The sequence below is a fragment of the Strongylocentrotus purpuratus genome, unplaced genomic scaffold (assembly GCF_000002235.5).
Source record: "Strongylocentrotus purpuratus isolate Spur 01 unplaced genomic scaffold, Spur_5.0 spur5_scaffold_18, whole genome shotgun sequence".
NCBI lineage: Eukaryota > Metazoa > Echinodermata > Echinoidea > Camarodonta > Strongylocentrotidae > Strongylocentrotus > Strongylocentrotus purpuratus.
The window spans coordinates 25365136-25476647 of NW_022145603.1; the positions used below are offsets into that span (position 1 = coordinate 25365136).

The window sequence follows — 111512 nt, forward strand, 5'->3', positions numbered from 1 at the left end:
TTCTTAAAAAAGGGGATTCTGTTATTAAACTCATGTTTTGTATGTAACATTTGTATGCGTTATTATTCAGATATGGCCCTTGGAAGATCAATACTCGATATTGAAAGGCAATCCTGTATAAAGAAGACTGAAATATATAAATAAATTCAAAGATAGATCGAATCTAAAGTCAATGTTTTGGAAAGTTCGATTTTTATTTTCTCTGTCCAGTTATCCAGTGCATAATGAACGAATTGTATTGATAAGGTAACTTAATGTAACTTTTCAAAATATTGGTTGTCGCATACCACGACGTTTTGTGTCCGGATAGGTTGTGAATTCCGACAGTTGATTCCATAAATCTTCTAAGACATATATTATATTATAAATGGCTATAATTAATAACGTTTAGTGTTATTGAAGGCACAATTTTAAGCTTTCCTTTGGCAAAGCGCCCGGATAGACATCATAGAGTGGTCTGAATTGGATTGTTATTAAATATTACTTACTACTTATTACTTTGGACCCATTGGAAGAACAGCAATTAGCCCACTAGGGCACTACAACCCATGAGTTATGCATAACAAAACGTATTAAAATAAACTTACCGTTATTGCTGGTTGGGGATCGTTAGTATTAGGAACCCAAGCTGAAGGACCGTGTAGTCTGGCGTGGCTGGCACCATGATCCATGTCTATCTCGCTGCTAACCCTAATCTGATTGTCCTCAATCCATTTACCTTCCATTCCCAGAGGCAGCATACAGTGGTCTGGGGGATCAAGAGTCAAAGCCAGTGCACGTTGCGTTACAAATATACCACGGGTGTTTTACAAAATTCCTTTGTCGAACTTAACTCTAAATTGGACTTTTAAAATGTACGGAGAGCCATTTGTAGCCTTTACAAAATTATATTCAAAAGCGAAACATCAAGTATTTTAGATTTTTTATTAATTCAAAAACATTAATGATTCGAATCAACATTTTATGCCTTTAAAAATAACATGTACAAAATATTTTCATAGATGCTAACGGCATTCCATAATTGTGAAGTCCAACTTTGAGATAAGTTCAACTTAGGATCTTTGTGAAACACCCCCTGGACATACAGTTAAGTATTCCTTTACTACTTTCACCATTATTCATCCAGAATGTTATATTTTAGCTTTTTAAATATGCTAAGATTTTCAGGAACGTGTAGCTTTCCGTTTGACATTTAGCTGTTATTTGTTAAGCACATCCTAAACAGTTTATGCATCACACCCTAGAATGAAAAGGGTGATCTTTCCTCGTAATGTGTCCTTGCTTATACAACAACCAAGTAGTAATATTAAGAGTCTTATAGGACTTTAGGAAGAAATGAAAGTTATATTTTGAATAATTTATATATATATATATATATATAGATGTAAGGACTTTTGACATTTCTCACCTGGATATTTAAGGGGGATAACCTCGTGACATCCTGATAAATGGAAAAATAGAGACATTAATGGAGCTTCTCATTAAAACGGCAAGAGTATATATCTTAATGGTATAATGATGATAATAATAATATCCGCTTTTATATAGCGCTCAATACATCTACAATGTCTCTACGCTCTTTGAAGATATACTATTACCTAGGTCATCGGATTCAATACTCGCCTGCACACACTGTGTACACGATCTCCACTTCCTTGGGAGCTTTCTAGCCAGGCTTTACTTGACGCTCAAAAATTGTTTGACCAACAATGACGGTCGCATCCTATCGGGTACCCATATAACATAGCATAAGTCTAGTGCAGTTCGAATACGATTAATAATGTTGATAACAACAACGATGCTACTAGTAATAATAATATAGGATTTCCCGGCCAAATTCGCGAGTTTGTCATACAAATTAATTTGTCTTGCGTTCAAATTCGACGGTTTTAGTGCAGTCAGGTATATCTCAGTCAGGTATTTCCATTTCTAGTTTTTAAATCTATGAAATTTTCGTTAGTATCTACGTATGTTTCATTCAAATTAATGAACAATGTGCTTCTTTCGCTATTTGGTCATTCGATTTGGCGCAACACGATTTTCTGGCAACGCGACGGTGTACTTTTAGCATTCTAATTCATTTGTAGCATTCAAATTAACACTTTGTGCACTTCAATTGATGGTCAATATACATTTCTCGTTTATTACACGCTTTTTATAGCTCATTCCTTTTCTTTCAAGATTGTTTTTTCATGTGTATTTCATCATATTTTATTTTCTTGCATTTATACACTTATACTTATTAGATTTATCTGATATTCATCGGTATTTAAGTTTGATTGTTAAGAAGAAAAAAACGACTTGCATCTACGGACCTGATGGTCTCAGTATATTTGTAAATGTTCATGCAAGGAAGTTGTTTGTCTTATGTTTCATCATAAATTTATCATAATTTCATTATGGAAGAAGGGTACAATATTGTGACTGGGGTAGGGACTAGAGTCAACAGTTTGAACATGATTCATTATTTAGCCATGTCTTTAGCCATCGATCTGCTGGCGGGCAAGTAAACTATATATCTCTTTAAGAAAAACAGATGGGTGTGCTGGGTATAAGAGACGATGTGAATTATTTTTGTAAAATTCCAAGTCTGTAGTAAAAAGGGGCGATTGAGGGTACCCCCACCTTTCTTCAACATGTCCGTGCAGAAATGCCATATCCCTTGATTTCGCCCCTTCTTTACTTCATGTCTGACTACACCCATATGCATTGTCCTGAAAATAAATAAATGGAATAACAGCTTAGACCCCAATGGCAAATCATGCATTTTAACTGCATCATTTAAAAACTGTAAAAGTTTGTTGCAATTCTTCCCCCTAACATTCCTAACTTGAATAAAAATATTACGAATACGAATGACAGGTGTTAATTTGAATGATAAAAATTACGCTTCGACAAGTGAATATTAATTTGAATGCTAGTTGGGCAGTTTCTAAATTGAATGACAGATCTATGAAACCCTTCGACCAAAATCCTAAATTAAATACAAAAACTGGAAAATCGAATGATAACTGGCATGGCAAAGCCGATCTGCGCTAACTTAAATGCAAAGTAAATGAATTCGAATGACAAACACGCGAATTTGGCCGGGAAATCCTATAACAGTGACTATAATAATGATAATCATTATAATAGTAATTATTATTTCAAAATCAATATAAAGAAGTAATAGCAGCAAATTATTACCATTGGAAACCTCATTTGCTAGAGCTCTTTCATTTTGGAATAACGCGAAAAGAATATTTATTTTCAATTTTTTTTTCCTACGTTATTTCCAAATATATCTTTGGATAAATCGCTTTCCCTATATATTACGTATATCAAAATGCATGCAAGTATAATCAGTGTGTGAGGTAAGAGCTCCGGTAATGCTAAGAGCCTTAAAGCAGGGCTCCTACTAAGCCAAGTTGAAATCTCGAGTTGTGGCGACCTGTCGCGATTTTATGGCAAGCCGTTTTATTATTAATTTATATAAAGAAATCAATTCTTGATATCAAGAAATAATTCTATCTTGTAAAGCAATGGTAATTCTTGATATCAAGAATTCGATTTCGTGATATCAAGAATTTAATTCTTGATATCAAGAAGTATGTTTTAATGATAAAATATCGATAGAGGGCGCTTTTTGGCCGCCAAACAGACATAGTTGTGCTCTGATTTTCTCCGTTATTTGCATGATTTCGTGAGTTTTGATTTTATATGACTGTGTAATGTGAGTGCCTTTGGTTTCAGTAATCATGATTGTGTGAACTATTTGAACAATTGAGTCATGGATGTCCGTCAGTTTATTGTTTTTCTAAACAGTGCGCTATTTGGGCTTCTATGCCTACACGCACTACATCTGTATACACCTGCAGTCAGATACCGCACACAAACTCTGACCCCTTACCACCATTTTGTAGCACCGCTTTCACCTGTGACATTGACCGAGTTACAAGGTCACTTCACAAAAGATCGAGTATACATGCTTGACCGAAACGTGAATAGAACGAACACAATGAGTTCGCTACCAAGAATCAAGTACTCGCTCAACCAACTGTACAGGTTACGTAACACTCGAGCGACACCACACTCCAGCGTTCTCTCCGTTGCTAAGGACGCTGGTATCCTAAGATACAGAGGATGCCGTGCAGGTACTCGGAAAAACCGCCAAATCAGTGTCCAAATATCGCAACGATTCAATCGACCAACCCCATGTGAAACTGTCAATCATAACAACCTTGTTCAAATTCCTCGGAGTGCTACCACCAATGGTAACTATATACCTAGTCAATCGTACAATTTTCCGGTATTTTACCTGGCGAATCTTAGATCGATTAACAAGAAGCAGGATGAGCTAGAAATTATCATGCGCGAATTGAATGTTGATGTTTGTGCTGTCACAGAATCCTGGCTGACAAATGACAATGTTGATTGCTACTCGTTTGAGGGCTATACTCAGTTCTCCAAGTGTCGCGATGGCCGCAGGGGTGGTGGTGTTCTTGTTTATGCTAAAGATGATCTCAATCCCACACCGGTACGGCATGTCATAGTTCCAGATGCAATGGAGATATTATGGTTGCACCTAAGGCCAAAGAGATTGCCACGTCAGGTCTCGGGACTGTATGTCGCAGCGGTATACTCACCACCAAACAGCACCTCTGATGCCTTGCTCATAGATCACGTGATAGACACCATTGATCAGCTCAAATCCAAACATCCCTTTGCAGGATTTATTGTGCTCGGCGATTTTAACAAACTCGATACAGCACAGATCAGTCGAAACTGCAGTCTCAAACAGGTTGTCGACAAGCCAACGAGAGAAAACGCCATATTAGACAAGATTCTAACCAGCTTGGCCAAGTATTACAACAGCCCACAGATAATGTCCCCTGTTGGAATGAGTGACCACAATGCAGTCCTGTGGTCACCGAAACAGCATATTCCGCGCAATTCGAACACAAGTACAAAGCGCGTTGTTCGCCCGATTCGCGACTCGGACACCCGAAGTTTCGGCAGGTGGATTACTGATCACAACTGGTCAGAGGTCACCGAGGCAAAGTCCACATCGGAAAAGTGTGATGCCTTCTACTCTACCCTAAAGTTATCAGTCGACCGACATTTTCCAACTAAAACCGTAAAAATGCACCATAAAGATAAACCTTGGATCACTTCTGTGATAAAAAAGGAGATAGCAGATCGCCAGAAGTTTTTCAATCAAGGTGAGAATGTCAAGCGTAAACAGAGTAGAAACAAGATTATCCGTAGCATCAATCTCGCAAAGAGGCAATTCTATCGTGACCGTGTACTACGCCTCAAACGCGATGATCCGGCGTCGTGGTACCAGAACATCAAGGTGATGACGTCATCATCACGAACTGACCAAGTCATATTGGTTCCTGGAATCGATCAGACCCAGTCACATTCTATTGCAAATGCTATCAACACCAAATTCGCGAAAGTCGCGAGTGACATCGCCCCTCTTAATGTGGCACAACTTCCGTCGTACCAACCTTGCAAGCAACCACTCAAAGTTCAACCTTGGGAGGTTTTTAAAGAGCTTGCTAAAGTTCAGTCCGGAAAATCAAGCGGTCCTGACGGAATCCCTGCAAAAGTTGTAAAGTTGTTTGCCATTGAACTCAGTACGCCATTATGTCAGGTTCTCAACAGCTCATTCGCAGAGCATGTGGTACCGAAGCAGTGGAAGAAAGCTATTGTAGCTCCAATACCAAAAGAGCAACCGGCATCTATCGAGAGCCTACGTCCCATAGCGTTGACTGATCACTTCGCCAAAATTGCTGAACATTTCATAGTAAAGAGCCTTCTCGAAGATGTGAACCCCAATCTTGACTCTAAACAGTTTGGTAGTAGATCAGGCATGTCCACCAGCCATTGCCTGGTTGATATCATAAACTTTCTAACGAAGAATGCAGATAGGTTAGGGTCTGTTACAACGGTAATTGTTACCGACTTTACAAAAGCTTTCGATAGGGTAGATCATTCAGTAATTATAGCCAAACTCTGTGAAATGTGTCCCTCCTCCAGTGTTGTGCCATGGATTGTTGACTTCCTCAGTGACCGCACCCAGTGTGTTAGATATCGTGGTTGTCTGTCAGAATGGACTCCTATCAAAGCTGGAGTCCCCCAAGGAACTAAGCTGGGCCCAGTTCTTTTTCTCATTTTGATCAATGACGCTCTTACATCATCCGGCCTGGCCCACTGGAAATACGTGGATGACATGACAATCGCTGAATCTATCACACGGGGCGCGATCAGTGAGGTACAACCTACACTCGATAATCTGGTGCAGTGGTGTGATGAAAATAACATGCGTCTGAATGTGAAGAAATGTCACACCATGAGGGTGTACTTTGGTAAGACTGACCTACCACCCTTAAGCCTAACACTTGCAGATCACTCCCTGAACCAGGTTAAATCAGTGAAAATACTTGGGGTCACGGTACAATCAGATTTGAAATGGGGAGAACATGTTCAAGAAATGGTGCGTAAAGCAAACAAGAGAATGTATATGTTAAGCGCCTTACTTCCGTTTCGGATCCCAGTCTGTGATTTGTTGACCATTTATACAGGTTTCATTCGCCCCCTTGTTGAGTATGCTACCCCCGTTTGGCACCCAGGTCTTACCTCTTTCCAAACTAGTCAAATTGAGAGAGTGCAAAAACGTGCCCTTCGTTTGATCATGGGTTCAGCTTATTCATCTTACGATGAAGCGCTGGACCACACACGTCTTGAGAAACTCGAAGTTAGAAGGGATCTTCTTTGTAAGAAATTTGCCCAGGCCCTCACGAAATCTAGCCACTTCAATAGCTGGTTACCCCTTAGGAGACAACATGAAGGTTCCCGATCACTTAGAAATAAAACCCACTACCAACAAATGCGCTGTAGGACAGAAAGGTACAGAAAAAGCCCCATCCCCTTCTTGATTGACATACTAAACAATACCTCATGAAAAGTCTAATAATCATATGATTGCCTTAGATGAATTTGTTTTGTTAAAAACAAATTCATTGATATTATCAAGATTGTGGATATTGGTGAACACTGTTATCGATGAATATAGTTATTAGGGATGATGTTCGGTTTACACATACCTTAGATTTGGATATTGATGAATCTTGACTTTTTCTTTCACCTCCTTACATTTTCTCTCTTTTACTATATTACTCTTTCTCTCCTTCTGTTATTCCTTCACTCACATACTACCTTTTCTATCTTATTCCTCACCCTCTCTCTCTCGCTCTCCCACTTCATATACATATTATGATATACACATCTGCCTTTGCTGTTGTATTGCCTAATTCCTCGCATCCTACATTCTACATATAGATATATGATGTTTTAAATGTAAATAATAGCCTAATTGTATCTATTTGGACTCTGTATAGTGTACAAGTATAATTTATCTAATTTCACTTTTAAGTATTATTTTAAGCATACAACCTTTTTAAATGATGAATTGTATTTTAATTTAACAATATTCACATATCAATATATCATGTATTCCTTGTACCTGGTTTGCTCTCTCATCTGACGATGAAGCATTCAAAAACACATACCTAGAGCCTTATTTCTGGCTTTCGTTATTCCTGACTCTTAGTTTTTACCTTATGGTATTTTTTCTTCCAACACTAGTTCTTCCTCTCTGACTCCCACCTTTTTTCTCTCCCTTCTTGATTATCTCTCTCCCTCTCTTAACCTGATCATCTATTAATCTATGTGCCTTTATACCATCTGGTAATCCTAGCTATTTCGGTTTAAAATGTAAAACAATATTAGTTGAATATTATTGCGTTAATAATTTTGTATGCAGTTATTATTTTGTGTAATGCTTTTAACAATGTTCATTATAATCTGTTTTTATGTCAAAGATTTGTAAAAAATCGTGCAATTCAGCCTTTGGGCTGCAACGTGATTTTTGAATAAATAAACCATTATATATATATATAATGATAAAACTGCTTGCCATAAGATCGCGCCAGCTCGCCACAACTCGAGGCTCCAACTCGGCTAAGTGGGAGCTTGCTTTTACGTACGGGTAGACTGCCGATAGAAAAGATCGCCTCCCGAGTTCTGCCACTCTTCAGTATCTTTTCCATCATGGATGGCACCTGCAGCTGAGAGCAGGCAGAAACCAGAGGGCCCAACAAAGAAACTCCTGCACTCAAAGCCTGCCTCTTCGATGCACTTCTGTGATAGTTAATAGTAATGATCACCCAAAAAACGATTAATAGCTGTCACGAGCAAGAACAAGGTAACCAAACATTAAGTTTGTACCTGTGGCAATTGCTCTGTGTTTTTCCCGTTAAAACTACTAGGTTGAGATCAGGGTTTACAGGTTGGTTTAAAGGTCGAGGTAACAGCGTTAAGGGTTAGGCGTAATGTTGGGTCCACTGTTTAAGTTATTAATTCGGTTTGTGCAGAAATTGATCACGAAGCCATTGTTGCAGGAGCATGACTGACTCGATTTGGTTTGTTCTCAACGTTTTCAATAGTCTTATGCTTTTTGTCTAATTAAAATACCTATACGGGAAAAATGGGAAAAGACCATATATGTGGGAGTTATTTTGCACTCTTATATAATTTTTCTATAACAGTTTACCCCCACACACGAACATAAAACGAATAGGAAAGAAAGCCGGAACGAATTCAGTTGGGTGTTTTTCTTAAACACTAATTTAAACCTCCTTTAGTGAAGCAAAGGAATATCAATATCCTATGAACCTCCAATATAATTAAAAAGTATGGTTTTAAATCAAGGTTTTATTTAAAACCTCCTTAATGAATTTGGGCCAAAGACTTTTTTGTTATGACATTCGTATTATACCTGAGCGCATTTCTCTTCTATATCCAGAACAAGCAATCCCAGGTCGTAGTATGACGTCATAACCATGCCATTGGCGGGATACGTGTCTTTTTTTCGTCTGAAGCCAGATAGAACATTCGTTGTGCCTTCAATTAAATGGTAATGGTGATGTCGGTGGTTAATGATTGGGCTACTACTACTAATACTAATACTACTACTACTACTTCATCTGCAATCTCTATTACTTCTAATAATGATGATTCTGCTACTACTTCTACTTCTGCTACTATTATTATTATTACTACTGCTACTACTACTACTACTACTACTTCTACTGCTACTATATGTATTACTGATAATGATTACAAATGATAATTCTTCTACTAATAATACTTCTATTACTTCTACCGAGGGTGCTTCTACTACTACTACTACTACTACTACTACTACTACTACTACTTCTACTACTACTCTTACTACTACTTCTACTACCACTAAATATTACTACTACTTCTGCTACTACCACTATTACTACTACTTCTACTACCACTATAACTATTACTTCTACTACTACTACTAATACTACTACTACAATTACTACTACTATTAAAACTTCTTCTACTACTTCTACTATTTATATTACTGGTAGTGATTTCAGGAAGTAAACTTGTACTAATAGTAATAATAGTATAATGGTATTATTGAAAGTGGTAAGAATACTACTGCACAATATAATGATGTTAATATTAAACACGATTGAAACCGTTAAATATCTGAGTAGAAGATTTATATGTACGTGACATACATGAGCAATTTTTTTTTAAAATTACATTGAAAAGGATTTGTCTTCGTCTGTAGAGCGTTCTTAAAACTTAACTACAAAAAATATCAATAAATCAATCTATATATGCAGACCATAATAGAAAGTGGACTGGCGTGTTATTGAAATGAATTAAAGAAATCAGATATTGCAAATCAAACAAGTACATGATATGTCCGGAAAAGTACCATGAATTTGCAGAAAGAGAAAAGGTTTCTTACATTGGGGTAGGAGGCAGAAGTCTGTCTCCATTGTTTGGTTTCGGTAGTAGTAGCACCATGGTCTCTCTCGACCGTCGGGGTTTCTACAATGGTTTGCATCCAAACCTGGTAAGTGAAAGAATTAATTACTAGTAAACACCATTGTATAGAGTCTAGACTATCAATGTCACTTTGAAGATTAATCTGATCGGTTATGTGGCCTGAAAATTAGTTGTTTCTTCGTAATAAGTGGATGAATTTCCTGTTTCGGGGAGTATAGGACAATATAGACTTTTCTCAAGTGTAACATATGAACACGATATGACTAGTTCCCGATACTTTTTGTATTGTTTTCACTATGAACATGACGGACAAAGAAAGAGGACAACATATACAGTTCCTCATTCCACCCTCAAAAATTTGCTATTGTAGACAAAGGGACATCTCTTCACTGCTATTATGTAAAAATGTGTAGAACAGGTATCATATGCATATTCACCTGTTCTACACATTTTTACATAATAGCGGTGAAGGGATGTTTCTTTGTCTACCACAGCAATTGTTGAGGGTAGAATGAGGAACTGTATATTTGTCCCCTTTCTTTGTCCTTCATATTCATAGTGTTTGTCAGCTTCATGAAATCAAATAATTACGGTGATTAAAATAAATATCTATTCTGAAAGGCGAGAGCTTAATGTCTTAATCAGTGAAGCCCAATTGTAAGTGCACCATGGCTCATTTTAAATTCAATTGATTTTCCGTTGCCGGGGCGATTGTTAGACTAACTAGAGCAGCGCGTTACAATGGACTCTCCCTGGTATTATCCCGCATGACATATACAATCGACTTTGACCAATATCATGAACAATGTAACGAGGCCACTTTTCTTAAAGTATCAATAACTCAAGACCCAATGAAGTAGGCTCTCATTCGAAAGTCGGGCCGTCCGGGTTTAAACCCAATACAGGCGTTGATACATTTCTAAAACGATAACACTATTTTGATTTATTCAATTGAAAAAGGCTTTGTTCTAATAATGCCTTAAATTTTTGTTTTAATTTCATGTTGCTTGAAAAAAAAACAGAAAAATAAGAAGACAAAAACCAATGTTTATTGCATTACTTTTTCAAATGAAAATTGAGACACGACCGTTGCAATATCATACGGCACCAGAAAACTGAACGTATTCCAGAAACAATTAGAAACAAATTGTAAAAAAGGTTTGATTTCTCAATGTGATGAAAAATGAAAGAAATAAATGTAAATGAAATAGCGTACACTAAGCAAAATGGAATGGGGTTAGAGAAAGTCTGAATAAAATCGGTTAGAATAAGAAATTAATGTGCATTGAAATGTTTCAGTTTACAACATTTTTAGATTGATTATTTATATAGAAATTGTTATATTATCTTACTTTTGTCAGTTTCATTGAACTCATGATCGGCCTCTGACCAATTTATACAACTGTATCCACTCTCTGTGAACCTGGCTAATCCTCTGTAGTCCGATCCATTGGTTTCATTGTGGTAACATCCGGCATGTTCTGTATGCGAAGGTAATTGATGTGTTTGTAATGTGTTATACTATGTGTGATTCTGGGAGGCGTTCCATCAACATTTGTCCACCGACCACTGTTGGTGACAATAAAATTGTTGGTGAAGATGGTATTGGACGGTGAAAAACATCGACTAATTTGTTTCATGAAACACCCCCCTGTTCTAATATTAGGTTCATTAGACATTTGGTGTCACCTCATAGCACACTGAAAGGTCAAATACATGGATATTCATATACCCGTATACATGATTATTGTTTAGGAAGGTACGATGGAAGGGTCTCAATTTAAGATTTAATATCATCATCATCATAATCACCATCATCATCTTTATCATCATCATCATCTTTATCATCATCATCATCTCCATCATCATCATCATCATCACCATCACCATCACCATCTCCATCGTCATCATTATCTTCATCATCATCATCATCATCGCCACCATTATCATCGCCACCATTATCATGATAACCAGTAGCAATATTACCTCCATAATCATCATTATAACCACTATCATCACAATCAACACCACCACTACAAACTCCAACACCCTTATTATCACTATCGTTATCATCATCAAGTAACTCACCATTACAGTAACGAACCTCGCAAGAGACGTAGAAGCCAAAATATCTACACTGTGGAAGAATGCCCGGCTTCATCACCAATTTACACACTTGACCTTCTATATCTGTTAGTAAACAAAAATGAAAACAAAAACAAACATTGAATTATAAAAGAACTCCACTTCTTGTTTCTGGGTCTATATCTCTATCTACTTCTTCTTTAAGCGCATAGGGACTTTCTTTATGCCGTGATATGCGCTATACAAATAACGATCATTATTATTATTATTATTATTATATAACATACACAAAAGAATACAAAATGCAAAAATGGCTTAGAAGTAATGACTTTTTTTCCTAGCGTCAAATGCAATATGATCAAGCAACATAAACGGGTCATAATGTGTACACTGATTTTGAGGCCTTTGATTTCATGAATCAGGGGGGGGGGGGTGTTTCACAAAGATCCTAAGTCAAACTTAACTCTAAGTTGGACTTAAATATTATGGAGAGCCATTTGTAGCCTTAAAATAAAATATGTTCAAAGCGAAAATTCAAGTATTTTAGACTTTTTATAAATTCCACATCAAGAACATGAATTCTCCTTGATAATAGAAAATTATGAATGATTTGAATCAACATTTTATGCCTCTTAAAAAAACTTTTACAAAATATTTTCAAAGATGCTAACGGCTTTCCATAATTTTTAAGTCCAACTTAGAGATAAGTTCAACTTAGGATCTTTGTGAAACACCCTCCTGGTACATATTTAATGAGCTCTAAGTCAGATGTTACTGAGCCAAGCCACAAAATGTGAAATGCATGCGTGTGGGTTCGTTTCCATTCTATAAAGATAATATAGTCATATTTGTTAATACTTAAACATAAGACGTAATGAAAAGCATAGCGACTTCAGGATTAACATACTTTATGCTATCATATGTTTTGTTCATTAACTGATAATAAATGTTCATCAATTTCAAAGATTATCAAGACATAAGTAATTTTATTAGATGAATAAAACTAAGGCTCAGTTTAAAAAGTGTTAAATCTTCATATGAATACGATGTAATTTCTGTTTTATGAATCTAATGGTGTGCATTCTATTTAGTTCAACACAAGTCTAGGTCTAAGATCACGTCGTAGGAATAGACTAACTACATCATAAAACCGATTGTAACAAAATAAAATAAAGCCTAGTGCCGGGTTTGAATTTTAGAAGAATACCAGCCGATAAGTTTAATTCATGCATATTGTCAACCTTACCTGTATGGCTGTAAAGATTATACCAACAGAAATATAAAAGTATACCTCTGTCATAATACTTTTCATTTTAATGCATTTTTTAGCAATCACATCTGCATGGATGTACCGTAAAAAGATAATCTCCATATAGAAAGGACATTATGACACAGTGATATACACATATACATACATAAAACATTACATACACACGCAAAGGCGTACACCCACATTCACACACATACACACGCACTTAAAACGCACCTATGTGCAAACACGCACCCCGCAAACGAGCGTATATATAGTTGTATATACATGTTTATAACAATTTAAATATATACATTCCTCCGTCTTAGTTATTGAAATAATAATTAAAAAAGTAAAATGAGTTTAAGATCCTTCAGTGTTTCAATTTACTATTACAATTTTCAACGATCTTTAATTCAACTGTTTTAATTATATAATATATATATATATATATATATATATATATAGGTGTGAAGAAAAAGGTTTAGCTCTTTTATATATATATATATATATATTTATATATACATGTATACTCAGCATTATTGGACGGACATATGTAGTGAAAAAAAATAGTCATTAGGTAGACAGGGTCATTAGCAGGACATTTCCGTGTCCTGTTAAAGATAAAAGTGAATTCTGGTCATCCGATTGCACTGTGAAAGAAAAGGTGTGGAATGGATCAGAAAAAGTTGATCATGTAGCATGTAAGTATTGGTGTGTACTGCAAAGTTCTGGAGTCATCAAAATCATAATAAATTTGGCCCAGTCTTGGTAAAGTAACAAGCACTGTAGACAGAAAGATGTATATATATATATATATATATATATATATATATTTAAAAAAAAAAAACTCACCTTTATCTTTAACGATTGAACAATAGATTTACAGCCCTCTGGCTAGGTACGTTACAGGCAGAGGAGATTAAAGGCCTCCCAAGAAACAATAGGTTTAATCATTAGTCATTGCTTCAATTAGTTAGTTATAATGTTTTGAATTTAGGGTTAGGGTTAAGGTTAGGGTTATGGTTGGGGTATACCAGTTTTTATGATGTCCTTAAAAGTAAAATTCATGGTTATATAGAGATGTCCTGTCAATACAATATGTAGGGTTATATAAATATATATATTTATGTATATCTCACCTGTATGGTTGTAGAGATAATCTTCATAGAAATACGAGATGATCTCACTGCCATAATCTGAATCACCGGCGGTCGGGCAAGTGTCACAGTTATTATCCCACAAGCAGAACGTATTCTGGGTACCATACCACTCGGTTGGCTTGAGTATGTTGTAGCAGTCATACTGTCCATGGGCTGCGAAAAATGGTATACAATAAAACCTAAAAACATCATGAATTTTGCTGAAGAAGAATCAATAATCCAATCGACAAAGTAATGGCGCCTCTTTATTTAGCAGTTACAAAGCGCTGCGCTCTGAAAGCAAAACACTGTTTCAACTTCTTTCGAGAAAAAATAATAAATTAAAGGGTAATTTTAATACTCTATTGTTCAATTCATGGTAATCATGTTAGAATTACGTAATACGTCATCGTCATGTTCGCACACTTAACTAGGTAATGCACAAAGCTATTGAAAGTGCCTCAGGTTGAGTTTTTCGAAAGAGAGTTGTTATCTTGTTTACCAAAAAACACCCCACAAAACAAGCTGACTTGAAGTAATATCTAAGTCCTTTAAATGCGCATAATGTGGTATGCGTTATACAAGAATGGCCAGCTGATTAACCAATCGACAAGGTATTTGATATATCGCCTTTTATATTGCAGTTTCAAAAGCGCTTCACGTTAACAATTAAATGGCCCGTGCTTATTACAAGAAGTCAACCCTTAAAGGTACTATGTCCCATTTGCATGCCAACGAAATGAGAATGTTAAATTCTAACGGAATTTAAAAGATACGGCTAATTCAAAACATCTCTCAAGACAAAAGGGCTTGGAAATGTCTTTTAGTGGGAAACTAATGACCGTTAGTTGTCGAATCAACTTTAAGGATTGCAGTCCTTTTACTACATGTAAATAGTTTTTTTTTTGTTAGACCCTTGTACCAAATGATCATACGTTTTGTGCTGGGCAAATATTCAATCAGTTTTTGGTCGTTACAAGAAGTGGGTTATTGGCGTAGACAAATGCTCATGAACCCTTTACAGGTCATTTTATGTATGTTATTACCCATGAAAAAAAGAAGTCAGTCACTTACTCAATTGTGTCTGACAGTGAAGTCTTGAGATTAAACGGATTTCTTGCATAATTTAAATTCTAGGACCCTGCTAACGTTTAAATTTTACAGATAGGACATACGTGACATATTCATAACTCCTGCAAGGTTCTACATAATTTGATGTTGGCTACAAATGGGACATAATATCTTTAATGTGTCAAATTGATATCATCGTCGGAGATACATTTTACAAATTCTTTGGAGAGGCTGATCACATAATACAGTGGACATGAATAATATAATATTTGAAATCATCAGAATTATCAAAATCGACTCGACCTTGCTGGAAGTCAAATGCACTACACGCAACAATGTTGATATGGGACTGCACACAAACACACACAAACACACACGCACAAACATATGCGGCATGAACGTTTTGACTAAACTTGTTAACCAATTTCCCATAGTATATTGTAAACGAGGGGAATTGAAGAGCATTCATTTTCGGGGGAGATTTTAACTTTTTCTTTTCAACAAAAAGTGGCAATTTGTTTTCCAACAACAATTTAAGACGATAAACATGTACTAATTTAAAAAAGCTTTTGTGGGTTCACTTATAGATATAATATAGCACTTCCACCTGTACATGCACTTTAAGTTTCCATATCTGTCCTGCGCATGTGCAGTGTTGCAATGCTTGTCTGCCCGCTGAAATTAAAATTAATGGCGTGAATATCATAAGTGGCAGTATATTTGAAGAACTATCGTGAAACTGGGTACACAATTAAGTTCAAATTAATAAAATCACTCAATGTCAATCACTTTACGTCTAATGGCGAATAAATCACGGAGTTCCTTTTATGCTTTAGCCAATATAAATATTGATCCCGATGTTAGTAACTACATTGACATTTTCTGTGATAAAGTAGGATTTATTGAAACTGAACCATTAATTTGAATTTCAAACGGGTTAACAGAAGAAATAGAGCAAACATAATAGGCGCTCGACTACAGCAAATAAGAGGTTGCAGTTCCGTCCCATCATTTCATCAATCAACGAGTGACTCAACAGGTGATATTTGATGTGTTTCTTGACGTTTCATTATAATTATAAGTGACATCGTTCCCCAGTATATTGGATTCATTTCCTGCTTTCTTATTTCTATTATATGAAGCATACTTAAAGAACTTTGAGATTTTGAGGGCATGTCACTCGTCAGCAGAAATATATTCGTCAACGGATTTAAAATGATAAAAAGATAAATGTGACTGAGTTATACTACACAAGAGTGTATTTCTGTAAAAATTTCGTTTGGGTAGCTACATTTCTTTTTAGTGAACTGTTGGGAGTGACAAAGAAATCACTTACGGTCGTCGAAGACATGAAATTGGTGAAATGTTGCTCCATGATAGAAAAAAAAAAACCTATTGAAAGAAACTAAGCGAATTTCAATGACAAGATAAATATAAGGAAAACAAGTGGAGAGAAAGAGAGAGAGAGAGAGAGAGAGAGATAATGAGAGAAGGGGGAGGGGGGAGGGGTAAGCATTCACAGTTATAAATATCGGCAAAGAGCTCATTCAAACGAAATGCTGCAATTGTCTTGGTCTTTCCATTTTCCATTACATTTTAAACTAACGCTTTGTTAATGGCGAAAAATATGCTACTAAAGAAATAGGTCACTTTGAATAAGTCATTTCAAAAAGCGCCATACTGAAGAGGAACTATAATGATTGATCTCAGACTAAATCTACTCCTATTCGCCAAAAAAAAAGTTTGATATTAGACAGTGACAATGAATAGCACGAAAGCTATTGGTACACTTTTTGAGTGTAATGCATGTAGACATACATACGTGCGTGCTTACATGTCCATATATATATATATATATATATACAGTTAACAACCAAAGTATTAATACCCTTACCGTTTTTGTAATATGCTTATGTTTGTGAAACAAATTTATTGTCCCGATTTATTTTTCTTTAGTAAGTGACATTTTAAAGCGTAAATGTTAGACTATTTACCAAAGGCCACAATCCAACCAGTCCACATTTTATTTGTGAGTAGCGAAAAACACCATAAACACTAAATTGACAAGTGTTATGAATAATTAAGTTTTTGCCAGTATTTTCATCGAAATGACAACTGCTGATATATTTTTGTATTACTGATTTTCCATTAAGTTGTCCGAATGAAGTTTAGATTTTATATTCCGCTCTGCTATTAAATTTATGTGGAGTATAGCCAGGAATTCAAGTTAAACTTTACATGATTTTATGAACAACTTTGCATTATCTTACCCATATTCACATACACAACTCGAATTCGATTTGAATTCATTTATTAAGACACACAGGTAACGTTTCCAACTGACTAATTATAAAATGGGTTCCTAAAATTAAGGTGTATTATAGTGGTTCATTCTCTTGACTCTCAATTCAAGGGCTGGGGTTCAAATCCCAGCCACGCACCAACGTCTGCTGTCAAGACATTAATCTAGACTTGCAACACTCCACCCAGGAGTGCTAGGTGCATGGCAGACGATCCGCAAGAAAAGACGCACTATCAAGGAAAATAAGACCCATTTTTTATTAATTAACCAACAAATCGTAGCCGATTTTTGTATACGTTTTTTTTCTCTCTGAACATGGAAGCATTCATGTTATAATGCCAACAAAAAAGCCCATAAATTAAACATTGCCTTTATTCTCCTTGATGGTAATTTGTTAGGCTTTTAACTAGGATGACCCACTCAATGATTTTCACTAATGGCGCTTATTTTGTCGCTGTAGAAAGTCGTATCCTCTTAATGCATGTATAATTACGTGATATTACATGTAACATCGGTAATTTGTAAACCTCCTTTACTAATGGATTTTTTACGCTAATGCCCTGTACAATAATTTCTTTGTCATGGCATTTTCAGTGTTTGGGCTTGTAATACAGTAGTTGGATTCCTTTTAGCTCAAGATTGAATGTGTTTAATTGAAAGGGCTTAATCTATTAATGGGTGAAAGTATAGAGATATGTCTTCACTAAAAAATGCTTAGAAAGACAACGGAATTTTTTGAATTGACATTGATCTTTATGAGTAGGGTAAAAGGGCATATTGGTTCTGTTTTTCTAGATACATCTATGTGTGGAAGAAATTTTAAGTTACAAGGTCAAAACAGAATAATGAAGCCCGTATGCATTTTCAATATGATATTGAATTGTTCATTTGGCTAAACAAAAAATTGCAAAACTCACAGACTTCTTTTAGAAGCATAACATTCATTGGTTTATTTGTTTGTTTAACCTGATAGGTAAGAAAGCATGTATATGCTAGTAGATAATCAACAATGGGACCGATGGCTTTACATCCTCTCCAAGAGACTTAGTAATGATAATTAATGTATTACCAAAGGGCACTAGCGCATTGACTTGGTTTTGAGCCCGAGAACTCCCGGTTACAAGAACACTGCTTTACCAATTATCAACCGTGCCTTCTTCAACTCACTGGTCGCCACATTAAAATAAGATCTTGTATTTAAAAGAAATTATAATCTATCTACACATATGTCCTTGACTTTGCAGGAGAAATAAAGTGTCTTTCATAGCGAAATAAAGGTGAACGTGACAGCTCCATGATTAGGGACTTTTAGATTTGCACAACAACAACGTGGATTGCTACGATCGACGTCCTTTTAGTGCACTGCCTTGAATGGACGTCACACGTATCAGTCCACGCAAATCTAAAAGTCCCTATTATAGATGAATACTCACAGACATTGAATCAATCGTTTCGTGTGGACACGCATATGAGCTGTTTTCATGCATAATCGAAAACACTCTGAACGTTTTGAAACGTGACTGACGTCTCTGTGTGTAAATGAAATATGATTAATGGGGTATAGTGCCTGACAGTGAAGTCTTAAAAATAAACGGGTCTGTCAAAATTTCACTGACCACTCTATTTCGGGTTCTGCTTTGCATTTAAATAATAATCTGATAATTACCTTATCAATTAATATAATCATTTCTTTTTATGAAACAATATCTATTTTATGTATATTTTGTTATCTGTATTATTTCTGCATGTGAAATGTGAAATCAATAAACTCAAACTCAAACTCAAACTCAATAATGTATTGACTTGTCATGCTTTTCTAGCATGATAAACATGATACAAAATGTATACAAATGTTTATCAGCATTGAGTGCTTTTGTCATGCCTCATGCTCTTAGAATTTGAGAAACATTTCATTTCAACGCCCAATCAGACGTATGTGTATGCATGAATACACTAATAGAATGTACATGAAGAAGTATAATTACTATACAGACAACGATGTTTGTGCTCGTCCTGGTAATGAAATGGATTCCCCCTTTATTCTTTACAAAAAATAATATAACTACGTAAGGTAAGGTACTAATTCCTAAGTATATCGCAGCAAAAGGCTGATATGCATGCATGATTTACAAATATTTTATTAGAAACATATTTACAATTTGATATCTAACAATAATTCAAGACCGTAGTAAAATTATTTTACTGCATAACAAAATTAGGAACAGGTGGATATGAATTTATGGTTTGCTCTTCATGTTTTTTTAAGACACCTTTTAAATGTTCTATGATAAAACGAAATCCTGCTACACTCTACACTTGTGAGCTAATGGATAAGTTTCCTGACTGCTATTATTACGACCACGTCTACTATTACTACGACGACGTCTACTGTTACTACGACGATGTCTACTAATATTACAACTTCTACAACTATTGCTACTACTACTACTACTACTACTACTTCTACGACTACTACTACTTTAACCACTACTACTACTACTTCTACTACTACTACTACTACTACTACTACTACTACTACTACTACTACTAGAACATCTGCTACTACTATATACTACTACTACGAGCTATACTACTTCTTCTAATGAATAAATTAATAGTAATTATGATCATAATAACAATTAATGATAATAATAGCACAAATGATGAGGATTATAAAATGCCATTCTTGTATAACGCATACCACATTATGATGGAACTTCTTTATGCGTATTCAAAGGACTTTAGGTATTATATTATCCCTGCTTTACCTCAAGGAATACATTCTACTGGGCATCCGATTTCTACACCTAAGTTGAGTGTGGCAAATGTAGATTAATGTCTTGCCAAAGTGCTGGGGCAGGGATTCGAACCCTGCACCTTAAGGTTTCCATTTAGGAGACTTATCCAATACAAAACACGTGTAGAGTGGAGCAGGGTTCCGTTTTATCACAGGAAATTTTAAAGGTGTCTTTAAAAACCAGAAGAGCATTAAACTCCCTCCCAGCTCTAAACAGACGATATTACAATAATAATAATAATATATAACAGGGTGAATTTCTAACGCGCAAATACCATGGTTCTAATCGCCATGGTTTTGTTGTCCTAGCAACTATCAGGTAAAGTATAATACTTCTACCAAATAGAGATCTAGGACAACCCCCCGCCCCCCCCCCAAAAAAAAAAAAACCAAAAAAAAAAACCAAGTATTTTAATACAAAAGATGAACACTGACATAATATCAACTACAGTATAGAAGCAGATATATGAAAACGTGAATTGCTTAAAAGGGATTTAAATAAATGGGGATATAACATTATTTTGAAGGTTTGTCGGGATTTAGCATTTTGGATATGTGGAGGCAGGCTATTCCAAAGTTTGAGAGCGGTGACAAAGAGAGCTCTGTCATCGTAGCGCGTCTTTACGAGGGAACCAGATATAAGCTGGAGGTGGAAAGAAGTAGAAGCCGACAGCCGGGAAGAGAGCGTCTTAAGCAGGGCTCCCACTTAGCCGAGTTAGAACCTCGAGTTGTGGCGAGCTGGCGCGATCTTATGGCAAGCCGTTTTATTATTAATTGATATCAATAAATCAATTCTTGTTATCAAGAAATAATTTTATGTTGTAAAGCAATGGTAATTCTTGATATCAAGAATTCGATTTCGTGATATCAGGAATTCGATTTCGTGATATCAAGAATTGAATTCTTGATATCAAAAAATATGTTTTAATGATAAAACTGCTTGCCATAAGATCGCGCCAGCTCGCCACAACTCGAGGCTCCAACTCTGCTAAGTGGGAGCCCTGCTTTAGACTTGGTAAGTTCTGAAAGGTATATCGGGCAGTGACCATTTCCCATTTTGAAGACAAGGAGGAGAATTTGAATTGTATACAGTAGCCACTAGAGATTACGGAGGATCTAAGCGATTTGCTCACATGACTTTGAGCAATTGACCAGGCGTGATGCACTGTTTTGGATGCAGCGGAGGGAGCAAGATTGGAAGGTGGTTTATAAAAAGGAAGGCCGTTGCAGACGTTTGAAGGGAAAGTAATGAATGCAATAAGTCGTTCACTAGTTGATTTATATAACTTTTCGAATTTCACACATTTTCTGGGTGCCCTAACGTGCTACCTTACACACTTTCTTATAATAATAATCTTCCAGCGGGCCCTGCATAACACAATATGTTATTACTATCCTTCTCCAATCTTATATGCTGAGCGCCTAGCTAGAAGGCAGAATGTTCCATTGTTATAAGTCTTTGGTATGACTCGGCCGGGGTTCGAACCCACGACCTCCCATTCATGAGGCTCCATGTTAAGAACTATGTCTAGGGTCACAGCAAGATATTTGGTAGATCAAAAGGTCTCTCATATAAAGTCATCTACAACAAAATCTTTCAAAGGCAGGGATTAAATAAACTGAGATGTAATATAGAATACCTGTATTATGTCATAATATTACAGCATTCCATCTGTAGTGATGATGATCTTAATAATATTAATAATATTCACATTTGTATAGCGATCAATACCACATTGTATTGCCATTATTTTTTTTACACCGATGATTTGAGTCATTACACTGGCTTCCTAAAAAAAACATAGAATTAAATTCAAAATTATTGTATAACATGGAAAGCAATGCATGGATATGCTCCTGTGTACATTTCAGACTTGTTGACTGTTTATAACCATCGAACTCATTTGCGATCTGCAGGTAAATACCTGCTTCAGAGTTCTCGAACACGCTCTCTTCCAGGGGATCGATCATTTACTGCCAGTGCATCTAGATTGTGGAATGGTCTTCCCCCAAATCCTTCGCTCTTTTCACCAGTTATCCACTTTCAGAACTCAACTAAAGACATACCTAATTCAGATTGCTTACAATTCGTCACTGCTTTTTCGTCTTTCCCAATTAGAATCATGAACGATGTTTTTGATAGTTTTAATGTCTCATCAGCGCCTTTGATTAGGCAACTAGGTATTCTATCTATCTATCAGGCTATAGTTCATCCAGACGTTGGACAAAGCCCTCCTCATGAAATTTCCATTCTCTTCTGTTTCTAGCTGTCCTAGGCGCTTTCTAAATACCTGAATCGGATTGGATTGGAAATGCTATCCGCACAGTATAGTACACACACTCCGCTCCTTGGGAAGTACACATCATGGTAATCATGATCACTAAAACATAATTTAAAGCCTGGGTGAATTTTTTCCCGATACAAATATATACCGATAATGGTTGAAGAAGAATCCTAGATACCTTTCTGGATTTTTGTATTACATTTTTGCTCTATGCAGGATATATTGATACGAGTAAGACTTACCCGGTGAAAGTACGGACCATAAGACCACGAACAGCAATCGAAATGCTAGTTGAAACATGTCGTCGGTGGTAAAATATCAGCAACCTAGTATTGTGATGTACATCATCTCAATTGTTTTGATTCGTTGACTCTCTTTATCTTTACAATGAAATTGAAAGTCAGGTGCAGAAGAGGTGCAATGATGGTGCTCTCAATATCTCAAAGCACGGCACACTGGTAGCCAAACGATCTCACTGATAGCCCAAAGACAACTCACCGCATCGGATGAGAGTGAATAAATAACTTATGACGCGTGCGCACTGTAGTCAAGCTGCACTCGTGATGACCCGACATAATTATACTTCAGGTATAAAGGTAACTATGGTTTGGATTGCAATTGGGATCTAGGTTAGGTTTGCGGACGGTATAGATGCACTGATGAGGATTGCGGACCCGACATGATAATGTTCCAAGTATATTTGCTCCGGGATTTATTTCGACTAAAGTAATTATGGTTTAGGGTTACAGTTGTAATTGGGATTTAGGTTATGTTTAATAGGGTTAAAGTGAGCCCGAAGACAAGTCGCCTCATCGGATAAAAGTATGCAAACAAGTCGTGACACTTGCGTAGTAGTTGGGATCCTAGCTTTGCCCCGAAAACAATGATCCAGCGACAATTGCTCCAGCCTTGATTTCATCCAAAATATAGAGTTGGGTTAGGATTGCCATTGCATCTTCGGTTAGCCTTAGATTTGGGGTTAGCGTTGGGGTTAAAGCTTATCTTGAGCCCTCGAATGGGAATCGTATGATGAGAAAACATGGCTATTATTAATTCTGGATTGTTATTCCGCAGTATATTGAATGTTTGAACCAGTAAAATGAAATCAATCTCACAAAAACTTGCTGAAAATCATCTTCAATAAAACCACTTCTCTCATTTTGCACAGAGTGACCTGTGTTAAGTTCATGATGGCGGGCCTATTTACCTTAATTTTCTTCTCTTTCTATGGTCATTACTCAGCCCCTATTCATTTTCTACCGAAATCGTTTGGCACATGTCGTTTATTTTTTAATCTTGAACATTCACTGTACTTGTTGTTGAAATCTGCAGGAATTTATTTTCTTTCATTACCAGAACTCAGGCTTATCCAAAGGATTGTCTTGGAGCCCCGGCTGCACTACTTGTAGCTACTTGCTCCCTCTATATAGAAAACAATGCCTAAGCAGTGACTGTTGGTCCCACATGATCCTCTTTTTCTTATGTTAATTGAAACCTGAGTTGATGAGATAACCACCTGCCAGTGACCACGCTGGGTGGTATAATCCTTCTTGGCCAAACTAGTACAGACGGGCTTTATAGGTTGTGTCGACGATTGAGATTTAAAAAAAAAATCGGTTCGTGTAGGTAATTCCCGCTGAGCATTGTCGCTGGTGCATGTGTCATGCATTGCAATAGTATTTAAACAAAAAAACAACCCTCCCTCCTTTCACCCTCTTGAATATTTCCTCTCTTTCGTATTTCCTCTCTAGTTTCTTTCATCCTTCCTCTCTCCTGTCTTTCATCCTTTCCCTCTCCACTCTTACATCCGCACCCTCTCATCTCTCACACCCTTCCTCTCTGTTTTCTCACATCCTTCGTCTCTCTTCTCTTCTATCGTTCCCCTCTCCTCCCTTTCATTCTTCCCATTTCCTCTCCCTTATCCTTTCTTTCTCCTGTCATACAGCATATCCCTGCTTAAGTCAGTGGGTACTAACAAGTTTGAGCCTGAAAACAAGAACAATCAAATTGTGAGGCACACGCTATGTTTGCTACAATGATAAATACTAAATTGTATTGTATAAACTAACACTTTCCTAGCCTAGGACCCGAGCCTGCTAAATATAATTTATCTCTTTGGCTACTCTACCCTCTCTCTCTCTCTCATCCTTGTTATATCTTCTGAAGGCTTATGCACTCCGTTTCCACAATTATAATGTAATACAGTGTATATTCCTTTTCTTCTTCCTCTATTTAATATCCTTGCACCCCTAACTTGTGTATCAATCTCCCTCCGTCGTTTTCCCTCTGTTAAACGATTTGTACGCGTGCGTTTGTGTGTTGTGTATGAGAAAGAGAAACAGAGAGAGAGAGAGAGAGAGAATAGAGAGAGCGAGAGAGAGAGTGTGTGTATGTGAACTCTACATTTTTCTCCCAATTTCCCCCGAAGTCCAATATCAAGTAAATCATCTTCGGTCGTAATTGACAGTTTTACATGTCAGACACGATTCTCTTCACAATTCCCTCATCCATTACAATTAGAATCCACTCTCTAGAATAATTCATCAAACCTCTTCAATTATTTTGTCAGATGGGGGGCTGAACACGCAACAGGTGAGAGAGTGAGAGGGAGAAAGAGAGAGAGAGATAGAGAGAGAGAAAGAGAAGAGAGAGGGACAGAGAAAAAGGTAGCATGGAGAGATAGAGAGAAGAGAGAAAAATAGAAGAGAAAGAGAGAGAGAAAGAGAGAGAGAGAGAGAGAGAGAGAGAAAGAGGGATAGACAGAGAGAAGGGGAGTTTTGAGAAAGATATAAAGAAACAAAAAGAAGATTTATTCCACTTAGATTATAAGCCAACAGGAATTTACAATTCATCTTGAACATCAAGTTTGTCTGTTCAAGGAAGCATAAATTTAGTAAATCAGTTCAATGAGAGATTTAAAACGAAAAATGGATAAGCATTGGAAAACTTTTGTGAAGTCAGTTTTCATGTGGGAAATATTAATTGCCAAATTTATATATTCAAAGGGATTTAATCTCCCATTATGTCCATTGTTTCCTGTACATTAAATAAATAAGGCTATATAAGCCATGTGAATTAATTTTGTTTTGCTTTGACAATATATCAGTTCCATGTTATTGGATGAATTACTATCCGGATTACCTTATAGAATAAAAGCCAATGGTCTGTTGTAAAGATTGTGAAGATGTATTGTTCGATGGTTGATTTTACCTGGCTGCTATAAAAGCAAGCATGTGCATGCCTAAAGTAAATAACCAGGAAACAGACGTAAGTAATTAAGTGCCAGCGCATCGACTTGATTTCGAACCCTGGACCTTCTGGTTACGTAACCAATGCTCTACCACTGAGCCATTGCGTCTCCATTGTACCATTAACGTCATATGCCTGAAGATTTCTCTGCATTCACCTTACAGTAGAATAGTGACTTTGCCAATTAGAGATCAATATACACCTAGCTATTTCAAATAGTAACAATTTGCAACCTCATTTCCTCAATTTATTGCCTTTATCTGTCAACATCTTACCGACTACTCTGTCTTGTATTCTGCTTTCACACAATGATGTATTGATTTGTCATGATTATCTCGCTTTTAATTTGAGCCTGAAGTTTTGATTGGCATATTTTCATCTGTTTTCATTTCGTAGAAGGTAAAATGTTTGGTGACGGGAGGATGCATAGCCGGTAAATACTATTTCAGCCCACCATTCTACGTATCTCGATCCAAATACCCCTGTATCCCCCCTCTCTCTCTCTCTCTCTTTCTCTCTTCCCTCTATTCTTCTCTCTCTTTTTCTCATTTTCTCTTACTCCCCCTCTCTGTCTCCCCAACCCTATCTATCATGCTCTTTCCTCCTCTCTCCCATTCACCCCTTCCTATCTTCCCTCTCTCCTCTCTCTCACTCTCCACTCTTTCACTCCCTCTCTCTCTCGTATTCTCTCTTACCCTCTTATCTCCTCTCCCATTCTCTCCTTTTTTAAAATCTCCCCACCTCCCCATATCACCCTCTCTCTCTTTCTCTCCCCATTCGTTTCCTTCTCTCTCTCCCTTACACCCACTCTCCACCATCTCTCTCTCTCTCTCTCTCTCTCTCTCATTAGGTTATGGCTGGATGCAATTATGAACCTCTCTTTGTACCGCTTTCTATTCTCTCTCGAATAAAACTTTATACGCTGTAAATTATTTGATATACTTGATGTTCAAACTGTCACACCTTTCGATTAATTAACCGCCTCCTTTCTGTTTTCATTTCTTCTTCTCTCTTCACTGAAATATTGCTCAGAGCCAGAAGGACGCCAACCATTTTTACTTTTACTGAAAAATATACAATGTCTCATACAATCGCCTATTTTGGAATCATAACATTGGGAGAACCGCAGCGCTTAGAAGTTCACAGAACTTGAAGAGAAACAAAACAATATAAAGACTTATAAAATAGGCACATCGCATTATATACAAAATATTAATGAGGCAAGTACAATTTTGTTGTATTCGTATTTGCATTTGCAAGTATAGCGCCATGAGCGTCATGCCTGACGCATCAGGGGGGTGTTTCACAAAGATCCTTAGTCGAACTTAACTCTATAAAGTTGGATTTAAAAAATTATGGAGAGCCATTTATAGCCTTAAAATAAAACGAAAATATTCTAGACTTTTAATAAATTCCAAATCGAGGACATGAAATCTCCTTGATAATTAAAAATATGAATAATTTGAATGAAAATTTTATGCCGTTTAAAAGAACTTTAAAAAAATATTTTTAAAGAATATTCTGATGCTAACGGCTTTCCATAAACTTTAAGTCCAACTTGGAGATAAGTTCATCTTAGGATTATTGTGAAACACCCCCCTGGTGCGCTTAATGAGAAGCCACCATAAAAGCTAAATATTATTATTATTTTTTTTCATACTTCGTCTGTTGACACACAGAAGGGCTTTAACTTCTTTACTTGTAAACGGACTCAACCTTATTCTGGATCTCAATAGGCGATTTGTCAGTTGTTGAGCGAAGTTTACAAGCTATTAGTTCCTCGTTACCTATGATACAACTCATATTTTTCATTTGCGCAACATTATTTCGCTTTCAGCTATGGCGTTAATTGGATATGTATTACAACGTCCATCAAAACTGTATTCGCTAAGTGGCAGTGGGCACATATAATTACATAATCTAACTAGAAACTGTATCAACTGACATGTTTGCTTGGTTAATGGCTGTTTATAATACGCAAACAGTAGTTTTGGCGCTTTCCTAATGGGCTTTCTGTTTGTAGGTAAACCTAAGACTATAGCCCCTTTGTCTGGATTATTACGAGAATTCAAATCGAAAATTGATTCAATTGTCAGTCTGTTCTTTGTAAAATGGTGTTCATTTGAACTAATATAACGACAAAAATAGCGGCGTCACGTACAATAATAACCAATTGAATATAAAATATTATATCCAAACGGAAGGCTTCAACATTTTCTTTTCACCATGATAATTTAAAATCGATGGTAGAGTTATGACAAACTTTATAATCAGACTGAGTTGGTACCCACAAATATAAGCATTTTGTATTATCATCATCAGGTATATACTTAAACACACACACGAGCGCAAAAAACACGCAAACACACACGCCAACACACAAGTCAATCACAATGATATTACTGTGGATAACTTTTACACTACAAACTTAATCACATCTTATCCTGATGCTAAGTGGGAGTATTTCAACCGGGTATATTTGCATGCTGTAATGGTCTTGAAAGGTTTAAAAGGGGGAAAAAAAGGAATTTCATGGAGAAATCTGAGAGGTTGGCGCTGTAATTATTTATTATAAAAGTCTTATCATTTATTTACGGACACTTTTTTTTTTTTTTTTTTTGGTCTCGAAATTTGAAAATTTGAATTTTTTTTCGTTGGGGGTGGGGGGTAAGGTCACTTTACGTTAGCCGTGGGCATAATTTTATTTTATTTTATTTTTTATTTTTTAATAAAAAAAAAAAGAAAAAAAAAGTTTTTTTTTTTTTTAATAGTTTTTTTTAGGATGGTTTACACACATAAAAATACCAAAGGGGGGGGGGGAGTTTAAACCCCAACCCCCCCCCCCCCCTGCGTACGCCCCTGGCTATCTCAATAACTCAGCTCTCAATTAGCATAACAAAACGAGGATCATTGGGGGCCAATGGTCACCGATTAGGCATTGTTTTTTATATAGAGGGAACAAGTAGCTAGAAGTAGTACAGTTGGGCTTTAATATTGGGGTCCTCGCTAGAATACGGAGGGTGAAGGTGATTCATGATTTATGCACTTTAAAACTAATATGATCTTAGCCTTAGAGGTAATTCAGAAATAATGGATCAATGGTAGAGCAATGGTCAGGTGACCGGGATGTCCCGGGCTTCAAGTGATACCAAGTCGAAGCACTAGTGCCTTTTGGTAAGGCATAAGTCCTCATTACAAAGTCCCTTGGAGAGGACAAGCCGGTTGCTACAAGGTAAACAAAGCATCAACCAATATCAAAATAATATAATAATAATTATTGTGGGAAATATAAGTAATGCCGACTGGTTGCCAGACACAAATGAATATGGAAAACAACGAAAATTATGTCCGTCTTAGGCTATGTGCAAAAGCAAATAATGAGTGTGTAAAATCCTATGCAACTCAGATAGTTTAAATTTTAATTAACCTATTTCAATAACCCCAGTGCCATAAATTAGGGCATTCAGCCGTAATTGATCGATTGTGAGTTTGTATGGCATTTTCACTACCAATGACATGCTTCTCTCGTGTTTCCGCTTCTATTTAAACTAACTTAATATAAGGCGGACATCCCTTCTAATGGGTGATAGACAAGGCTATTGAATAGGTTGATTAAAAAAAGAATTCGGATTGTGTTACAAGATTACGGAATTGGCGTGTACAACACGATATAAAGGTATATACAAGTCATTTTTCTTCTAAGCGACTCACATTGTAATCTCCTCCCACGATGTATGGTGTCATGAATTGTCCGTTCTGAAAAAAGAAAATCGCTTAAAAACTTAGAAAGGCTAATGACAGCCAAAAGAATAATCGACTTTGTCTAAAACATATTTTAAATGCCTTTCTACGTTTAACTTACGGTATATTTATATGATATTTACCCCAAAACAATTAATTTCCTAGCCTTTAGTCTAATCTAAGTATTTCAAAATCATCTGCGAATTTGCTGGTTTCTATTTCAATTTTCAGACAGGTTTTTATGTATAGAAATGACGATGTGATATACAATTATTCTTGTATAGTTTACATAATTTAAACATATAAAGTAGATAAAGCAGGGTTGGCTACAGCCTAACCCTGGAGCTTAATATTCTTGAACTCCTTTTTTGCATATATGGAATAAAGAGTTAGAGCAACTTGTAATAAAGGAGAAAAAGAATAGGGGAAAGATCACCGATTTTCTAAATGCAATAATAATCATATCTGTAGGTATATATAACTAAAGTCACTTGCATGTAATCGGTGTCACGGCCATAGTCAAAACAGACTTGTCAGCGTATCTGCTGCTTAACAAGCTGCACAATTTGTCATGATCTTTCCACCAAAAGACGTTTTTGTCTAAGTTAAATGTTATCCAAGTAACCCAAAATATCCACTTTTAATAGATAAAACACTTTAATTTTCCCACAAATTTAGTATTTCTAGTAAAGTCTAGTAAAGTAACCTACATCTTGACCGTATCCACGGTCGTGTGCGAGTCTTTCTACCGCTCGGCCAACTGCATATTCCCGGCGATCGAGATTATTATAGCTCCCCGAATCCTCCCATGGATCATCACCGTAAGAGGCAGGGGGTTTCCCTGCTGTATGGACTATGGTACGCCTCTCTTTGAAAATATGAACATAGCAATAATAATAATAAAGATAACAAATAAATAAATAATACTATTAATACTACTAATAAAAGAAAGCAAACAAAAAAGCTGCCTATTAGTATCGACTTGCGTGGTAATAAAGATGAAGGAGATTTGAGGACCAGCTTTTAGCTGAAAAGGGTGAAAAATAATATAAAAAAAAGAAAACAAAAAACAATAGGCTTAACGTGTAAAAACACGTTAATTTTACCCTTGAATATGGGCCCCCCTCCTTGGCGCTCAAGGGGGGGGGGGGGTGAGGAGGGGTTGTGACCCCCCCCCCCCTGCGATGCATTTATCAAGAGACCACATGTGCAGACGATGATGATGAGTAGACCCGCAATGACCCCTAGCACGGTCGCGACGATCGCTCCATTAAACAATCAACCTGGCTCTGCAACGTGGGATACATAAATGAATAAAACTAATTGGTTTAAACATTTATCTTCCGATGAGTTTGGTTCGCTTTCGAATCCAAAGCACAGGTGACGCCAAATACTTGGTAATAAGAAGACATTTTAAAGAGTTCCAAAACCGCTTTAAAAATACTGATACACGGCAGGTACGCCACTCGCTCTTTTTTTTTTTGGTTTTCGCTGGCCATTGTGACGCAACAATAAGCTTATTTATAGTTTTGTCAAGAATTTGGCGCCTCTTGATAAGGCGCGCTTTTTGTGGCGCGCTTTTGTGGCGCGTTTCCGAATGTGCTCCCTATTGCACACGTAACGCATGGAATACGAGTGCGGGAGCGTATGGACGTATTAATTATGTCCTTCTCTGTTGGCTTTTGGTAGTAGAGGCAGGACTTGTTTTGGACAATCAAAAATCTAGATTCGCTATCGTCAAATTTGTTATTAACTCTTTGTGACTTCATTTGTACGGTGGACCTAGTCTATTTCAGCGCTGTGAATTGGAATCAGCGACCGGCATGCCGACAGCTAAGACTCAGACCAGTAGGACTAAGACTAAGTAGAGGAACACAGGTATACCTGTCAAGGCAAACTTGAGTCGGGACGAAATGTGCGACCCCGTGGGCGAGATAGGCCTAGACCTCGATCTATACCAGCTACTAGTTCCACAGGCCGATAAACATCACAACCTCAGACAGCGGGCTCGGATCTTGCGGACCAACAGGATCAAGGCCAAGTCCAGGCCCAAGAACCAGTTCCTCAACAAGACAGTATCCGGTGAGTCGGGAAACGGTAATGATAGAGCTAGATCTAGACTATTAACGTTGCGTCAGTGGGATTTTTGCCCTGGGGCTCTTTGGCCTAGGATGGTGCAATTTAGCCTAGGCCTAGGGGAGGGATTGTCGACGGGGGTCGGATCCTGTAATGTAATTGCTGGCCTTCATAACAATACTAGAGAGAATTGTGACGATGATTGTAATGCTAGACCCAGATCTTCTTTCGATCTCAATTTAGAGCCCCGTGTTTAGAGCCTCTAATATCTAACGCCGGATTTCGACCTACCAATAACATGAACATGGGAGGTGAAATTAGTTCTAGGTCTGGATCTAGATCTAACGGGTTTGAGATACAGCAGGATTTGGGTTGCTCGTTGGCGGAAGTTATCATTTTGGGCCTTCATCACACTTACATATTAGCAAGAGATTACATTACCATTCGTAAGACAAGTAATGTCTGGAGCCTCGGTCGATTTTAAATGCGGGGCGATATACCTGGAGGGAAGTGATAGGGCCCGGTTGGCGAGTAAAAACCATGTTTTTTTAATTGTCCAATTTTTTATGAAATATTTAGCGGCGGCTAATATAGAAAAGTGGAATGAATTACCATCATAACTACATGTACTTGAAATGTATTCAAAGTATGCTAAAAAAGCTCAAATTATGCCAGTTATTTTGCTAAAAAACAGCCAAATTATGCCAGGCATAATGCCAGATGCTAAAAGGGTAAAAATTATGCCAGAAAGCATAACTATGTCAGATCTGCCAACGCCCAACGTTGCAAGTCAGAGGAGACATTCGTTTCATACGAGAAGGAGTTTCGAGCTTCAAGCCGTGGTTCCCCTTCTGTGGCTACACGCTTGGATTTCACATATTCTGATTTGAAAGTTTATATATAGGGTGCGATTTTTCTCATTTTCCAGCATAGATTCCAGCACTAGTTCTGTGTTTGGGTTGGATACTCACATCTGGGTGTAATACAAATATAATATTGGTGTGAATTCATGTACCGCCATGGTTTAATGATACTTGTAAAAATGGGAGTAACCAATGTTGAATAAAAGCCACGCGAAATGCATAATTCGAACAGTTTGTCGATTCCTCATGTATAAGCAGTGAATAATGATAGTTTAAATTCATTCAAATTGATTGGCAGCCATCTGGCTAAATTACTGAGAATTACAATATGATACACTATAGTCATGAAAAGATTACATAAGGAAAACGAAACTTAATTTTACCTTTCATGAATGTTCATATTGTTAAATAACTGAGTGTTATACAGGTATAAATATATATAAATAGTTTCAGTATTTGAATTATAATGCTGAACCTTGTTTCATTTAACCGTCATAAGCACAGGGTCAATGAGATCCCATTGGAACCATTGTATTAAACATCAACACGCATTTTAACGGAACGTCGTCAAACTTGTTCTTATAACTGTTTCGTGACACAATGCCCCGGTTGTGGTAGTGTTATTAATTAACGTGCACATGAATAGCAACTGCGCACATCGTAGCTCTGTGTTATCAGAAACAGACATTCTGAAACAGACATTCTGAAACATACACTTGCGTCACTACTGAACGAGATCATGAAGTGAGAAAAAAAGTACAAATTCGATCTTACCATTTGAGCTGACGTCAATTGGGAACTATATTTCAGCGCCGACCGCAATATTTCATATATCTATCGCGGCAACGATTCCGACATTATTCATGATGTTCTGTGCTTTTTTAAGAGTTAAGTTTCCAGTTCGTATTAGTTTCATTTATCTTTATACTTGTATTTACAACAAGTATCAATATTTATAGCCAGTTTGAGCTATATTGGTCGGGGAGGAAAACCTACGGGTTTTGCTGTTTCAATACCCAGGCCACCAAGGTGGTGCGTTGAGTTGTCATTTGGTCTACAACCAGTTCGTCTACTACCCAATTAGTCTATTTTCATATGGTCTACACCAGGCTCGTCTACAATCTATATGGTCCCATAATCATTTGGTCTACTTCTCTTTTGGTCTTATGACTTGTTCCAAGTGAAACGATGCTCAAGGTCTTCAGGTACGCATACCACATGTAATGGGGGAGGGGGGGGGGATCATTCTGTCTAATGTCATGTGACTTTACAAACCTATGATGATGATCGATATGGACATAAATAAACATGAAATCAAATTAATTCAAATCAAATTAATCAGGTAAATTCCTGTTGCAATCTTATCATGGAGAAGTAGTGAAAATGTTTGTAGGCAATGCAAGTTTGTGCAGGTAATGCAAATTTATTAAAATAGTGTAAATTATTTCATTGTTGTAAAGAAAATGGTTCTAATATTGGCCTTTTTTAACGAATTATATTGCCGTGATTGACATTTATTGCTCCTCCTTTTTCTTAAAAAAAGACTTCTGACGGTTTCCTCATATGTATGGCCCAGTTCTGAGGAACGTGGTAGATGTTTATTGTGTAAGACACCCAAACATTGGCATATTGCCAAGTCCGGATTGTTTTGTTTTTGATTGGCTTTTTAAAAGAATAGTCCGCTACAAAGGGTGACATTTTGTTAAAACTTGACCTTCCTTGTAAATATAAATCTTGTTATGATTTATTGACAAGGCAATAGTCTTTAAAACAAATTGATCTTAATAATGTAACATTGTTTTAAAAAGTTTTATTGGTAATTTCTAAATGTATATTAAATTGTATTCCTGGTTTTATAAAGATCAATTGAAAACAGTTAGTTTACTGTTAACCATATTTATTTCTAGTTTCTTTTTTTCTTCCTCCACCTTTTCTTTTGTCTTCTCCTCCTTTGATTTTCTTCCTTCCCTCTGTAGTTTTCATTTTATTTATTTCATCACCTCAATTCAATTACTGAATGTCCATTGATTTCACATTTGTGCCCATTTTACATTGTGCCTTTTGCATGTATTTTATGTGTTACAATTTTATTGTAAATTCAAGAAGAGTCAGCTTTTAGCTGTTACTTTTAATTTGTATCAATAAACCTTGTCCACTCAATTAAATTCAACAAATTGCTTTTGACACTTTCATCAGGGGCTGTTCAGTGTTTTTAAGGTGGGGTGAGGAACGATCATTAAAATGTTTACTGTTAAAGGGAAATTCAATCTTAATAGTAAACTAATCTAAAAGGAAACAGAAATATCCATATAATCAGATTAGTGAAAGTTGGCAGAAATATTAGGATTTCTTTAAAGTTGTAATTCCATTACGTAGAGGCACATCATATGGGTTTATCGGCAAGTTCTCTGTGACGAAGTGCCAGGCAACTTTCCCATCTGTTCAAACACATAGGCCCGAATTCACAAAGCAAGGTTTGAGCTCAGACCAAGGTTTGACCTCAAACCTCCTTTTGTTTCGCCAAACCTCCTTTTGTTATTTACAAACCTGGTTTGTAAATAACAAAGGGAGGTTTGGCGATACAAAAGGAGGTTTGAGCTCAAACCTTGGTCTGAGCTCAAACCTTGCTTTGTGAATTCGGGCCATTACGACTAAACATTCCATTTTCCGAAATGTATGACTCAGGAGGGTCTTTTCTTGTCAGGGAATCCATAATAATGTATCCAATTCATCATATATTTGAGACATGCCTCAAGGGTGAATAAATATTCAGCATAGTGCGCACACGCATTGAACCAACAAAAGAATATCTTTTTTTCAAAAAGATCTGTGACATGATCAACCATGCGTTTAATGATAATTTCGTTTTAAATAGCGTGCGATGATTAGTACAAATATTAGCGTCGTTCAATCAGAGCACAATGTAATATGTAGAGGCCAGGAAAGAAAGAGGTGAGAGGTACAAGAATTCGAAGCAGTAGTCAGGAAGTTAAGAATGTTTGAAATATGAGATCAATAAGCCTAAGCGAATCTCAAATTGGTAGTTTGGTCAGTGGATTGTGACATAGGACGTGGATAACTCTCTCATTTGCCGTGTACAAAAATATCACTAATTTCTGTTTTTATCGATCATAAGTTCCTTCATCTTGGGGGCAGTACTCAAAATATATAGATAGCATATTATTTTAGGTCATCCTCCTAAGCCATGATTTTTTTTAAAGCAAAAAATTGTAGTCATTTTATCTCACATTGACATTACTACTTTAGCCAATTTGAAGTGCCCATACGTATGGCGATTACAATTTCCAAAATATATAACTTGTTTGTATTTATTCAGATTTAATTGAAACTTTCATCAGTTCGCTTCTTTGCTTTTCTCTGCTTTCTTTTTATAGTTGTCTATTTTTGGTTGGATTTCCCTTTAAGATAAATAAGTACCGTTTCGAACTGACTAATTATAAAATGGCTTCTTAAAGGTGAGGTGTAGCATAGTGGTTCATTCTCTTGACTCTCAATTCAAATTGAGGGTTCGAATCCCAGCCACGCACCAATGTTTGCAGGCAAGACATCAATCTAATCGAGAACAGAAAAGAAGCATTATCAATGAAAATGAAACCTATTCTTAATTTTGTTAGCAATGTCCTGAATATGTTATTTCGCTAATGTACATGGTTTTAGACTTCGTGGCAGAATATATAGTCCCAAGTATTAGTAAAAGTCCATATTGGGGCACCTTTCTGTGTTGAAATAAATAAAGTAACCAACGAATCCTTGCCAATTTTAGTATCAGTTCTTTTTCTCTTTACATTCAAGCTTCAATGGCATAATGCCTACGCAAAAACCATTAAAACAAACATTGCCTGTATTTTCCATGATGGCAAATTTTAAGGCTTTTAACTAGGATTGTCCACGCAATGATCTTCACTATTAAATGGGGCTTTTACTTGTCGCGGTAGAGAGACGGCTCCTCCTAATGCAAGTTTCATTTCATGATATCTCATGTAACCATGCTAATGGATTGTTATGCTAATGCCCTGTATAATAAATCCTTGTCATGTCATTTTCAGTGGCTGAGCTGGTAATACAGTAGTGGGATTCCTACTCGTTCACGATGGAATGTATTGATTTGAATGGGCGTTTTTTTTATGAGCGGAAGTACAGATTTATGTTTTCAATGAAAAAAGTCTTTAAAAGATCACCGAATTTCGAAATTGACATTGATCCTTTTGAGGAAAAGTAACAGGACATATCGTTTCTGTTTTCTATATACATCTATCTGTGGAAGATAGTTTATGTTCATACAAGGTAAAGAGCTTCATGAGGCCTGTTTTATTTTTTTAATTGATATTGAATTCTTCATGTAGTACTCTGAGATGAGATATCTCTGTTATCAGTTACATCTGAATGAAAATTGCTTTCCTCACAAAAAAGGGAACAAAGGATTACAGAACCACCTGCCAGTAACCGTGCAGGGAGGTATAATCCAACTGGGCCAAACTAGTCCAGATAGGCTTTAAGGCATCTTAATCCTTTGTCACCCATATTGCGTCAACCGCGGTGTGTATGCTTGTAAGCAAGTAAGCAACCGGGGAACCGATGGCTTAACGCCTCTCCTAGAGACATGTTAATGAGGATTATTGCCTTACAAAAGGGTACTAGCGCATCAACTTGGTTTCGAACCCAAGACCTCCCGGTTACAAGACCATTGCTTTACTACTGAGCCATCACGCCTTCATCAACCCACTTGTCACCACGTTTAAAATAAGATCATGTATTTAGAAGAAATTTGAATCTCGCTACACTTATGTCCTTGACTTTGCAGGAGAAATAAATTGCCTTTCACAAGCAACATATAGGTTAAAGTTACAACTTCGCGATAATGTATGAATAGTCACATACATTGGAGGAATCAACCCGTGTGGGCAAGTATATGAGCTGTTTTCATGCATAAGCGAAAACAATTTGAACATTTTGAAACCTCATTACATTTTCTGTGTGTGATTTAAATGTGAATGATGGGACTTATTACAAACATGATACAAATTTTATACAAATGTTTATCAACATTGATTGCTTTATGCTTTTAGAATTTGAGAAACGTATAATTACAACGCCCACTCAAACTTATGTATATACATGTATACACTGAGCATTATGAACATGAATACGTATATTGACTATTGAGACAATGATTTCTGTGCTTGTCCTGTTATGGATTCCCCCCTTTATTCTTTACAAAATAATACTACCACTATTACTATTGCATAACACATATCACATTCTGATATAACGTCTATTGTAGCAAATGTAGATTAATGTCTTGCCAAAGTGCTGGGGCAGGGATTTGAACCCGTACCTTATGGTTCCCAGTCAGGAGACTTATCCACTAGGTCATAAATGTAGCTTAAAGCAGGATCTCGTATTATCAAAGGTCATTTTAAAGGTGTTTTGAAAACCAAAAGGGCATTAAAACCTCCTGGCTCCACACCAACGATATAATAACAATAATAATAATAGGGGGATTTTTTTTTATCGTGCATAATACTATATTTCTAGGCAGTGGCGGATCCAGCCGGCGGGAAGAGGGGGGGGGGGGGGCAATCCGTGAGAAAATATAAGTTGCGACTCAGCCACCGGTGAATAAACGGGGGAGGGGGGGGGGGGGTGGTAGGAGGCCCTTTTTTTGGTCCAATTTTTCAGGAAATATTTTGCGCCGACGCAGTCAGCCGGTGAATAAGCGGGGGGGGGGGGGGGGAGGTGGGGGGGGGGGAAGGGGGTGAGACCACTATTTTTGTTTTTTTCACCTAATTCGTGAGAAATTAAAAAAAAAAAAAAATCTTTTTTGTTGACCCGTCAGCCCCCCCGTGGATCCGCGCCTGCAGAGGATCCAGACGGCGTGAAGGGGAGGGGGAGGGGGGTAGCCAAATCTTAATACACAATTAAGGGCCGACTCAGCCGGCCGGCGAATAAGCGGGGGGGGGGGGGGGATTTTGTTTTTTGTTTTATAAAGCTTAAATTTACGTTACTATCCTATTTTTTTTTTTTTTATCGTTTTGGGGGGCTAGGGGGGGGGGGGGGGTGGCCGGAATAATCGCTACGTGGATCCGCCCCTGTTTCTAGGCGCCATGCTGATGTTGTCCTATCAGCTATTATGTACGGTATAATACACTTTACCTAAGAGAGAGAGCAAGGACAACAGCAACACATTTACAATGTAACTTAATACAAAACATATATACTGAGATGATATTAACTACTGAATAGAAGCATAGATATAAAAAGATGTATTGATTTGAGAGATTTGAATATATGGGGAGTCAACATGGTTTTGGTGGTGTGTAGGGATTGAGCATTTTGGATATGTGGATGCAGGCTATTCCATTGGTTGGGAGCAGCGACACAGAGAGCTCTGTCATCGTAGCGCGTCTTAACGAGGTGAACATTAAAGCTGGAGATGAAAATAAAATAGAAGCCGACAGCCGCGACGAGGGCGCCTTAAATTTGATAAGGTCTGACAGATATGTCGGGCAGTGACCATTACGGAGGATTTGAGCAATGTGGTCACATGACTTTGAGCGAGTGACCAGGCGTGCTGCAATTTTTTGGATGCACTGGAGGGGACATGACGTTGTTGGTAAAATCTTAGCAACCAATTGTTGTGTAAATTATCTTAATTTCTTCGATTCGTTGACTCTTTTTATCTTTACAATGCATTTAAATGCACGGGACATTGGTAACGAAATGAGCTCACTGAAAGCCTGAAGTCGAATCGCCGCATCGGATTAACGTATATATATAGATAAGTTGACACTTGCACATTGGATGTATGTTCCGAACTTTACCACGAAGACAATGATCCGGCGACACTTGATCCGGCGTATGTTTCATCAAAAACATAAGGTTTGGGGGTAAGGGTTACCATTGCATTTTCTCTTAGGGTATTGGTTTAGCTTATTATGATGTTGGGTCCCCTTCTCTCTCTCTATCTCTCTCTCTCTCCCCCTTCTCTTCTCCTCTCTTTCACTCTTCCCTATCCACTCTTACATCCGCCATACCAAAGTACAACACTCACGATTGGAGAATAAACCCCAAGTTGCAATATTTTGAGTAGTATGCAAAATATAATCCTTTATTACGCGTCAAATTTTAAAGGGATCGTTTAACAATGTTAAATCTGAGATACACGGCCCTTCGTGTTATCAGTGTCTGTGATAAGGTGTAATATTGAAGCCCTAAAAAATTGCGCTTCAAAATGATCATGAAGTGCCTCAAAAAAGTAAAAATCTTTGAGTGACCGGTTTTACCATACTCGTTTTCCCCAATAGACTGTAGTGTTATGAAAACCGTCAGGCGAACGGTTTTCAAAATTTGTAATTCCAATCATAAATATCTTGATAATCAGACAGGCAATCGGCTTGTAAAAGTCACGGGGCTCCTGACTGACCTTAAGGTTTATAATTATCATTGCATCATGAGCTAAATCCAGAATTTTATTTCAGAATCTGAGACAAAGTTACCGGATCCCTTTAAAGACAATGATGTTAAAATAAGAGGTGAAAATAATTATTCCGACAACATTGAAGAGATGATACGAAGTAGAGGTCGAAGATCTATACATTACTTAAGTTTTCACCTCTCCCCAGGACTCAAACTTCTCTTAAAAGCCGGTTGCTAACTTACAAGCATACATATGCTTTCTTAGCATTAGAGAAATTTACAATTTATTATGCGCTACACAAATATACTCTATTATTATTAGGAAAAAACATACAAAAAACAACATTACAAATAATGTTTGTTGCAAATATAATTCATGCAGACTAGTTGTCAAATAAAAATAAAGGATAACACCAACGACTTTTGTTCGTAATACATTCTGTGCAAAAACATTTTCTAAAGTTGTTCTATCTTGATACTCCTGAACAATTCGTCCGTAGAATACTGGGTATATTACTTACATCTTTGAAAGTGATTACAAAATACCAGCTGCACCTATATTAATAATACACCTGTAAGCCCCTGGTAAGCCTGCTACATTTTCATTAGCGTAAAATGAAAATGTCGTATTGCCCTTTGCGACCGACCGAAAGATCCAAAAGTAAAACAGTTTAGTAGAAAAGATATCTTAATTGAATTATAAAAATATCTTTGTTTGTTTAAATTGGGATATAAATGAATTAAAATCATCAAATTATTCCCAAATTTTAACTCGTATTCTGCGGCCCTAGTTTTGAAATCTTGCTAGCGTAAACTAGTAGACCCAGTCTGATGTACGTGTATATACCATGCACTGCACCAGCTATAAAACAGCGAGATTTGGGCGACGTTCCCGGTTTAGATTCTTTTGCGCGACGGTGCTGTTTTGAGGGGAAAACAAAAATCCGACCGACCGACCGACAAAGGTTCTGGGATCTAAAGGGCAAAACAACATCTTTTTATTCTAGGCCATATACATGTACTACCAGATTATATATATATATATATGTACCATAACTAGACATCGTATCGGTTTTCATCAGATTATAACATTATTAGCTAAAAAAACAGACGAAACCCTGTCTTTCCCAAAAGCAAGTATCCATTGCCTAATAAAAAAAATTATAGCAACATATATTTATGAAATGAATGAATGAAAAAAATAATTAAGTGGAAGGTGATTTGATAATCGATTTTTGTTAAATGCTAACGCAAAATGAGTGATACACATAACAAAATTGCGCTACTTCATGATAAAGATAAACAACAACAACAACGACTTATGTACATCTTAGGTTTTGTGCGAGACATTTTTTAAAATTGTCCTAAATATGTTATCTTTATACTTCTTGACCATACATTTGTGGAATACTGGGTATCTACTTGCTTAAGTTAAAGTGATTGAAAACACACAGCTGCATCCATTTAAGTTACTAATTCATCTGTGAGCCCGGTACATTAACAGCATACATGTACAGCCAGATTATTTATATAACATAACTAGCCATCGTCATGGGTTTCATCCGATTATACATCTGTTAGCTAAAAACAGACGACACCCTGTCTCTCCCAAAAGCAAGTATTCGTTATCTTGCATGTAATTAAAGCAACATCTATAAATGAAAAGAATGAACCAATAAATCATTCAGTGGAAGGTGATTTAAAAAAAAGGCAAATACAAAATGAGCAATCCAAGTAACAAAAAGGCGCTACTTAAAGATAAAGTTCGTTTCTGGTCATGTGACTTGTTTGTGAAAGAAAGTGTTTGATAGTAATTAAAAGACAACAATTACGGGGTAAGCATATAACAGTTGATGTTTTTTGTAAGGTTTTAGAATCATCAAAAATGATAACAGATTGCCTCGGTTTTGCTGACGGTCCAAATACTTTAGCAATTTGTTGTCGAAATCACGTTGAATATAATTTATAGGCATATGGAGTGGAATTTGTTTCAGGAGGCAATTTTTTCCATAAAATATTCTTACATACATCTCATAAATAAAATTCTTAATCTTTCATAGAGCCTTTTTAAAAGCACATTATCATTCATTTCCTGATCCAGCGTCTGAAACATTTCCTCAGTAGTAGAAAGGGTTTCGTTCAACCCCACGCTGTTAAATTAATAGACAAGAAGAAGAGATAAATTAAAAACAAGGAAATAAGAAGAAGGAAAGGAAAGAGAAGAAATTACAGAAGAGGTGAAAGAAGAAGAAGAAGAGGAGGAGAAGAAGAAGAAAAAAGGGGAAAAAAGAGAACAAGACAAAGAGAACAAGAAGAAGAAAAAACAATAGTTTAAGCACATTTAAGATTTTCAGCTTTATGTCATGAATTACTTCTACGCCTAAAATTACTGTGCACGTGACAATTTTCTCCTATTTGAATTCAGACCTGAACACAGCCATTTAATAGGTTAGTTGGAAGATGCCATTGATATTTAGTTCTGTTTTACACTTTAAGATCCATGTAACCGACATTACCATGTGTTTTTAATGTGTTTATACACTTAAAGTTTATGTGCAAATAGGAATTTCAACTAATGAGTGTGTTCTAAAGCCAAAATCTTATGCAACCTTTGATATTTTAACTTTACCTATTCCAATAACTTCAGCGACAACAATTAGTGCGTTCAGCCTAAAATGTTCTATTGTGACTTGTTATGGCATTTTCATTATTGCTTGTTACAACCTTAACAGCCGTTTCAACTAGAAAGACCCAAAATTTACAGCGCATTACAATTGAAAAGTCCCGAAATGATATCATCTAGCTTATGTAAATAAGTTAAACCTGCTTACGTTAATTTGGGCGCTTATTTTACACCAGTACATCAGTCCATAGTCTACAAAGCTATGAGCCTACGACTATACTGCTGTCCAAGTGTTAATTTGTGTTGTGCCTCATTGAACCCTTAACATAAGTGTGAAAACTTTCGAGAAAAAAAATCTAATCAACGGCAAATTTCAAAACCCTTTTGTTATCCCCAATATGTCATGTTCGAATCCGTTAGTTCAATGTTGGCACATTTACCAAGGGAGTGCACCTGGTATTAAGTTGGTTTTAAGTAAAACAGAACAATGGGAAATACAAATTAGTGAAAGTGTGAGCAATATCCGATTAAAAATAGGAAAGTTACGATTTTGTTTAAATTGACATCAGTGTAACACAAATTGGAAACACAGTGACGTAACTCGCGGGCTTCTCTCCAATTTGCAATGTACAGACAATTCCGTAAACTTTAATTTTCTTAGTTATTGATTACGGAATAGATTTTTTTGATACAGAGGTTGTATATAAAAACAACATATTTTCAATTATTATATTAAGAGTGCATGTATTACCGAGAATGTTTTATTTTTTGTAATATTTGTTAATGGTTTAAAAAACATTACAAAATTCAAAGCTTAAAAAATTCAAAGTTGTTTAGTACAGGGAAGCTTGCAAGATACGTCACATAGTTGCCAAATTGTGTTTGATTGATCGACATTTCAAAAATACAAAACTTTCTAATACTTTTAATTGGAATCTGCTCAAACTTTCACTGACCTATTTCTCGTGTTTTTCTGCTTCTATTAAAACCAACTTACTAGCAGGGTTGACTTCCCCGTCACTCGGTGACAGATAAGGCTATTATTAATATTGGATGAGTATTTGCGATCATTGTAAGTTTACACGCTTTAAGCCTCTACAAGATGACATATTTTACAAGTTAATGGTGTTTCTATTAAAGATACTTACATTTTCATGACCTCCACCCACGACGTATGGTCTCTGAAACTGTCCGTTCTGAAAAAAAGGAAAATCACATGAAATCTTATAACGGCCAATCACAGAAAAAGTTATGATATTTTGCCTAGACAATATTTTGTTTAGAACGTATTTTGTTATGCCATTTTACACCTTAACTACCCCTTTTCAAGTACAATTTGATATACCTTTTTTCTTGTACAGTATACAATATTTAAAGATGTGAAAACAGGTTAAGATTCCGAATCCATACTAAATATAAAGTAGATAAAGCAGGGCTGTTTATAACCTAAGCCTGGATCGTGATATTCTTTCAGCCATATTTTGTGTGCGGAAAAAATAAGAAGACATCAACTTGCAATGAAGAAAAGAGAGAGACTAGGAGAAAGAGCAGCGATTTTCTAAATGCATTTAATTATATTTGTCGGCTATAGCCTATCTGACTTGTTTTACCAGGATGTATTAGACCTCCCTGCGTGGTCTTTGACAGATGGTTATGTCATCAAATCAGCTCTCATTTAACATATGAAAAAGGGGACCACGGGGGACCAACGGGTACCGGTTAGGCATTTTTTGCTTCATAGAGAAGGCGCATGTAGTGCAGTACCCCTGAATAGGACTAAGGTGACTTATCTGTAATCGGTGTTTACGGCAATAGTCATATATTACCTGTCAGCCTGCTTAACCAACGGCATAATTATCCACGATCCTTCGAACCAAACAGTTAACCAGGTCACCCACAAGATCCATCATTTTCCTCTAAATTAAATTTTCTAGTAAAGTTGTTTCCAAGTAACTTACATCTTGTCTGCGTCCACGGTCGTGTGCAAGTCTTTCTACCGCTCGGCTAACTGCATATTCACGGCGATCAAGAGAATCATAGCTCCCAGAATCCTCCCATGGATCATCAACGTGAAAAGAAGGGGCAGGGGTTTGCCTGCTGTATGGACTTTGGTACGCCTCTCTGTGACAAGATACACATAACAATAATGATTATATAAATGAAAACAATTATAATAGCAACAATAATAATGAAACTAAGACAAATATTGATAATTAAACAAAGACAAATTGATGGAAATGATAATAGTAATGGTATTAATGAATACTAATAGCACTTCTACTTTTACTAATAATAATACTAATGATAACATTTATAATAATAATCTGTTAAATCTGTTAAATTAAAGAAAACTATTGAAAAATAAAAGATTTCATAAATTTTCCACAAGTCCAGCCCAAAGTTTGCAGGCACAATAACTTGTCCTTCACTTTGCCTAACAGTGTCTGCTTCTGTCATACTTGGCGTATGGCGTACTATTATGCTCTGAACCTTATAGCTGCTCCGGTTCGCATTTGATAGAATCGGAGACTGACGGAGCTAGGCTCTACTCAAGGTTCAAGGAATTGTGATAAAGTGTGGTAAATCCCCACCCCAAGGATTCACCGTGGTAATCGACTTACCCTAGAGCAAGCTTAGCTGCGTGTTTTCGCGATGCCTGTATCAAGAAACCACACGTGCAGACGATGATGATAAGTAGACCTGCAATGACACCTAGCACGGTCGCGATGATCGCTCCATTAGACAATCCACCTGGCTCTGTAGCGTGGGATACAAAAATATAAATATTTTGCTTTAAACTTTTTCTTTATATGAATTTATAAATTGTTAGTTTGAAATATTATTTCATGATATTTTTTTTAATTTGTTAGTTCTAACTGTTTATTATAAATAAGTTTATACATTTATTAGGCCTAATTTTGAATTTGGGATGAATTCATGCGCATGTTGATTGATAAGATTTCAGAAAACGGGGGGCACGGGGGGGGGGGGAGCGTTCCCACTAAGATGTGCCCCCATGTATGTGCCCCTAACATGTCTCATACAAGAGTGAACAGATGAATCTGTATAAAATTATATACACTTAAAATATTGTATCAAACCATATCATGTTCATGAAAATGTATGATGAAAAAAGAAAAAAGATGCAGAAACCAATACATTAAATCAAATCAAATCAAATAAAATAAAAGAAGAAGAAGGAGAAGACAAAAACATCAACATTAAGAAAATGTAGGACAGAAAAAGAGAAGCAAGAAGGGAAGAAGAAGGAAAGTGGAAAGGAAAATAAAGAAATAAAATTAGGAGATGAAGATGACGACGAAGAAGAAGAAAATAGGAAATAGAAGGCGAAAACAGATAACGTGTGCCTACCTGTTGTCTCTGTTTGCATTGTAGTAACATCAACTGTTAAATGAAAAAAAAAAAAGTAGGAATACAATGAAAAGAATACCCCAAGAAGCCGAGGTTCAGATTATACTAATAATAATATTTGATATTAATATAGCGCTCATATCCATGTTGCATGGTGCTCAAGGTCCTACAGTTACTACTCCGACTATTAATATAACGTTTGCTTTGCCCGTCTCTGGCACAGGTGAGGACAAATACTAACAACAACTTGTTTGTTTGTTTGTTTGATTGATTTTATTTCTGCGTTCAAAAATATACAAATTCAAAGTCAAAGTACAAAATTTCGAACAATAACAAATACAATGAATACAATGTTTACAAAAGTAATTAAATGAAAAATCATGTTCAATTATATCATTCGATAAACATGTACGAAGCATACAATAACATAAGAAATATGAAATATTTTCAATAAATTAGAGAGGTAATTTGGAACGCAGGAGACCACCATCGTGAGCGGTTAGGCTGGAGATGGATAGCGGCCTCGTAAAAAGAATTGGCGACATAACTCTCTTCGAAAAACTAAGTGACCAAGAGGGTGCGGTGCAAGTGCAGGTGCAGTGAGCAGTTGCATGATAAAGAATAAATAAGTCACGGTTTTGTTATACTAATTTAGAGAGGGGGAGCATATGATTGTATTATTTGTCGTTTAAGTGTAGCTTTTAAGGAGTAGATGGTTGAACAAGACTTTATGTTGTCGGGTAAATCATTCCAAATGTCCGGGCCAGAATGTCTAACAGATTTGTGTGTTATTGATAATTTGGGGTTTGTAAGATGGAAGTTTCCAGATATGCGAGTAGAGTATGAATGAACGGAATTATTAAACCTAAACATGTTATCAAAGGATGGTGGAAGCAGATTATTAATGTACTTAAACATAATAACTGTTACTTGAGTAGTGTTCAGATCGAAATTTTTTAGTGTTTTAAGTTTATAGAATAAAGGATCAGTGTGAGCTAAGAAATGCGAACCTGTACAAATACGTATGGCTTTCTTTTGCAGTTTGAAAATAGAATTGATTTTTGTCGAACCACAATTTGCCCATACACTATTACAATATGTTATATACGGGAGAACTAGCGAATTATATAGTAGGAATAAGGTTGCATGGGGTAGAAGAAACTTTAACTTGGAGATTATTCCAATACTTTTGGAAATGCACATTGTAACTTGGTGTAAATGATCATTCCAAGTCAAGGTTTCATCATTCTATAAGAACACCCAAAAACTTGGAATTAGTTTTCTTCTCTAGTAGCATACCATCGATTTTAATATATATAGGTGTTTCTGTATTATGAGAATGATGTTTAAAATACATGAAATGAGTCTTTTTTGTATTAAGTGAAAGTTTATTGGATTTAAACCAATCTGATACTTTGTTAATTTCATAATTCAAAGTATTGTTTAACAAATTAAGGTCTTTATGGGAATAAAAGATATTTGTATCATCGGCAAATAAGATAAAAGAAAGAAGGGGGGATGTATTGATAATATCATTTACATAAAGAAGAAATAACAGTGGACCTAAGATGGAGCCTTGAGGAACACCACATTGAATTAAAAGAGGATCAGAATCATAACTATTAAATGTAACATATTGTCTCCTGTTTGTTAAATAATCTTTAAACCATAAGAGTGGCTGACCCCGAATTCGGTAATGACTGAGTTTGGAGAGTAGAATAGCGTGATTGAGCGTATCAACTATACTAATAATAACAACTATTTCTTCTCCTGGATCAGTTGGTAAGGCTTTTGCATGTCCAACTAAAGATCTTAGGGGTCCAATCCAACCCAGGTGGATAAATGAAGCCTGCGTCCTGCGTTAACGTGCACCTCCCCTGTTTTATGAACGCAGGCTTATGCGTAAAATACTCTATAGTCTCTGGAATAATTTCATGAAACGTCTTAAGTACAATGTCAACGAGATCCCATTAAAACGTGACGTGTGTATTGAAAATCTACACACATTTCAATGGGATATGAGCGAACTTGTTCTAATGACGGTTTAGTGACACAATGCCCTGGCTATTACAGGTTCGTTCAGGTATGGAGAGGTAAACCAGTGTAAAGGCAGTGTCTTTAAATAACGTGATAATGAATGGCAACTGTGCACAACGCATGTCCTACCCGGGCGGTCGGCTCTCCGGACACCGACCTAATCGAGCGTTAGCCGTCGAGCGATTTAGGTCGGAAATCGAAGCCGGTGGGGGACCGACCGGGAATATGTGGGTCATCAGTCGGCCATTGCCGGGACGCCGCGCGGAGAAGCTCCCGATTTCGACCGGTTTAGACCTAAAATCGACCGGCTACTAACGGGAAATCTAAAGGGCACCGCCCAGGCATCGCTTGGGCTCTGCAGCCTGCTCGACTTCTTCAAAAATCATTGAAGTCATGGTCACAACACCAAAAAGTAGTCTGCTCGGCGGCCGGGCGGCGAGTTTTGAGCCAATTCCGCCCGGCCACCGCTTGTTTATAGGCCATCGCTCGGTCGCTGCTGAAGTTTTAGCGCGGAGTTAAAATTCGGGCTGCGCCTGCTCACTTTCACTCGCCGCCCAAAGTACGCTCAATGCCAGGGCGGTCATCGTACGGGCACCGATCTACTCGAGCGTTCGCCGTCGAGCGATTTAGGTAACAAATTGAAAAAGCTAAGTCAAAAGCTGCCTAACAGTCGCCGCCTGGTCGCCGGCCAGTCGTCGCGGGGAGATCAGTCGCTGACTGGGTAGGCGAGTCCAAAATTGGTCGGCAACCTTTGACCCAGCGGCTTTGATTTTTGACCTAAATCGCTCGACGGCGAACGCTCGATTTAGTCGGGCACCGAGCGTATTGTGGCGCCCCGCCAATCACCGGCCGGCCGCTGGGCAATGTCTTTAAAATTAGCTGGTGGCCGGTGGGATACCACTCGGGATTCGCTTGGGCTCTGGAGCCTGCTCGACTTCTTCAAAAATCGTTGGGCGATGCCTACATTCCAGCGGCAACCGAGCAGGCTACAAATCGGGCGGTCGCCGCTTTGACTTGTGACCAAAGCTTTAACTCCGTGTTATCAGATACTGAAAATCTGAAGCATACACTTGCGTTCTATTAATACAAGGAAGACAAAAAATACGTTGCGGTTTTTCGCGTCATATCTGAACGAAATGTTATCCTTCCAAGATCATGAAGCGAGGAAAAGGTTTAATAAATATCCATCTTACCATTTGAGTTGATGGCGGTTGGGAGGTATATTTCATTGTTTGCTATAATGTTTCCAATATCCGTCGCGGTAACGATTCCAACATTATCCATGATGTTCTGTGCCTGGGAGGCGTCGTTAGCAGGTAAGGTCAAGTTAACATCTGCCACTACACTGCCGCTTGTGAAGCGTATTACTACGCACGTGATATCATCACTCGTCAGCCTCCTGAAATACGCGGTCAACTGTTTAGAGACAAGAAGAAGAAAAAATGAAAGCCATACCATAGTCAGTTAGTCGCTACCGTTTGCATTACCGATATCTCAGGGGAAAAAAAGTATCATATTTTTTTAAAATATGTATTACAACAAGTATCATTTTTTACCACACAGGTTGAGCTATCTTTGTCGGGGAGGAAAATCAGCTAGTTGTTTTGTTTCAACACCCTGGTTACCTAATGAGCTTTTATTTGGTCTACATGCAAATCGTCTGTAATAATAATTTTTTTCTACTTATCATTTTTTTCTATTGACAAATTAGGCTAATAATCATTTAGTCTAGTTCCTAGTTTGTCTAATGCCCGGCTTATCTATCGTCCATAAGGTCTAATAATCTTTTAATGATAATCATTATTCATGATTTAACTGATTATGCGGCAAGGTGTCATATGTACATTTCTCAAGTATGACTACGGTAGCAAATACCAAATCGTGCCAAGATTAACATTGCCGTTAAAAAAGTGCCGTAGTGTCAAAATGCCTTAATGGAAATTCGTGGTATCAGTAAATAACTTGAAATTTGTTCACAGCCAATAAGACTAAAAACAATGAAATTGTGTAGTTGAAATTGCAGATCACATGTGTTTTTTTTTGTTTGGGGGGGGGGGGGTGGGGAGATGAGTCATACTATTTAATGTCATATGACTTTATCAACCTGATGATAAATATGGACGAAGATAAACATTAATTCAATTCAAATCCAATCCAATTTAATCAGGTAAGTTCTGATGTAATCTAATATCATGTACAGGTAATGCAAATGTATTTAGGTAATGCAAAATCATTTTATTTGCTACATTGCCTTAATGAAATTAACTCTACCATTATCATTTTTAATAATTATACCGCTGTGATTGACATTATTTACTCGTCCATTTAAAAAGAAAGCCTATCGTGAAATTAACTTTAACACACAGGCACAGTATTCTCCATAATTCACTCCATATTTTACTCTTCTTTTCAATTTAAATCTTCTTTTTAGTTCAATCTTTTAATTATTACATTCAAGCAAATTTATATGAGTTATTTACTTTCTATCTTTTTATGTCTCTGTAATTAATATTTATTCTTATTTGGACCATTTGATATGTGAAATTATTGTTAAACGTGAAATATATGTGAAATATAAAACAACATTCAACTCAAACGGAGAGGTTAAACTGTAGTAAAAGACTTACACGGTTGCAAAGAGCATTTGCCAAATTGATGAACGCAATAGACAATGGGTCTGCAAGATCGTTCTGGAATGTGTTCTCGAAGATGATCACAAGGACAATTCCAACATCTGTGATTGAATGAGGAAATCATTAAATAACTGTATTAAAGGGAAATGTTACCCAAATAAACAACTACCCTAAACAAAAGCAGAAAAATCAGAAAAGCAAACTGATGAAAGGTTCAACTAAAACTGACCAACTATAAGAAAGTTATGATTTTTTAAAAGTTGTAATCACTATACGTATGGGCGCTTCAAATTAACTTAAGCGTTAATGTCAATGTGAGATAGTACCGTACTACTTTCCAATTTGTTCCTACGTATATAATGAATAAATCTTATTTCTTTCAAAAGGTCATGGTTCAGGGGGGGGGGGGGAGTCTAATCTTTTTAGAGGATCTATATCAATATGCTAGCTATAATGTATTTTGAGTAGTGCCCCTAGACAGAAGGAACTTATGAGAAAAACAGAAATTAGTGATATGTTTGTTCAATGGAAAATGGAGAGTTATCCACGTCCTACGTCACAATCTACTTACCAAAAGTACAAAGCTATATGCAGCTGATTTAAATCTTGAAAACATTACAATCGACCCGCCAAAAATAAAAAAAAACACCAAACTGAGATTTGCATAGATAATAGTGATCACATATTTTAAACATTCTACACTTTCTTACTATTAGTCCGATTTATTTCAAACTTTTGCCATTCTGTTTCTGTTATTTTACTGCTTTTTTACAAATACAATTATTACAAAAATACAAACAATGATGATTTAAGTGGAAATAATGATAATAATAATAATTATAATCACCATCTTCATCATCATAAGAATTGCCCCCAAACCTTTACTGCATTTTAACCATAGCCCACCCTTTATTATAAACCTAACCTGAAACCAAATTGTAGCCAGGACCATAACCCCAGACCTAACCGACCAAGGCGCTTACAGCATCATTACCCCAGTCACTGGATGCAAATACTATTTCACAAATTATATTGCACATCGTCCACTACCTTAGAATCATTTCGGATAAAATCGCCTTTTTACATTGACCTTTACAAACTACTCTTCTGCTATTGGGTGAAAGGGAGCGATGGAGATGTAATGCCTTCAATACAATCTACCGTATACGTCAGTTAGTGCATAACTACGTTCCGGTTCAATTTCATTTTCATTTAATCCCAATAAAATAAATAGCAGATGCAAATTATTATACATTGAATCAAAGTACCATATTCAAGTATAACTGTATGATAATGTTAATCACCCCTGTCGACTTTCCAACTTGTTGTTCCAATAAAAAGACATTCATTTTCGATTGTAAATTTTGGTACGAATCAGTCAAGACACTGGTAATTGTGAAATGAATTTACTAAACCTATTCCTTTACCAAATTGCGTGGTGGTACCGGATGTTGTTTGTGGCTGCATGGTTGTGGCACTTGATGACACTGGAAAAGAGACACAAAGAAATACCTTTTCAACATTATATAATACTAAATTTTAAATATTCAACACCGGAATTTTGAAATATCATATTCCACGATTTTTCAATGATTTTTTTTTTCTCGAGTTGCAGCGCGTTTTTATCCGACATCGAATTTTTGAGATCGCGATAACTCCGTAATTCTTTGACGATACGTTTTCTCATGACACCAATTTGTAGGCAACTATTTTGAAGGCCGTAATGTTAAGATTGAACTACATAAATGTTTGTAGAAGATGAAAAAAACTATGGACCAAATAACACATGTCCTAGAATTGTTAGTCTTCGTAAACTTCGGTCACTCCAACCAAACAAACAAATGTATGCAAAAGTAGTAAAGATATTTTACCTTTCTAATGAAAACCACACTTATTTAATTGTTGTGAAAAAATGTGTTTCTGTTTAGTTCTTTAGTCATGTTGTTCATTTGTTTACAACTGATACATGTTACAGTAAAGATGACTTTAGGCACAGTTTGCAGTATTCTTGACCAAAAAATTATATAGAAATATAATAGGCTTATATATTAAAAATGCTTCATTTAATGGTCTAAATAATTCATATCAACGTATATATGTCGAATTTTACTTCAATAATGATATTTATTTCGCTCACAGGCAGATTGAGGGCTGAGACAAAGTTTACAAAAAATATATATGATACAAAACATTAACGTTTTACATTAATAGGCTCTCAAAAATGTTTCATCGGCAAATAAAGAGTTAGAACTCCTTCGATATTACTACAAGGTACGACAGATCTCGAAAGACAAACAATCTAAACGAAACTAAACAAGCACGTATTTCATTTTTTTCTCATGCAAAAATGGAAAACTGTGTGTAGACAGCTTGTTTGCCCCCTTCTACAATCTATGTAAATCAATTCAAATTCATTACATCCTTACCAATCCCCCGAATGCCTTCATTACTTGAATAATTTGTCGTACTAATTAGTCAAGACACTCGTAATTGTGAAATTTGTTTAATACTAAACCTATTCCTTTACCAGGTTGTGAGGTGGCACTGGGTGTTACCTCTGGCTGCATGGTTATGGCACTTGATGGATCTGGAAAACAAACAAAGAAGGTATAGTCATTATACATTATACATCACTATATATTCACATGATTTCAAATTCAAATTCATTAAAACCTTAATGATGGCAAGAATGCCATCATTACTTGATTTATAATTTGACTTGTCAGTCAAGACACTAATAATTGTTAAATTTGTTTATTAAACCTATTCCTTTACCAAGTTGTGAGGTGGCACTGGGTGTTACCTCTGGCTGCATGGTTATGGCACTTGATGGATCTGGAGAACAGACAAAGAAGGTGTAGTCATACATTATACATCACTATATATTAACATGATTTCAAATTCAAATTCATTAAAACCTTAATGATGGCAAGAATGCCATCATTACTTGATTTATAATTTGACTTGTCAGTCAAGACACTAATAATTGTGAAATTTGTTTATTAAACCTATTCCTTTACCAGGTTGTGAGGTGGCACTGGGTGTTACCTCTGGCTGCATGGTTATGGCACTTGATGGATCTGGAAAACAGACAAAGAAGGTATAGTCATTATACATTACACATCACTATATATTCACATGATTTCAAATTCAAATTCATTAAAACCTTAATGATGGCAAGAATGCCATCATTACTTGATTTATAATTTGACTTGTCAGTCAAGACACTAATAATTGTGAAATTTGTTTATTAAACCTATTCCTTTACCAGGTTGTGAGGTGGCACTGGGTGTTACCTCTGGCTGCATGGTTATGGCACTTGATGGATCTGGAAAACAGACAAAGAAGGTATAGTCATTATACATTATACATCACTATATATTCACATGATTTCAAATTCAAATTCATTAAAACCTTAATGATGGCAAGAATGCCATCATTACTTGATTTATAATTTGACTTGTCAGTCAAGACACTAATAATTGTGAAATTTGTTTATTAAACCTATTCCTTTACCAGGTTGTGAGGTGGCACTGGGTGTTACCTCTGGCTGCATGGTTATGGCACTTGATGGATCTGGAAAACAGACAAAGAAGGTATAGTCATTATACATTATACATCACTATATATTCACATGATTTCAAATTCAAATTCATTAAAACCTTAATGATGGCAAGAATGCCATCATTACTTGATTTATAATTTGACTTGTCAGTCAAGACACTCATAATTGTGAAAATTGTTTATTAAACCTATTCCTTTACCAAGTTGTGAGGTGGCACTGGGTGTTACCTCTGGCTGCATGGTTATGGCACTTGATGGATCTGGAGAACAGACAAAGAAGGTATAGTCATTATACATTATACATCACTATATATTAACATGATTTCAAATTCAAATTCACTAAAACCTTAAGGATGGCAAGAATGCCATCATTACTTGATTTATAATTTGACTTGTCAGTCAAGACACTAATAATTGTGAAATTTGTTTATTAAACCTATTCCTTTACCAGGTTGTGAGGTGGCACTGGGTGTTACCTCTGGCTGCATGGATATGGCACTTGATGGATCTGGAAAACAGACAAAGAAGGTATAGTCATTATACATTATACATCACTATATATTCACATGATTTCAAATTCAAATTCATTAAAACCTTAATGATGGCAAGAATGCCATCATTACTTGATTTATAATTTGAATTGTCAGTCAAGACACTAATAATTGTGAAATTTGTTTATTAAACCTATTCCTTTACCAGGTTGTGAGGTGGCACTGGGTGTTACCTCTGGCTGCATGGTTATGGCACTTGATGGATCTGGAAAACAGACAAAGAAGTTATAGTCATTAAACATTACACATCACTATATATTCACATGATTTCAAATTCGAATTCATTAAAACCTTACTGACGGCAAGAATGCCATCATTACTTGGTTTATTATTTGTACTGATCTGTTATACACCAATATATATTCACATGATTTCAAATTTAATTTAAATTCATTAAAACCTTACTGATGGCAAGAATGCCATCATTACTTGATTTATAATTTGTACTGGTTAGTTATACACCACTATATATTCACATGATTTCTGATTCAAATTCATTAAAACCTTACTGATGGCAAGAACTACATCATTACTTGATTCATTATTTGTACTAATCATTTTTTAAGACACTGGTTATTGTGAAATATGTTTACTAAACTTATTCCTTTACCAAACTGTGAGGTGGGACTAGGTGTTGTTTCTGGCTGCATGGTTGTGGCACCTGATGTCACTGGAAATGAGACAAAAAAGTTATAATTATTCTACATAATACAAAACTATTTATTCACATCATTTATATCTGAATTATACAGTATCGTTTTCCACGATAAATACATTTCATTATACATTTGTAAGTCGGCTTTTGAAGCAACATTGTCTTGTAAGGACAAACTCCTTCCCTAAAAAGGACAAAGCTCTTTGCAGGTGATTGTAAATCTTGAATACATCACAATCCACCGACCACATTGCCAATTTGAGGTTTGCATAGACTTTGTGATCTCATATTTCAAACATTCATAATTTTCTTAATAGCTCTCCAATGCTTCTCACACAAATGGGGGTAAAGTCCCATTGTCAAATCGCCCTCTTGCCAAGTGTTTTACCAAACTTTAACTATCCTTCTAATTCTTAATGAAACACCTGTAAGTGGTGTGACCCAAGTTCACAAATCTTGAGAGACAACAAATTTAATAAAATCTTTCAAAATATTGTCTTTCTTTATTTTCTGAATGCAGAGATGATAATCTGTGTGGAAACAGCTTTATTGAACCCCTCTAAAATCTCTGTAAATCAATTCAAATTCTTTACATCCCTACCGACATTGCTAATTTAGGAAGTTAAATGATTACATTTAATTAAATTGCTCTTTTTCATGAACGACAACATGAACAGAAGTGGATCTATTAAAATTCCCAGTATCTCCAAAAGGTGACTCTGATTTGACATTTCATCCTTACCATTACACGTTATACCATCAGTGCTTAATTCATATCCAGGGGTACATGAACAGTTGTAAGAGCCCATTGAGTTCGTACACACTCCATTTTCAGAATCACAGACGGATGGATTTGCAGAGCATTCGTTAATATCTAGGAAAAGCAAACATTTTTTTCTTCACCAACAACAGTTAAGAGTTTTTATAAAGAACTAGATAATCAGCTTTTCCATTTAAATTAGCAACACTTACTTTTATCTCCACTATTTCATAGTTAAAACAAAAAAAGTTATATGAAATATTGTGAAATATTGTGAAAATCTAAAAGAAATTGCAAATTTGTTCACGAAAATAGTACTAATAAGTTTCACTCTGCATTACTAATTTAGAGAGAGTGTAATGATTATTTTTTAATCAAATCGCTCTTTATTATAAATGCACAACGTAACAGAAGCGGATCAAATTTTCTGGCTTCTCCTAAAGATGACATTAATGTGATATTACATCCTTATCTTTTCACGCAAATCCATCAGTGTTTATTTCATATCCAGATTTTAAATATGCGATGAAAAGGTGACACTAATTTTGTATTAAATTCTTACCACTGCAAGTAATGTTGTCATTGCTTATTTCATATCCAGAGTTACATGAACAGTTGAAAGAGCCTACCAGATTCATACACATTCCATTTCCACAGGCCGATGAATTCGTGGAGCATTCGTCAACATCTAGGAGAAGTAAACATTCTTGTTTTGAATTTGGCAATCTGACATTTGCGTGTTGTGATTTTAAGATCACAAAGACTTTATAACAAATCACCCCAAGATGATTTCACTAGCCTTGACCATCACCTCTTGCAACGTGCGATCTTTACAATGAATTATTACAAAACCATGTAATACAAAAAGTTTGAGCAAATTCAGATAACTAATAAGAAATCTATGAATTGTTAATGACATGAAAGCTTTGAAAAACACAAGATAAATTGGCAACTCACTCATGACTTGGTGACGTCAATGCCTCATTATCCACCGATTGTTTTCTTTATATTGATAATATCAATTTCCAATTTCCCCCCTAAAAATATTATTTCCTCACACCAGTATCCAAGTTATATTGATAGTAATATGTTTTTGTGTGGATGCATTAATACAGGGTAATTCGTAAAATCATGAAAAATGTGAATGTTGATAAACTATTGGTATATAAATCAATGAATATGAATGAACAATATTCAGAAAATAGTATCTTTAAAAAAAAAAATTATACACATCATATTACCTTGGCAAAGGCACGGGGAAATCGAGTTTCGGGGGATAAAAAGGGAAATTAATGGGATAAAAATAACTAAAGCAGTTGATAAAAAGTGAGGCAATGACGTCACAAACGGATAACCAAATTAGCAATTTGTGTAGTGATTTTCAAAAAAGTTTCATAGTTTGTCATACTTTGAACAAAGTTCATAACTTCTTTATTATCCAATTTTACTTTTTATTTTGTTTTCTGTCTCTCGTGTTTTTTCTGCATCTATTTAAAGCAAATTATTTTTGAGTTGCCTTCGCCTTTAAAGTATTCTTGTGAGTGTGGATTACACTATTGTTAACGTTGATTTCCACTACAAAGTGAGTGAAAATCGACAAATAAGACTCTGCAAAGAGTGGATTTCTACTCTTGTATATTCAGAAAGTTCAACACTTATACGGCAAACATATAAAGAGTACGAAGAAAATAAAGGATATATATATTAAACCTCGCACCCGAAACCAAAGTCGGACTTTAAATTCAATACAAGCCCTTAATAATCGAGCGTGGACGAGTGCGTCAGGTAATATACTCGCACGTTGGTTTTATATTAGAGTGTATTTCAACTTGGGAAATCTCTTAACAAAAGTAATAATGGTGAAAGTGTTATGACCGTAGTACTGTTACTTTTAAAACATAGAACATTTTAGTTTTAGTCATGAAACCCGTTAACACATTCAAAGTAAATTTTAGCTTGATCGAACCTACCCGTGCAATTAGATCCGCTTTCGTCCAACTCATATCCATCCCAGCACGCGCATGAGTATCCACCCTCCTCGTTGTAACATATTTGCTGGCAGTCATTCGCCCCCTGCACACATTCGTTTATATCTGTTCATCAAAACACAAAGTATATTACAAAGGCATTTGCAAAAATTGTCACAGATTTAAAAAGAAGATTGATTTTTGATAAAGATTCAAATTAATTTGTAAGTTTCTTATTATTTAATTGGAAAAATATCATTGAAGAAATATCCTTTGACAAAGATTAATCTTCAGATGCCTTCATTATAACTATATGACAAGAAAAAGCTAAGAATGTTTGGAGCAAACTTTTGTTCTGGTCCACATTTCATACAAAATACATATAAATAAATGCTAAATTTCTATGACAATTTTGCTCTCAGCCAATAAAATGGCACGATTTCAATAGATTTTAACAACTATTTGTAACTTGCTCTTGATAATTAATTTCATGACACGGGGCTCTACTTGCACAAGTGCATGATGTGTTTTAGACCCTTAGCTAGATTTTAGTCGATTACTCATCATTTTGATTCTGAAACAATAAAGTATACATTAATTTCCCATGCTTTTCTCGTGTGCTGTGCTTATCTATTACTCAGTCCTCATAAAAGGCTAATGTACACTATATATATATATTTACAAATAATATGTTTGTTTCAGTATTTTCTTTCCTTCAGAACATGTTGACGTTGAGTCGAATTGAATTGAAATATATTGTTAATAACATTTCACCTCGGCCAATTGCCAAATTGCAAACTAATTACAAAACTAAAATAAACTATTAGGCTATTATTATTTTTTTTATTTTTTTTATAACATATCGGTACACAAACAATATTAGAAGAACATACTATCAAAATGTAGGTATTCGACTAGACATTTGGGGAGTTGGGTAAAATCATTATTGCACTTTGGATTTAAAGAAACACTGAAATAATAAAATGCAGCTTTACAAACAGGAAAACCATAATATGTAAGCAAGTAATTGGTTGATATAATACTATATATCTATTTACATTATTCTATTATTAAGAATTATCCTACTAAAGTGTCAGCAAAACACTTTAGTTCTTTAAGTGTATAGCCAATAAGTAAAAATGCAAATTCGAATAGCATGGGAAAACAAGGGATGTATAATTGAGTCATAATGACAAGAAAGAAATCTGTTTAGATGCAGTGCAATATAAGAGATAAAGGATTTCATTTGTAAGGGCTTCAATTGAAGGAGATTAATTCTTATTATACCTCCAGTAATAATTATAAAAAAAATGATGTTACCTTCGCACGAATCCGTCCCCGTTCCTAGGAAGCCCTCGTTACACGTACAGTAGAAACTCCCGTAGGTGTTCGTACAATTTCCGTTACGGCAAGCATCGGTAAACAGTAACACTGAACACTCGTTGATGTCTACAACATCCATTTGAGATGAAAAAAGTACCAAGAATATTAATGATAATATTATGGTCTTTTCTATCCTCTGTAAGTACATTTTTAATTAGTATTACATTACAATTAATGCATAACAGGATAAAAACGACTTTTGAAAAATCAGCCTATTACGAAAATGCAATTTCAAAAGCCCGTTAATCAACAAAAAACATAATAATGTCGTATCATGAATCCGAACATGATTTCTATGGGACAAACAATTGGGTTCTGAAATCGCTCTTGGGTTTAGGAAATGGTTGCTATCGCACTACCCTTTGCCCCCCCCCCCCCCCACACACACAAACATGGCATTCACTGCCAATCAATTATTTGATAATTTCCATTGACTTGAACGACCAAAAAGGTAAACATGGGCTTTTAAAATTCAATCGAAAATATCTTCGAACTAGTTTTGAAAGAAAAAAAATGAAACATTGATTGTGATAAACAAAATTATCTTTGATTTGCTGAAAATCAGCTTTGTAGTTGGGAGTCAGATATTTTCTTAGTATTTAAAGGGATTTGGGTCGTCAGTTTACATGTGAACAAGGCCATACGTTTGCTGACGCAAGACTTGGTGAAAATACCATTATTGTGTGTACAAGTCTGCACACAGCGAATATGTACTGTATGCCTATCAAGAAATAACCCTAGTCTCTCGGAGAGTCTTCGAGTGAGGGAAAGGCGAGGGAGATGCAAGGCATTACATAAGGCCTGTTGGTCCTAATATTCAGTGATTGCTAATCCTGGTGATTGACAACACTTGTTATTGTGTATTTCCCCATGAGAACCCACTTCTATGGGTCTTTAGTCAAATGATTTGGGTTTAAAATGTGGAGAGAAAGAATAAGAAAAAAAAAAAAAAAAATCTCACCTTGTGCGACGATCCGGTTATGCGAGTCAAATACTCGGCTAGGTGGTAGGGAGTCGGTGAACACCGACTTTAAGAAAGTAGCGTTCAGATCAGAGTTGAATGAGTCGATCCGGAACTCGACGAAAGCGTTGCCTCCAACCACAGTATAATTAGTCACAAAAACATCTGTGAGGTTCCAATCTCCTATAACAGATGTACTGTTAAGCTGGTCAAACACCTGTAATGGGTAAAGTATTTTGAGTCGATACATATTATAAGGGCTTCTTAATGAACCGGTTTTCTTTAAACCCTCAACTTCATAACCATAATAGTCGTAGCAAAATGAAATTTCACGAAAGAAAAATAACATCTAGAAGTGTTGTATGGAATTGTTTGTACTCCTCGTTAAGAGAAATCCCATTAATAAATTATCAAAAATGAAAGTGTGAATAATACCTTTTACCCTCTTATCAATAGGTCATCATTTATGTATGAGGTGGCTCACGTCTTCCAGCTGGTGACGTTAAAAGTTGCTTTCCAGACGTAGATAATCATATCTGATTGATTGATTGGTTTCTTTGCGCTTGCCACAAGTTTAGTAATCGGGTAGATGCCAAGAACTACTACGTGATGATGTGCCTTACCTGTTCGGCTAGTTGGTTTCGGTTTTGTTCAGTGTCTGTATAATGCTGGATTGCTATGCCGTTGATGAAGTCAAACCTCAGTTCCAGAGTTAACGAGTTAGCCGCTATTAGTAGAAATTTATATGATAAACATTTTAAAGCAGTCAGCTCATACTCGTTAGTTGATATCACTGCGTAAGCATTATTGGAATACCCAAGAAGTATCAACTAAAAACGGCATGAATTTTGAATAGATTAGCAAAACGTTGTGGTGTGAAAAGCTTCAGTTCGTTGACCTAAAAACGAGGCAGTCAAATGAGTGAGGGCATTTCATGTATGCCGTATTCACCACCGAGGGACAAAAATCTCTGATTTCACAAGATGGAAATGTCTTTTTTCGTACTGGAATTCCGCGATCGACGTTTTTCTTTTCTCCACTACAGGCACACAAAAAACTACTTAGCCCCCTCAACGTTATATTATAAAGTTTGTTTCTTTATTTTCTACGTATCGAGCTCCTCAAAGCATGGCACGTGCACTATTTCGGAGGCATAGCCAGGAGATATTTTGAAAAAGACGGCAGTTTTAAAAGATGCTCTTACCATTGTTCCCGTCAGGAATGCGTTCCTTTGGTACCCCCCCCCCCAATTAAATGGTGGAATTGACCTTCTTTGCAGACAATAAACACACAGTAGGTTAAACAGGGAGTTGACTCACTAATACATCTATGATAGATGATAAAGAAGCAGGCGGTTATGAAAGGTTGTTCCATTCAAAGATTGTAAATTTAACAAATAAGCACTGAAACAAATAGTATCTTTTCGGCATTGTATCCCCCTCTGATTGTTCAAAATCCTGTAATCTGCCCTCTGTAAATAGACCTTTCTTTATTTGCATGCATTTAATTTTACGGTTTATAAAACGTGTTTTTCAAATATGTCTACAATGAGCAAGAATATCATTATTTATACCTAAATAAATGTGAAAGTATTATACAATATCAAAGCTTACATTCGCATGATCCGTCGACAAGGGCATAACTCGTATTACAGATACAGGTGTGGTTCCCCACGGTGTTCATGCACACACGATTTAAACTTTCGTTGCACATGTGGTTCCTAGTTGCACACTCATCGATATCTAAAGGGGAAAATTAAAATATTTAATTTATTCAAACATATTTAGTTAGCATGACAAGATCAGTTTGCAGGATGATTTTGAATCTTAGTCTTGTAGTTAACAGATATCATCATATCAATACCCCCAAATACATGTACATTCAATACAAAATGAAAAAATATACACACATTGATCAAGGAATGAAAATTAAATGAATAACAAAGGAACTAAAAAAAGCTAAAGCTACGTATACAATGCTGGTATAGTTATCGGATAGGTAATAGCAAAGCAAAATATAGTTTAATCCCTATATTCATTAACTTTATAAACTCTTCTCAATATATCAACATGTGTTATTATTGCTGTAGCTAGAAAACAAGTGTTCAACCCCTTTTTTCTAATTTTCTTGTAACAGCAAGTCTTATCTGTTTTTTTTAGTTTAACTGAATTCCTTTTCCATACGCTGTCATGTATTGCATTGCATCAATTGTATGTTAATGTAAATGAATAAAAAAATGAATGTAATATTATTGCACATAAATACGTATGTTCGAAAATATGATATAACAATAAATACATTTATTATCAATTATATCTATTATATATATCAAAAGGCCTGTATTTCACACTGAACGGGCATCCAATAATATCTTTTGGTTAATACCACTGCTCCTACTACTACTGCTAGTTATGATAATTTTCGCCGAACCCTCATGACCATAGCATGTTGAGGGAGATAGTTGTATCGAACACACGCACACGCTACTCAAGGACATGTCACAACTATCTCTTTCAATACGCTATATTCATGACATGTAATAGTATTATTATTTTACCTTCGCATGACTTTGTTTCGTTGACTGTATTATATCCATCCATGCAGTCACAAAAGTAATCCCCATCTGTATTTATACATGTTGAAACTTCAGGGCAGTCATCAACTCCTCCCAAACATTCGTCAAAATCTGCATAAACATTGAAATATTTAAAACACTTTGCAACGGAATGTCTGTGAACTTTTACGTATATACAATGCTTTGTGAAACGCTGCCTGGGTCCACCTTTTTAATCACAACTCAAAATACAAATTTACTCACATTTACGTAATATTTGGAGACTATGGTACAGTTATGTAAACACTAACAAATTGTTTGTATATACATGTTCTACTTCAGATACCTTTCATCAGGGTTGGCTAAATGTATTTTGCTTTGAAGTAGCAAGATAAGATTTCAATACCTCATTGTATGTTCCTTAGAAATCATGTTCAGAATACGTCATTGTCATTTTCGCATATTTCAAAAGGCATCGCCCACAGCTATTGTAATTGTGTTAGGTTGATTTTACGAAATTAGTGGCTATTGCGTTTAGAATCAATAGGTTTAAAACATGTGGCTGATGAAGCGAGAGCTATTTACATGCATGTGATATAGAAATAATCTTACATTTTAACTTATGTATACACATGTAATTCGAGAGATCTCACCTGAACAGGTTCCATTATCAAACTCGTAACCAGGGTCACATGTGCAATTCGGAGAACCAGTATTGGCCATTGCAGCAGGCGTACAACCTGCGTTGTCTGTTTCAAAAGCATATATATATATATATAAGTTACAAAAACGATAACAGAATTAGTTTCATCAAGATTTGAAAGAGGCATACATAGGAAGACGCATAAAAACTGTTATACTTTTTCGTGGATAGCTTAAAGCATTAGCAACTCTATTTGAATTAAAACAAGCGTATATACCATGACCATTAACATCTGTTTATGTTTGACATGCTTATATGCTAATGAATAATGTAATGATGATAATAACTATAAATATACTACTAATAATATTAATAACCACAACAGCAATTGGAAGTCTTACTATTCTCACTTAAGCATTAATTTATTCCAACTTGTTCTCTAATTTTCAAGTCAAATGAAGTTTAATGAAACAGGGCCCTGCTGGAGCCCTAGTTTCCATGGTCTTCCTGCATTCATACCTATACATGCACGTGTGTCCAGAGAAAGAGTAAACCCATCGTCGCAAGAACAGTAGTATCCATTGAGGATGTTGTGACAGGTGTGCTCACAGTCGTTGGTGGTGTTGCTTTGGCATTCGTTGACATCTTAAATTCCGAAGGAGAAATCAAGATAATAATGATAAACTATTCTTGAGGAGCGCATATCAGATGTATATTGATATATCATCCCTATGTGCTTCAAAAGAGGTTCGGAGTTCCGTAATTGCAATTGGTACATCAAGCCAGGTACCCATGAAACACTTGGTTTGAGAGTTGTAAATGTGGACGAATGTCCTGCTAAAAAATGTGAGTACCAGACTGGGATTCGTTGCTAATAATTACATGTATATATATATATAAATATATATGCTTTGCTCATATTTAATTTTTACCAATACAAATTTGCAAGTTTACACATCTTATAATGTGAAATGAAAGCTTACAGAGGTCCGGTCACTTTCATACTATTCTGCTTCGTTTTTTTTTCATCACCGTTTCCTCCTTCTCCTCTTATTCTTCCTTTTCTTCTTTCTCTTCATTTTCCTTTCCCCCTACCTCCCCCTCTTCTCTGATTTGGTTTAAAGCATATCATCTCATTATTATTGCCGTTTAAAAAAATGGGAGGGGGGGGGGGGGAAGGAGCAATTTTTTTTGTTAAGTTGATCTCCGTATCAAAGTTAGAACAAAGCTATAATGATTTGGTATCACATACCATAGCATGTTTCCCCAGTACCCTGCAGGCCTGGCGGGCAGTCACCACACTGAAATTCAGGCGTCATCCCAGCGGGGCTGTCCATACATAGTACACTCTCGTAGCAGGGAGACTCTGCGCAGGCGTCGAATTCTACATCACAATGGTCACCTGACCACCCGATGGTACAATTGCACGTGACAACCTGAATGTTTAACAAATGATACATTCCTACATTATTTGCTCCTCAAATTGTATATGTGATATGTGTATTCTAAAGAAATTATTTGTTACTTCTGCTTTTTAATAGATTAATGAAACATATCATTATCTGAGCTGAAGCGAACCAATTTGAGTGGCCTCTTTCGGACTCTCCTTACAAGGCCTTACAATGACGTAAGTACAGCAATCGTTGATACCTGAAATGGCAATTGTTCGCATTTACAATTTCATGTGACAACTTTAGATTTAAAGAAGCGACCACCAATTAAAAAAATTTGTTCCGTGTAATTTTAGTACGCGATGAGAATTGACATCATTTTTTTTTATAAAGATAACATTGTTTCCAGAATAAGTCCCCTGAAAAAACAAACATGCAAGTCTTTACATGATCGCCTGAATAAACCGTTGGCACAAATGCGCTTTACATCCTGAAAATGTATCAATTATGAAAATTTATGATCAGATGATCCAGATGATGAACTGTGCGTACAATTGCATGTTACAACATAAAGTATTACACATGCAAATACATGATCACGTGACCAATCGTTTGTACAATTTGATATCTATATCAAGTAATGTTTAGGGTAGACCGGTCATTAAATCAATACTGTTTCTTGTACTTGGAGGTCATGTAAAACAAGTGTCGTACTGGGCAAGTTGTCAAGGGTGATGATTCCAAACGCCGATTTTGCCCTGACCCAGCCCGTTGCTTTAATAATTTCGTGTTGAATCACATACACAGGCTACGTTATTTCGAACCAGTAATTTGGACGACAAGCAAATATGACGTTAGTAATTTAGTTCTTAAGTGTATGCAAATACCGATCAACTCACCGCGAATCCATTAGCGTTGAGATTCTGGCCTACGGCTAGGGTCTGGAAGTCACATACTCCCTCGTTCATGCATTCGCAGATCTTGACCTTAAAAGAGACCACCGATTGTGCACCTCGTTCATCACTGACCACGACTTCAATCCTTGATACATTGAGACTCGACGGTGTCCACTCAAAAGAGCCCTCTGAAAGTTAAGACAAGAAAGTTGTTAAATACAGCCACACTGTAAAACAGAGCCATCTATACACAGAGTTTGGCCAGCCCGTTTCGAGTTGGAAACAATGTGGCGACTACTGCTTTGTTAGGCATAGCACTGTTGGAAAGTTGACCATGAAATGGGACTGTGCAATGAACAGTTTGCTAGGGCAGGAAGTTTCTCCGTTCATTATTGCTTTAAAGGGCAATCCAACCTTTATAATAGGTTTATAAAACAAAAAAATAAAAACATAATTGCTACCGAGAAAGTAAAGAACGTTAGAAATTGGAGATCACTATAACAATCTGTGAATCTCACAGTAGAATAATTGTCAATGGATTGTGACACAGCCATGGAGAGCTCTCCCGTTTATGGTGTACACAAATATCATCATTTTTGCTTAAGTTCCTTATCCCTTTTGGGCAATTATCAAAATACATTATGGAAAGCATATTATCATAGGTCCTCTTAAAATAAAAGACCCTAATGAGTAAAATAATTTGACAAATTGACATTTTAGTCTTTGTGTTGAAGCAATTGGAAGAAGGTTTACGGGCACTACGTGACATGTTACATCACCGATTGAACCAATTTGAAGTTCCCATACGTATAGTAATTATCTTTTGAACAAAATCATGACTTGTTTTATTATTGCCCGATTCATTTAAACTTTCACCAATCTGCTTCTCCGACTTTTAGAGTTGTTATCTTGTAAAAAGGTTTGGCAATATTTCCCAACACTTTGCCCAACGTTGTGCCAATCGTGAACCCAACCATCTATTGGGCAATATTTCGACCAGAAGTATTGGTAAATGTAAGTACGTGCATAATTGTTTCGTATTTTGACTAACAAGTAACAGCTAGTGAAGATTTTCCCAACGAGTGGGCTACTGTAGTCGGGCAGTTGAAGGATCACATCTTTGCCCACATTTTGGACTAAATACGAAACAATTATGCACGTGCGAAGTAGGGTACTTACGTTTACCAATACCACCGGGCAAAATATTGCCCAATAAATGGTTGGGTTGACTATTGGCACAACGTTGAGCAAAGTCTTGGCAAAATATTGTCCAACCTTTTCACAGTGTATTAGCCTTCATTCAATGCCCATTGCCAGGCATATCAATCCTCATGAAACGATAGGCCATTTGTGTAATGTGCGTAAATACAATGCATACATCTTCGTGAAGTGCCTCATTACAAATCATTTCAGTAACTGGTTATGGGTAATTATATTCAGTAGTCGAAATGCAAATTGTGTCCATTAGCTGTTGTTAATTAAAACAGGCAAAAATGTGTGTACTTCCCAACTGCAACTAATGTATGACAAACACATTATGGCCACTAAAATACAATAAATTTGTTTTGTATTTACCAGAGCTGATAGCTGCACCGTCGGGAACAGAGTCGGCTAAAGTAAAATTGATTATATCGTTTGCATTAGGATCTTCAGCCGTAAACATCAGCTGAACAGTTTCGTTAACCTCTACACAGAGTACGTTGCCCTGAAGAACACTGTTGGTATCAGTGATCATAGTTACGTTCGGCGGGAAATTTTCTGAGAAGAAAAACAATAATATAACAAAGAAATTTATCATTTAATTGTGCAATAACTTCACCACCACGATCCCAATCACCAGAACCTGCTGCAAGCCGAAGATGATGGCATATTTCCCGAATGTCTACACCTTGCTTAACAAAATGTTAAGCTGGGCCTAACATCGATGCGTACGGATTTATGGATACATCCATCCCTTCGGTTCCAGTAGGTAGGAAATGGAAGAAATCGCGATCGCGAAATGAAATAATACCATCCCGATTCTCGATTCGGATAGCGTAAGATGCACTCAGCTCAATTATACAATTTAATTCATAAAAATATATGAACGCTGTTAACATGGTGTTCTTATTTTCAAATTGGCTACATTATATACTTTATTTGTTTCTACTTTAAGCGTTACCCTCATTTGATATTACCATAATTGATATTGAATTATGCTTGACGTATTTGTAATTGAACTGCTGAATGTCTATTGACTTGTATACAAGACCCCCCATCCGGTCAACATAAAAATCACATCGAATCAAATCCAATTATAGTGATGATCGCATGGCTTTATTTATTGTTGTTTTTTTTGTTCTCTAATGCTATAACGCATAAGCCTAAAAGACGGATAATTTCTATCGTGACGTATATCCAAGGGAATTCATAGTGTCAATTCACATGGCATGTGGTGTGAAACTGTCCGATAAAAAAGAACACAATGGACATGGAAAGATTTGGCCTAGAAGATACTGTGTTGGAAGTGGTAAATAAAAGGAAGTGGATTGAGATGGATTGGTCATGTGTTTACAAAAGTAGATAATAAACCTGTAAAACGATCGTGGCATCTGAAAGTGAATGGCATAAGAGAGAAGGAAGACCGAATATATCACGGACAGATGTGAAGAAAGAAAGCAGTATAAAAGGTTGGTCTAAATAAAGAAGATGCTTGAGACAAGAGTGAAGAAGTGAAGGGAAGGAGTGTTATCATGGCGGGAAAGTCTGTAACCCTGATGATGATGATGTTGATGATGATGACTCGTTAGCATTAGGTCCGGTGCCAACGAGGCCTCTCTTTTCAGACGTAGCACTACTATGCCGACTATGAAAGGTGTATTAATTTCAAACAAACGAAATGGAAATCGTTTCTCTTGTAAAAAAAAAAAGGATATTAAACATCCTGCTGCTAACAGATTTATGCGAATCATGCTAATTCAGACTTTAGCTCAACATTTATTGTATTCAATACCTTCTTGGCCTAGACCGATTCAATGGTTATAGTGATCGTTGCTGAGAGATATTGCCGACCCTTAGAAGCTTGTTGACATATGCCGCTGTTAACATGGCGGTTATTAGGGACTTTTAGATTGAGTGGACGGGAACACGACAAACGCCGACTGATCATGCGTGTCAACGTACTCAACTGCTTATGTTGACTTCAATTAGAAATCTTTTAGATTTCACTCGACGATATACATGCATGCAGGAAGTAATACTGTGAACATGACGGACAAACAAAGAGGACAAAATATACAGTTCCTCATTCTACCCTCAACAATTTCTGTGGTAGACAAAAAAACATCCCTTCACTGCTATTATGTAAAAATGTGTAGAACAGGTGAATATACATGTGACACTTGTTCTACACATTTTTACATAATAGCAGGGAAGGGATGTTCCTTTGTCTATCTGAGGAACTGTATATTTTATGCGCACGTGGCATACTAGTATCGTACTAGATTTGGAAAAAATCAAGGTTGACGCATTCTCGATCGCCGACTGAGACGACGTGACGCATGCGCAGTGCCTTAAAATGACGTCACATGTTGCAGTCAAAGCTGTCGACGTGCAAATCTAAAAGTCCCTATTAGCGTTTCTTCGTACGACACACAGATGAGTACGCGTAGGATGTTTGTTCCGTGAATCTACGAATTTTTATTTATTCCCACTTGACATTCATTATTTAGTTCACAAAAATAAAACCTTTCCGGGTTTAGCCACTGCGGTTTACCGCGGCAAATTATGCGAACAAGACGAAAAGTGTGGCAAAGCTTAAATCAATACCTAGGTTGGCAAGGTTGTCAACAAATGTATTCCCGGCATCCATTGTCATAGCTCCCAGTTCTGGGCTTACGGCAAGGTAGTCAAACAAGCACATTTCATCGTCACCGCATGCCTGCAATGCAGCAGCTGTCCGTTCGGGGTCTTGAGCCTTAAGATCACTCAGGAAAATCGGTGTGTAGTTTGCCGGGTTGTAGTAGGTCCAGTTCCTCTCGCCGTACTCGAACAAGGACTCGACCTCGCTGGCTTGCCCTGGAGTTTGCCATGAAGAAAAAAGGAAATCAATTGTAGTAGGACTCTTGAGGATAATTTGACAACAGGTATACAATCATATAATGAATTGAGAAAAATGTGGTTATGACACTAGGGATTAATCCTCGTTTATTTGAATAGTTACCTCGCTTATTCACCGTGGAGTTCCTGCTTACTAGTACAAGGAATAATGAAGGCAATTCAAAATCAGGGCAAAACCAACCTTTTGAGAACAGTTTCAAAAGTGGTATTTGGTCTAGCATAGATGTATTGCAAGGTTCTGGAATCATCAAAATGATAAGAAATTTGGCCAAGTCTTCATGAAGTTAGAATCACTGTACACATAAAGATGTGTATGGGACTACACACACGTGCGCGACACGTGCATTTGTATCTCTCAACAGGCGAGAAATACACTAATTTACCAAATATATCAATTAGTAGGCGGTTTCCCGTCAACATTTTTATCATCATGTATTATTCAAAACATATTCTTTCACATGATTGGTAATAAGAGCTTGCATTTCATTCTTTGAAATTGGGGCGTTTTCAATACCGGTCTTTACCTTTAAACAAATCAAAGCAATATAGCATCCATTAAAAAATGTAAATTTTCTTTTGTATTACATAGAAAAAGAGTATTTTATGATGTCTAATTTACCCACGTTACTATTATATTAGAAATCTACAATTTTATTCGGCTCTATTTAACGTACCCCTTTATGACAATGCTTCACATTACAGTATCTTTAATATGACACAAACCTATTCGAGTAAATACGTGAAGGACGATTGTCACGCTGTTGCCAATTGTAGATGTTAAAGGGACTGTAGCACGACGAGACTATGCGTCTTTCCCGTCTGCGTCTGCGTCTTTCCCGAGGCCCACTCGGGATAAATCGGGTAGAATACGACTACGGACGACGCGACCGTAGCAAGCCTACGTATTCACGTGCGTGCAACATACGCGAAATCGAAGCGTGATGAGAACTTCGGACTGTTTCGCGAACGCTAGCGCGCTGACCCAGTTAATCAAGTCCATTCCTTTACGTGCAGTTGTCCAAAAGAAGACGGTAGATGGCGTCAACCAGTATTTCACGTGCTACAGCCCCTTTTAAAAAATTCCTGCGGTTAACCGCTCCATAACTGCACTAGGCTCAAGTCTAAGAATTTCCAATCGTAACGCAGTAAAGATCAACTTACATGACTGTCCGAAGTGAAATATCTCCTTGTCCGTAAGGCTTGTGGCTATCGAATCCTCAAGAGTGGTGCCGTTTCGGAGCAGGAAATCATCTGAACTATTGCCATTCAAATTACCTGGAGAAATTAAATGAAAATGACGATATTCTTAATATGTAATAAAACGTAATGCTTTCGTCTTTTTGAAGTGCCCCCTTTTTAATTATTTCACTCACCTGTTTAGAATGCGTTGCGAGGGGATGAGTTTTTTATTACGTGCCCCCTAAATGCCTCGTACTAAGGATGGACATCGTTCTCACATGGCGGATATAACACTTTAAAAATGCTTTGTGCAACAATTGTTTGGGATCAAGCATTAAATAGAGTTAGACAAACATAAAGGCAAGACATATAAGGCAACTTGAATAGCCAAATGCATCACCTGTTCATTGAAATTTGTGAACAGTTTTTCCCCAAATCTATCACATGACCAGGCGCGTTACGTATATTATAATATTTCTGTCGGCAAAAATTGAACAATTTTATAGGATGTCGGCATATTTTACAATTAGAAACCCGTGATGTTTTACTTGTCGATAATTTTCATAATTTTCAGCTGACTGTTTAATGCTTGTCGGAAAATTGTACTTCTTTCTACATTTAATTCAATATGGTTTGGCGACAGCTCTGTGTTAGCTCTAGTTACTACAGTATATAAATTGACTACTAACCTAGAAGACCTCTGCCAGGACCATCTTCATCGTATTCCGGCGGTGTTTCGACGGTCACGAGAAGAATCCCGTTAGAAAAGGTCACGGTAAAAGACGTAGCGGGCGTGTTACCAACCTGAAAGTAAGCATTGACCTTGATTTCATCCACAGTGGTTCCATTCTCACGCGTTAATGAAAATGAAGAATCTGCGGAGGCAAAGCCGTCTTTGTCACGACGGAGAGAAAGAGGAAGGGAAAATAATGAAAACATATTTAATGATTATAATAACAAGGAATAGACAGTACCTTAGACATCCTAGATTTATTAAGCGCTATTTAAGTCCAAACTATTTGTTTTGATTATCATTCAGTAAAAAAAAGACTACTACTTACAATAAACATAACAATGATAATATTACTAATTATATACCTCACTTAAGAAATCCAGCCATCTGATTGGTCGAAATTGCATTCATAAACTTAACTGAAATAATAATGATAATAGTAATGTGTACACCGCTGTGTTTGCTCAGTCAGTAGAGCGTCCGCCTCACAACGGGGAGGTCATGGGTTCGAACCCCGGCCGCGTCATACCAAAATGCGTTAAATTATGAGAGTTGTTGGTACCTTGTTTGGCGTTCAACAATAAAAAGGGATAGAGCAACGTCGATCTGGCGCTGGTCAGTGGCTGCCGGGCTCACGATCAATAGGGCAAAAAGAATTTCCGTTTCGGTTTAATACAATTTGGAGTAGACCCTAAATATTATTATATTATTATTATTATTATTATGTAACTCCAATAATGAATCCATTAGTGATTTACGTAAGCGAGGAAGGATTGAAGAGCTTAAACATGCATGATAAAAGACTCGGCTAAAATAAAAACAACAATATTGATAATAATTATGATCCCCCACGCCTTTGGAATGGTAGGTAAAACCATCCATCAATTATTCTGTTATATATATTGATTTTGCACCTCTCTCCCCTGAACAAGCCTTATAGGTTTTTAAAGAAGATGTAAGATTATACCATCTTCTAACTCGGTCAAGTCAGTTATCTCTTTAGTTCTGTTAATAAGGATTCTCATGTCAGTTCTGTTGTCATTCAGGGAAAACTCCACCTGTTTTTGTAAACATAGAAAAGAACACAGTCAGCATGGCAACACGTATCACACACAAAATGGAATAAATAATAATACAAAATAGAAAATGAAGTGTGTACTTTATTTTCCGATAGTTATGACAATTATTTATTACAATTTTCAAGCGATTTTAGAAATTAATTATTACCAAAAACGTATAGAAATATTGTTTTTATAACAATATCGAGATATTTAACTGTTTGATGGTCAAGAGCAAGTAAAAGCAGGACAAAAATTACTTCAAATTGATTTGATTGTGTTCATTGGCAAGTGAAAAAACCCGTCTAAAATACTAACAGACGGGAGTACAATATATGGTTCATTTGCCTACGTTTTGGTCGGGTATTCTTGAGTTAAGCTTGTCATTTTCTTGAAGTTTATAAGAATAACCTTCCATTGTTTAGTTTAAACTAGTCGTCGATACGATTTAAAGTATTTTTCTCTTGTTTTCCGTTGCTGCCGTCACTAAAATTAAGCAACCTTGGTCAGCTATTCGACACGTACTTACGTATAATGCATATAAATGTTACGTGAACTGCGCACGCGCTACTGTACACTCGAAGTACGTAATACCTAGGTAACATTTGCCGCGGTGGCCGTGCAGTCTAAAATATCTTCGGTCAATAGCAATTATAGGACCACCGCAGCATTCCCACGGTCACATACGGTAGCGGTCACATATGCTAGGGTATAGCCGCACGGTGTATTTTGGACTTGTGGATACAGAAAATCTGCGACTGCGTACGGCCTTTGAAGTGATGACACATGATCGCCTTAGGGCGTCCCTGCAGCGGCCGTAGCGTTTTGACAAATACTAAGGCAGACGCAATGTAGCCGCAAGGTAGCCGAAGGGGGACCATACGGCGACCGTGCCTCCAGATTGATGCTACTGCTTCACCCCCGGAGTAAATAAAACGCAAGGTTACCGACTGCAATTATTGTCTCCCTTGATCTAGTTTCTGTATAATTATCAAGGTTCCACTGTTTTTTCTTTGAAATACATAATCAAGAAACCTGTCGATAAGGATCATCTGTCTTAAAGACTATTTTTGGTTGCTTCTCTCTAGCAGTCTTTATATACAGGTTTAACCTTAAAAGCTTGATCAGATATGACACAGTAACCCGCAGCGTTTTGTCTGAAAATTATAATGAATGGCATCTGGGTGCACCAAAGGTCCTACGTGTACTCACTCAAGCTCTGTGTTTCACGATACAGAAAAATGAAGTGTACGTGCAACTCTGATCTTTACGTAATCATACAAGAAAGAAAGAACGAAAAATCAACGCAATTTATACCGCTCCATCTGAACAAGTGTTAACCGAGATTTACCACTGTGATGCCCTGCGTAGCAGCGAAACCGGTAAAAACAGTTCCCGTTTCGACGGGAACGCTATTGTTGAAAGCTCTGCCAGTCCTGGCCTGTAGAACGAATGTATCGTTATTGTTGTACTCCAACATAATGTACTCCCCAAGACCATTGAAAGTATACATTCTTCCATCCAATGTATTGATGTGGGGGTCGCCCCAGAACCATGCTGTACATATGACAAGGATAGAAGCAATCTTGCAATAACTCTTATAAAAAAATAATTGTAATCATCATCATCATAATCATCATCACTATAATTATCATTGATATTCATTACACATTCGATGTATTCACAGTCAATAGCGACTGTCACTTCGTTGAGATCTTCTACGATCTCTCATCATGTTCAAGGCGCGTCACAACCGCGGCCGTTGCTGACGTGGTCCTACATCAGGCATGTGACATCTCGTGCACAATGATATAACCAATAGTATACAAATGATGTATACCAATGAGTTTATTAAGTAATATCTATATACTATCTATCCGCACTTAAGTTGGGGCTGGTTATGCGGCTTCGTATGGGAAGTTCATAGACAAAATTTACGTGAGCGTATAGATCCTGCATTGAAAGAATAAGAACATGCATCATTTGCTTTACAACGAAGTTCTCAATTCCTTATATTATTGAACTATTGAACCATTGAATTATCCTCAAGATTTCATAATGCCGAGACTTCCTGATTAATGCATACCATTATTTGACAAGATGGCTTGCATGTTTTCAGATATGTAAATCACAAAGAAAGTGAGCTAAAAATCAGGATTCTGTTGTTCTACCCACTCGGTATTTTGTCTTTTTTAGAGCTGTTTTCTCGCTATTTTTTCGCCATTTATGGCTACTGTGGCATTTCATGATTTAGAATCGCTGTTTTTCTGCGAAAAAAATCTTCTGTTTCATGGCCGTTTGGTAGCTTTTTACATTGATGAGTTTTGTGCATCGCTTGTTTATTATAACACACATAAATGCATAAAAACGACAATGATACGCCTATTTTCCTGCATTTTAGCAATTTTGCTCACCATGAAGCTTGCTTCAATACTAATAATTATTTTGAACATAAGGCATTTTGAAACAAAATAAAACGAGCTTACCAATTCGCGGAGGTCTATATCGTGAGCATGTCGAAGGAGGGCGTCTTTCCTCGTACATATCACAGAAATCTCCATCAGCTACCTGGCAGCAGTGATACCTTGGGAGCACATCATTTGCTGTATGAACAAAAAAGTTAAATCTTGATCAGAATTGCTTTATTCCTTTCAACACTGTTGTTCAACAAATTGGCAACAACAACATTTACTTTTCTGTTGCTACATTGTTCTAATAATACATAAAGTCTATGAAAACATTATACATGGGTAGAAACTTTGTCTCATTCTTGAACCCAGCTATCAATGTGTAAACAATGTAGGGTTTTAAGGATACAAAAAAATCCCTGCATCAAATGCAATATGGTCGTGCAATAACATATTTACAAGGCTCTGACGTTATGGAGCCAAACCAACTAGTATTAGTAGCAGAAGCAATATTAGTAGTGGTAGCAGTAGTAGAATAGTAGTAGTAGTAGTAGTAGCAGCAGCAGTTGCAGAGTAGTAGTACCGTGTATTAGGAGTAGTAGATGTAGGAGTAGTAGAGTAGTACCAGTAGTAGTCGTATTAGCTAGTAGTAATTATAGTAGTAGTAGTAGTAGTAGTAGTAGTAGTAGTAGTATTGGTCGTAGGCGTAGTAGTAGTAGTAGTAGTAGTAGAAGTAGTATTAGTATAAATAGCGGTAGTAGAGTAACGTAGTACCAGTAGTAGTCATAGTAGCTAGCTAGTAGTAGTAGTAGTAGTAGCAGCAGCAGTAAAGTAGTAGTAATAGTCGTAGGCGTAGAAGTAGTAGTAGTAGTAGTGGTATCATTAATAGTAGTAGTGGTAGTAGCAATATGAATAGTAATTATTCTTCTAATTCCTTTAGCAACTACCACCACTTAGATATCATGAGCAAGGATGGTCCAGATATGAAGGTGTCACTAATATATATATATATATATATAATTTTGTTTGTTTACTGTACTTGAAAAAAAATATTATTTGGCTTGTAATTTTTATGAGCTGTAAATGAATGAATCGACATCTACGGTCTACGAATATTCACTGAGCTACAACATGTAAAGTGAATTTACGCTTTCGTCCTTAATATATATATTGATACCGCCTCAAGGCAATTATAAGTAAACTACAACTGTGTGATTCCTCCTTACCAAGCCACTGTTGAAAGGAGGAGGTGTACGCCTCATAATGAGAACTCCACCATAAGTCGATTACGTAGCCAGGTAGAAGCCCAAAGAAGTACGTACACCTGTAGCCACCCCCGAAAAACAGCCATCGGTGTTGTTGGCAGTATGGAAAGATGAAACCTTGATGAAGATAAAGTGTAGTTCGGATCATGCGATGATAATAATAATTAAAAAAACAATGATTAATAATAATAATAATAATGATAATGATATCAATACTTACAATAAAAATTATAATAATGACATTATAATGTTATAGTGATACTATTTAAATCAATGATGACGACTTACAAATATAATTATATTGAAGGTAATACCAAGTTTTGGAAAGTTTTGAAAATTAGTCGGATAGTGTTTCTTCACAAATTTGATTTATTTGGATGCCCCTGTGGATGTATTATAAGCATTAGAAAAATTAGCCCCTAAAACATTTCTGCTTTTGAGAAAAATTGAATATAACAAATTACCGGTGCTCCCGGGAAATTTTGATAAATTTCAAATAGCGCCTACGGCCGTACAATGGTAGCTGCGACCATGAAAATCTAAGAATATGTAGATGTGATATATAATTTCCAAACGGAAATAGCTAATCGGTCGATTTAAGTGAAGAAACATTGTTCTATAGCTTAATTAATATCATGACCTTGAGAGAGAGCTAAACAACATAAAGAGTTTATTATTTACAAATTCATAACTTTAGACTCGATTTCAACCGCGACAACGATCACTGAATATTGTAGGATCGCATATGCTTCCAATATTTTCATTTGAACCAAATTTATGACCCCACACCAAAACTTTGGCCTTTAATATAGGTTTTCCCGGCCAATTTCGTATAAGCAACAATCAATTTCTTTAACGTGCATTCATGTTCGAGCAATTTGTCTCCACTCATTGCTCCCCTGTTTCATTTTTAAACTTGTTACATCCCATTTCGTTTCGAGTCACCGAATTTTCTAAACATGCACATTCAAATTAAAGCTTGGTTCAGTCAATTTGGAAATGCGCATTAAAGGGTCATTCAATTTCGCCAATGTTGAGTGAGAGATGAATTCTATGGCGAATTGCGGTTTCATGTTCGTCTTAACATAGGCGCCGGAAGTGGGGGGGCAGGGGGGGCAGTTGCCCCCCCAGTCAAAAAAGTGGGGGGGCAAAACGCATTTTTGCCCCCCCAAAACGCCCCCCCCCCCTCCAAAAAAAAAAAAAAAGCAGTAAAGGAATAAACATGGTTTGTATTTTTAACCCAAAAGAACATAACAATAATAAAAACCTGAATTAAAGCACATATACCATTCCATTCAAAGAAAAGGAAAGTTCACAGGAATTAATGACCGGGGTAATAATATATCTGTAAAGCGCTTAGGTACATCGTTGGATCGGTGTATTGAGCGCTATATAAAAAACCGGATTATTATTATTATTATTATTAAATTTTTATAAACATTGCGCATGCTACCTATACGGTTTATAATAGCGATACGCGCATATCGTGGACATATTGTGCGAGAATGGGAAAACGTGTCTGTTTTTTTGGTTTTGTTATAGGGGTGAGAAGACATGAGCCCCTGAACGCTGGCGTACTGATGGGGGGGGGGGGGGTATATCTATACGATACCAGTGATTTACACATGTTGCTGTTATGACATGATTTTCCGGTATTTTTTCTCCATTTTTTTTTAAGTCATACCTTTTTATGCGTTTGTTGGAAAATAAGAAATTCCCAAATTACAGTCGGGCGAAAGATACGCTTATTTAGAAGCCTTTATGACATGGTCTGCAAAGTGGCTGGGCTCGAGCCCCTCCCCCCTCACTTTTTGAAAAAGTATGTTAAAGAGAAAAAGAAAGAAAGACGGAGAGAAAAAATAAGTGACCTGCCAATGTCACAAATAAGGCATAAAAAATGCTCATCTGACCGTAATTAAATGCCTAAAACCCCAGAGCTTACGGGTGCTCCGCCCCCGGACCCCACCAAGGGCCCTAAGGCGGGCCCCTGGATGCTCATCTGACCGTAATTAAATACCTAAAACCCCTGAGCTTCCGGGGGCTCTGCCCCCTGGACCCCACCAAGGGCTCTAAGGCGGGCCCCTGGATGCTCATCTGACCGTAATTAAATACCTAAAACCCCTGAGCTTCCGGGGGCTCTGCCCCCTGGACCCCACCAAGGGCCCTATAAGGCGGGCCCCTGGATGCTCATCTGACCATTATTAAATACCTAAAACCCCTGAGCTTCCGGGGGCTCTGCCCCCTGGACCCCACCAAGGGCCCTATAAGGCGGGCCCCTGGATGCTCATCTGACCATTATTCAATACCTAAAACCCCTGAGCTTCCGGGGGCCCTGCCCCCTGGACCCCACCAAGTGCCCTAGGGCGGCCCCTGGTTGCTCATCTGACCGTAGTTAAATACCTAAAACCCCTGAGCTTCCGGGGGCTCTGCCCCCTGGACCCCACCAAGGGCCCTATAAGGCGGGCCCCTGGATGCTCATCTGACCATTATTAAATACCTGAAACCCCTGAGCTTCCGGGGGCTCTGCCCCCTGGACCCCACCAAGGGCCCTATAAGGCGGGCCCCTGGATGCTCATCTGACCATTATTCAATACCTAAAACCCCTGAGCTTCCGGGGGCTCTGCCCCCTGGACCCCACCAAGGGCCCTATAAGGCGGGCCCCTGGATGCTCATCTGACCATTATTAAATACCTAAAACCCCTGAGCTTCCGGGGGCTCTGCCCCCTGGACCCCACCAAGGGCCCTATTAGGCGGGCCCCTGGATGCTCATCTGACCATTATTCAATACCTAAAAACCCCTGAGCTTCCGGGGGCCCTGCCCCCTGGACCCCACCAAGTGCCCTAGGGCGGCCCCTGGTTGCTCATCTGACCGTAGTTAAATATTAAAACCTCTGAGCTTCTGGGGGCTCCCCCCCCCCTCTGGAACACGTTAATGGCCTTAAAGAGGCCCCTGGATGCTCATCTAACCATTATTAAATACCTAAAACCCCTGAGCTTCCGGGGGCTCTGCCCCCTGGACCCCACCAAGGGCCCTATTAGGCGGGCCCCTGGATGCTCATCTGACCATTATTAAATACCTAAAACCCCTGAGCTTCCGGGGGCTCTGCCCCCTGGACCCCACCAAGGGCCCTATTAGGCGGGCCCCTGGATGCTCATCTGACCATTATTCAATACCTAAAAACCCCTGAGCTTCCGGGGGCCCTGCCCCCTGGACCCCACCAAGTGCCCTAGGGCGGCCCCTGGTTGCTCATCTGACCGTAGTTAAATATTAAAACCTCTGAGCTTCTGGGGGCTCCCCCCCCCTCTGGAACACGTTAATGGCCTTAAAGAGGCCCCTGGATGCTCATCTAACCATTATTAAATACCTAAAACCCCTGAGCTTCCGGGGGCTCTGCCCCCTGGACCCCACCAAGGGCCCTATAAGGCGGGCCCCTGGATGCTCATCTGACCATTATTAAATACCTAAAACCCCTGAGCTTCCGGGGGCTCTGCCCCCTGGACCCCACCAAGGGCCCTATTAGGCGGGCCCCTGGATGCTCATCTGACCATTATTCAATACCTAAAAACCCCTGAGCTTCCGGGGGCCCTGCCCCCTGGACCCCACCAAGTGCCCTAGGGCGGCCCCTGGTTGCTCATCTGACCGTAGTTAAATATTAAAACCTCTGAGCTTCTGGGGGCTCCCCCCCCCCCTCTGGAACACGTTAATGGCCTTAAAGAGGCCCCTGGATGCTCATCTAACCGTAATTAAATCCCTAAAATCCCTGAGCTTCCGGGGGCTCAGCCCCTTGACACCCTGCCGAGGCTGGACCCCACGCCAATTTACGCTCTACCTGATCGTTAATACTTCACTTTGAAAAACGTTCCGCGGGACCTGCATGTAACGTGTAAGACTGGTGGTGATGCAGATTTTTCGTCTGCCCCCCCCCCTTCCGAACGTTTTTTCTCATTACGTCACTGCCCTCGGAAGGTGAGCCCCCTGGAATGTTTGCCCCCCCAATCCCAAACTGCTTCCGGCGCGCCTGTTCGTCTATAGGCAACCTCTTTCGCAATCGGGTCATTCAAATTAACTAGACCTCATAATCATAGTATGAGGTTCGATGTTCATTCGGATATTCAGTATTTCATGTTATTCTTTTTCTATATGATCTTTTCTGACATGATTTCACATTATACAATCTTCTTATTTGTCTGATACATTTATATTACAGTTAATGTTTTCTCTTTCTTTTGACATTCTTTATTTTTGTTGAAACATCTCTTTATTTATATCTTCATATTTTTCATTATAAATGCCTTAGGGGTTATTTTAAAGATGGCTTGTTTTGATCAATTTTGATTGAGTAGGTGATCTTTCTTTCTTTTATTTTGTTTTGTTTTCTTTTCTTTTCATACTTTTCTTTATTCATTATTGTATTCTGTTTCCATCATCTCTGTGAAAGATCTGTTTATATATATATATCTTGTGTTTAGAAGAGAAGTCACAAATTGTGCACCTTCTCTGGGGACAGTTACCTGTGTAATGACGGAAAGAATACGCATATCATTCCTCCAAGTAAACTTTGCATAAAATAATTCGAACAGTATATTAAGTGACAAATTAATATCAAATGAAAAGCAATGCACAATTGTAACATATGTATGCCTAATCACGAAATTGAATGCACGAAGACATACCACCGTCTGTCCGGCGCGAATTAGAATGCTCTTTGCGCGCTTTTCTAAATTGAATGCTCGTTTTGCACGTCTCCGTGAGAAGAGTATGAAATCGCATGCTACTAAATCAAATTGAATAACGCAATTAGCTTTTTCAATGTTGATCTACATAGTCATTAAATTTCGCACGAACTTGAATGAACGTAACGTTAATTCGGATGCTAAGTTTACGAAGTTTACGAAGTTGGGCGGAAAACCTATAACAATAATAATAATAATGTAATCAGTAATTAAAAAAAATTAAAATAACAATAATGATGCCTGGTACCTCGATTGAAAAAAAGGATGGCTAAACCTAGCCGATGCAAATTTGTATTGAAAACATTGTATTCGTTAGCGATGTATCTGTGTAGTTTTACACAGCCTTAGTACGCCGGTTTCAAAATGCTGTGTGCGAGTGACACAGGGAGAAGTCAAACTGCGCCTTTGAAAGCAAATGAACAGTTTACTGGAGAATGTGTGCAAACTTACCAAAGAAAATACTATTCTGCACAGACAGCTCTGATTGGTCTAACAAATATCTGCAGAAACCATATCTACGATCAAATACGGCCTGCCAAACAGAACACGGACATGGAGGTGTAAATAAAATTCGTAATTCCAACGATGGCCACAGGGTGGCCTTGTCGTCCGTGTACCAGTTAGAGCAAAACAGTGCTGAGTTAACGAACGTGCTTGGGTTGTTGTCGAGTCTGTAAATCAGTATTCCCTGCAATTACAAAAGAGAAATAATTTGGATATGTATACAGGCTCATATAGGTCACACCTCTGCTAAATGGCCCTATTAAAATGTGATATGTACCACTTTTCCTTTGACACGTGCCCATTTTTTTTTTAATGATAGCCCCCTCCCATTCTCATAAATGCCCCTTCTCATCTTGATAAATGCCCCTATTAAAATCTGATAGGTAACCCTTTTCATTTTTAGTAAGAGCCTCTTCCCCTTCTCATAAATGCCCCTTTTCGTTTAATGATCAATGCCTCTATAAAAGTCTGATAAGTGCCCCTTTTCCTTTGACAAATGACCCTTTACCATTCTCACAAATGACCTCATTCTGAGAATTGCCACATTTTCACTTTTTATAATTGCCTTTTTTTTTATTTTTTTTACTGTAACGTGTCCCTTTTGTCCCATTCTGATAAATTTCCCCTTTTCCCTTCTCCATAACATGCCCCCTAAATAATAGCGACTTAAATTGTGCTTAAAAACCAACATGATTTTGTTCTTCTCTTAATAAGAAGTCGTTTTTCGCACTGCGATCCTACAATTCTTATTATTTTTGCTCGCTTGCTCGCAAATGAATATTCAGACCGTCACACCCAGCTGGAAGGCATTATGCTGGATCAGTATATTGGATATACCCTGGACCGACTGAAGGCCATTCAATATCATATAATTACTGTATATACCTGAGTCCCCGACTGTGATCCAATAGACTGGTCTGGTTTGTAGCTTTCGTTAAGATCGGATTCTTGAAACCGGTTCACCCATGTATACCTAGAGTTGTAACCGATCCTAACTGGAACCGCCTTGGATTGGGGATTCCAGCTGAAACTACCTTGCTCATAGAACATCAGTACGCCTGTTCTTGCTCCGTTAGTAAATACTATGGCCTGGTACGTCACCCACTGCAATGTCGAGTAAATGTATATTGAAAAGAATAAGCCAGATCGATAGAAACAGAGGAAGAGAAAGAGAGTTAAAAGGGGGGGGGGGGTATAAGTTTACAAATAGGCCATTGAATCAATAAATATCAAAATCAATTTAAACGTATTTGACGCAATAACACAGAAGTGACAGGTGTAAGATAAAAGGTTGTTTCTGAAAAGAAGAGGAACTTCTTTGAACTTTTGATAACCTTTGTGTGATCTTTGCACGAAATTCGTAACATTAAATTTGACTAATGATCGAATCATCATACCTCTTCCCCAGGAATTGAAGCGGGAGGTTGAAAGTCCTTCCATGTAAACATCACAGCAGTGCTAAGCGTATCAATGACGTCATTGTTATCCGCGCCCCATGGACTTGCCTTTAATGTTCTCAGTCTGTTCCTCAGGGCTGAGAAAAATCCTGCATCGGTGCTGCTTTCGAACACCTTGAAAAACATGACAACTTACGTTATAAACAAACAGACTAGGTTTTAAACAATCACACTTTGCTCCACCTGAAAATAGATGTAATTTATGCCAATAAATGTTTATAAACGAGCTTTCTAAATATCTAATAATTGTGCTGCCTCAGTAATGTTAAGATTTCGTATAGGATCTCCAATTTACTTGATTCAAAAACAAAAACACTAATTAGGGTCCGAAGCGGGAAGAAAAAATAAAATTCATCTCAATTTTGTTTCAATAATGTCATACATAAAATTGAATCAATTTGGCATTGTAGGTATCATTACCAATAGTAATTTGTTGGTACTCAACATTTTGTAATAATCAGCGATGTGCAGCTGTTTGAGAATAAGCATTGTTGATGTTTTGGTAAAATTTCGAAATGAAAAAAATCACTGGCACATAAAGTGTTCGAAAAGGGGTCGCAAGGTGTGCTTTCTTCGCCTCATCTACACAGTTGCTTGTTTGCCACACGTGAAATTTCGCACAAATATGGTGGAAAAATTGTAATGGCTTTGCAATTTCATGACGATAGTAAAAAAAATCTAGACGGCTTTTGGTATGACCATCCCATGATATCTATGTTGAAGAGAGATTATTTGTGTGGCACAAAGAGTTACCTCATAAGAGATAACTGATGATATATAATCGGGCTGCATACATACCTCATGATACATGTATATACTCGAGCTGCATACATACCGGGCATATGTACTCAGGCCACATACCGTCCCTGTTTTCACGAAGTGACGGTATAGTAGTGAGAAAAATCGTCACGCAAAGTGAATGCAATTTTTTTCACTACCGCCACTTCGTGAAAACAGCGACATACCTCATGATATATACTCGTGCCGCATACATTCATCATGATATATACTCGTGCTGCATAAATACCCCATGATATATACTCGGGCTACCGATATCAGCGTCAACAGGTGCCCCAAACACGGCAACAGCAGGATCTGATGATAGATCGTTTATCGTGAATCTGGAAGGATTTGTGAATTGATTGAGCATCGTTCTTGTAGGACGTTGCTTAGAAAACTGGACAACTCCTGTTGTTGTGGCCTGAAATTGTCAAAAGGAAAGAAGTCGAAAATGAAAGAGATAGTCGGTACTACAAAATCGAATACAGCAGCAAATATATTACATACTGAAGCTTCACGTCTTGCACTCATTTGAGTGGAACACAAAAATGAACAGAAAACAGAAATCGGACAATATAAAGGGAAGCTAAATTAATAAAGCGCAATATTTAGGCTTTCAATTATGCACCGAGGTACTTCATCAAGCCCCTTTATAACTTTGGCAGTGATTACTCTAAAATACACGAAGCTCGACTTCTCAATATCTAACATAATATGTGGATAATTTGGGATAATTTGTTGATACATGAGCTCTCCGAGCTGTCTATATCTTTAATAATTACCCCAGTTCACATTGATTCTGAGTTATACCTTAACTTTGAAAACAACCAGCGAATACAAGAAAAAAAGAGAACTACAAAACCGGAGTTATAATTTCAAGGAAGTATCTATTTCGAGACAATTTATGCTTAAAGTCAAAGGATAGGAATCCATTAGTGTTCCATTTCCAATATTAATCTATATTATTCTATTCATGAGATGGTTTATTCATTCTAATCATTATCATCAACGACCCCGAAATTACTATAATTGTTGCCTAAACAATGCAAGTACATGCACAAATGCCATAAATATTAAATCTCTTTTCGATAGACAAGATGAAACCTTGGATATCTTGATTATGATCAATGACAATTTCATGACATCTTATATTCACTCAGATAATAGCTTTGTTAAATATTTCTTTTTCGAATCCTATTATACATGTATGTGCAAACACAGCGATCAACATAACGTATTTACATTACCAAGTAAAGACTCCATCAGATATGGTGAGGTAAACCCGTGCAAAAGAAAATACCGCATTAAAACAAATAAACAAATATTATAATTGTTTAAAGTTTGTATATGTTTAACCTGTAAAGGAATGACAACACTGGTCAAGAAGGTGTCAGATTTTACATAACTTTGAAGATCGGATCACGCTTTACATGCGTCACCACATATTGTTTCATATTTGAACGTGGATTGATTAAAAAGGCATAGGAGAATGAGCTCACCGTCACGAAGAAGTACAATGAATTCTCGCCTATAGGTATTCCAGTTACTATTTCCACAGTCATGAAATCAAGCGGTGTCTGGAAAGCTGTTTGCTGGGTAGAATCATTACATGGGAAAAAGAGTTCTGGTGGAGGAGTGGTTGGAGTTGATGGAGTTGTTGAAACCGTGGGCGTCGGGGTCGTACTTTCCATTGTAGGTGTAGACGATGACATAGTAACTATTCCTCCGGTAGATAAAAAAGGAGACGAAGGCAACGTTTCCGCTATAGATGAGGAAGAGGATGAAATCATTCCTACGGTAGACGATATGTCAGATGAAGTCATCATTCCCACTGTAGATGCAGAGGGAGATGGGGAGATCATTCCCAAAGAAGATGAAGAGTCAGGTAAAGACATCATTCCTACGGTAGAAGATAAGTCAGATGAAGTCATAATTCCCCTTGAAGATGACGTTTGAGATGAAGATATCATTCCTTCTAAATGTGACGTTTCCGATAGAGAAATCATCTCTGCAGTAGGCGATAAGTCAGATGAAGTCATCATTCCCATTGAAGGTGCCGTTTCAGATGAAGACATTCCTACGGTAGAAGATAAGTCAGATGAAGTCATCATCATCATTGAAGGTGACGTTTCAGATGAAGACATCATTCCTACGGTAGATAATAAGTCAGATGAAGTCATCATTATCATTGAAGATGGTGTTTCGGTGTTTCCTGCGTTAGAAGATACGTCAGATGAAGACATCATTCCCATTGAAGATAACTCAGATGAAGACATCATTCCTACGGTAGAAGATACGTCAGATGAAGTCATCATTCCTAATGTAGAAGATAAGTCAGATGAAGTCATCATTCCTAATGTAGAAGATACGTCAGATGAAGGCATCATTCCTCCGGTAGAAGATAAGTCAGATGAAGTCAGCATTCCCATTGAAGGTATCGTTTGAGATGAAGACATCATTCCTACGGTAGAAGATAAGTCAGATGAAGTCATCATTCCCATTGAAGGTGACGTTTCGGATGAAGTCATCATTCCTACAGTAAAAGATAAGTCAGATGAAGTCATCATTCCCATTGAAGGTGCCGTTTCAGATGAAGACATTCCTACGGTAGAAGATAAGTCAGATAAAGTCATCATCATCATTGAAGGTGACGTTTCAGATGAAGACATCATTCCTACGGTAGATGATAAGTCAGATGAAGTCATCATTATCATTGAAGATGGTGTTTCGGTGTTTCCTGCGTTAGAAGATACGTCAGATGAAGACATCATTCCCATTGAAGATAACTCAGATGAAGGCATCATTCCTACGGTAGAAGATACGTCAGATGAAGTCATCATTCCTAATGTAAAAGATAAGTCAGATGAAGTCATCATTCCTAATGTAGAAGATAAGTCAGATGAAGGCATCATTCCTCCGGTAGAAGATAAGTCAGATGAAGTCAGCATTCCCATTGAAGGTATCGTTTGAGATGAAGACATCATTCCTACGGTAGAAGATAAGTCAGATGAAGTCATCATTCCCATTGAAGGTGCCGTTTCAGATGAAGACATTCCTACGGTAGAAGATAAGTCAGATGAAGTCATCATCATCATTGAAGGTGACGTTTCAGATGAAGACATCATTCCTACGGTAGATGATAAGTCAGATGAAGTCATCATTATCATTGAAGATGGTGTTTCGGTGTTTCCTGCGGTAGAAGATACGTCAGATGAAGACATCATTCCCATTGAAGGTAACTCAGATGAAGGCATCATTCCTACGGTAGAAGATACGTCAGATGAAGTCATCATTTCTACGGTAGAAGATACGTCAGATGAAGTCATCATTCCTAATGTAGAAGATAAGTCAGATGAAGTCATCATTGCCATTGAAGAAGACGTTTCAGATGAAGACATCATTCCTACGGTAGAAGATAAGTCAGATGAAGTCATCATTCCCATTGAAGGTGACGTTTCGGATGAAGTCATCATTCCTACAGTAAAAGATAAATCTGATGAAGTCAACATTCTCATTGAAGATGGTGTTTCGGATGAAGTCATCGATTCTACGGCAGAAGATACGTCAGCTGATGTCATCATTCCCATTGAAGGTGACATTTCAGATGAAGACGTCATTCCTACGGTAGAAGATAAGTCAGATGAAGTCATCATTATCATTGAAGATGGCGTTTCAAATGAAGTCATCAATTCTACGGCAGAAGATAAGTCAGATGAAGTCATCATTCCCATTGAAGGTGACGTTTCAGATGAAGTCATCATTCCTATGGTAGAAGATAAGTCAGATATAGTCATCATTATCATTGACGACGACGTTTCCGATGTAGTCATCGATCCTACGGTAGAAGATAAGTCAGATGAAGTCATCATTCCCATTGAAGATGACGTTTCAGATGAAGACATCGATTCTACGGGAGAAGATACGTCAGATGAAGTCATCATTCCCATTGAAGGTAACGTTTCGTATGAAGTCATCATTACCAACGTAGAAGATAAGTCAGATGAAGTCGTCATTCCCATTGAAGGTGACGTTCCAGATAAAGAAATAATGCCTACGGTAGAAGATACGTCATATGAAGACATCATTCCTACGGTAGAAGATAAGTCTGATGAAGTCATCATTCCCATTGAAAGTGACGTTTCAGATGAAGTCATCATGTCAACGGTAGAATATAAGTCAGATGAAGTCATCATTCCCATTGAAAGTGACGTTTCAGATGAAGTCATCATGTCAACGGTAGAATATAAGTCAGATGAAGTCATCATTCCCATTGAAGGTGACGTTTGAGATGAAGACATTATTCCTACGGTAGAAGATAAGTCAGATGAAGTCATCATTCCCATTGAAGGTAACGTTTCGTATGAAGTCATCATTACCAACGTAGAAGATAAGTCAGATGAAGTCATCATTCCCATTGAAGATAACTCAGATGAAGGCATCATTCCTAACGTAGAAGATACGTCAGATGAAGTCATCATTCCTAATGTAGAAGATAAGTCAGATGAAGGCATCATTCCTAATGTAGAAGATACGTCAGATGAAGGCATCATTCCTAATGTAGAAGATACGTCAGATGAAGGCATCATTCCTAATGTAGAAGATACGTCAGATGAAGGCATCATTGCTAATGAAGATAAGTCAGATAAAGTCATCATTCTTATTGAAGATGAAGAGTCAGATGAAGACATTATTCCTGCGTTAGAAGATACGTCAGATGAAGACATCATTCTCATTGAAGATAAGTCAGATGAAGGCACCATTCCTAATGTAGAAGATACGTCAGATGAAGACATCATTCCCATTAAAGTTAACTCAGACGAAGGCATCATTCCTAATGAAGATAAGTCAGATAAAGTCATCGTTCCTATTGAAGATAACTCAGACGAAGGCATCATTTCTAATGTAGAAGATACATCAGATGAAGGCATCATTCCTAATGTAGAAGATACGTCAGATGAAGTCATCATTGCCATTGAAGATGACGTTTCAGATGAAGACATTATTCCTGCGTTAGAAGATACGTCAGATGAAGACATCATTCCTCCGGTAGAAGATAAGTCAGATGAAGACATTCCTACGGTAGAAGATAAGTCAGATGAAGTCATCATTCCTAATGTAAAAGAAAAGTCAGATGAAGTCATCATTCCTAATGTAGAAGATAAGTCAGATGAAGGCATCATTCCTCCGGTAGAAGATAAGTCAGATATAGTCATCATTATCATTGACGACGACGTTTCCGATGTAGTCATCGATCCTACGGTAGAAGATAAGTCAGATGAAGTCATCATTCCCATTGAAGATGACGTTTCAGATGAAGACATCGATTCTACGGGAGAAGATACGTCAGATGAAGTCGTCATTCCCATTGAAGGTGACGTTTCAGATGAAGAAATAATGCCTACAGTAGAAGATACGTCATATGAAGACATCATTCCTACGGTAGAAGATAAGTCTGATGAAGTCATCATTCCCATTGAAAGTGACGTTTCAGATGAAGTCATCATGTCAACGGTAGAATATAAGTCAGATGAAGTCATCATTCCCATTGAAGGTGACGTTTGAGATGAAGACATTATTCCTACGGTAGAAGATAAGTCAGATGAAGTCATCATTCCCATTGAAGGTGACGTTTCGTATGAAGTCATCATTCCTACGGTAGATGATAAGTCAGATGAAGTCATCATTCCCATTGAAGATAACTCAGATGAAGGCATCATTCCTAACGTAGAAGATACGTCAGATGAAGTCATCATTCCTAATGTAGAAGATAAGTCAGATGAAGGCATCATTCCTAATGTAGAAGATAAGTCAGATGAAGGCACCATTCCTAACGTAGAAGATACGTCAGATGAAGGCATCATTTCTAATGTAGAAGATACGTCAGATGAAGGCATCATTCCTAATGAAGATAGGTCAGATGAAGTCATCATTCCCATTGAAGATAAGTCAGAAGTCATCATTCCCATTGAAGATGAAGAGTCAGATGAAGACATTATTCCTGCGTTAGAAGATACGTCAGATGAAGACATCATTCCTATTGAAGATAACTCAGACGAAGGCATCATTTCTAATGTAGAAGATACATCAGATGAAGGCATCATTCCCATTGAAGATAAGTCAGATGAAGTCATCATTCCTAATGTAGAAGATACATCAGATGAAGGCATCATTCCTAATGTAGAAGATACGTCAGATGAAGACATCATTCCCATTGAAGATAACTCAGACGAAGGCATAATTTCTAATGTAGAAGATACATCAGATGAAGGCATCATTCCTAATGTAGAAGATACGTCAGATGAAGCCATCATTGCCATTGAAGATGACGTTTCAGATGAAGACATTATTCCTACGTTAGAAGATAAGTCAGATGATGTCATCATTCCCATTGAAGATGACGTTTCAGATGAAGGCATCATTCCTAATGTAGAAGATACGTCAGATAAAGGCATCATTCCTAATGAAGATAAGTCAGATAAAGTCATCATTCCTATTGAAGATGAAGAGTCAGATGAAGACATTAATCCTGCGTTAGAAGATACGTCAGATGAAGAAATCATTCCCATTGAAGGTGACGTTTCAGATGAAGTCATCGATTCTACGGTAGAAGATAAGTCAGATGAAGTCATCATTCCCATTGAAGAAGACGTTTCAGATGAAGACATCATTCCTACGGTAGGCGAAGGGTCAGATGCAGTCATCATTCCCATAAAAGATGAATGGTCAGATGAAGTCATCATTCCTCCGGTGGTTGAAGTTATCATTCCTACGGTAGGCGAAGGGTCAGATGCAGTCATCATTTCCATTGAAGATGAATTGTCAGAAGAAGTCATCATTCCTCCGGTAGATGAAGTCATCATTCCTACGGTAGGCGAAGGGTCAGATGCAGTCGTAATTCCAGGTGTAGATGAAGCTGTACATGATGTTACCTATACAGAAAATAAAAGAAATAATATCGACCAGCACCGGGGATTTCAATACAAACTTTTCTTCAAATGAGCCAAGGAGGGTTTTGATTTTCAATACATTTCTGAGATAAAACCTAATAGCTTTGAGTGGAAAACGTCCATACAATACAATAAATAGATCTTTATAGCGCTCTTACAAACTAACTGTTGTTTCACAGCGCTTTACATACAAAATATCAAAGAAGTTGCTGATCATGGTCAAATAGGAGAGTTTTAAAACATTTTCGTAAGGCATTTTCGGACGGCCATGCATTACGGCTCAAGGCATGGGCACACAGAGGATTTGTTTATGTTGGGAACCGGGGTAAAATGCAATATATTATTGAAAGTTTATTGCATTTTCTTTGTTGTTTTTATATTCATGGAAACTGCCCCCTACTCTAGCCCCCGCTGCGTACAGTCATGGTTCAGTGACAAAACAAAGGCCTCGTAACTGTGAGGCCTCAGGATCAAAACCGTGTCGGATGTGCTATATTAGTGCCCTTTTGTGGGGCATTAATCCTCATTACTGTCATTTATGACTTAAGGGCGTAGGTCCCCTAGTTGATAAGCATAGTAGCATACACATGCTTTAGCAGTCACGCGAAACACACATTGTCAAATTATTATTCAATAAAATCTGAGAATGTATACTTTTATCTAGATCTATTACTTTTAAACTATTTTAAAAATAATTCCATAAATTGGGGTAAAACAAAAATATTCCAACTGTATGAGCGACAGTGTATAATATTAGTTTCTCACCACCGATATTCAGACCCGCCTAAAACTTGATTTGAATATTGACGGTCGATTAATTCTATGAAAGATTGATTCCACAGTCCCATTCACATATTCCGAGTGGATTTCTTACTTGGCGATTACTGCGACATACCATTGTATTCACGACTGATGAATTTAATAGGGAGTGTGGGGCGGGGGGGGGGGGGGGTATGATGTTTGGTCTACAACCAGTTCCATTACTATCCACATGATCTAATAATCATTTCTTATACCTATCATTTGGTCTAATTCCCATATGTGACCCGGCACCACAAAACCAACAAAAAGTCGCAAAAAATTATTTTCCTGATTTCATCTGATTATGAAAGAAGAAGTTCTCCTCATTAAAATGGTATATTACTTGTCCAAATTGAAGCTTCCTAACCCTTTCAATTTAGTGAATTAAAAGAGCTGGTGAGGGAGGTTACTGGTATTAAATTGTGAGAAAGAGAGCTTTAAAGTTTGGGGCTATTCAAGCATGCGGAGCAAGCAAACCACAGGGAAATCAATAGAAGGGTGAATCAAAAGGCCATAGCAACCACTATGAAGAGATTTTCAGATTAGGCTGAAATTTGGCCTGATGGTCAAACATAGTCTGTTCATTATGTTTCTGAGGTTTCAATGTGTGGACTTAAGTCTTTCAAAAGTTATTATGTTGTAACTGTATAGAGTTGTAATTGGACAGATTAAGTGAACTGCAACATAGTGCCGAGACACCTGCACTAGACAATGCCTATTCATGGTGGACCCAGAGTCTTTTTGTTCCCCCTTACATAACACTGCTTGTCACCTATCTTGTTTGTATACATCTGGGCAATTATTTGTAACCACATTATGAACTTGCTTTATACTTAATTCCCATACTGTTTTCTTTCTCACAGGAGGTTCAAAGTATTTTTACTATGACTTGCTCTTTCATTTCCGGTAGCCATCCTGATGATAATTAATGGAAGCAATTCATAAATACCAGCCAGAAAGTGGTATAAAAATAAAGAAAGGCAGGAGACACACAGTAAAGACACCAACATAGAATAACGAAAAATAGAAAGAATGAGAGAGAGAGACAGAGAGGGAAAAGAAGGGGGAGAATTATGATAGCTGTAAGCAAAATGATGATATCAAGAGTGTGAATGTGTGTTTACAATAAGAACTTGATTTCAAAACTCTTATGGGAGAATAAATTTGGAAGCACAGAAATGAAAACAAAATTATTTAGGGAATGTCACAACTCTTTCTCATCCTGTATCACAAGTTTAAAAACGATAATTTCGCTCGGGAAAAGTGATCAAATTTTGGAAGAGACCGAAGGCTGTGCGAAAAAAACTGGTCTAGAAAAACCGTTTAAAACACATCTTCTACTATGTTTTAGACTTCCAAATTTTGATACTAGGTACAGAAAAGACCACTCTTTCAGAAAATGCAAAAAAACAAAAATCTATTTTTTTCACCTAAATTGACATTTTAGCTGATTACGGAGAATCGCTGGTTGCGACTTTTTGTTGGTTTTGTGGTGCCGGGTCACATATGGTCTGATATCAAATTAGTCTACCTCCTATTTGGTTTATTGTTCATTTAGTCCAATAACTAGTAACTCTAATTCCCAGTATGTCTAATGCCCATTTCGTCTACCATCTATAAAGTCTAATAATCATTTGTGATTATTATTTATGATTAAATGATTATTACACCATATGGAATGTTGACACAATGAGCATTAAACAAACTGGGAATTTGAATCAAGAAAATATTTAGACATTTCAACTTACCATAAAGAGTACTAGCAGGACCCATGAAAGAGCTGTCGTGATTCGTCGGATATCCATTGTCAGCTGTTCTGGCCCGGAGGCTGGAACAAATCAGAGACATTGTACTTTTATTTATTTATTCCAAACGATACATCGGAGCTCGGGGGCACGATTTGTTTACAAAAGTATTTACTTGATAACAAAATACACTATATAGACTCACAAATAATACAAGTAAACAATTTTGTGAGTGATTTCGATAATTTTGCCTCTCTCGATGGAGTAGAAATGTTTGTATTTCAGATGAAACCAGGAGAAAGGCAAAATTTTGAAATCAAGTATTAAATTGTTTACTTGTATTATTATAATTCTACATAGTGTATTCGTTAACCAAGTATTAAACTGAATATGACTTATTAAACAGCACCGTCATGCAAAGGCCTACATTACGGAAAAACAAAACACAAATATAGAATAAAAGACGGTCCCGTCGCAACCTATGCAACTCTCTCTCTTCAGATTACTAGTAGGTATAAATAATGAGGTGGATTTAGAATCGGATATGAAATTGCTCCTCCTATTACGCCGATATCTGTGCTTTGATTCAGTTACAGTAACGGTTATGAACGGGAAACTCAAGCTATATCAAGTTCTCGATTCTGATAGTTGACGACAGAGACGACGTGACGCATGCGCAGTGCCTTAAAATTACGTCATCACGTACATGTAGCAGTTCACTATGTCGACGTGCAACTCTAAAAGTCCGTAGTATGCTCAGCGCGAAAACAAAATTATGTTCTTAGGCTAGGCGTACGAATATGCTAAAACACTCCACCTTCGGTGGCTGGCAGCAAGTATAGGGAACATTGAACATATAAAATAAGAACCGGCCAGATTATGAACACAACCCCCCCCCCCCCCCCCCCAAAAAAAAAAAAAAAAAAAACAAAAAACAAAAAACAAAACAAAAACAAAACAAAACAAACAAAACAAAACAAAAACAAACAAACAAACAAACAACACAAATATTTAAAAGATCTTCTCGAACAAGTGGGGTATCGTATAGGGAATTTAACAGTATTTTTCATTATCAATAGCGCTTTAATTATGTTGGTGGATTTTCTTTTGACCATATCATTTAGTATTATTTTCTGTACCCTCGATCTCTCACTTCTTTTTGTCATTGTCTACTCTTTGTATTATGACCGTGTTCTTCTATCTTTGTCGGGTACAGTATTGTCTTGTCCCTTTCTCGTCTCTGTTGGCATCCCCTTTTTTCTTTCCCCTATTTTGTTGTTCTTTTTGTAGTTACAGATTACTTAATTTAATTACTCATTATTCCTAAGTTTTATTTGAAGTGTTCACACTTGTACAAGCATTAGTGGATCCCTCTGTTTCCAATATGTATTTCTTAAATTTGTTTTAAATGCTTATAATTGATTTGTGATTTGTAATGTTTTGTTGGAAACATGAATAAATTTGAAATCTTGAAATCTTGAAATTTATCAATTCTTAAGATTTTTTTTTTATATTCCTAGGAACACAAATGCACATGTATGAGTTTACTTGAACAACCAAGTCAACATATTAGATAGTTATTTATTCATTCTGCTAAGTTAATAGAAGTCTGCAATGAAAGAAATAACACTAGATTTTATATTCACTTGGCACTTAAATTTATGCTTTGATGTATCAGGGATATTTGTTCTTTGGAATACATTAACCTAAAGACTGAGGGAAACTGGGAGAGGGGCAACGTGGGCAACGTGCACCCCCTACACGCACATACACCATCGCACCCTCCACGGTAGTAAAAAGAAAGAGTGATGGACATTGGAAAAGTTGATGAGCAGGATAGACGTTTTGAAGATAGTAATTTTGAAATGATCACAATTGGTAGAAATGTAGACTAAGATCTGAAACTTGTTTTTGATTCAGCTACAGTATTTAATCAATAAAAGTCTACTGCATTCGATTGCATATCTGTTTCGCTCTGTTTTCACCAGTGTTCTTTTGTGTGTAAAAACTTAAAAATAAAACGGCGTAAACCAAATCTAATTATCTTTATGAATGCGAGGAATCTTTTAAGTTACAGCCTTCTTTGTGTAAATTTCAAAAGGTTTCGTGGATCGTGGGAAATATATCTTTGTATTTCCTTTCAATTCATTTACATATATATATACATTTTTTAAAGGGTGCCGTGACTAATACAAGTTTGGAAAACGCTGGTATAGTTTACTAGTTCCCAGAAATTTAGCATTCGCATGAGGTTTCACCGCGAAACAATTCATGTATCGGGCTGAAGAATGGCAAATTCAGTGGTTGGCGCTGGAATGATTACCACACCATTCTTTAGCACAAAATAATTTTTAAATGTGTTAATTGTGCGCAATTTTTTTTTTCCCAATTATCTGAAGTTTTTTTTCAATAAACACATCTTTACTAGCAATTGTAATTTTATTTTAAAATGAATTCATCAACCGTCCGAAAATTTGTGAAATACTTATTATTACTATTTGTATCAGTAGTAGTAGCAATAGGTTTAGTAGTAGTAGCAGTAGTATTAGTAGTAATATTAGTAGAAGTATTTTAGTAGTAGTAGTAATAAAAGTAGTAGAAGTATTAGTAGTAGTATTAGTAGTAGTAGTAGTAGTAGTAGTGAAAGTAGTAGTAAAATCAGTAGTAAAACTAGTAGAAGTAGTAAAAGTAATAGTAGTAGTATTAGTTTTGGTAATCAACACAGCCTAGTATAAAACAAGTTATCATAAGTAGTATTGGTAATTTATTTGATATTATATATTGTTATCGTCATTAGTAGTAGCACAATCATACATATCACTAATGGAATTACCTAGTATTTTTGTCGATATTTATAAAGTAGAAGTAATACTAGTTTCGTCGTCATCATTATCGTTATCATTTTTATTTTTTACCTATCCCTTCTTTGAGAGGATGCCTACGACACAATTCTTCTCACAAATGTTTTTTCGCATGCACTGATGGTGCAAGTTTAATTGATACCCAAAAAGAGTCGGAAGATCAAGCATGGTACCGCTAGATCCTGGTACAGCACAAAGCCTAAATGGGCTTCCGAGTTGCAGTGCTAGCTCCAACCCTAATTTGTATCGCTCTGAAGTTTGTAGAGTGGGCCATAATTGGCATAAACCCCTCCCCTTTTGCACGTGCCCGCACTATATAATAGCGAGCTTTAGATTCTCGACATCGAACGACCTCTAGTACGAGTGACATTGTTTTGAGGAACTACGCATGCGCCACCTACTTCTAGCTCGTCGTCTTTGTCTGTCTCTACATTTCATGTTTTTCTTTTCTTTTCTTCCTTTTTCCTTCTAGTAACGTCACGTTATTCATATTTATTGCAAACATTTCCAATGCATCGATTTGTTATGTTTGCACCCTTCTAACAGCATCGCGTGTAGTAGGACGAACCGGAAAATACCCCCTCTCTCTCTCTCTCTGTCCCTCTCTCTCTTTCTTCTGTTCTATTCGCGCTGAAACCCAGCATTCCTTTTTAGGACTAACAATGTGATGAAACCGCAATCCACCATGCAAAACCTAACATTCAGTATTAAAGCACTCTAGCTCCCTGGTTTGAAAGAGATTAGCAACACTCCAAAAGGTATTGGCAAATATATATTACTATTACTGTTAGTAATTTAAAACTTGTTTGCCAAATCCAGATATACATCAGTGATGACAGCACTAAAAGCCAATCTGCACTAGTTTGACCTGAAGGGATTACACCTCCCTGCATGGTCACTGACGGGTGGTTATCTCATCAAATCAGCTCTCAATTATCACAAGGAAAGGGGTACTATAAGGGCCAACGGTACCGATTATGCACCCGTTGCAATATAGAGGGCGCAAGTAGCTATAAGTAGTGCAATAGGGCTTTAACGATGAAGTTGAGTTCTGGTTATGCGATTGCATTGTGAAAGAAACCGTGTGGAATCGATAAAAGGTTGATCATCTAGCATATAAGTATTCGTGTGTATTGTAAGGTTCTGGAGTCATCGAAATGATAAGAAATTTGGTCAAGTCTTGGTAAAGTTACAAGCACTGTACACAGAAAGATGTATATGGGACTAAACGAACACGTGGCGAAAAAATCCGTTCCGATCTTTACGATGTTACATGTCATATTTCGAATATGAAAGCAAGAGCCATGCTTTTTAGGGAACATGGTTTATCTGATGTTCTTCCACATTTGCATAATACCAATGATAACGCTCACAAATTATTTTTCACTTCTTCCCAGAACTCAACCTTCTCTTTAAGAGCAGGGAGGAGGTATCGAAGAGAACAGCAATAGTCTAACTCACTAACGGTATTAGATATAAGGCACGTTTATTATCAAATGTTTCTCCTCACTACCCTAAAAGTCTCACCATCTCATGCGCTAAGACAATGCTCTCTTAACGGGGAGGTTCAGGGTTCGAAACCTGGTCGCGGTGCTAGGGGTCTGAGGTAGGGCATACAATCTAATGTTAATATCAAGTCCCTCGAGGAGGACTTGAAGCCTTCGGTTCCCTCGTTGCTTCAAGCATACACATGCTTTCTTAGTAGTCAGGTAAAAAATAAAAAAAAAATAACCAACACTCACATACATAAATATCTATTGCCTAATTCCAAAAGTTGTAAACACTCGAACCCTTGTCAAATCATTCATAATGTACTTTTTTCTTTCCACACCGGATGCACATAATAGGTATTCATTAAAATATGTGGTATATCACAATTCTGACTAGGTGTTCCCAGTTTGCCCCAGTTAGTTGATGATGATCAATTGAATTTTGAACAAATAAGTCATTCATATCTCAAGCTGACAAGGTTTTGGGGTATGCAGTTCATTTTTGTGTTTTGTGTCTCCATTATCAGAATATTCTTTTGATCTGAAATAAGTCGCTGATTCAAACGATCTTTTGCACCAAAGCCATCAGAATTTCTCATTTATTCAACAATCAACTTTAATGTCGTGAGAAGAGGGGCTAGCTAGCGCGATTTATACATAAAGACTCCGCTCAATAGACCAAGAAAAAAGGTATTCCTTGAGTTTTGGCTGGGCATGGAGCTGCTACATGTGTCCAGGGTCAGGGTATTTTTTTTTAGAAAGAAGTGACATGTTACTTCATATTTGTAATTTTCCAAACACACCAATGATATGTTGTTATCTGATTTGTTTCTTTCTAAAACGTTATGTATAATGAACGAGCTTGGAGACGGGAGATGTTGTATTAATTTCTCTAAATCACAGAAAAGTATCGAAGTGCTAACGTACATATTCGCTCGTCGTCCAATTAAAGAGCATGCGCATTAGTTTCATCTCGAAATCATTCAAGTAACGGGCTAGAGCAGTACGAGTGCAGTCTTTAATTGTAATAGGGACTTTTATATTTGCACGAAAGAAACCGTGTGGAATCGATAAAAGGTTGATCATCTAGCATATAAGTATTCGTGTGTATTGCAAGGTTCTGGAGTCATCGAAATGATAAGAAATTTGGTCAAGTCTTGGTAAAGTTACAAGCACTGTACACAGAAAGATGTATATGGGACTAAACGAACACGTGGCGAAAAAATCCGTTCCGATTTTTACGATGTTACATGTCATATTTCGAATATGAAAGCAAGAGCCATGCTTTTTAGGGAACATGGTTTATCTGATGTTCTTCCACATTTGCATAATACCAATGATAACGCTCACAAATTATTTTTCACTTCTTCCCAGAACTCAACCTTCTCTTTAAGAGCAGGGAGGAGGTATCGAAGAGAACAGCAATAGTCTAACTCACTAACGGTATTAGATATAAGGCACGTTTATTATCAAATGTTTCTCCTCACTACCCTAAAAGTCTCACCATCTCATGCGCTAAGACAATGCTCTCTTAACGGGGAGGTTCAGGGTTCGAAACATGGTCGCGGTGCTAGGGGTCTGAGGTAGGGCATACAATCTAATGTTAATATCAAGTCCCTCGAGGAGGACTTGAAGCCTTCGGTTCCCTCGTTGCTTCAAGCATACACATGCTTTCTTAGTAGTCAGGTAAAAAAAAAAAAAAAAAATAACCAACACTCACATACATAAATATCTATTGCCTAATTCCAAAAGTTGTAAACACTCGAACCCTTGTCAAATCATTCATAATGTACTTTTTTCTTTCCACACCGGATGCACATAATAGGTATTCATTAAAATATGTGGTATATCACAATTCTGACTAGGTGTTCCCAGTTTGCCCCAGTTAGTTGATGATGATCAATTAAATTTTGAACAAATAAGTCATTCATATCTCAAGCTGACAAGGTTTTGGGGTATGCAGTTCATTTTTGTGTTTTGTGTCTCCATTATCAGAATATTCTTTTGATCTGAAATAAGTCGCTGATTCAAACGATCTTTTGCACCAAAGCCATCAGAATTTCTCATTTATTCAACAATCAACTTTAATGTCGTGAGAAGAGGTGCTAGCTAGCGCGATTTATACATAAAGACTCCGCTCAATAGACCAAGAAAAAAGGTATTCCTTGAGTTTTGGCTGGGCATGGAGCTGCTACATGTGTCCAGGGTCAGGGTATTTTTTTTTAGAAAGAAGTGACATGTTACTTCATATTTGTAATTTTCCAAACACACCAATGATATGTTGTTATCTGATTTGTTTCTTTCTAAAACGTTATGTATAATGAACGAGCTTGGAGACGGGAGATGTTGTATTAATTTCTCTAAATCACAGAAAAGTATCGAAGTGCTAACGTACATATTCGCTCGTCGTCCAATTAAAGAGCATGCGCATTAGTTTCATCTCGAAATCATTCAAGTAACGGGCTAGAGCAGTACGAGTGCAGTCTTTAATTGTAATAGGGACTTTTATATTTGCACGTAGACATTGTGGACTGCTACGTGTGACGTCCTTTTATGGCACAAGGACGTCACATAAGGCAGTCCACTATGTCGACGTGCACATCTAAAAGTCGCTAGTTATACCGACAAGACCGACATCAGTGCATTGTTACACCGTCTCTCCAAAGTACAAGTTCGCCAACATCCCATTAACACGCGGATATTACAATTAACATGCGGTTAACTGGGATGTCGGTGAACTTGTACTTATGAAGGTTTAGTGAAACCGGTGCCCTTGTAAATAAAACAAAGAAAGAAAAGTTTCGGAAGTTGCGCCTAGGGTGTCGCGATCATCATCAGAACGACATCACATGGAAAGATATTTCTCGGCGTCTATGGCCAAGAATTTGTCGGTTTGGCGGTATGACTGAGGTATTTCGGGCTTGTGCGCTACACTTCGGTGCTCTATGGCATCGCTTTTTAGCCTTTTTTTAGTAAAGGCATCCTTTTATGAAAACAGGTTTGCGTCACCCAAATCCTAAATTAATTTACAAAGTTCATTTTGCATCACTATGTCACTCGCCAAGTGTCATAAACACATTAACACATTTGCTTCTAAATTGTACGAGCGAGTACCCCCCCCCCCGCCCCATAAAAAAAATTATTAAAAAAAAAAAAAATCCAGATGGAAATATAAAATTTAGTGTGAGGGTACCTCACTGCCGCATACACGAATACAAAACATGTGCGGACACCTCGATGCACGAATATGAGGATATTCGGTCATTCTCTAGAATAGATCGTGTCCCAAATGACACGAGTATCCACATATATTTAAAACATGAAGAGGTCCCACTCCGTACATTTGAAATAATCACTCCTACAGCAATGGAGGTACTACATATGAAATAGCCTTTGTTTCCCCTTTTCAAAGAATACTTCCACCTGTTTAGCATTGCCTGCACTAAATAGTGTATTGTGATTCGTAAATTAATAATGATTACATAACTTTTGTGAGCACGTATCCAGTATTTTGTCTCCGTGTATTTCACAGTTTGGTCTGCAATGACCTTTATCTGCTCAAGCTCAGACTGCAGCTATGAACTGGCTTATTATCCTGTTTCTTAATGTTGCAAGCGATGAAGAGGACGAGCATGGTCAAATTGTACTTTCGATAAAAGAGATATAATATAAATAATGCCATCTCGTTGCTCAAAAATGGAGGTATTCAGGCATTTCGCTGCCTGAAATCGTCATTTTTCTAAAGGCTGTGAGCGAGGAATGAATACATTTTATAATCTATTAAAGGCACACTGCCATACTTGTAGCTTCTTGCTCCCTCTATATAGAAAACTTCCCCAATCGGTGCCTGTTGGTCCCCCATGATCCTCTTTTTCTTTTGTTAAATGAGAGCTGAGTTAATGAGATAGCCACCTGTCACAGTGACCTCGATAGCTCTCTGTGTGGTCTAATCCCTTCTGGCCCAGTAGTGGTGACGGTCTTTAAATACTATTTCCTCATAAAATAGTTTGTACTCTAGCAGTTTCTAATATTGGGTTTCATGGAATCGTCGTTATTGTAAAAGAAAAACATTTGTTTAAATACTTTTGTTTCGATGATCGAAACTTATTACTTGTGGATTTGCTGGTATTTACTTTTTTTCTTGTTTATTGAAAGATACCATAGGTTTTTCGGTCTACGGCCGTTTATAGGTGGATAATTTTAGCTTCGAAACATGTCAGAAAACCCGAGGCCACAAGTTTCGACCGAAGGCTTGAAATTTCAACCGTATGTGCAGATTTCGTCAAGATAGAAGTTTGGCCGACTCTCATTATGTTTAAGAAAGTTTATAGTTCCTGCCAAAGAAGTAAGTGTGCTTTAATGTTAGGTTTAATGACTTTATGAACAAATTACTAAAATGAAAATGTGAAACGAAAAGTGAATTCTAGTGGTTTATGTTCATTTGCATTTAATTTGCATATTTCCTGTCGCTGTAGTAAGATATAAGAATTCGACAAGTTTTGTGGGAAAAATGAGATATGAAAACAAAATATAATCCTTATAATGGAAAAGGGTATGAAAGGAAATAACTATCGAGATAAGGTCAAGCTGTTTTCATTAATAATTCTTCAAGAATTTAATGTTACTTTCCTGTGTTTAAAAGGAGGTGCAATTTACATAGGTTTTGAGCATGAAACCAAAACTGAAGTTAGCACATCAATTTTTTGCATCGTTTACATCAATGAGTGTTTTTGTCAGGGGCTTATGTTTACGAAAGCTTATAAATCTGTACAACAATTATTAACGGAGAAATCAAAAAGGCATGAGGGATTTATCTGTTAACTGAGTGTCTGAAATGAATCAAACTGGGCTAGGTTAGAGAAAAGTTATGCAAGAGTTGTGATGTGCTTAATAACATTGCAAGTTGAATTTTGCTCAAGTTGAACTTGATATACATGGATTGAGATTTATTTTCCAATACAAAAGGATTACTGGAGTAGTTTACACTTTAATATTTGCAAGGTAATTATTGCAGATATTCATGAAGATAATTATGATTTAAACTAAATATGTATCTGATGACTAGTGGTCATGATGCAAGATAGGATACAACAGTTATTATTCAATAATGACACAGAGAGACATGTTTTGATGGTTCAGTCAAGTTTATTATTTATATAAGAAGTTCAATTCAGAGCTTCATAGTCTAGACAAATATGTATTCAGTGTTAATCAAGGTACTGAAGGTACATGTCTAATTTCCGGTTCAATTTGTTTGTTCTTTTTATGCAGATTGAATTATATATTCTTCAACATCTCTTGAACTGCGTTGTTCGACGACATTTGACTCACATCGTTGGTCATTTAATTAAAGTACAAATCAACGCCATAATACAATTTCGTGCAGAGAGTCGTCTTTTTGTCCTCAGCAAACCAACTTTCTTAAATTCCCTCACTATACCCCTAAAGATATTTGTGACACACCGGTTGAGAAATGCTGCTCTATGCCAACGCACGTGTTTGCACAAGAACAATAGGGACTTTTAGATTCGCACGAAGACAATGGGGATTGCTACGATCGACGTCTTTTTAATGCACTGCCTTGAATGGACGTCACATGCACAATCCACGCAAATCTAAAAGTTCTAATGTGTAGTGACATACGCATGTATTTACCCACATAAATACTATACAGAGGCGGGGCTCCGAGGGGGAGGGGGGCACAGGCCCCCACCTGGTGCCCCCACTTTTTCAAATAACTTCAAAGAGACCCTTCTTACATAATACAAGTGCCCACTTTTACTATGACAAGTGCCCCTATTTTGTTGTAAGAGGTGACCCTTTCTCATCATAATAAATGCCCCTTTTCATCTCTGGTAAGTGGCCCTTTTTTATTTTGACAAATGCCCCTTTTCCTTTGTAACAAGTATCCCATATGCTTTTGTAATTACCCCAAATCTTTCTTCAATAAGAGCATATTCCCTATTTCACCTTTGATAAATTCCCTATAAAATCTGATAGCTTTCCCATTTCTTTTTAATAAGAGGCCATTCCCCATCTCATAAAATACCATTTGTCATCTGTGATAAGTGCCCGAATACGTTCCCTATTTAATGACTTTTATGACTTAATTTTCTCCAAAGCTCATCAGTATTCCCCCTTTCTTTATAAATTATGATGTATTTTTTTCACGCTTCGACCTCATAAATCTGCTCACACGCTTGCAAATTAATATTTGAACCATCTCACCAAAACTGCACAATATGATGCCAGTATATTGGACCATGCAAAGAGAAAAACAATTATTGAAATCATCCCTGAAAATGTAATCATAATCATGACAATAATATATGGGTATGTACCAAAATAACAAGTGTCCGGATGAAAGTGGATGAACAGGAGGCATTGTTTGCGAGAGTGTAAAAATCGACTTGCGACAAAGTTGCTTAATATGTGATGTTTGAATAAAACAATTGGGTTTTGAGTATTTATTCGGTCTTTGCAGATCCAAATAACATCCCTAACAAAATTAATCATGCCATACATATCAAATATCGAATATCAAATATCAAAGAACGTGTGTGCGCGCGTGTGTGTGGTTGTGACTTTGCTTCTGCAAAAAAGCTTCTGCAATGCATTTCATTTGATACATTAAATTCATTCTCTCACTCCACTAATCCCAACATAAAACATACTGTAGGCTTCACTTTGGCGCAAGTCGATTTTTGCACTCTCGCAAACAATGCCTCCGGTTCACCCAAGCGTGAACACAAACCACACAAAAATGATACCAAATGATTTGGGAAAAACACTCTTTCATAAGATGTATATTAATTTACTGTTCATAGATGATTTTACAAATTATTAGCAATTTACTAGGTGTAAACTTTTTTTTTGACTCACACAGTATAGTTAGCCGTTTTAACATTTATTCATATTTCTTGATAACAAGAATTACCATTGCTTTACAACAGAAAATCATTTCTTGATATCAAGCGTTACCATTGTTTACATAATATCATTACTTTAAATCAGGAATCCAATTCTTGATATCAAGAAATAGGAATATATGTTAAAACGGCTTCCCATGGACATGACCAGTGGACGTTCACGCCGTTCTCGTCCACTCAATCTTAATGTCCCTCATGTTATGGTCTTAGGTTTTGATGATGGACATGAGTTTGTGAGCAGTTAAGACTTTTTGAAGAAAGTAAGTTTGAAATGATCACCATTAGTAGAATTGTACTGACAGGTGGTTATCTCATAAAATCAAATCCGCTCTCAATTAACATAAGAAAAGAGGACCAAGGTGGACCAACAGGCACCGATTAGGGCGCAAGTAGTTATAAGTAGTGCAGTGGGGCTTTAATAAGAGTCAATTCTCCTTAATTCTCATAAATACCCCTTTCAATTATGATCAATTCCCCTATCAAAATCTGATAGCTGCTCAGTTTCTTTTAAATTCAGTGAATAGAAAAGTACGATATTCTTTAATGGCACAAACAACGCAAGAGGTGTAGCAATTGTAATAAAAAAGCCAGAGTTAAATCAAATACTTATCTAAATATAATGATGGGTGTTTCTATTTACTGGACCACTACTTTCTCTTTCTGACCTACCTGGCACACTTTGATCTGATCCACTTTTACCCCGTTCATTTTCTACACAAAGGCATTTTCATGAGACATTTAAAGGGTCAATGTAAGCAAAACGGGCTAAAAATTAAAACAAAGACATGTAGAATAAATGAAGTGGAAAAAATAAATTAATACTTCTTTACCCTCGCCATCTCTTTCTCTCTTTCTCTAGCTTCTCTATGGTCTTTATTTTTCACGAAATTCCACGTTTATTTTTCTTTTTTCTTCTGTTAAACCACCGCTTGAAATGTCGTGTAGTTTTATTGTCTGATCTCCATACATTTTTTCCCAAATCGTCTCGTACAATGACTTAACATCTTTCAATTAGTTCTAAGAAGAAGAAAAAATATCTTTAATATCCATTTGTTGCTTTTTTTATTCATATCAATAAATGAGACTAAAAACATTTGAAAAATTTGCGAATCTTTAACAAATATACACACATGTAATGAATTACAATGATTTCCATGTAATAAGCTGTAATTACATTTGAGAACAAAGCTTGAATAAGTAGCAGCAAGTTTAGAAGTAGCAGTAGTAGGTAGAAGTAGATGTAGTAGGAGAAATGGTAGCATAAGTAGTAGTAGTAGTAGTAGTAGTAGTAGTAATATTAGTAGTAGTAGTAAAAGTAGTAGTAAAACAACGAATAGTAGTAGTAGTAGTAGTAGTAGTAGTAGTAGAAGTAGTAGTAGCAGTAGTAGTAGTAGTAGTAGTAGTAGTATAACAAAGCAAATTGTCAAAAATGCGCACTATAAAGATACCTATCGTTAGAAGTATTATTTATTTACTAATATCATCAATATTGTTATTATAAGAAGTGGTAGCAGTACAATTCTTAACATATCTAAAATAATTGCCAATATTGTATTAGTAGTAGAAGTATTTATCTTTACAGACAGGTAGTAGTAATAGTGATAGTAACATCATCGTTATCATCGTCATTATCATTATTATAATTATTGTGATGCTTACCAATTCCTAATTTAAGAGGATGCCTCCAAAACAATGCTTCTGATGGAAAAGGCACGTCCAAAGCTTTCCTCGCATGCACTGATGATGCAAGTTTAACGTGTACCCCAAAAGAAAAACGATTCTAAAACCAGAGTCAGCAGAGTGAAATCCTGCTAGATCCTGTATAGCACAAACCTTAAATGAGCTTTCGAATTTCTGTGCTAGCTCCAACCCTAATTTGTATCGCGCTGAAGTTTGTCGAATGTTCAATTGGCGTTAACCCCTCCCCTTTTACATGTGCCCGCATTATTCATAATGACGAGGAAGAAAGGGGGCGGGTAGATGGTCGTAATCAGGCACCGACATTGCTCGCGCGAACATACACTTAAGCACACACACACACCAAGACAAGCACCCACATGCACACAGTGACTTTGTATATTAGGTCCTTCTAAACCTAATTTGATATCTTCATATATGTTTTCCTTTCCATTTTAACATGTATGTCATTACATTCCCTGTGGTGATGGGAAAGGGAGGGGGGGGGGGGGGGGGGGGGGGCGTGCAGACCTAATATTTTGAACATGTTAGGCATTTTCCGAGGCGATGCATCCCCTGTCCCCAGGAACAGTTCAATAGCCGACTCTACATTTCATTCTTATTTATTCTCTTCTGCTTTTTCTTCTTTCTAGTATCATATTTATTTGCAAACAAAAAAGAAAAAGGCATGGATTCAATGGCAGTACGTGTCGCGTGTAGTAGGAAGAACCAAAAGAATACCCATACCCCTCCCCCCTCTCTCTCTGTCTCTCTGTCTCTCCCTCTCTTTTTATTCTTTTCTATTCCCTTTCAAACCAAGCATTCTTTTTCAGGACTTTCAACATGATGAAACCATAAACCACCATGCAAAATCTAACATTAAAAAATCATCCATAAAAAAACCCTCACAGTTGCCGATGTAAAGGTTAAACAAAGATCACTTCATACTAAACAAATAAAACCCTGTTCTAAAAGAAATAAGCATCACTCCAAAATATTAATATTGCTGCTAGTAAATTATATTTGTTTGAATATTCCAGGTACGCATTTGTGATGACAGCACTTCAGAGCAGGGAGGCATATTACGAGAACAGCAATAGTGTAACCCACTAATGTTCTTATATACATTAGGCACGTTTCCGAGCAAGTGTCTCACCTAACTACCCTAAAACTGGCCGTTCCCCCACTTGCCTACATGCTCAAGCAAACACACACAAACACACACATGAACACACATACTTGCCCAAATTCACAACACACACCCCCATCCACACACAAACACACACATACCCTCACAATCTCCGGTGGTTAAGGCAATGCTCTCTAAACCGAGATGTTCCAGGTTCGAAACCCAGTAGAGGCTCTAGGGGCCTTGGTTAGGTATTAATCCAATGCCAATATCAAGTCTCTCAAAGGAGACTAGCTTGAAACGTCGGTCTTCCGGTTGCTTACTTACACACACGCTTTCTTAGGAGTCAGGTAAAAAGCAAACCAACCAAGTTATCAACTCTGACATACATAAATATTCATTGCCTACGTACATGAAGGTGTTCAACAGTTCAACCTTGCCAAATCCACGATTCTCGCGATGTATTGTTGTCTGCTTTCCTCACCGCATGCACAAGGTATTCACTAGTTTGTGTTGACATTCTGACTATTATAGGCGTTCCAAGTTTACCCCAGTTAAAAATAATTGCATTTTGATGGTTCAGTCATTCGTATGGTACGCTGACATGGTCCATGTAACTCTATTATCTTAATATTATTTTGAAGCTCTGAAAGAATATATTGTAGTTGTAGTCTTTGAATTTGAGAAGAAGGGAGACCAGGAAGCAAACTAATACATGAATCAAATGGCAACATAACAAAAGCATGAAGTAATCGTCCAGTGGTTGATCTGTCTAAAATACCTCGAATTTTACCTAATTTGTGTAATCCGAATGATGTTGATCGACACTTTTGTGAGACAAAATCATTAAGTGTGAACTTATCATCACGTAACCTTCATAATTAAAAGTTCGCCGTCATCCCAATGAAACGCTTATATTAATATTAATAATTGCTTCACTAGGATATCGGTTAACTTGTACTTATGACGATTTCGTGAAACAATGCCTAAACAGACAACAGACGGAAAAATACAAAATTACGTCTATGTTGACATTGCCGGCAAATTGTCAAATCCCACAGCCTTCAAATTTGGACTCCGTCATGGATCAATAGTATACAAATAACGCACGGCCCAGCGTGCGATAGCGGTGAATGCAGTACACGCGGCGAGTTCACAGTGCGCACCATCTGAAACCGAGCGTACACTGCATTTACATTACGCACAACAGGGTCGTGTGCGTTATTTGTTTTATAAAATAGCGACACATGAAAATCAAAACAAACGAAAGTTTAGATCTAAAGTTAGATTCTACGAGAGTAATACAGTTATGTTGGTTCTAGAAGATGGAAAGATAAGACCTTGCAGGCTTACCAAAAAAGTCCACGAGATTCCACTTGCCTTGAGTAAAAATAAAATCTATACATCAGACAGTTGAAATTCCTGGCTTCATTATAAAATTCAAAAGTCAAAACAGACCTAAATCCAATGCAAAAGTAAACGAAAACATTTTTTTTCCTAATAATACCCAGCTCTTTAACAAGCTAGCTACGCGTACGCTGCGCTGGATGGATCACAGAGCGTACAATATACTAGCTACGCGTACGCTGCGCTGCATGTATGGAGCGTACAATACTAGCTACGCGTACGCTGCACTTGATATCGATCTGAGCGTGCAATATAATACGTGCCTTCACGGTTGTTTCATCGCAAAGCATGCCGGGACATAATTCTAGTCCATTTTCACCTTCGCCGTGATCAGCTGTCCTGTTGCAAACAACGGGATTCGTATCGAATCAACATCATAATCTTGTACATAGTCCGCTATTCTGCAGTGATTTTCTTCCAATCCAGTATCATTTGTACGGTAAGAAAACCAAAGTTTGTGGTTATTCATTTTTATGACTAATAAAGCTGATAATACGACGTAATGAGAGTGGGCCGAGATCCAACTTTAGTAAATGTAGGCCTAGATCTAGTCCCGTATGTTCAAATGTGTGTGCATTTTAAGTAGACTGATTGTCTTTTAAGCTGCTTAAGTACACTCGTCTCGTGTTTTAGGTAGAAATGTACAGTAATATGAGATTTATGTCTCATGAAATATGAATAGACTTTCTAGATCCTATAATTGATAATGGAATAGGGTCTACTAGAATGGCCGACAGTTGGGCCTAGAAAGTGATTGCAATTAGAAATTATAAATGTAAGAAAGTAAAAGAGGCCATGAAAACAATAGATTTTTTCGATCTGGATCTGAATATAATAGTCTGATATCAATGAGCTCTACTTGAGGATCTACATGACAGGGGCGTACGGAGGATTTTTTCGAGGGGGGGGGGGGGGGGGGGGGGGGGGACGGGGGGTAAAATTTGAAAATCACGCAGTCAATTTCACAACGACTCGGCCAGCCGGTGAATAAGCCGGGGGTGGTAAGAGCACCTTTTTTTTTCCTTCTTTTTTTCCCCGAAAATATGAAATTTGGGAGACCGATATTTTGTTCAGTTGGTGGGGGGTAAGGTCACCTTTTTTGGGTCACCCTTTAGCACAAAAAATGTTTAATTTATTTTTGTTATTAAAAAAGTGAGGGGGGGGGGTTTCCTCAAAAACACACACACACATAGTCTAAACAAAATTGGAGGAGGGGGGGGGGGTTCAACCCCCGAAACTCCCTCCCCCCTGCATACACGTCTGCTACATGATCTAGTGTTGAAGAAGTGATGAGGGTTCTTTGGTCACAAACTTAAATTTGATTTTATTTTCCCTTTTATTTATCAGTTGCAGCATCATCGAACACTATGACCCATGAATCAGAAGATAACGTAGATGCTACGAGAGAGCTCATTTCACAATGGACAACAGAAGTGTTACGTGACTTTCTACAAGGAGGGGACTCAAGCTTGGAAATCGAGTACCGGTAGTCATTATTTTATGGGTGTTCTCTGCCTTGACTCTGGGGGTACTGTTCAGCCATCCGAGGTAGAGATAAACTGGACGATGGATGGAGAGGGGGCGGGGGGGGGGGGGGGGGAGAAAGGCATGCAGACTGCAGAGCTGGTCGTCTACTATGTATAGAGACATTTGTGTGTACCTAGTAGATAAGGACCCTCCATCACTAGAGGGAAGAATGAGAGACTACAAAGAGGGAAAGGCATTTAGTTATTTTGCCAGTTTCTGGTTAGGGAGATATTTTTTTCATCTCGTGGGAGAAAGCTGTCTGTAATTCAAAATCATTTGATACTTGAATAAATTTAGTTCATTTTCTAGACTGTTTCATGTCAAACCGTTGATTCTACTTTCTTGTGAGTATAGTCAGAGAGATAGAGAAGTAACACGAGTAAAGAATGAAAAAGAAGCTAATATTTGAACGAGGAGGAGAAAATGGAGATTACGTTGTTGCCCATAGAGTTGGAATAATTGTTCTTACCACTTTTTATTAAATGATTGTGACCATTTGGTTTATTGTTTGTACATAAAGGTCATATGTTATAAGAACTGTATTGATCAATCTAAAGAGTCTTATAGATTGATTAATACAGTTTTGAGATGATGATGATGATTGTGATGAT

General features: G+C 37.1%; 3 protein-coding genes and 1 long non-coding RNA gene across 4 annotated transcripts in view; 2 read left to right on the forward strand and 2 right to left on the reverse strand.

The window, feature by feature from the left end:
* Positions 1 to 671, reverse strand: part of LOC115925244 (coagulation factor VIII-like) — a 10758-nt gene extending 10087 nt beyond the window's left edge. Inside the window, exon 1 of the mRNA XM_030988874.1 lies at positions 588 to 671. Within this exon, the coding sequence (XP_030844734.1) occupies positions 588 to 671 (84 nt within the window). The remainder of the gene's footprint in view (positions 1 to 587) is intronic.
* Positions 672 to 40534: 39863 nt separating this feature from the next.
* Positions 40535 to 84606, reverse strand: LOC105443371 (mucin-like protein). The gene is made up of 40 exons (XM_030989602.1): positions 83549 to 84606; positions 83037 to 83255; positions 82098 to 82335; positions 76875 to 77030; positions 75727 to 75843; positions 74592 to 74797; positions 73150 to 73240; positions 72139 to 72342; positions 71432 to 71545; positions 69980 to 70228; positions 67748 to 67930; positions 66176 to 66360; positions 65138 to 65321; positions 64405 to 64530; positions 63896 to 63991; positions 63246 to 63374; positions 62302 to 62430; positions 61312 to 61415; positions 60689 to 60905; positions 59665 to 59793; positions 58348 to 58470; positions 56940 to 57065; positions 56360 to 56491; positions 55573 to 55632; positions 55108 to 55167; positions 54860 to 54919; positions 54612 to 54671; positions 54364 to 54423; positions 54116 to 54175; positions 53868 to 53927; positions 53623 to 53682; positions 53375 to 53434; positions 52275 to 52334; positions 50842 to 50948; positions 49408 to 49630; positions 46178 to 46210; positions 45427 to 45562; positions 44764 to 44926; positions 43954 to 44001; positions 40535 to 42332 (listed from the first exon to the last, which is right to left on the reverse strand). The coding sequence occupies exons 1-40, from the start codon at positions 83732 to 83734 to the stop codon at positions 42300 to 42302; spliced, it is 4986 nt and encodes a 1661-aa protein (XP_030845462.1). The 5' UTR covers positions 83735 to 84606; the 3' UTR covers positions 40535 to 42299.
* A 1342-nt stretch (positions 84607 to 85948) lies between these two features.
* Positions 85949 to 91387, forward strand: LOC115925245. The gene is made up of 6 exons (XM_030988875.1): positions 85949 to 86273; positions 86454 to 86822; positions 86979 to 87347; positions 87432 to 88664; positions 88755 to 89939; positions 90030 to 91387. Exons 1-6 carry the CDS (start codon positions 85949 to 85951, stop codon positions 91385 to 91387), a joined length of 4839 nt encoding a protein of 1612 aa, XP_030844735.1.
* An 18375-nt stretch (positions 91388 to 109762) lies between these two features.
* On the forward strand, positions 109763 to 111285 carry LOC115925334. The gene is made up of 2 exons (XR_004064633.1): positions 109763 to 109813; positions 110722 to 111285. It is a non-coding gene; the product is annotated as an uncharacterized LOC115925334 (long non-coding RNA).
* Positions 111286 to 111512: the final 227 nt, after the last annotated feature.

Coding starts and splice junctions, on each gene's coding strand:
- LOC115925245 (XM_030988875.1), top strand. CDS start 85,949: ATGAAATCAAGCGGTGTCTGGAAAGCTGTTTGCTGGGTAGAATCATTA. Junction 87,348..87,431: donor AGTCAGCATTCCCATTGAAG/GTATCGTTTGAG, acceptor GTGCCGTTTCAG/ATGAAGACATTCCTACGGTA. Junction 88,665..88,754: donor AGTCATCATTCCCATTGAAG/GTGACGTTTGAG, acceptor TTTCGTATGAAG/TCATCATTACCAACGTAGAA.
- LOC105443371 (XM_030989602.1), bottom strand. CDS start 83,734: ATGTTTTTCAAGGTGTTCGAAAGCAGCACCGATGCAGGATTTTTCTCA. Junction 58,471..59,664: donor GGGGACGGATTCGTGCGAAG/GTAACATCATTT, acceptor TTTGATGAACAG/ATATAAACGAATGTGTGCAG. Junction 56,492..56,939: donor TGACAACATTACTTGCAGTG/GTAAGAATTTAA, acceptor TGCTTTTCCTAG/ATATTAACGAATGCTCTGCA.